We start from the raw sequence: 116,503 nt of genomic DNA on the forward strand, positions 1-116,503 counted from the left end.
AAAATATATTCATTTCTGTCCTTGCCCAAATAAAGATTTGTAACAAATACATTCAATTCATTATCAGTAAAGTCTTATTCTTGAAATCATGTAGTGACTTAGGATATGAAATGATAAGGGAACTCTAATGGGGGAAAGACTTTGAAGAGAAAATTTTTCAGCCAAATTCTGCATTTAAGAAATTGAAATAAAAGCACCTAGCTGATACAAGATGATTAAAAAATCTATTTATATATTTTCTGCATTTTATAGTTATAGAAAGTTCATGAGACTGTTCCAGTATTTCATCACAATCTTGGAATCTGCTGTATTTGGTACCTTTTTCTTGATTTTTCCATTTTGATCCCCTTACAAATAACCAACACAACAGAAAACTTATATGATGAAAACATACCTTTTTGCACGGTATACATGTATTGAGAGTGTGATTTTATTTCATTCAATCCCATTCCATAGCCATACTCCTAAAGGCTAATTTATAATTTGGTGAGACATTAGTAAACAGTCTGGTGGAAAGAAATCAAACAACATCTTCAACTCTGACTGTTTGAATAGCTCTTCATTGCACTTACTCAATGAAGGTCCGTCCCCATCTATCTAGACCAAGTTCATTCTACACAAGCTGCAATGGAATGGATGGGTGAACTCAAGACCAATTCAACATTCATGTATTACATGTACATGTGTGCTGTACAGTGTATATCTGCTAAGAACAAGAAAGGTAACGTATCAACCTCTTTATTCATGTTGAAGTATAAAAAAAGTAGTAAATAAAGAAGCAGTTGTCACATAAGTCACAGAAGTTGAATAAGATGAGAAGCAGGAGAAGAAGGGAAGGAAGAAAGAAAAGAATCCACTTTCAGATTACTTATATACAGTATTAAGGATGAATTCCTATCCTATATCACTAATTAAACAAGATGTTGATCTTTTGAGAGTAAAGCTTTCCTATCTGATAATATTTTCTGAAGATCAAGCCAACTGAAACATTGGGTTCATACCAGTCATAAACATCTCTCTACATATTCCTAGGTCTACATTGAGGATTGTAAACAAAAGGGATACAACATGGGTTTATAACATTGTACCTCCAATTAAAAAACGCCCCTTAATACATGTCCTGAACAAGTACAATGTATATACATGTATACTTTGAACTTCTATAAACAATTTATTATGTTTTAAAGTACCTTTCAATTTATTTAATTTCATTAAACCCCTATTAACAGAATAAAAAAATAGCGTGCACATGTAATAGGAAACATATGAAATATAATCTGATGTCTGAAGAGGACTCTCCTTCAAGTATCTTTATCAAAATATCCAAATTTCATATTATGCCAAGCAAGCTCCTTTCAGGTATCTGGAGAGCATTTCATGAAATGTGTTGTCATTAAAATCTGTTAAAGGCTACTGAAATTCTTTAATCTGATTGGCTGAAAGCAAATTTGTCAGTGAATATCACTTAAAAGAGGCTTCTCAAAGACTCAGACCTATTAAAGGCAACTTGAATTTAAATGATGCATCTATAACGTTTGACGAGGAACAAAAAAAAAACACCTGAGTCAGATCTTAAAGAAAACCAGAAAGCTGCTCTACAAAGAATCAGGACAAATCATGGACATCTCTGGACAGGTAAAATCCTTCCTTGGGGCAATTTAGCAGAAATCTGAAAAGGGGAAATCCACTCAAATGGAATAATAGTTAATCAGGGAATCGCAGTGAACAATTCCATGTCTTTCCTTATGCCATATATTCCCTTCGCCCCTGTCTTAACTAAATCTAGAAAATAAATAATTAATAACCCAAACTTCAAAAAAATATAAAAATGATAAGATATATAGGAAAATAGCACTAAAATGGACATATAAAGCTTTTTGACATGCATTCATCAGAGCAAAATCATAAAGTATGTTCATGTTTAATACTATTTTTATGCAAACAAGAAATTTAATCATTTATTTATCTCCACAGTGATTAACCTGAACATTCAAAACAACACTTCCCAACCCAACCCAACTGCTCTTGTATTGTAAGTATAATGAACTATGAATGTGGAAGGGAAATGACTGAGCTTGTTTCTGGAAAGAGTACTATAGCTTTTTTTTTGGCTAAAAAACAGTAAGTCAAGGTGTCATTACTATTATGAGAGTCAGACCATAATGGAATGATGGGTGCAGTCTTTCCTTTGTTCAAGTTCAAGAAAATTGAAAGCATACTGGAAGTGTTGTCTTTGTTTTCAATACAATCTCTTACAACCAAGCCTACCAAGGTCCAAAGTACACAGGAATAGCAACAATTGAAAACTGTGCAAGGAACAACAGAATGATCGCTGTGCATCCAACGGCTCTAGGAACATGTTTCTATTTATATGCAGGCCTAGTACATGTATGTGGGAGTTCACTTCAGTTTGTAACATGTATAGAATGATATATTCTGATATCTTTCTCCAGAAAAACATGTACACACCTGTAGAATCCATTTAAATTCAATAATTGAACCCATTTAATTTCCATATTTCATGCCAAGAGTAGAATACATAAATACAGGCCCCATTAATAATTTAAAACTTTCATGCTAAATTGACAAATGTATCAATGTACATGTATACAATGCACCTGTAAACATGCATCTGCTCAGGGTACGATTCAAAAAGTGGGCCATATCATTACCGGTACTCACATCTAATCAAAGCAATCCCAACAGAACTAGTCCCGCATGATGTAAACTTAAATGTGTAAACACTTTGGCAAATAAGCAAGGCAAAGCATAATACCCCCACTGCTCTATCTCATTCCCATGATGTGATTAAACTTATTAAAAGCCCTGACGAGATGCCAAGAGGCAAATTGAAACAATCGTCTGTTCTCGCCGACTAATTGGAATTTTTACGCAGTTAATAAGGTTAAAGAGCAGGTTATATTGATGCACACCACTACCAATGTACCATAATTGAAGTTCATAATGCTTACCCATGGTTGATATCGTTTTATGATTTTAAACAAAAAAATGAAATTATAAACACAGCTTTAATGCTAAGGTTTGAGAAAAACAAGGAAATATGATTGATGACAAATTTTATTGGAATGATCTTCATTTTAAAACATGGACAGGGAATAATTTTGTTTTACAAATTTGAATAGCATTTTTGGTCATAAGAGAAAAGCTCTCAACTATTAATGTACAGTCCTATGTAAAAATGTGCTATACAAAAGAAATATGCATAGCAGTCTTTCAAAAATGTGGAGCAAATTGTGATGCGATACCAGGAAAATTATTCCCTGATGTACATGTATTATTAAACTGCACTTCAATAAAATTAATCTTGAGCAAAAATATTCCTCTCAATCTTTCAACATTCCAAAAGGTGTAAAGAGGCTGGATAGCATTGCTTGTTATACAAATGTGCAATATATCATATTAAATTGGTATTTTATGCTCGAACTTTAAAATAAAGAATTAAAAGTAACATCATCTACCCTCTATGAAAATGATGGGACCAACAGTTATTTTGCATGAAGCAATAATTAAAAAAACAGCTGAGAAAAATATATATGGACATGTATGGTGAAATCATGTTACTTTGACGTACATCACTTTTTACTGTCTATGACCAGTGATTAGTGACTCTGTATTTACATTTGAAGAAAGGTAAAAAATGAAAAGATGTGCATTTCTTTATAAAGTGTTAATTTAGGCAACAATTCCGATTGAAGTATAAGCCAAGGGTGTAAATTTAAAAAAATTCCTCCTCAAGAGTGCACACATGAAATCTCGTTTTCAAGTGCTTACATGGACAAGCTTTAAGATACAGATCCAAGACAGCACATTAAACTTTTCTTCTTTGGTGATTGAAGGAAAAGTGTTTCATCGGGTGATTAACATTTCACCTATTGTGCAGCAGGATACTTACTTGTTGAATATATGATGTAAATTTGAAGTGAATGTACTGTACTAGAATTCACACAGAATAGACGGCACTTATAATTTCTTTTAAAACATATTTCAAACCTTCCCCTGTAACATCTCAGTCTTATTAAAACCAACAATTCAGTAGTAATAAACATTGCAGTTTGGTTTGGTGTCCATGTGGTATCAGTTTGGGTAAACTTTGACAAATATTTTTCTAGGGGAGGGGGTAAATGTAACTACTACCTGGCTTTCCATCATCGATTACAGATTCCTATAAAAAAATTGAATTATAACCAAACAAGACCAAATCTTACCTCACTAATCCTTCTTAAACTTGATGCAAACATTCCCTGGCATTTAGCAACTTCATCCTTTGTAGGAAAGCCCTCTCTTCTCTCAATCACGACCATGTTCTCTGCACATACATACAGTAAGAAATGAAGCAATAAGCGAATACGATGTCATAGCTTCCCTCAAATTCTTGAGCAAAATAAGAGTTAGTGATGTGCTTTCATAATTGCATTGAGGAACTACATGAAAATGAGACAAAGACCTTCACCAAAAAATTGCCTATTGTAGGAAATAACATTGCAACATACTGAAAGAGCCAGGATAGCCTTCAAGTTTGTTTTGTTCCAAGAATAAAATTGGTGTATTTGACTCTGTATGATTCATTTTGATGACTATGCCTGAAACCACTTTTCCAGGCAATGGGGAAGAAATGACTGTTGTTGGTTAAAAGCCAAAACAATTTCAAAGAAAAAATGCAGGAAAATCACTATAATACCTCATATCATTCTGAAACCAAAAATTGCTCTTCAATAATTCATTCTGATTTTAAATACTTTAATCCAATGGGCTGAAATGTATATTCCTCATTAAAGATAAAATGAAGTGTGAGTAGGCAAACATTCTTTACCATAAATGGATGTAACATTTTTTTTCACACAGGATCATACATAATAAAAATCAGCCTAAAAATGGAGTTGCAAGAATAGCTGATATTGACCTCTCGATATTCCTTATTTGGACAGGAACAAATATCTAAGTTAAGGTAATGACTGAATTAATACGTACATCTATTTGGATGTAGGAATTGCTCTCATATCAAATACTTACCTTGACCTGGTCTTTGGGGTGTCAGTCTAGGACCTGCAGATGGTCTTTGAGGACTAGGTCTAGCAGGTGGTGGAGGTACTATTTGGTTCCTACCATCTGTAGGGCAATAGAGTGACTGCGGTCTCTGGACATTACTCCTTCGATTCTCTCGTGATTGGACTATCGATTTGTTGCCTGGTACATCCGGTAAGGGTCTGTCAGGGAAAGCACAGGACTTACGACGGGGAGTCTTAAAGAGCTGAGACACTCTGTTCTTTAGGTGGGCCGTCTTTGAACGGCGTGGGATGCTAGGGTCAAGAGAGACATCATTTAGGGAAGAGTGGCGTGGAAGTGATTTACTTCGCAAGGAGGCGCTGGTTCCTCCATCATCACTATACAGACCATTCATAAGAGCAGGTAGACACATATGAGTTGGTTCTGTCTCCCACTCAGCCTTCTTGGATTCCTCATCTAAGACCATTGACATACGAGGAGGAATAGGTGGAGGTGATTCATCATCATCTTGACTTCCTTCAGGTTGAGCATAGTCTCCATAACCAGATTTGGGTTTTGTTCTACGGTCTATTGCTGGTCCATACATACTTTTTTCTTTAAAAGATTCATCACTTCTGTAGCTGGCTAAAATTGCTGCTCCATCGGACACTGATCTTGGAAGGTTATATTGAAACCTCATATCGCTCTCATCACATGCTGGATATTTCTGAGTTGTAACAACATCAACAATTTGACTATCCTTTGGCAAGAGGACAACTTCCTCAAATTTATCCTTTTTCAATTTGTCTTTCGCAACTCTGTTTAAGTCCCCATTTGCAGATTGTTCTGAATTACCCTTACGTTGCGTCTTTGATTCCCTATGAAGCGAATCTGATGAACTTTTGTGGTATCGGTTGGACGATTCACTATCTAAACTTGCCAGGCTATCTTTCATCATGACTTCAGCTATGTGAGGTGTACGAGGGTTGTTTAGAGGTTCGATATCAGGTTGGTGTGTCATCTGTATTACTAGAGGTTCTAACTCGGCACTTGACATGATTCCATTCTGTTGCATTGTCCTGGAGTCAGTGTCACTTCCTGCTCCATTTTGCTCAACTTCCACACAGTCTTCCTCCATCCCTGTAAAATGACAATGTACATTAACAGAGCAATTGACAGTCACATCAGAGTTGGGTGGCAGTCCTCCACTGGGGACAATGTTTACTGAGATGTCATTTCTGACAGATGCTTTCCGTTGTAAAGGCACAATGGAATCTGATTCGCTTTCATCTCCCATCAAACCTCCAACACTCAACTTCACATCTACATTGTTTCCTTTACCTTCATTTCCGCAGCGATTTGCCTGAACATTCAAAACGACGCTTCCCAACTCAAAGTTTTTACCAACCCCACTGCTCTTCTTGCGATACAGTCCAGTTTTAGGACGAGCTCCCTGCTTATCAAACATAGAAACACCATTGTAAGAACTCTGATTGCTGCTTGAATCCTTGTCCGACAGTGGACCATTGCTGCCATTCTGTGAGAATCTTCCATTTGAATGTTCATTTCCCCTCCCATGTTTAACAAGACAGTGGTGATCCATATCAGTATCTCGCCTTTCCACATCATTTCCATTTCTGATATCGCATCCATTATGATAAATACAATGGCTTGTTCTCCCATTCAGTGATGTCCTATCTGGATCATTATCAAGTCTTGACGATGGTTGTACATGTAAGTCTCCACTTAACCCATGACCAACAGATGGATTTACTACGACCCCATTTCCTAGGTTCTTCTGATATCCTGGTAATACCTGGCCTGCAGGATCTTCTTTTGGAGACTTAGTGCCCCCACGTTTCAACGTCCGCCTCATCCTTCCCATCAACCCTGTGGCTTCCTTTCTCCCTGATAGTTCTCGAACATCGCGGCTGTTGGAGGATGGGGGCTTGGCTGAGGGCATTCTCATCTGAGCATCAGCCCCAGAGTTCCTGCAATAAGAAAATAAAGAGGGAAACTTGATAGAATAATGCTTGATTAAAAGTCTATGGTTCATGTATACTGTATAGACACTTGGAAATGAAATTAGAAAAACCTATCTATGCTGTTAACAAATTGTCTTTATGAAGACAAAAAATGTAATTCATCAATTTCATATGAAATTCGCAAATAACATCATGAAGGTTATGGCACAGCCTTTAAGATTAATACCAAAATGCAAACAGTAACATATTACTATCAACTGACATGGAAGAAAAAGCATATATCTACAATGATATTTCAAGTCTAGAGACTACACTTTCACTTGTGCTACCTTTTTTCTTTGTGGCTACCAGCTTTCATCTTGCTTGTGTAAAGTAAATGAAAATGTGAATGAAGATTTTTCCCAGAATATCACACCAACGTCACACAAATCATGGCAGATTCTTAATACAAGGAACTACACTCAAGTCCAATCAGTTCATTTTGGTGGTAAGGCACTGCTTCTTTCCTCGCTGCTAGGCAGTTGGTATATAAAAAAGGCAATATTTGTAAGATCCTAGGCAACAACTGATCAATATACAGCTATGGAAGAGTGTGTTGTAATATCTAATGATTTCTTCTTGCTTCCTCTTTTAATATGAAAACCTGAAAGATTGCCTAAAGAGGCTATGTGATCAGTCCTTACATCATTTGTTTGATATAAATTACAAAGAAAAGGAAAGTGAAACTTTCACAAGAAGCAGCCACAACATTAAGGGCCTACATGTAGTCTTGAATTAAGAAGTTATTGTTATTCCCTTTAACTAGGATATGATAATCTCAGAAACCTACTCTAGCCATCTGGATTTGAATGATTTTCAAAATAAGCATGGCAGTTGAATACTATTTCCCCAAAAATGTCAAACTCTCTTTTGACACAATACATGTACATGTACATTCCGTTAGTTGGATATCATTGCTATACTTACACATCAAAGTCATGTGTATATGTATGCTAATCATCTAATTTTTCTGTCAGCATATTTTGCTCATTAATACGGCAACTCTCTAATAAATCTTGTTTCCAAGATATATCAGTCATTAAAAAAAGTTGTTTTAAGAATTGACGATAGGCTAATACTCTGTACTGAAGAGTTTATACCAGTACTATAAAGCATAAGTTTCAATTACTCTGCATGCTATAATAAATAGTCCCACTTTAAAACAGGCTTTCTACTAGAATCAAAACTAAATTGAAAAATGAATCACCATGAAAAAAACAAGGAAGCGTTACTTAGTAATCATTGCAATATTATTTTGAAATGGATATCAAAACATTCATCTAAGAATTCAATTTCCTTCTTTTTAAATGAATCTTCCACTGTATGTCAACATATGCCCTGTGACAAAATTCATTCAATAAATCTGCTTTACAAACACATATTTAAATGTGATTATCAGAATATCCCTTTTATTGTGCCATTTACATGTAGATTGTGAAATTATTTTGCATAAAAAAAAAATGATTTTGAGATTAAAACAAGAGGGCAATATATCCAATGGAAAGAATGAAACATATTTTATATCGGAATGACATTTTCTAATGAAAGGAGGGGGGGGGGGTATGATATATTGTAGAAATTCAAGTGTTTTGCCCTACAATGTGTTAATATCTCCATGATATATTTCCCTACCTGTATACAGTATGTGGTGGGGGGTGATAAAAGGCATCAAAGTGCTTTGCCTTGTACACCTGTATGTAGAGAGTACACCACAAGAGCAAATCTCATGGTCTAAAATCAAATTACAAGGCGGGCCAAATCAATAGCTGCTCCATTCAGGGTTGCATACAGGTGTGTGTAGATGGGCAAACGTGATCTTAGCGATGTTTTGGAGCTGTCGATGGCGTGAAATGAGCCACGGTAAGGTGCGGGCCAATTTAAAGCCTGAAAGAGCAAAGATTTTTTACTCAGCTCCTTGAATGGATGGAACGATGCTCTGGCTGCTGCTAGCTCGCTCTAAGGCAAACAACATCATCTACACAGCTCTACAATCACTTCAACACGTCATCCAGAATGAATGCATCACTCAGCATTCATTAATTTTTTCCTTAATGTCCTCAACCAATGAAAACTTTATTAAATTTACGCCTTTAGATAAAAATGATTTCAATTATTAAAGATTGAGAGAACAAACAGGCCAATATAAATCCTGACTCTTGCTTGTTTGTAAAACTCGATCACTCTGTGAATGCCATTGTTGCCATTATACATGTAATGCTTTATCTCTTACTATCCGATATCCCTGAAACCCATTAAGAATATTCAACAAATGAATGATTAGTACTGAGCACTATGATCTGTACACCATTACATCACTTTCACTTTTCAAATGGTTTTTTGATTTGTGGCCCATACTTTGATTGCTAATAGAAATGACCGGGACAATCAATGCATGATAATAGCTGTAAAACCCTGGGGTACAATGTATTCAAATGACACATAATGACACATAATATCTTCTCACTTTCAAGTGCAGCTCTCTTTGGTACCCTCCATCGGCTGAATACTGTGTTTGGGTAGGCCTACATACAACTGCTCGTTCTAGTTCCAGCAAAGCCTGCGTAATGCCTCAATTCGCCTCACACCTACCAATTTGTACTAATGGGACAGGCAAAATAAGCATGGTCAGATTACACTTGACTCAGGTCTCGTGCCTGAACATGCTTCAACTACTAACTGTGCACAAATCGTAGTCTTGATTTGAGGTCAGTAAAAAGGCAAGAGGAGATGATCATTTTATTTACAAGTGGCATGCAAACATAAAAGAAGAAATATTCAAACAAAGACTTTTCTATTCTTTAATATATATCGTAGATTCCATTAGATTCAATGTACATGTACCTCATGACATGCAAACCTTTCCTACAAGTACAGAATATCATGTATTTGTGAATACTAAAATGGATTTGAATTGGTTTTAAGATATGAGTGACACTGATGATTTTCTGATGACTAAAATCATCAATTACATGCTGTACATACTCATTTGGTTAATAATAATACAGTTCCTAATACTGATCTCAGATGCCTTCGGGACCAATCCTAAATATATTGTCAGTCCATCTTTTTTTTTTCCAAAGTCAGGCAAAGCTGAATGTAAAAGCATGTACTAATAGCGACACATACTGTAGATGAATACAACAGTGTGGTTAATAGTTGTTTCTTTTAGATGTAATTTCTAAATATAAATAATCTGTAGTCTACATGTATGTTCTTGACCTACAGAATATACAGTATACATGGATAAGTATTACATTTGAGGATAAAGAATAATTTGATATATGATTATGAAATTATTGAATTCATTAATTCAATTAAAAAAAGAGGAGTTTATGAGTTATTTTTTAAATAAAAGAAAGCATTGTCTTGATTCACAGCTAACCATAACGTATTAGAGTAACTGAAGAAATGGAACAAATCTATGCAAACAATCTGGAATAATTGGCCAGTTCTTGACAAAGATGTGCAGCACATTGGAGACAAGGTACTCCCTTATCTGAACAAAATATAGTCTAGAATGACAGATATTGTATGTTTGACTGATGATATGAGGGTGAATATGCTTGCCAGGCTGCTGCTGCACACTCGCTAAAATACTCTCCCATACCTACATGTACATGTAATAAAAAATATCAAAATTTACTAATAATGAAGATAAAATTTGGAATGAAAAGTCAAAATTTGTATCAATCCATCTACACAGTCTGTATTCTGAAGTGCTTTGCCTTGTGCATGTAGGCCTACTGTACGGATTCCAGTTTACAATAAAAGGTTTTGTTTCGCTCTGAAAATTAATTTTGTCATTGTCATAGCAAATGGGATTTTTTAATGTCTTTCTGAGTGAGTTCATACAGTGGTTCTAAAAACTAACTAACTTGAAACATATTTCAAGTATTCTAATTCTGCCATTTATTAGACATTTAATTGTGATGTCAGGTGATAAAATTTGTTTCTCATGGCTCATCGGACATCGTAGTGTTTTCTCCATTCAACACTCAGCATGAAGGAGTACATTTTCTGGAAGGACTCACTAACATTTTAGCACCACAATCACCACCACCATCATAGACATGTATTATATATGTAAATAGTTTTTGTTGTTCTGCTCTGAAGAGCCTTGAGCATCTAATCAAGATGGAAAGTGTGCTATATAAATCTCATTATCATCATCATCATCATCATCATCCTCCATCATCATCATCATAATCATCATCATCATCACACATCATCATCATCATTACTATCACCAACATAATTTACATTAATCTCCTCCTCTTCCTCACCACCACCATCACCATTCACCATCTTTCTCAGACAATATCAATACCATGCAGAAGCCAGGGTATTTTTGCTTGATCCACTGATAGTAAATTGAAAAATGCAGATGAGAGCAGATAATGACAAAGTGTAAACAGCCCGTTAAAGAAGGTGAAACACAAAAGTGGGAACGTTCCCATGGCAACCTTATCCCTTGGATGAAAATTGAAGTAGTAATGGGAGATGAGAGGGCTTTCCATAACGTTGATCATTGAGAATAGGTAAGGAGCTTACGGATCTGCTTTTGAATAAACCATCCCACATCTCCATGAATTTTAATAGACACCGATATTCTTGTTCAAACTTTGCTACCCTTCTACTCCAAAGATCGATGATAACATTCAATCTCCTTTAAGTATTCTTGCTCTAAAAAGAAACAAATACTCAAATTTATTTTCCTACAGGAGGCATGGTGGGGTGGGCTTACAGATCACCCTAGAATGGATGCACGAGGCTCTAGCCTCCTTGCTTACATGTATTTCTCCAGACCTTATTTTTGTTTTAATGCAGAAAAATAATACATACATGTATATGTATCTTTTTTTTCTAGAGCACAATTAAACATACAGGTACATAAACACATTTAAATTAAATACGGTTCCGCGAAATCCTAAAAATCGTAAAATAGCTTTAAAAACAGACAAACTGTAGCTTGTCGACATGCACTCATCGGAGTAAAATCGCATGAATGACTAGAACACTATACAGCGAAACAATATTATAGTAGAACTGAAAGAGACAATAGACACTAAACGGCAAGCTGTGATTGGCTGTCAAGGTAAACAATTTAGGCTTAGAACCAGTAAAAAATTGAAGCATATAACCCATTCTGTGCCACCAGAAGGAGTTCATAAGAACCCTTGCGTTATTTTAGGAGCTAGTTTCTACATATTTTACAAAAACACATTTACAAACAAAATAATACAAAACATTAACAACAATAAAAGGTAGGCTGCAAATTCACATAAATCTCCTACGATTTTATCTCAATTTATGGTATCACCATCATCCTCGTATACAATTCCACTAATTGTCTGATACATGTATACTTGAGGATAAATTAATGTTCGTGAAAACAGATAATTTGAAATAAAAACTTGAGAGAAAAGGGCAGCAGTCTCAAGAACAAAGTCTCTGATCCACAAACTACAGCAAAATAGAGTACCTATAAGTGCCTACTCTGAAAATGCTTCATGCGATTGATTTCTCAATTAATCTTCCATTCAACTCCAATGGTAAGAAGAGTGGAAAATGGCAAATAAATTAGATTGGTAGGGCACCAGATTGACAGGGTTACCCCAAAACACCTCTAATCAATTTTTAATATGCTGACGCACACTTGAATTTCTCCACCTTGAAAATCCAATAAAGATCTTGGCTCAGGGCACATTGCTTTGCAAAGTGACCTTGATTTAGACTTGAAATGTGCGAATGGAAAAATTTAACCAATTAGATTTCTGATTTCCTTTTTTCTTTCATCATCTCTTAAATTCTTTATTCTAATTTCTCAGATCCCTTTCACAATCACATACGTGTATGTAAGCCTTCAACGTGGCCAGCCAAAATGTGTTCTCCAGTCAAATCTTTGGGGAGGGGGAATGTTCTGTACATGTAGGTGGTTCAGGTCTAACCAAGGGCCAGTAGCACAAAAGCTTAGCAATGATCGTTGAACATTTTTCTATGATTGATTCCATTGACTACAATGTACATGTACAATCCATCGTTAAAAACAAGCGTACGATTAATCGCTAACCTTTCTGTTAAAGGCCACATACGAGTGTTTCATAACGATTCATACTGTAATGATTCATAAAGCTGTTCGCAAAGTTGACTTGTAAACATACAGTTTACTTCTTAACGACTGGAACATGTTCTCGTTGGTTAATGTGCCACAAGAAAGGATCAACATTATTAAAGTCATTTGTAACTTACAAACAGCATTACGAAACACCCATTTGGACAGACTTGACTCCAAATGGGAAAGTGTACAAAACTTTTGGCCTAAAAAAAATCCCAAGATCATGCCTGCATACAGTGCACAACAATTAAAGTCATGCAAATGACTGATACAGTATTTTATTAATACTAGATTGAAAGAAAAAAAAATTATTTGAAACATAAAAAAACTGTTAATGTTAATATTGCGATATTTCTTAGATTTCCATTTCTAATTTTATCTAAAATGTACAGACTAATGTCCAATGTATTTCTGGTAGAAAGGAAGTATATTTTTTCATCATACAAGTAATAATTGCAAAATACAATGGATGTGAACATTACGTGGAAAGTATAAACACTGTATTTTTCAGAAACCAGAAATAGAATATGATGAGTCATACAGGACACAGTGGTTGTTGATGAAAGCAAGCAACTGCTAGGTTAGTGCTAGAGACTGTGAAACTTGAAACCAAACTGAGGACAAGTCTAATCATTTCTCTCTTACAAACTCACTTTATGTGGTTTATTTTTGGACTTGAACATGAAGAAGGTTTCCTGCTATATTTTGCAGTCTATATTTGTGCACAAACAGGTACAATAATATGCACATGATTGAGGGTAATCAGGAAGAACAACTCATATGTGTAACTAGAAAAGAAAGGTAAATCTCTGTTTCAAAAATAGCAAAATTCACGATAAAAACAATATTTATGTATACACTGTATCCCACAAAAAAGAAAACCAAACATCATGATCTAATTTTTCTTGTTGTTTTGCATCAGCGAATGATTGATAATTAGTTTGTTTTACTAATCATTAATTTTTTTTTCTACTTCTTTATTAGACACACAAAGTTATGCACTGAATGAGTATGAAGTGTTTGAAATTTCAATGTCAAAATCAAGGTGTGCAGAAAATTTGTCAACATTTATTTGGGACACAAAAATCTTGCATCATATCGTGCTGCCTACACAAGCTGTGCTTGGATTTGAACCCCAAACATTCTGTCTGAAAGGTGACAGTACCACAAGACCCTGATGCTGTATAAACACACATTGTACATGTAAACAATCCCTGCATGACAGTGTCATGAGAACCACCAGCTTATGAAGTAACAGTGATTTTCCGTTTTACCGGTAAATAAAACGGTCAAACGGAAATTCTTTTTGTTTCTGTTTCATGGAATTAACCTTTGCAAAATGAAATTCAAGTTTTTGCTGTGTACATTTTCAGTGATAAAAACGGAATTTCCATTTTTAGATCAAGTTGAAATGGAATTACAGATTTTAAGAAACGGAAAAGACCATTTTATGGAATGGAAAATCTGTCTCTGCTTTATTGTTTTGAGCAAAAATATCAATGATCACTTAAATAATCTGACAGAATATCTCTCTAAAAAAGACCAAAATTATCAAGGAACACCTTTGATTGAAAGTGGATCATTGAAAATATTTACATCTAGTAAACTTGTCTATTTTATTACTTAATTATTTTTGAAAGGTACAATAATTCCTATCACATCCCACCACCAAGTTGGTTTTTAGTCCCATCAACCCCACTGCTCCAAAATGCAAATTTACATTGTTCATCAATACAGGAGCATGACTAATACTAATTAACATTAGATCTGCTACTACCCTGCATCTTTTGAATCAATAGTCAGTGAGAGCAATAGGATTTATGAAAATCAATAAATCCTTCCTGATTTAAATCTTTATTTGAAACTATTCCAGTTGCTATAATAGTGTATGTCCAGTTATGTGGCTTTTATGTGTATTCAAATTTGTGTACTTCACACAAGTACTCTTCCCTGGAAATTACCTAAATTTAAAACCAATCAAGCAAAATGCAAAAAAAATATATAATAAAATAAAAATCAAACAGATGAAAATGAAAAAAAAAGGGGGGGGGGATTTCACAGTTTTACATACTGTACATCTGAAAACAAGACTTTCAATCATGAAGAGTGTGATTATATTATGTCCCTAATTTTCTTTATTCTTATTTCATTTTTTTTTCTACAAATAAAATATGCAAAAGCAATAGACACAGACTTGCAACACTAATGATGATATCAATATGCACCAAGGGAGGAGTCAACCCTGCTATGAAATACTTCGAAAAATTGCAAAGAAATAACAATTTTAAAGAGTAGGGAGATAACTTTAATAGTGAGGACCCTCATTCCATATCTTTGACAAAATAGTTAAGTAAAGTTTCCCAAATTTGATCATTTTTTAATGCAATATCAATTAAATTTGTATGATTTTGTGTATTTTATGCTGGCTGCAGCTGGCATACCCCTTCAACCAGAATGTGATACTGGTGATTGATTTCTTCTTAGTTCAGACATGTAAAAGTCGAATGTACATAATTATGTAGCTTGCCCAACCAAGTAGTGCAATTCACATTATGAGTACTGACTGAAACTAGAAATATATCTGAAGGAGAGTAAATACAAATAGTTTAATACCACCAGTATTAACATGGCAAATACAGTATCAGATACATTTTTAAACAAAAATGTGTCTTTCACGTCTACACTCCAAGAAAAATGTGTGTGCAAACTGAGCCTTGGGCAAAAATTGAGGTTTAAGAATAAGATTGCAATTCTGGGGATCGAGAGACACCTCTGAATCTTTAACTTTCCTCTTTATACTTTTTCAAGATGTGGCCAGTTTAAAATTGTGTGACTTGGAGCATGTAGCAATCTTTGACAATTAAATTTTCAAATTAAATTATTATTATATATTTTTTTTACCTGATAGAATTCATGTAAACTAATATATCTAGTTAGTGTGTTAACAGGGAAATGACAAGTCAACTTTGAATCCAGGCTAGCCAGAATAAACTGAAATTAGGAAGTACGTTTGATCAGCAAGCCAAAAGTACTTGGGTCTGAATAAACAGAGAAAAAAAAATTATCATTAAGGAAAAACATTACTTTGATTCCTGACTTTCACATACAAATATGTACCAAAATAGTATACAATGTATTGTATGTATTGTATTTAGAAAGAAAATTTGGAAAGGTGTTCATAAAAAGTGGTTGTTTTGTTCATGCAGGAGCGGCAGAGCGAAGTTGAAAGTGGGGGCACAGGGAAAAAAGGGCACATTTTCTTTCAAAAGGGCACTATCTTTAAACAAAGAAAAATGACTTATCTACATGTACAGTGGTGTAATGGGCCAAAATTTTGAGGGGGCTAGATATGTCTTATCACGTAAATTTATAAGAAGTTGCGAGCGAGCAAAAATTTTGACATTTTTATAACGAAAAATCCAATTTCGTGATAGATTTTGGCAACTAATATTCAGAAAATTACATCATATTTCACACTTCTCTCTTTTTTTTTTTGGTCGTGAAAAATTTGGGGAGGGAGCAAGAGCCCCCAAGCCCCCCATCTGTATGCCTCTGCTTATCTACCCCATTCACATGACTCATAAAGCTTTAAGACATGTAGGACTATCCTTACTTGTATAAAAAAAGATAATATTATTTTGTTTCAAAGGGGCACTCGTTATTAAACACAATAACACGTAAAATGGTTCCTTCCCAGGGTGAAAGGGGCACAGAACACGTTCGTGTGGGGCACTTTTCTTGGGTAAAAAGGGGGACTGATACGAGATATGGCACTTACAAGAAGGCAAGGGAGCACTTGCTCACACATAAAACAGGTCCTTCTCAAGGGGCAAAGAACACGTTCATGAGGGGCACTGTTCTTGGGTAAAAAGGGGGACTGATTCGAGAAAGGGCACTTACAAGAAGGCAATAGGGCACTTGCTCAAGTGAAAGGGGCACAAAACACGTTCGAGCGGGAGCATTTTTGCTTTTTAAAAAATGGCACTTATACAAGAAAAGGCACTTGGTAACACCTAAAAACGGGTTCTCCTCAGGTGAAAGGGGCACAGTACATGTTCGTGAGGAGGCATTTTTCTTGTGTAAAATAGGACACTTTTTCATGCTTCAAAAAGTGGGGGGCACTGTGCCCCCCCCCCCAGGATCGCCGCCCCTGTGTTCATGTGTAAAAATTCAAACCGTTTTACAGACTACAGCTATGTAGATCTATAGATATGTTTTGAGAAAACTTTCTAGCTCATTTCCAGTGTGATGTCAGAAAGTCTGAAATAACATTGATCTGAAACTTATTATATATACTGTAGGTATATCATATTATAAAAAGTCAAGCAAATAAATCACAAAGGTAAGAGATATTATGGCATTAATATTTGCAATCATTGCAGAGTTTTCACAGAGACTGAGGAGCTTCTTATGTATCAGGTAGAAGGGTAAAAAAAAATCTTATTTTGCACATCTTAAGGGGTATGTGTAGGCTGTACTATGGCTTAAATGATATACATCCCTTCACCATCAAAAAAATATTCATATAGTTTCACTAAAATTTGTATTAAAAGAATCAACTATGTGAGAACATTGACAAATCAGCAATTTGACACTTTTCCTGTTTGTTCACAGAAACTCAAATCGAACAAGCATCAAAATTCAGGAAATTGCAAGATGTTTCCAAAGTGAGCTCGTAAATGTAAACAATTCTATAGTTCTATCTGATATGATATCTTACCAACACAATAATTCACTAAAATTTTGCAAACCCTCATCCATCAAAAAAGGTCATACTATTTATTACCTTTTTTTCTGAACAGCAAACACTAATTTTTAGCACAGTTTGAGCACAACAGATGACCTGTGGACCATATTCACAAAGAAAACTTATTATTGATGCCATTAAGGCTTATGCTCTGCACAAAATTCTCAAACAAAGGTTAGCCATGTCTTGAACAATACCAGCCTGGGGAAACTAATCTAGATACAGGCTGTACATTATAGGCTCATGAAGAAGTCTGGATCCAAAATCCTATCAGTGATGTTGTTAAAATGCTGAGCCACAAGACAACCAGACAGGGCAGAGCTACTGGAGGTATCATTTCCTTAGACGATTGACCATATGATGCAAGCAGGAATTCACAGGTGCTTTTTGGTATTCCCACCTGGCCTTTCCACAATGGATGAGAATTGTCATGTCAATGCACAAAATCTAGACCCCTACAAGGCTAGCTAGCAGACCTGATAGGCAGTGATAGCATACCCCGTACATATGTAGAGCTACATGGAACATAGTGCAGAGAGTTCTCTCCATAGAACTGGCACTCACTTGGGTTTTCGGCTCTTCATTTGCTCTGTAGAGGCTCTGTAGGCCTACCAGTAGTCTGGAAATGCACACATGTACGTCATCCTTGTCTATACAATGTCAAAAAGGAGAACATTACAACCATGGTTGGTTACTACAGGTTTACCGGTATCTCTATTACCTACTTGTGTGAAAGATCATCTATAGAGCTAAACAATGGATTACTTTCACATGCTTGAAATGTTGGCAGAGACCAATCATTCTTGTGATAAACAGCTCCTAGAGTTCACATACACTTTCTGGAAAGTCAACTTATGTATCATGATAATGGACTTTGCAAAAGTGAACAACACCCTACCATTACAATGTTAATGGGTCCTGGGTGCACCTGCCTGTGTGTATACAGTCATGGCAAGCCAGATTCCTTTTTGACAGGTGCTAAGCTGTGCTACTTCATGGTATAATCAAATCCTTCTTCCATGTCAAAGCAGACATCCCACAAGGTTCTGTGCTAGGTCCATGCCTGTTCAGCCAAATCATTTACCGTAGCTGTAGCAGGACGTTTCTGTATAGACTACCCGGTAGACTACTTTGATGTGTTTCTCTACTTGATGTTTCCGGAGAAATATTCAGCTTTTTTTAAACAAAGCCAAGGGTTTGCCGACTTTACAGCAGACCCCATTTTAATGTTGTAACCCGCAAGTGAAAACCCGAACCGTACCGTCCCGTATAATCCAAAAATTTGCAAGCGGGACCCGCTGACCCGTCGGGTTTTAACCCGCAAGTCAACTTATCTTTGAAAAATGAAAATTATTTCTGCAATCCCCACACTATACAGGCTCAAATCAGGAAAATATATGCCAACTACTAACCTAGCCTAGAGTAAATTTACTTACAATTTGCAAATTCGCCTTTTATTCCGGAGAGAAAATGTTTTTGGGGGTTACTTTGTACCACGAAATGGGTCGGCTCTGATCTCGTAATCGAAAGCATTGCGCAATTAACTCCTCGGATCGGAGCCGCAGCTCAGCGCGCGCTAGCTAGCCCAGCAAAGATCGGCAATGTTGTTTTTCAGTCCAGGGGCCTGTTTCAGTGAAACAGGCTCCAGGACAGTCGACACGGCGACTCACAACAATCATAATTACAATATTCAATTCTATGGGACCTCGTCTATAAAGTAATCAAAATTGAAATAAATACCTCGATAATGATACAGTCAATTTTTTCTTCTCGTACATGTATATCTCGTTATTATTTCTTCACGCACGTACGCATTGGCGCTTGTACTAGCAAGCCAGTCTGAGCTCTGTCTCTCTGCCAGAGCTCTGGGGGACAATTCGCTCTGTAAAGGCCTCAATGATGGTGATTTTATGTTTCAGACAGAGTTTATATTTCGGGAATATTATTCAAAACTGCCAATAAAGTTAGATGATTTCTTCATTGTCATGTATATTTAAGTTATTAATGAGTTCATTCTCACCAAATTTAGACTCCCCCATAGAGAAATGCAATTTTCATGGAGATCTGCATTTCCAAAGAACATCAGGAAAAGTTGGCCAAATACTGGAATTAGATGGAGTAGAAATTAGATATTGAATTCATTTATATCCAAGTTCAACTCATAGTCACACCCACATCCAAGATTGTAAGCATGATAAAAATAACTTTAAAGATCATGCAATATTAAACAATAAGTCATAATTAATTTAATAAGTGAACAGGTATTCCTCAAAATACAAAAACGTAGCATTTGAAAAGAGCCCCCGAAATGCAAAAAGTAGCCTCCAAAACGGTAGAAATGGAGCCCCTGAAATATTACAAAAAAATGAAAATGGAGCCCCCGAAAAAAAAATGATTGATTTGCTCCCTGGCTTCAAGACAGTTCCACAGAATAAAAGTGCGTTCAAAGGTTACAAAAGGTCAAACTTTCATCTTCTGGAAAATAATGAATAATGAAATCCTCATTATGAGCTGGAAAAAATGGGACGGGAAACTCAACATCGAGTTTCATTGGCCTATGCGATTGCTTTTGACTAGACTGCGCGCGCTGCGCTGCACTGGCGCTCCTTCGAAAGAGCAACTCGATGTATTTATGTCGAACTGTCTCAGTCCTGTTCACTGTTCACAAGACAAAAATACGCCGGCATTTTTTAAAAAGGAAATATCTACGTCTCTAAAAGAATCCGCCACGTACATGTAAGAAGCACATGATCCTAACTCAATTTTCATTGTTAATGTTTTTATTATGCGTCGTTACTTCTCCCTTTTTTTCGCATGACGGTCTGCGGATTTGAGAATGAACTCGGCCTGGCCCGCAACCCGCGATCGGGGGCATACCGGCAGGTTAACCCGTACCGCAACAGGTGCGGGTTACAACATTACCCCATTTATTAGGAATATCCCAGCCCCTGTTTTGCTGGATAGCGACACCAAAATACATTGTAGAGGCTACCTTTGCCAGCATAAGGTGGTGAGATGGTTGACCAGTGTCTGTCTCTTTAGGTGGTGCTGCACCATCCCGAGTTTGCTCAATCTCGAGATTTTAGCCCAATCGGCCCTCTTCGCGATTAATCTCGAGATTCAAGAAACCCCGTCTCCACCATTGCAAAAAGAGAGATTCCTGCTCTAGCGAGGTATCAATGCATTATGGTCTGACGCCGTGAATAAATAATCCAGAGTGCGTTTGCAACTGCGAATTAGTGCGATAATTCGTAAAATAGCGCGCTATTTTGCAAATAATCCCAAGTTGACTTGGGATTGCAATCTCGAGATTAATCCTACGAACTAGCGCGATAATTGCGTCTCCATTACAAATAATCTCGAGATTGTTCAGATCGGGATAATTTGCAGGATCAGAAATAGCGCACTAATTTGAAAACTCAGGATGGTGCAGACGGCCCTGGTGTTTCCTAAAGCTGATTTGTAAGCTTATGCACAATTTTCTGCATTACTTGGACTGCTACAACACTAATATAAGGGTCAACTAGTATCTATCAGGGAAACTCAGTATCAGTTCTTACAAAGTTTTATCAAGAGTCTAGTTTTAATAGTCAGAAGATCCTGAACCCGGTTACGACTGGCAATTTGTACCTGCACAAATTATAAATTTGATCCTCTTCCTCCACTAGCTCCTCCCTCCTTCTCCTCTTCCTCCCCCTCCTCCTCCCTCCTCCTCCTGTGTTAGAACGTGGCATCACACACAGGAGACATATCACATGACATTTGATTCTAAAGGTAGAGTCTGAAGCCTGCTTGGCTCCTGGCAGGGAGCCCAGCGCCCACTGGGCCGGGTTAGATTTTGCCATGCCTTCAAATATTTAACAGTCAACTTTTCATTTTTCATTTCATTGTTGAAATTCACTACTGTCAGATCTGATTTCAACGGAATAAACGCTAGATTGTTACCAATACAAAAGTGAACAATTATTATGTCAGCTACATGTATCAAGGCGCAAAGGGCTGGATTAAAACCTAGGCCTATAACATTTGCAGCATAACATTAGGCTTGGACCTGCACCCTTGGCTTAACCACTTCATAGTTTTTCTAGCCAGATTAAGCCCGGGGGGGGGGGGGGGGGGGGGCACTCACATACGTGATACGGGGATGTGCCGCTTTCAACCCCCTTTTTCAGACCTAATTTTCAGTTCCCTAGATACTCCAAATTAGGCCCGGGTCATATTGATTATTTTGTAAACTGGTGTTCGACAGCTTCAATTCGATCGAACATTACATCAATGCATCAAATTTTGAAGGCGGGAAAATCAAGCCAATTTTTTGGCTCCGTCGATGCACGCACTACAAGTGCAACAATATGTGCTGAGATCGGGGGTGTGCCTTGCACAAGATGACAGAGCAAAGTTTGTTTGTATTTTCCATGATCACAAAACAAAACAACACAAAAAAAAGGGACAAATGCAGAATTCTTGAATTTCTTCTCAAAATATCTATATTTGTAGTTGACAACATATACATGTACGGTACGTTGAAATGAAAGACATGAATTTGTGACGTCCGTCATTAAAAATGGAAACAAAGTAAAAATGTTTCAAGTCAAATCAAGCTCTAAATTCATATAAACGATTATCAAATGGGCAGTTCCACGGTTACGGAGTGACATTCAGAAACAAATTTTTGCATTCAAACAAAGATATCACCCATATTTGCATAGTTAGTTGCAAAGTTCAAATGGTACCTGACAGTGGTTGCTGAAACCCACTTTTCAAAATAATAACATTTGTTATTTTGATCCACTGAATTAATGAGATATGAATATTCATAAACATGGTTACGGAGTGACGCAAAATGGACATGCATATTTGAGGAGAAAACATATTGCTCAAACTCTGTGAACATTAAATTGCTATCACAATTTCGATTCATTGATTGGATTCTATGTTGTTCTAGCTTTAATATGCTGCATTACATTAAAAAATTGGTGTATTATTTCATTCATTACGACTTAAAACGTAAACCCATACATGTACCTGGTTACGGAGTGACGGTTACAGAGTGACATCAGAAATATCCACACACAGGCAACGTAAAATTAACTTATATTTTAAAATTTTTGTTTGATATGATGTAAAATGATGACCTCCAGATTATCCAAAAGAAAATTTTACAAAACAAGCAATAGTTTTCTGTTAAATTGAAATTAAGTAAAAAAACAATATATGTAGTCCCATGTATGAAATTTCTTGTATGGTTTGGATTCTCCTTTAAGGAGATGCGTAAGAAAAAAAATTGTGGCTTATTATGTTCCCCTTTTGTATTTATGACATTCCATGAGTTTTGATAGAAAAATATGATCCAGATTTGAAATAGAGCCAATATAATTTTTTTGAAAATGTCCACTTTTGCTTGGAATTGCCCAAATGCAAATTATTGTAAAAATATTACTATCAAATAATGTGCTATGATCATAGTAAGAAATATTGTTAGTGAAAGCAAAATTTATTTTTCATTGATCGCATCATAATTTTCCTTTCTATCCATTACGATCTGGTTTGACTTTAAAGCAAAGTGCGAAGCACAAGCTCCATTCAGAAGCCGCGCGCCCCGCTATCAAGGCCCGTGTTACGAAACATCTCAGTCCTCAGTTCCCAAGTCATGTCTAAACTGTCTGGCGCGAGCATCGCAAAGCTTGCAGCTACATGCACCATAACATATTTCCTCTAATACCATGGCGCCATGCACGCTAGCGCCCACATGCACAGTCATAACAGTGTTAGCGCTAGCGCGCACCACCAAAAATATAGAAAATTCTACGTACCTTGAACAAAACCCCGCAAGTGCTACCGTTCATTTGTCAATTAACGTTCCATCAAAGTCTTTACAGTAAAAAGATTGGACACTTTGCCGACTCTGCGTAACGCTTTGCATCGATTTATGTGTAAAATAGTTTTTGTGCCTAGTCTTTCCCTTATATTGTCTTCGATATGAAGATAAATCACGCGCCCTCTTAGACTTTAGCTCATTAGACGAAAAATTTTGGAAATCGCAAGCTCGCTCCGTATTTTGTCAACGAGAAGAAAAATCAACGCTTAAATTAAGCTATTTGAGGGATATTCATCATAATAGGGGGAACTGACTTCACATCGTTCGGTTAGTTTCTTAGAAGTACTTGGTTTTACAAAATTTCTTGTAAATTTGTGAGAGTTTGTTGCAATTTTGCATGCGCCATGCCTTCAATTTTCCTGTACACTGCGGCAGTAATGCACCCATGGGTGGATCTACTGGCCCCTGGGGGGGGGGGGGGGGGCACTCAGTATATAATGCATAGTGGGTATGTGCCGAGGAAGGGACTCCCATTTTTACACTTAAATTTCCGTTCCAAGGCATAGCATTTTTGTCTTATTGAGAAAAAGAACAAAGAAAGCCGCTCCAAAGCATAGCATTTTCTTCTTATTGAGAAAAAAGAAGAAAGAAATCCGCTCCAAAGCTTCGCATATTTTCCGTTACGACGTTCCAGCCCTATTGATCTGCTACAATGAGCCGACCATCGCATCTGCGCTAGCGCACCCGGCGCCTCTGCCGCCGGGCTAGCTGCATGCACGTATATGCCCGTTCCATAGGGATGAATACGCAGGCGACCAGTTCCAAGGACCCCCGTTTTCACAAACATTTGTCGTTCCGAGGACCCTCCTTTTTACAATATGCCAGCTCCAAGGCCCCCGTTTTTTGTCTCGCCCGCGGCACATACCCACTACTTTTTTGGTCGAGTGCCCCCCCCCCCCCCAGGTCTAGGCCTATATTCCCAAGGCCTGTAGCTGTATGTTACCCTTGAGTCTTTCTTAGTCAGTTCCTTAGAGTTCCTTAGACCCCCATCTAAGCCAAAGGGTTTCATGAAGCACACCCCCATCAAAATATAATTCAAGTGCCCCCCCCCCATGCCCCCCAAGATTAAGCCTAACGTTAGACTTAGATAGCCGCCAATGAATGCAATGATTGCTCAACGTCTGTGTTTTAAATTGGTCTGCATCAACTGTGTAGAAAACTCAACTCACCTCTTGCTCTCCCATGTACTGTCTGTAGCATTAGACAATCTTTCAATCCAATGCAATTGTTAATGTTGGCATAGACGGTAAGTCGGTATTTTTCAAATCAACGGTTTCCAGGCCAGACCAAAAAAAAGAAATTAAAGAAATCCCATTCGCTGCTCAGCTCAGTTCAATTCAGTCCACTTTGACTTTCTTTAGTTTGGCCTTTGCCTCGAATTTTCTTGTGAACCGTTGTCGTTGTCGTTGAACAAGGACTGTAAAAAAATATGGTTTATGGACTCAAAAACAGTCACAAGTTCAGACCAAATCACAAATGGTCGTAAGTTGCTGAGCACACAACAGAGAGTCGTCCCGTAGCAGAAATCTACATTCTATACTAGTAAGTAGATCGATCTTCTAACTAAGTAGGCCTAGTAGTACTAGTAGTAGTAGTACTAGTAGTAGTACTAGTACTAGTTTAGTACTCATGTTCATCCCTCAAATGTTGTCAACATGTTCCTCCTTCTGTCAATCGCTCTCTGTCTGTCGATTCTCGATCTCTCGTCTCGATCTCGTTTACGTTTACGTTTGTGTACAAAAATAGTCAATGTAAAATCCCATAGATGCGCATGCCCCTCCACTGTACTTCCGCATTTTGATTTCGCTGCACTACTGTGTAAATACGTGACTGGAGTGCTCCTATGCACAAATATCTTCAGAGAACCCAGCATTATGGTAACTCTGCTCAGAGTTCAGCACTGCAGCGTCATCTGCGGCGAAAAACTGATAAGTTTCTTATAATTCAATGGTTGAAACTGGGACAAATTGATTTTAAAAAGTATTTTTAAAAATTGACCCAAGTTATATTTAGTAGAAATGCCTGAGGTAAATATATAAGTGCATCACTGTACTTCATTGTCACTGATCATTCAAGAATCGCCTGGATAGACACTGGTGTAAGAATTACATGTATGACCTGGGGAGTGTTTCATCAACATTTTCATCCGACACTATAGATGTCAGATCTGACATCTTTCTCTGATGTTGATTGACTGAGAGGTACTGTTACTATGGTAACTGTCGGATAAAATGGGACTTGTCGGATAAAACGTCCGACAAGTCCTTTCATGAAACGCCCCCCCCCCCCCCCAGCTCTCACATTATGAGCAAATATATATAGGCAGTATTATCTTCGCTTCCTTCAGTTTAGCATACAAACTAATTCTTCTTTCTTGTGTTAAGTCTCTCTTGTGCGTGTGTGTGTGTGTGTGTGTCCCAATGTCATGGATAGTGTACTACCACCAGATGAGATGTTGAAGTGTATCCTATTGCCGGACACCTTTATTTCAGTGCTTTAAAAATGACAACTAGAAGAAATACAAATAAGAAAAATTCGCACTTGATTCCAAATTCCAAATATTATTATGAAAATTGTGAATATAATAAAATTATTTTACATTTACCAACCGTTTTCTTGGCATCGCACTTGCCACATACCCCTCCACGAAAAACAATTTTAAATGATCAGAAGAACTAGCTCATGTTATTAAACAGTAATTTATTTTTTAATCGAAAACAAACTCATTTACCCATTGTTTAGAGATGAGATGAGAAAGTAAAATATGGGATCAAGCAATTAAGGCGCCTTGTAAACCGGGCTTATGAAATGAATAATTATTATGGCCATTACAGACCACAAAATAAAGTTCCAATGACATAAAAAGAGCACAATGATTAATGAAAAAGAAAAGATCGCAGAAACTCTTTGAAAAATCATCAAAATTATGTTCAGAGACCATTCACATTTGAAATATATTTTGGATTGTTGTGTTAATGCCATAAAAATGACAACATTGTAAAGATAGGGGAATTAGTGCTCTGTTAAAAATAAAACTGTAAAAAAATCAGAAATTATTCCTGGCAGCTGGGACTCACAAATAGTATGAGCTGTTAAATTACGATGGGCTTTTTAAAAATGCAACAACAAAAAATCAACCAGTGGCGTAACTACGGGGGGTACGTGCCCCCCCCCCCCCCCCATCGGCTGGGGAAAAAACACGTGCATGGGAAAAGGAAAAAAGAGGAAGAAAGAAAGAGAAACGTAGTGGGGAAGAATAAATCATTGCATATTCTATTATGTTATAAAATGATAATAATAATAACGGTATATTTATCTAGGGAAGCCACCTCAGTTCTGAAAACTGTTCTCCCAGCGGGCCCTGCTATTTTACATAAGATTTTTTTCATAACTTTATGAATCATTATTTACTTAGGGCCTATGTGTTCATCATTCCTGTTGCTCGCATTGTCTGTTTAATGAGATATATGATCCTGTTGTACTAAAACATCCCATTGTTATTGTTATTTTATGTAGTGACATATGCTTCTTTTTCATGGCTACTTATGACCCATTATAAGGTCTGAATATAAAACATTTCCAGTCCGTGCCTACGTTCGCATTAGTGGATTGGTGACATAATGTTTGCTCTTCATGAATTCCTCAAAACAGTCCTTAAAATTATTTTTTTTCTGGTCTGAATATAAAAAAAGTCAGCTCGCACTTCGCATCACTTTTTTGGTTAGTGAAATATGTATGGTCTTAGTGATTCCTACAAACATGCCTTAGAATGCCCCTCTTCCTGTCTGAATTTCAAAAATTTCGGCTTGTGCTTCGCGCTCGCATTATTTGATTAGTGAGATACGTATGTTCATGATTAAAATGACTACGAAACATGCTTCATGTGTTACGGTGCAACGCTAACAAAATCAGGACTATGATGAGGTGACAATGGTGAGATAATGTATGCTCTTCATGAATTCCTATAAAATAGTCCTTAAAATGTCCCTGTTTGGGGGTCAATATATAGATAAGAAAAATCAGCTCGCGCTTCGCACTCGCATTGTTTGTTTAGTGAGACAGGTACGTATAATGATTACAAAAAATTGCTTATAATGACCCTTTTTTAGGACTAAATATAAACAAATTTCAACTCGCACTCGCGCTCGCATTATTTGATTAGTGAGATACATATCGTTTAATGGCACAGTCCTGTCTATATTAGGTCAATATAACTGGCAATTGAGCGCACTTCGCGCGCCCACTAAGTTTCTAAAATAAAAATTCTGGTGCCCCTATGCCGTGACCCACGTTACATATCACTGCATAAAATTACGTTTGGTTTATTATATCATTGTGTCGTCTGTTTTCAAAGGTAAACATGTAAATTTACGATTTTTCTTTGTAAAATTACCCCTAGTATTTTAACAGTGACCCCCCATGCGCCATTGTATATGGAAAAGATATTTTGATTGGTTTATGATCAAATTATAATCATCATCAAAAGTCATTGGATTCAGTGGCATAAATCCGGTCTGATCAGTGGGAGCTGATAACCACATAGCACATGATACTCTTCTAGTCAGTAACTGCTTATGATGATTTTTTTTTAATTTGATGGCTATATTTTCATGATTTGTTGTGATATAAAAAAATGGGTCAATATGGGGAAAATGAGAGCATGAGCCAATAAAGAAAAAAAGTTGCTTCAGTCGTTTAAGATGACGAAATGATGTGCATATAATAGAGGATAAATAAGGGTAACAATAACGAAAAGTTTTAGAACAGAATTACAAAGAAATATAAAGTTATATAATAAAGAGCAAATTATGATAACATCATTGGAGATTTGTTCAATGAAAACTCGTTTGCTCACTGGATAGAGGTGAGATGAGATGTTAAAAATGGCCATCATAAATATATGCCATTGCGTGCCATTAAAGTGGAAATAGCACAATGATGCAAATAGTTACATACCTTGTTGTGGGCGTAAAGTTTTACCTATAAAACTTGTTTGCCCCAAATGAAAAGGAAAATATTGCAGAAAGGAAAGCTGTTGAATAATCTTTTTATTGATAGATAATGCAACATTCATTTTTTTGGAAATACACATTTGATATATTTTATTAGATCGTTTTTATTGATAAATATTTCTGTCCCACCATGCCTAAGTGTTTCACTAATGGCTTTGATTAGTTTGATCAATGTCATCAGTAACTTATCGTACACATAACTTGAAGTATTTGGTATAATATATATATTGAGTATAGACAATCCTCCGCTTCCACAAAGATTATGATCTAACCCCACCCCCATTACATTCACGCCAGTGTTGTATTTAAAGGATGTTTTGATGGGTATATGTCCAAAGTTATAACCGTATTCATAGGCGGATCCAGGGGGGCCGAGGGGCCCGGCCCCCCCCCCCCCTATTGGCGGAGCAAAAAAAAATTAAAAAGGGAAAGAAAGGAAAAAAAGAAGGGGAGAGAGGAGAAAAAGAAGGGGAAACATAAGAGGAAGAAGACGAGTGAATAAAATAAGATGAGGGGAAGACTTGGAAAATAATTAAGAAAATAATTCATGTCATTAAAAATAAAATGTTCGCTCGCGCTTCGCGCCCGCATTGCCTTTTAGCTCATTTACATATCTTGTTCATTATGGAGTTTAAATATCAAGTTTGGAAGTCAATATACAAAACATATTTCATCTTGGAAATCGAACTTTCATTATTTTTTGTGATTTATTTTGATTTTCTAAAAAGTGCTCTGTAAAAATGTCAGTTTTATGGTCTGAATATCAACATTTTCTGCTCACGCTGCGCGCTCGCAAATTTTAATTTATCAGGTACCTATTATTTTCGTGTATTTCATAAAGTTTACAAAATATCCCTTTTCAGGTCTGATTGTTAAAACGTATCAGCTAGCGCTGCACGCTCGCATTTTGATTGGCGAGTTATGTATGTCTCAATATTGATTATACAACAAACTACTTAAAATCCCCTTTTCATGACAGTGTATAAAAAATTTAGGCTCGAAATTTGCGCTCGCATTAATGGTTAATAACATATTAACTGCATCCTAGTTATAATTACAAAAGTGATTGAAATGTCCTGTTTTCAGGCCATCATATCATCAGATTTCGCGCCCTCATTAGGCATTAATGAATAAGATATTAATTTAATAATTGAATTGTCCCTTTTGTTTCATCTCGAGCTTAGCAAGAGGAATAGGAAGACAGTCTTCATTTTCATATGATGAAATATCCTAAGAACATTATCATTTCCAGTTTAAGATCACAATATCAAAAATTTTCTGCTCGCGTTTTGTGCTCTCATTATTAATGTAGAAAGATCCCCTATTACTCATTCTTTTCATGATTTACAAAACATGAATAGAGTGTCCCGTTTTTAGGTCTAAATCTCATTTTTTTTCCGCTCGCGCTTCGCACTCGCATTAATTGTTTAGTTATATACCTATTCTGTTTAAGTTACAAAAAGTGCTTAGAATTTCCATTCTTCGGGTAAAAATGTCAACAAATTTCAGCTCGCGCTTCGCGCTCGCATTATTTGATTTTTAAAATATGTAACGACTTCATGGCTAACTGCATGCAGTCTTTAACAGGTACCTTTTCCATCAGTTCACTTCTGCTCGCGCTTCGTGTTCGTAGTAATTATTTAGTTGCATACACATCTTTTTCGGCTCGGTGTTAAAATGGCAGAGGTAAAAATGGCAGAGGTAATAATGGCAGAGGTAAAAATGGTAGAGGTAATAATGGCAGAGGTAAAAATGGCAGAGGTAAAAATGGCAAAGGTAAAAATGGCAGAGGTAAAATGGCAAAGGTAAAAATGGCAGAGGTAATAATGGCAGAGGTAAAAATGACAAACCCCCATATGCCAAAAGAAAATTCAAAAGCCCCTCCAATCATCCATGTACAAAAGATTAAATAAGAAAGGTTCTGGGAAGAATTATAATGTTGGACTAATGGAAAGTGTACCATTTTAAAATCATACTGTAGATCTTCTGCACCAAATTGATAACAATTTAGTTGGCATTTTTTTTCCCTGGACTTACATGCACGGCCTCCTCATGTCAAATCGCTCTTCTAATATTCAAATTTGAAGCACACTTTGGATCCCAAGTATTGTACTTAATTCATTAAAGTAAAAAATCACCCTGACATAAAGTTTATTGTAAAAAATAACAGAAATACTTAAAATTATATTGGTGAGGGTTTTAGAGAATCCATCAGAGATTTAAAAAAGGCAATTAGAATTTTATATTTTAATGGTGACGTCATTTGCGAGCAGTTTTTCCCATATTAAGGTGTAATAAAAAATATAAGTAAAGTGTCATTTAAAAAAAAATGAAAATGGTCTTTATAGTTCCTTAACTATATCAAAATACAAATTATTTAACGTCCGCTCCTAAAAGTTTTTTTTTCAGCAATCATGAACCACTGATAAAATAAATGAAAAGTATACATTTTTGGTGCATAAAATACGGGGAAGCTGCTCGTATATGACGTTACACATCAAAAACTTCCAACTTTCTTAATCTTTGATGGGTTTTCCTCAAACCTTCACCAATATATTTTTCTGCTATTTTTACCATAATCCTTTTGTCAGGGTGAACTTCCCCTTCAAAACAGGTCGATAGAATGGTACCTATATAAGAAATAAAATCCCTGTTTCGCTACACATTTCCAATTTCATGCGGTTACCGTTACCATAGAGACTAGTTTAGGAACCTGACATCTACTGTTTTACTATACGAAGTGGCCAAGATAAATCCTTTCACCACGTACTAATTAAAATCATTTTGGCATGGAAATGTTGGGGTTTAATCATGTCAACGATAAAGTATAGATCTAAAATTAGTCCATTCAAGGTCAATAATTATGTCTGTCAGTGGCGTACCGTGGGTCACGGCATGGGGGGGGGGGGCACCAGCAAAAAATTTTAGTCACTTAGTTTTATAGCGCGCGAAACGTGCTCAGTTGCCCGATATACTGACCTAATAGAGACATTTTAAGGAAGTGCCATTAAACGGATATGTATCTCACTGATCACATAATGCGAGCAAGAAGCGCGACTTAAATTTTTTTTATATTCAGATCTAAAAAGGGACATTATAAGCAAATTTTTTTGTAATCATGATACTAAGGACTTTTAGGAATCCATTAAGAGTATACATATCTCACCATAGTCATCTAATGCGAGTGCCAAGCGCATGCTGATTTTGTGAGTATTACATGTAAACACATGAAGCACTTTTTGTAGTCATTGTAATCATGATTATCATAGGCATCTCACTATTCAAATATTGCGAGTGCAAAGCGCGAGCTGAAAATTTTTGATATTCAGATCAGAAAAAGGGACATTTTAAGGGCTGATTTTAGGCCCGGGATTTTAGGAATTCATGAAGAGCAGACATATTTCACCAATCAACTGATGCGAACGTATGCACGGACAGGAAATGTTTTATATTAAGACCTTCAAATGGGGCAATCACTTTAAGCATAGTCATGAAGAAGCATATGTCACTTCGTAAAACAATAATGATTCGAAGTGCGAGGAAATATATTTGGTGTATATTGACCTAAAAACGGGAGGTTTTAGTACAACAGGATTATATATCTCGTTAAACAGACAGTGCGAGCACCAGGAACAATGAAGACATAGGCCCTGAGCAAATTATGTTTCATATAGTAATGAAAAAATGTTTTTTATGTAATATAACATAACATGCTTAAAAATATAATAAAGCATTACAATGAACAATATTTTTTTCTTTCCCACTACGTTTCTCTCCCTTTCTCCCTCATTTCTCCCATTCCCCGTTTTTTTGCCAGCCGATGAGGGGGGAAGGGCTCGTGCCCCCATGCCCCCGCCCCCTAGTTACGCCAATGATGGCTGATATTAACTGGAAAGGCTCTGTCTTTTCCTTGTTGATGTAGCATGTCATGATCTTTACCTGTGTCCCTTTTACCTTTACCATTATTACCTTCCGGGGGCAGTCAAATTTATTGCTGTACACACGCGTGACCAAATTATTTCCAGACACCCCCTATTAAACGAGTTTTTCTTTGTGTGCAAGATAACCCCCTAAACAAGTTTTAGCGGGCTTCATTAACAAATCTTGGCCCCTAAACAAGTTGTCGCCATAATATGACCCCGAAAAACGTTTCATGATCCGTTTTCCCGTTTCTCAGGCCCGTTGCTTACAATCGGGAAGAACACTTTCCAGAAACGAGGAGGAAAAAGATTTGGGAAAAACATACCCTAAACACGTTTCGTCAGTCTTAAGAAAAGCTTTGGAAACAATACCCTAAATACGTTTGACCCCGTGATTGACCAGTCTTTTAAAACCACCCTTTTTGTATAAAAATCGGTGTTCTTTATTCACTTAACGAGTGCACGGGCGGCCTGCGTCTAAAAGAAAACTGAAAAAAAAAACCACCACGCCATTCAACGCGTATTTTTGTCAAGCATGTGTACAGAAACACATTTGACTGGCCATCCCCACTGGATTACCTCTGCCATTTTTACCTTTGCCATTATTACCTTTGCCATTATTACCTTTGCCATTATTACCTTTGCCATTTTTACCTCTGCCATTTTTACCTCTGCCATTTTTACCTCTGCCATTTTTACCTTTGCCATTATTACCTCTGCCATTATTACCTTTGCCATTATTACCTCTGCCATTTTTACCTCTGCCATTTTTACCTCTGCCATTTTTACCTCTGCCATTATTACCTTTGCCATTATTACCTTTGCCATTATTACCTTTGCCATTTTTACCTCTGCCATTTTTACCTCTGCCATTATTACCTTTGCCATTATTACCTTTGCCATTATTACCTTTGCCATTATTACCTTTGCCATTTTTACCTTTGCCATTATTACCTTTGCCATTTTTACCTCTGCCATTTTTACCTCTGCCATTTTTACCTCTGCCATTTTTACCTCTGCCATTTTTACCTCTGCCATTTTTACCTCTGCCATTTTTACCTTTGCCATATTTACCTCTGCCATTATTACCTCTGCCATTTTTACCTGGCACCTCTTTTTCAGGATAACAAACATTGCCCAGAATGTTCAAATTTTAGGAAAAAATACACAAGATTTCAACAACAAAATATTAGCTCGCGCTTCGCGCTCGCATTATTTAAATAAAGATCATGATATTATGTATTTATGTTGATTAATAAGAATAAAGCTAAAAAGTGACTATTAGGACTACCCCTTCAAAGAAACCAAAAATCGAGCGGCCGATCGGGGAAAATGTGGCTGAAAAAAAATCCGGGCCCCCCTATTGGCGAAGGCTGGATCCGCCCCTGACCGTATTCAAAGGTCATTGGAATCATACAATTCATAAATAAAAATGAGGGGTGGATGGTCGGGGGAGGATGGTGCAGTGTCACCCCTTTCGAAAAGTGGGGGGGGGGGTATATCCCCCATCCCCATTCCGGGATTTAAGCCCGTGATTGCAACCATGAATTGACAAACTCTTATGTACATTTAAAAAAAAGCCAAAGTAGCATACATAAATTTCATTTCATGATAACGGTAAATCATCAGTAACATAAACTGAAGAAAGAATAGAATATAAGAAGAAAAGAAATATAAAGAGCGAATGAGGATTAAACAGTCCAGATTTTGTTCAATTAAAACTCATTTTCTCACTGGTTAAACATGTGAGAATGATGAGAAAAAAAATGGGATCATGATATATCGGATTTAAGGGTGCTTTATGAAATTATTATAGGCCATCACAGGCCACAATATAAACTTAAAAAAAAAAAAAAAAAAAGGAACATGAAAATGTACAATGATGCAAATTAGAATGAAAAATATTGCAGAAAAGAAATATTTTAAACGATATCTAAGATTATATTGGTAGATGATGCAACATTCAAAATTTTGAGCCAAATTCATATTTGAAATATTTATCAGATTGTTATGGAATGAAATACGATTAAAATTCTCCTATATATAAACAAATAAAAAGGATGATATTGTAAAATGCGTGGGAATGCCCTTACTTGCCTCTGTGTTTAATTAAAGGCATTGATTTGGCAAATGTTATCAGTAACTCATCGTACACTTAACTTGAAATATAGGGTATTCCTATATATATTTTTTTTGGTACAAACCCCCACTTCCACAAAGATTCTAGGATGTGCCCCACGCCAGTTTAATCAAAGGATGTTTTGATTGGTTTATAATCAAATTTATAACCACATATAAAAGTCATTGGTGTCATACAAATTAATAGACGTGTTATTACCATTCTCTCATAATCCAGCAGATGTAACCTTTGCAATAATTCGCTAAGTGTAGGATTTGTCATGGCCAAAATCTTGTAAGATGAGATATTGCGCTGGGGAAATTTTTCATTTTAGAATGATGTATTTTTGAATGATGTATTTTTCCATCATAAAAGATCATAAATAGTGGTTGGCATTTGAATTCATAGTCTGCCCCCCCTTTTTTTTTAAAGGGGGCGCATCCCTATGCCCCCTGTGATTTCAGCCCATGAACAGGGAACATCCCTACAAATCGCTTGGTAGCGGGAAGGGGTAAACTATTTAAAAAGTTGAACATGGGCATGTTATTCTATTCAATTGTGGGTTTTTTCTCCATCCATCTGTTTCTTACAATTTCTGAGATGAAAATAGATATAAGAAAATTTATAGAGAATAAAAAAATTGATGGTCTTTAATGCGACAATATAGGCCTAATCATGATCATGGTCATCATGGACTCCGTCTTTATGAATATGATAATGACCATATATGATTCATAATAAATACTATGATGTTCAACCAAAGGCTACCTTAAATATTGGTCAATGGTTAGGGATTTATCCCCCCCCCCCCCTTAGATCGACACCTATGATTCATGCGAACTGCAGTGCTCTTGGATGAACTTAAAAGAGAATGAAACTCTTGGAGCAAGTTAGCTTTTGTGAAAGCAGAAAAATCAAAGAATAAGATCAACAAAAGTTTGAGTAAAATAGGACTAGCAATAGAAGAGTTATGGTATTTTGAATGTCTAGATCACTAATGCTATGGAGATCCTCCTATTGGCAATGCGACCAACATCTATGATGTCACAGGTGAACAACTCTCCCCTTTTGGACACTGAAAATATACCCCAAAACATCTCTTTTTGCTCATTCTAATCATATGACAAACGATTCATCAATGATATAATGTTGTGAAACCTCTGTACTTGTCCTCTCATAAAGAGAACACCTCACCTTGTGATAGACTCTATAAAAGTGAGAATATAAGTGAAATACTAGTACTAAAGTAATGAGGGAGTTGTACGTGTGTGACATCACATATCTTGGTCGCATTGCCAATGGGAGGATCTACATGGCATTAGTGATCTCAATATTCAAATGCTCATAACTTTCTTATTATTCATTCAATCTTCCTCAAACTTTCAACAATATGTTTCTTTGATTTTTCTCTTTGATATGGATTCAGCTGGTTTCAAGGGTTTCATTCTCCTTTGAGTATTCTTTCCGTTTTTTGTGCGCTTTCCTTTTATACATCGGAGATGGCGCTATTTCACTTACAATGGGGAACTTTGAGTGGCCATGGCAGTACGAATTTCCACCGTTTTTCTCGTAAGACTAGTTCTTATGTTCTATTAGTTAATATATTTAGCGAATTTTAATGATCATCATAATTTTGAGATTCTATATAGAGCAAATTCTGTGGTAAATGTAGTTAAACGATCACTAGTAATTCATTTATCGCCCGAGTGTCGTCTACTGCTGTTCTGATTCGGTCCCACGTACCGTGTTTAATGTTGTAGTTGCGGTGTAAGGGTTTGCAATGCACTGCACTGTTATTGTTTCATATATGATTACTCACGACTACTACTAGTACTACTAGCCTCGTACGGTAGGGAGATGGGACTTCCGGGAAAGGTTAGCTACAGCTATGGTTGTGTCTGAAGAGTTCTTCTATAAAAGTGTTATATTTGTGTTTATCTAGACTTAAAGTAAAACTAAAGTATATAAAATAATCCTGGGGACTGTTGCATGAAAGGGTCTTTCGAGTTTTGTAGAACCGTAAGAACGTGATAATGATATTGCTCATTATTTTAACCTTGTTCATAGATTAATGAGTGGATATCGCTCAACTGTTTCACGAAGCCAATTCAGGGGATAGGAAGATCGGTCCTTGGAAAGACATGTCCTACGTAGGCATTTTCTTCTTTGCACACCGTCGGCATTGAGAGAAAATGCATTTACGGCAATCCACTGACATCAACTTTGAACATTTTTGGGGGTCATCCGATTGCATTATGGCTGCATTTTATTTTGGGTTGGGCTTGGGTGGCACCAAGTCATGGGGCTGGCATCAATTTCAAAATGGATGTCATTTTCTCCGGGGTATTCTGGGCCCAAATAATTTGTTTAAAATAAATTTCCTCTTATTTTCTCCACGCCTCTTTTCACCCCTTTTCCATAAAAAAAAAAAACTTGAAATATCGAAATGGGCGGCAACCTCTCTGACCCCCATGCTTTATTGTTAGATAAACATGAAAACAATTTTTTTTTTAATATATGTATGGTAAAGAAAACATGTGTTCATAACATTCAGCAACAAAAAAAACAACCCATAACACAATACAAAACTAAGATGTTACTAAGAATATGCTAAGTCATTTATTTATTTTTATTTTCTTTTCTTTATCATCACTATTTTTTGCTGAGATTAATTTTAATCAATAAAAATTGTTGGATTGGTGTAAGGTGATGAATGAAAAAAAAAATCTACGGGTAACGTTGCGGTAACAAAAATATTAGGCCTAAAGCTTACGAATCTATCACAATCATTACAAATGAAGTTAAGTTTATTGTACCTATGATAGAAAGGGTCATGGAAAGTCCATACAAAAAGGCGCATTTTAATCATAGGGTAGGCCCTGTGTCATGTTAAAGCAATGTCGCGACTCCTTAACTTTGAAATGTTGAACATATATCTTTTTGATATTCTTGAAGCTTATGTTATATAAACGTCATAAAGATATCAACTTTAAAGATGACCAACTGATTTGTCGCCAATCTTCCTATCTCGGAAGAATGGTCCTAGGACGTTCCTACGTATCGTTCATCTAGTCATGAAACAGGCTCCATTTTGAAGTCTTGTTTTGGTTATTTATCTGGACGTTTTCAACGGTAGTGAATCACTTTACATGAAATCAATATCAAACACATTATTCTAATAAAAGTTACCAAACTTTCACTAGAAATAAGTTCACAAATACCTACAAAGTATAAATAATTTTGTCAAAATCGTTTTTTCTTTTTTACGATGTCATCATGTTCATCAACTTCATATCAGCCTCCAATCGGACCCCTCTGCAACTAGTATGATAATATGCCAACGGTAGTCTTTACTTTACAGGAAGAAGAAAAAGAAAATGTGAATTAATTTTTCATTAGGTCTACTTGAAGTTTGAACATCATGGCAGGGTGCTACATAACTTTTTAAAAGCACTTGCCCGGTTGGGCTAGTAAATTTTTAAATAGTTGAAATATACTTGCCCAAAATTCTATTTCACTTGCCCGAAAAAATCCTTGAAAAAACAGTTTTACCTCTTCAAAAGAAAGTTTTGCGGTTTTATAAACCATTGACTTTTCTCTCTTTTGACATGAACTGATCTACCTCGTTATTGCATTTCTTTTTCCACAGTGATTTTATCTTGCCTGCCATGACCAAAATTAGGGTCAATTTCATATCATCGACCCTAATTTTGGTCATTCTACTGTGAGAATTTTGCTTGCCCACTTTGGGCAAGTAGTTTTGGTCTTTACTTCAAAACACTTGCCCGACTCTAACTTTTACTTGCCCCGGGCAATTGGGCAAGTGCTTATGTAGCACCCTGCATGGTATTGTACTACCGAACGTGGGAAAAGTTGAGAGAACAACAAAATCACTGATGAGTTATTTTGACCATATTTTATTATTTTGAGAATATAAAGTCAGACTTTGAAAATGTGTTTTTAACCATTTCCATCATCTTTCCTTTGCTTGGAAGGATGTTGCAAGGTTTTGAGCATTATGAAATTATTTTCTGATGCATATGATACGCGCAATCGGTAATCAAAAGGCCACTCAGTAATACAGTCACTCATTTATTATACCCAGTCCCAGACCGGACAGTGACTTTTCTCAAGGAGTTCTCATCCAGTGAGTTTAAAAGACAGATCTATCACCAAAAAAAAAAATATTGCTGACAGGGTTATAAAATAAAAAATAGAGTGGCCTGCACCGTTTCCAGCGTTACCACAGTGCCCTCCATAATGGGGTCAATTGCACTGGAAATCAATCCTGCATACACGCGCTGCACATTGAACAGTGCATTAAATTGCGCTTTTTTGCATAGAATTTCTAGCTTTTGTGTTTACTGCACAATTACTTTCATTTATTTTTACTGTGCACCTCTATCTATGCATTTTCTTAGATAGTAGACAGCTGAAATCCATCTGTAGTGTTTGGAGGAGTTTTTAATCCTTTTTTTTTCACTTTTCAAAATTTCTTCTATGTAATTCCACTTGTCCACTGCAACCACCCTGCCTATGGGGAATCTACAATGTAGATCTATGCAGTACACAACACACATTAAAAAAATCCTTTAAAATATCACTTTTGTAACCAAAAATACTTATTTCCCTATAGTCAAGCCATAGTTGTGATTTTTTTTTCATTAGTAACTTGGGGATCATTTTTGCTAAAAAAAATTTTAGCATCTTTTGTGTGGGCTCTCTTTTGGTGGAAAGTAATATTGCAACAATATCTATTTTTAATTTCTAAGACATAATTTAAAAGAATATTAAACAGATATTTACTTCAGAGCCAAGTTATATGATGAATTGTTGTACTGGATACTGACAGTGTGAAGAAAAAAATCAAGTATTTGTCCCCAAGAACAATAAGCCAATCATTGCCAACCTTATTTTCCCCAAACAGGGAGTCCTATAAGAGAACAAGGTAATATCATAACCTTGTTCATGGAATGAGTGATGAAATTGGTGTATGGAGAAAATGGAGTTCAGCAGAACAACCAATTAATATAGAGACCAAAGCTCTTGTTCTACTTAGAGAGTAAATTACCTCTTATTGATGCTTAAATATTGACAATTCTTTCACTTTTTTTTCCAGAATACAACCAAATTTGGAAACAAGGAACAAACAACTACAAGCTTGGTGTGATCTATTTTTAGCATTTCATAAATACCACAGAATATACACAGTAGATCTGAAAGAAGCGGCAAGCAGTGAATTATTCAACAATACAAAGCTAAACCGTATCCTTTGAAACAAAACTTGTATGATTTCTTTTTAGAAATCTTATAATTCTTAATTGCTTTTATTATATTTTTATTAATTATTAATAATAACAACTCTATATTATGGTTGTTCCACTTTATATGTTTGTCATTTTGCCTCCGACGAAGATTCTGCTGGGATCGAAAGCTAAGGCCCCTTTTGACTTTCTAATTTACTCCATTGGCTCTCTTTTATTAGATAAGCAGTTTTCAGCAGCTTCTTTTTGCCAACTAAAACAACACAACAATAATAAATTAATAATAATAATGATAATAAGAAGAAATCATTATTTGTTTCTGTACATTATCTGTGTTTTTTTCAACATGAAGAATGCAATCCTTAACTTCTCAACGTCAGGGAAATTGTCAGGAGAAGGAATATTATTAGTCTTAGAAGAACTCAGGCAAAAAGGTGAGTGAATGGGTGATAAAAGTATTCAAAATGCAAAGTGGAAAGATGGAGAGAGTAAATATTAGGTCATTGTGAAATGATTAGATAAGCAAATGAAATTTAGTGATGTAAATATATCATCAAGGACACTTGTCTCGGCAGAATTATATTTCTGTGTTATGTTATCTGTAAAGTATTTTGTCTCACTTGCTAAGCAGAAGGGACATGTAGGCGCCGCTTTCCTGCTGATGGCGGCATCATGGGCAACAAATTTTCACCAAGGTTAAGGTTTTGACGTGTCATCATAACTTTGAAAGTATAAAGACCTATTTCATGAAAAATTGTGCATAAGGGTAATCAAGTGTTACTGATCATTTTGGCATGAGTTTAAATCAAGAATGTTGCTATATTGACTTGCAAAGTGAAGGCAAGAATTCTAGGGGTGTTCCACTTGTTAACGCTTAATCATTCATTTATACATATATGTATTTATAATCATTTATGCATTTGATTAATTCACTGCATTTTTCTTTCTGCATCATCTGAAGAATGTGTATCAATTTGTAATGTATTAAATGTAACAATAACTTGACGAAACTGCCACTCTTGAACCATTTTTATATCAGAGGGGAAAGGTCTTCTAACATTGTATTTTAGAATACCATTAAATTTTTTATTTGTATTAGAGCATTTTATGCTCCTTCTGTCACATATTCTTTTGAAAAAGAAGAATTTGAACATTTGGCATCTTGTTTTTTATTTCTTTTTCTTCATGTAGGAAACATTGAATGGACAGACAAAGCAAAAACAAGATGCCTTGTAATGTGGAGGACACCTGAAGAATGGGGAAATCTCATTTATAAATGGGTTTGTTATAATACTCATTAAGTAGCTTAACAAAAGTTTCTCTTTCCCTGCTTCTTAGATGCAAAATTTGCTGAAATAAAGCATGTGAAAGTAACTTATATACAGTACTTTAATGAATGTCATCTGCAAACTTTGGATATTGATGTGCAATATACATTAACTTTGAATCATTAAAAAGAAATGCTCCTTTAACCTGAGAACTTTATCATTTTAAAACAGATTATTCATGTTTCGGACTTCCCAGTACAACACCCTTAGGTCTTTAATTTCTTATGAATTCCTTTAATTAATAATCAGTCATATTGTGAGACAGGATTTTCTGTTTTTTCGTTTTTTTCTAGGCAAGTAATAATGGAATGAACAACTCTGTGTGTACTCTTTATGAAATAGCACAAGGAGAAGATAATAGGGATGAAGGTATGTATACATTCCACATGTTTCATGTTAGTTAATTTCTAATTTCTTCATGAACGATACTGACAAATTAACTGATATACAAAGTTGTGCTGAACTCAATACAAGTTTAAATGGCTCAACAACAAAAGACATTTACAATGTAAATGAGGCAGAGTAATGTTTTGTATTTATATTAATGAGTAATAGAAATTTACATAGATGCTCTGGAAAGTCAGAAAGTTAGGGCATTTAGTACAGTTGCATGTGTGTTAACCTAATTCACTGAAATTTGTAAGCTACCGCCTCCTTAAAGAAGAAATAAAATAAATTGCCCAAAGTAGGAGGAGAAAATCATTTAATGATTAAGTGCCCATATTCACTGTACGGAATGGTTAAGATACTGAATATTATTTCCCTGACTGAGTTTGACCTTTCTGCCATCCCAATTTGTGAGCATTTCAAAGAAGCAACATTCTTGCCCATTTATTTAAATTCATGTCTTTTGTTTTCGACCCATTTAAACTTGTATTGAGTTCAGCAAAACAAGGAGGAATTTCTGAAATGTGACTTGCAAAATCCCCAGACCGTATTGGGAAATATTATGGAAAATAAGTAAATCTGAATAAAGTTATGAGAGCATGCTACTGTAATGTTGTTTCTCTTTAAAGATCCGGACCGGACCCAAAAGTGAAATGACAAATCAAATCATACACCAATTAATGATAATGAGAATAATATATAGCATTTATGAGGCGCTGATTTATCTAGTTTCCTATTCAATGGTGCACTTTACATTACCCCAGCTGTAGCTCCAGCTACTCAAGGCAGTAAGGAATTAATACTGCTAGGTACCCATTTACCTCACCTGGGTTTAGTGCAGCACAAAGAGGATAAATTCGAAAGCTTATAAACAACTAGACACAGCAATGCAAGCTCACCACTTACCAGCTGAATATTTTGCTAATGAACTGCTTCGAAAATAGGCTGTCCTGTGCTTTTCACCGGGGTCAAGACTGATGTCACGTTGCGTTAGAAGTGTTGTGATTCCATAGGTTTATACACAGAAAAATTGGTGATTTTTCTGCTTTTCAGATTATGCATTGTATTTTGTTTACATCTATTGCATAGAGATATATATATATCTTTTCCGGCAAGCTTGAATTGATGAAATCTACAACTTTGGACTAGTTTTTGCCATATTTTATTTCCTGCTTATTTGTTGCAGCTTTCCAATACTATCTGCTTTCAGATCATGTGTATCAGCTTTTCCTGACTTAGCAATTTAGGCTCAGTAAGAGCAGAAAAAAAAAATCACTTAAAACCTAGTGAAGAGTTGTAGGTTTCCATCTATTTGAGCACTGAATAATTGTCAGTACCATTTTCTTCTGCAAATTGAAAAAAAATCTACTTTATAATCTGAAAAGCAGAGAATAACCCAGTTTTTCTGTGCACAAACCTGCATGTATGGAATCACAATGCTTCTAACACAACATGACATCATAGTCTTTGAGTTTTTCTTAAGCAAAATACTCAGCTGTAAAGTGGTGAAACTTACAAGCTTAGAAGCTTAGATATTTTCCATTTGTCAATATCACTTTTAGTTCCAGTCTGGGTCTTTTAGCATTGCTGTATTTATGTCAGCATTTTTTATCTGTTAAAGGTTTGTATAATTCAGCTCATGCTGCAAATCAGTCTTAAAATAAAATAACATTATTGTTATTACATTCTATCTTTACATCTGCACATGTATTACTCATCCCTTTTTTTAGACCATTTCTTCTTTTTAAAGGTACAAAGGTGTCTCTGACTTGGTTGATATTAATCTTGCTGGTTATCTTTGCTGGAGTATCAGAAATATTTTGAGTCAAATATAAGTGCACATTTAAACCATTCTTCAATTCTGTTATATCTTTCAGAGTTCCATGGACTAGAAGATTGGCTGCTGAAAAGATCATTGAAATGTCTGGAAAGACAAAGGAAAGCAGAACTTATCTCTTTTGATGGGAACGAAGGGGTAAAATTTTTCTAGGACTGATATTTATAGATAAATGAAAGTAGTTGCAGTAAACACAATTTCATGGAAAAGTCTGTAAAACCAAGATTTATTGTCGATATATCAATATGGATCTAGATCTGGAAGATTAATTACTTATTTTTCTGTTTAGGAATATGACTTTTCCAACAACAGGTTCGCAAGGGAAAATAATATAGGATGGAAACGTACAACACTATACCATATTTGGGATTTTGTTTCTATTTAATTTTTATTTTCATATGGTTGCAATGCAAGCATCACAATCAGATAGCAGATACATATGACAAGCTTTTGATCAAATTAAAGTGACAAAGAACTGTAGGTTTCATCAAATCTAACTTGAAATACTTTCAATATTATTTACATGGAAAAGTCTTTGAGAAATGTTCAATCTATAATCTGGAGATCTTTAAAAAATTGTCATCTTTTTGATATATGTAAACCCAAACTTGCTCTTATGACATAAGAGAAATTAGGCATTTGATGAATGTAATAAAACCTGTTTGTGTTTTAAAGATCCTAAGACACAAAGGCCATCTTATTCTAGATACATATCTATTATTAGGTAGTTTTACTTGAAAAATACGAATTTGCCATCGGTTTCTGTGTACAACGAACCGGTGTTGAGTTATTCCATGGAAATGAACTTCAACGGGAACGCCCACTAAAATTTTTCAAAAAAGTCGGCTGATCGACCTGTCAATCATTGTGACGTCATCGAAGGAAGGCTTTCTCAGCTGTGCAGCCGTACCCCTAGTTATTGTACATGTTTCTCGTGTAGTTTCTGTTTCGACCGAGCTCATCCTTAACAGATTTTTTAGATTTTTACGAGGTTTTGATCATGGCTGCAGCATCGTCATCAGCTGCGTCTGATTCTTCAGACTTTGAAGATTCAGGTTCTGAATATTATTCCAGCAATTCAATTTATTTACTTTGAATCCACACGTGCAACCACAATAGGCGCTTCACGCTCCAAACGTCAACAACACTCAGCAGCTTCCTTCCCTGACGTCATAAATGGTCACGTGATATACGAAACCAAATCGGGCTGAATTTTGTGGGCGGGGCGAATTTGGCTCAATTTTCAACATAAAATTGCCTTTGAACCTGATGTGGGATGTTTTACGGGTAAAATTTTGATGGAATCGTAATTAGTAACCACTAAGCTAACAAATAAATCAGCATCTTTGCTGTATTTCATGGGACCGTTAAGCTTCTGAATATGAGGTAATTTCAACAAAAAATATCTACGGTTAGTGTTAATCAGTGAAAATGCATATATTTGCATTATTGTATTGTAGTTCTTTTCACGGATGTATAGTAATTCTGGCTTCCGATATGGTCTTTTAAGTTTTTGCATGTTCTTGCAAGACAGTAAGGTATTTATTTATTTTATTATGCAAATTTCAGTCTATTGTTAGTTTGCTAGCTAGCTATTTATCTTATGCTGATTTCTTTTTTATATCCCATTTTCTAGACTGAGATACATTTTAATTGGGCCCATTTTGTGTGGACCTTGTTTTATCATGTGGAGAAATGGATGATATTGTGAACATATCATTTAGGGCTTCCTAATATCATAACCTTTTTGAAAATTTCAAGGAACTGTTTCATTAAAGTTTTCAGCTCTGACAATTTCACTTAAATTAATTAGATGAGAAGCAATGATCTCTAATTGTGATTTTGGTATTTGTCAGAAATGCAACTTTTTGGTACTGAAACCTTTCATGAATAATTATAAGATTCTTGGATACAGAAAGATGTTTAAAGATAAATGAATGTATTTGTAGTCATTTGTAGTCACTGATGTCATGAGAAAATCTGTAACATTAAGATTAATTGTCACTATAATATCATCTAGATTTGGTACATGAACAGAGTTTTGTGAAATCATGGAGTCTAAACTAAAAGAACCACATTAAAGTGTGCCAACACAGATTAGCACATGTGGGACAGTGTATTATCAAGGACCAAAATTTGACTGGAAAGTCATGCTTACTTTTCTAATTTCCCAGCAATTACAAAATTTCTTCCAAAATCTTTTGGCGCATATTTCTAATTCAGAAATGCACTTTTGGGTGGTCCTTTTATTGGATTCTGTACGAATTTGTTTCGAAATGTGTTGCCCCATTGACATTTATCTTTAATTTTGAGGGTTTTTTTGGCAATCCTTACAGATTTGTTTGCTACTGTCTCTATAGTGAATTCAAATGTTACATTTTCCAATATTTAATAAATATATATAAGTACATGAGCAGTCACAACATGATCAGCAATATTGAGGAAATATTAAAGAAATGTGTGCTGTCTGTTTTTTACTGTTCTGTAAAGTTAAGCAAACTTGAAAACACCATATTCTTATTTTACATTCTAATTTGATAACGAATCAGTGTTATGCTTTTATGTTGCTGCATTTCCTTGTTTTGTTCAAATCAACATCTTGGGGGTCGACCTTTCAAAAGAATAGACACTCTCCTTATCAGTAAAACTGATATTGGTGATTGGTGATTGGTGGTGATTTTTTACCTGATTGCTAAGAAAGCATGAATGCTTGTAAGCAAGCAACCAGAGGACCGACGGCTTAAGGTCCTCTCCGAAGGACCTGGTACTGAGGATTAATGCCTTACCAAAGGGCACTAGCGCACCAAGTGGGAATCGAACCCGGGTCACCGGAATACGAATCCCCCGCTCTCCCGACTGAGCTATCGCGCCTCCTAAAATTGAATTAGTGCCCTCTCATGTCCACCATGTCCACATCTTTATATAAAGGGTAGAGAGAGTGTTCTATGTAAAAGGAGTTTGCTCCTTGTAGTTCCAGGGCAAGTCGGAGGAGCAATTTTGTAGAAAAATAAAATCATTTTGTACTAATTTCCATTCTAGTAGCATTGAATGGTCTATAGCTGATCATGCATTTGCATTTTAAAACATGAAAAATACATGACTTTTGCTATGTTGAATATTTTTTGTATTATAAGCCTATATAAATAAATGTACATATTATGACAGAAAAGCAGGAATTTTTTTGGTATCATTTTGCCTTTATACGATACATTTTTTTTCTGATGGTGTGTATGGAGTTAGATATCTTGTCTTTTCTTGTTTTTTTTTGGTTAAGTATGAGAAATGTGACAGTTGAAGGAAGGAAAGAGTGGGAGAAGGGGGTAGCCTAAAGCTAAGGGAGGGAGGAGGGAATTTGAGAAGATAATATAGGGGGAGGGGGTTGGTAAGAGTCAGGGGAAAGAGGCCGGAGCAAGATGAAAATGAAGGGGGCAGCTTAAGTGAGGTGAGAGAGGGAAATAGGAATGAGGGTGGGTAGCTATTATATAGCCTAAGGAGGAAGAGAGTGAGGGGAATGGAATTAGAGGGATACAAAAAGGGAATCCGAGATGAGGGAAAGGGTGATAGGAGGTAGTATATCAGTGCATGGAAGAATATAACAATGGGGGTGGAATGGCTGGGAGAGACTTCTGCTACCTTCTCACTCCTCTCAACTTCTTCTAACTATTGGAGAAAAAAAACATCTTTAAGAGTTGGAAAAATTGTATTTTGTCAATTAAAAAAAAATGTTTATGTTGGCTTATTATGAAAAAAATAGATGGGTATAGGGTTTATGACCATTTGATTTTTTTTTGCATGGAAGATACCATATTGTGTCCGCAGTCGCCGAATTTTTGTTGAGAGGATTTTCCTGGCTGCTGCATGCTACCACTGATCCATCTCTCAGTGGCTCCTAGCCTACTGAGTAGTTGTTGTGGAAGCTGTGCTATTCATTTGGCTCTTTTCGATCTTCTCAATGCCTTTGAAATTATTTAGGAATCGTTTAGCCTAGAGATGGTAACTGTTTGAATTTCCCAACTACTCTAAATCCTGCTCGACGCTCGTAGCCGGAGGAGGCGGCACGGCATGAACTTTGCCTCTTGTTATTCTGACCGTACCCTGAACTTTCCCGTGAGAATTTGGGAGAAACACGATCCTTCGGCATGTTCGAAGTGCTCCTGTAGCTGTTTGTGGTATTGCAGATGCAGAGAGGTCGAGAATCGAGCTGATGTCGTGACCGAAATAAACGTATTTAGAGTGGAATATTGTTTGGGAGGAGCAGAGAGCCTTTGAATTCCAGCATATTATATCAGCTATTTGGAAACATGGAAAAAGTGTATGTAGACTAAATTTTAATCGGAAAACAAAGGGGGTGCTAATGCAGTTTTGCAATGCAATGCCAATATGGGCGACTTCAACTATTTCAAGCAAATTTCCCCTCCAGAATTTGTTTGAAAATGTCATCATGTCAAGTCTCTCAGACTCAGTTACATTTCGAATTCGAGGTCGATAAATAATATGCCCACTGCTTTCACAAGTATTGCAATCGGGAACAGAGTTCTGCTTTAATAACCTCGATATCATCATTCAAATTCTTAGACATCGCTTAATTCCCTGGCCTGGGGCTTGGCTTCGCCGTAATTTTGATATGTTCCTGAAGTTAGCGACCAGAATCATGCGAATAAGTGGGTGAGCTGCCACAGGCATATCTTTTGGTCACTAACTAATTTCAGTCCATATCAAAATTACGGCGAAGCCAAGCGAAGCGCGATGTCCGACTGAGAATTTGAACGATGACGTCGAGATCGAAGCCGAAATACACCCTTCAGCCTTTTCGATCGCGATATTTGGAAAAGCGGTGGGCATATATATTGACCTTGAAATTGCCATGACATTTGCGAACAGTTTCTGATGGGGAAATTTGCTCGAAGTCGGCCGGTGCGAAACTGCATTAGTGTCGTAAAAGGGGTGATTGCATGAAGAGGACTTTGCAATGCCAGTAGAGTTAAAGCCAAACTTAGAAATCCAAATTCTCATGATGCACCAAATCATGAAGCATGTTTGTTGATTTATAATAAAGTATTTAAGTCATTAAACTCTTTTTAAAATCAGTTTTTTAATACTCTTATAACAAAACTTCAAAAGAATTTTATTCATGAACTGTTTTCAGTATTTTGTTTACTTTATTAAATGGGTGAATAAAATTTATAGGACTGCAAATAAATGATGCTTTGCAGCTTTTCTGTGCATATAGAAGAAAAAAAAAGTAGGCAAAAGTAGAAAAGACAGTTCTTGCAAAGACCTTTTCCATGTACACTACCCCACCCAGTTAGATCTGTACATGTATTAATGTTGGATCTTTATTTTTACAATTAATAACCAATGATGGCGCCTGTCGTTGGGATGTGGGGGATTTTTTCAATTTTGTATTTAATGTATTTTCTAATTCTATTTTGAACTAATTTTTTTGTCTCACCTGCATAGCAGAGCAAAATACAGTGCCACTTTTCTAATGGAAGCATCGTCAAAATTGAATTCTTACATGTACCGTATTGAAGATTAAATATGAAACTTGAACATTATTACATTAGTCATACATGTATATAGGGTAATCAAGTATCATGCATGTACGGTACTGTAACCAAGGTTAAGCTTTTGAAATGTCCTCATATTTTACTTCATGAAACTTTGACATAATGGTAATTAAGTAAACTGTATCACTTATCATACCCATGATTTCACTAGTCATATTAACATGGCCGAACTCAAAGGTCATTTTAGGTCAATGAAATTTGATCGTGTTGATTGTTGAAATCTAAAGGTTAAGTTTTTGAAATGTCATACATGTACATTCACTGTAACGACCTACATGTAGGTACATGCGATAGGGCCTATTTCATGGTAATCAAGTAGGCCTAAGGTACATACAGTATATCACTGGTAATCTTGCATGAGTTTTAGGCCACATACATGTACATGTAATCAAGGTGAAGTGTCATTTAGACTCAATCAACTTTGACCATGTTTGCATAAAAAAAACTTTTAAAACCAAGGTGAATGAGATTTGGAATTTTCACAATAATTTGGCAAATAAGCCTTCATCATGAAAAAGATAATTGAGTCAAAATGGATCCTCTTCAAGGGAGGTGGCATCGCCTCTCACCTCCATGTAATGACCTTTGGCCAGTATCCTAGAGGTAAGTCAGTAAAGTAAGGATCAGAAAATGGATAAACATACATGTAATTTCAAGTTACTACATGTAGGCAAAGATAAAGTTCATTTGAGGTCAACGAACTGAGGATTTTAGTATGAAATTAATTTTTCCCACTATTAAATGTTAGAAATGATTAATTGACATTGTTTTCAGAGCCCTCACTGCTGAGCTGCATAGTGCAGGCAAGACTGCCCAAGGCATTCCACTTGTTTCATTCTGAGTGCATTAGTTGGTTGGCCAGGGGACCATCATGATTACAGTGATCAAGTTTGCTCTTCTCTTTCATGGCCATCATATGCATGAAATTGCAATCAGTAGACTGCTAATTTAAACAAATTGTACTTGTATTCAAATTTGTGATATTTTTTGTATTGGAATTAATTCATTTGTAAATTTGATATGTGTGCCTTTGGGAAGAAGCCACTTTCACCTTGGGTCCCTCTTACCAAGCATTGGAATAAGATTCACCTGCCTGATCTCATTGATGCTTCTCTCCCGGCCCCATCTACTGTAGTATAGTATACAAATAATGCATGCAGCCGAGTGCGTTAGTGGAAATGCAGAGCACGCAAGGTTTCTTAAGATAGGTGCCGCACTGTGCACGAGCCGCTGGCGGCGAGTGCCCAGTGTGCACCCTCTGAAGAAACCGAGCTTTCTCTGCATTTACTTTTACGCACGACAGATCAAGTGCATTATTTGTTTTATAAAATAGCAACACAGATACAAATTCTTAAAGAGTTACATTACAATTTTGTTGGGCTTCTACCGCACTGGTCTGCTTGAGCGTGCAGTCAATTTTCGTTGCGCACCTTTTGCACCGCAGTGCATGCACAAAAAAGTTGGATGTCATGTGACGCATATTGGCCAATCGTGATGCTTGAAATAATACACCTATTTTATAATATTAGTAAAGCTTGGACTGCAAGAATATGTACATTGTAGGCCTACTTCACAAAAATGACATCCATGTACCATGTACATGTATGTCAAATTTTATCTTATTTCTCTACCACTAAAAAAATGTTGATCTCTGAATAATGGAGAGGAAGAAGAAGAAGACTTTATATGTATAAATGTGTTTTGGAGTGTTAAGTAAATGATGATGATAATGGTCACAATGATTTTCTTCAGTTTAGCCTACAGAGTAATACAATAATTATTATCTTGTAATAATAGTAATAATGAATAATGATCATACATGTAATATTATTGATAAATATTATTATTATGATTTTTATAGAAAACTGGTGTTTGCACAAACTTGCAGCTCATTTTCAGCTTTCATTCAGGAGAAAAAAAGAATTCATGATGCATTTTCAATCAATCCTTTGTATTTGATGTGATTTAAAGAGAAATTCCAGTATTTGCAGTAGACACTGATTTCATGAGAAAGTCTGTAAAACAATGCTTAATTGCAGTATATCATTGAGGATCTAGATCTGGTACAGTTACATGAACTGAACTTCGTGAAATCTTGAAATCTACGCTGAAAAATGTTCAGACTGAAGATCCCCAACACAGATAAGCGCACGTGGGACAGTGTATAGTTATTGCTTTGAGCGTCGGGCCCGACGCTCTACCCGAATCATGTGCTTATTTGCTGATTTCTCAGCAATTACACAATTTCTTCCAGAATCCTTTGGCACATACGTTTTATTCATACAAACAGACACTTTGGTGGTCATTTCATTGGATTCTGTACGAACTCATTTTGATATCGTTACCAAAACTAGCATTTACCTTTAATGTCCAATGATCAAATTATTGGGCCAAGTGAGTAGGCACATACATTGTATGTGATAATTCATGATTGATTTTTTTAAGTGAGGAGCTACATGTAGAGTGGCCAAGCCTCAGATTTCAGGAAACTCTTTTGAAACAATACTTCACCCATGATTGATACCAACTCTTTTCAGAAATTATAAGGTACTGTACATTTTATACCCCAGGCCAACAATTTTTTTTGGTTTATATTTGGAGGCTCTTTTTCACAAACTACTGCCTAAATCTGCAACACTTGACAAACTTAATTATTGCAGTGAATGGGAATTTTGGGCGCTCTTTTTTTTTTCAGGGCTCTTTTAATCATTTTGGGGATGAAATCTTCCCAAGCCCCATGTAATTTATCCTCTGATTTACCCACAAAGACTGGAGGTAACATTGATTTTGAAATTGCCTTTGCTTAAAAATTATGAATCGATGAAAGTGAACAATGTACCGTACATGTTCATGAATGTCTGTTACTCAAGATGAGTCATGGACTGACATATTATTAACAGATTACAATTACATCTTTTAAAGCTGCTATTTTTAAGGTAACATTGGTTTACAGATTTATTAAAGACTTCCTCTTATGAGGCTAAAGTGTGCTATCCCAGTTGCCACATCCCAATTCTCACTTTAGTTCATGGCTTGAAACATTTTGACAAATGTTGAAAATGTGATAAAGGTTCGTTTTAAATTCAGAATTTCTTGCAGTCTTTGATTATTTTGCCTACATGTATGTTGGGACAAGTGATGTTTTTTTTCATAGTTTTTTTTTTACCATCTACATGTACATACACCTGTACATGTACATGTATGGCCGGCATTCAATTGAAAGAATTTTAGCAAAATTCTGAAACTTGTATTCAGATCACATAAATATTTTTCTTTATCAAGCCAAATTTAAGCATTGTGACGTCATAAAGTTTAAGCCAAAGAATGCGCAGTGTATGTATCCATCTGTGTGCAGTACAGTATGTATGACTGCGCATATGCACGTTTGTAAACTAAGTTTCCACAAACCAGACCTAAGCAAGGTAGGCTGCTGACTTAGATTTAAGCAAAATGCTTCTAAGCCAAAATACCAAAGATAGATAAATATTTTCATCAAGATACTGAGTAAAATCTTTATATTCTGGCTTCTATCCAATTGAATACAGGTCTAGTAATTGTGTACATGTTCATGGAAAATCATACCTTTTTAAAATTTGCTTGTTGGTTGTCATAATAAAGAACATGAAATGAACTAAATTTTGATAAATTTCAGATATCGGCATCTGTACAACGACCTTTCATATCCTTTCTTCAAATTGTTTTTACTCACTCATTTGTGAAATAGGCATCAAAAGAATGACATACATAAAAATGACTCTTATTTGAGATATGGGCCCTGTTGAGATGTGGGCCCCTTTGCATAAAAGTTACTATTGTAGTAACCTTGCCATACAATAGTAACTACCATGGTAACATGGCCCAACAGCCAATCAAAATCAAGGATTCCATTAAAGTTACCATTAGATGCCAAAGTTAGTATAATTCATGCAACAGGACCCTGATGATATGCCCATCATTTTTGAATGATGTGCACATGTGCACAATGCTTGATGGTCTCATACTGAGTCAAGGTCTCATGCATGGATGGTCTTTGCCCTTGGAATCTTCAGCTACCTAATTTACAATATTGTCAGAAATAGCCAAAAACCCTTTTGTGCATGTGGTTACATGTAAATGAATGTACTGTACGTTGTACTGTACTATCTTCTCAAGATGTAGACATGCTGATACATTTACATGTACATGCCCTTCTCATAATGTGAATATGGTATATGTTTAAATGTATTAGACACAAAGCATCAATGAAATATTATTATTCTAACTATTTTGTTTTTCATTAAAGAAATATATGAAGAGTATCTAGTAGTAGTATCTAGACTATAGTGCATAAGATGCATTAAGCTCTACGAGAGAGGGAGAGACAATCACACAGGTTGCACTGTATGAAAGATGCACTATACTGTACATTTAATGCATAGTGGATGCATAATGTGCAGTACAAGTGCATTCAAATTTGTTTAACCTAAATTCTGCAGTGAAATGGGTGTGAAAGTGTCAGCATGCCAGGTGTGTAGTGCTATACATGTACATACATGTACATAGGAATATACATGAACATTTATTACATGTAGACTAGACATTATGTTGAGTACATCATAGGAATTATAAAATATTTGGCATTTATGCTTTTTAATGAGTAAGGCTTGGCATATTTTATTCACTGTATTCACATCTTGATTTATGTCTCATTTGCATTGTACATGTATGCCAATATTGCTCTTTTTGGTATCTTTTTCGTAAATACATGTGCATACATATATGTACAGTACACGTATAAAGTATGAAGACATCCAATATACGGTACATTAAAGCAGAAAATTATTGACAATATACATGTATTCATGAACTCATTCTTTAACCAGTGATACTAAAATGCGTTGGCTTTAAAATACTGGAACGATTTGCCACTTACAAAGACGGCCTCCATGAGGCTCCATCACTAGCAATTTTCAGAAAAAGGCATTAAAACCCATGTTACACTTGTAGTTTATATAATACCATTAAATGAATTCATTGTAATGCAAGTGATTTGGGCCTGTGGGGAAAAGTGCATTATTAATAATGACATGTACAGATTACACCAGTGACCAATCACTAGAGTAGCCAAGATGCTAATTAATTATTAGCTTGACTTTAGTCTAGCTACCATGCTGGCACACAAGCATTTCAAGGAATACATCACTGCCAGGTAGCCATTTACTACACCAAACAGTACATGTATGTGATTCGGTTGATGACACTTTCTTCTTCCACGAGTCAAAGATGACGTTGTGTAGGATGACTCACTCACCATTTTGGTGTAGTGTAACTGATCTCAGTCAGGCGATGTCGTCACTGCCATCTTGACACATTAGTTCTACCTACTTGGGCTGAAATGCATAATGTCTACGAGGTAATGGTGTTGGGATTGCTCATTCCAACCCCATTTGGTCACATGTCATTACCCAGAGTGTCATACATAGCTACATACTAACCTATGATAAATCATAAATGTATACATTTAGTAGTAATCCAAGTGTGCAAATTTGCTGAACAATTTGATAATTATGTGTACTCTAAAAAGCGTATTGTAAAGCACTTTTAAGTACGTTAATGTATAAAGAGCTCTTATATTTTAAGATTTTTTTTTTAGATTGTTCTTTGGGCCTGATGTTGCCATCTTCATTACAGTTGTAATTTGCACACTACATGTACATTTAGGAGAAAATACTAGTACATGTATGATGCAGTATTTGTACAGGTACATTGTACTGCACATGTACTTTAATATAAAGTTCTGAATCAGATATATGTCGTTCAAGGACACGGCTCTCTATATATATTTTTCCATTTCAAATGAATAATTGAATTGAAACAATTGTATCAATTTCTAGAATCTAGAGACAGTTTGTTACATACAGTGTATGGCATTTTAAAACTGATCAATACCATTCACACTGTCAGTGGTGTGGAATGAGGTATGCAGACTTCAGAAAATGATAAATCAATATAAATCAATTTTTGTCAGGAAAATGTGAAGTGAACATTGTATTCAGACTCAGAGTAATTTAGTACATGACCTGTGTTATAATCACAAGTACATGTATGAAATAAGATTGAAATTTCCCAATGTGAAGGTTTTGTATTTTGTTGTCCTCAATGAGATAAATCTGAATAAAAGGTACATCTACATGTACATGTACATGTCTACCTCTGTTGAGTCTGCTGGGAATGTCATATCTTGTAAGTATGGAAGATATGAAAAGATATTGCCATAAATCACTCTTTTGAAGAAAAAAATATTCACTGTCAAGAATTCAAAAGCTCTGAACTACATGTACATGTACAGTATACACAGCTAATCTTTAAAAGAATTCAATACTTATTTTAAGAACTAATGCCAATGATGTAAATGTAATGTAGAAAAGATCTTTTACATGTCTACCATACCATGAACCAAGTATGAACATGTACACTGTAACTGCTCAAATAACAATTAATTTGGCTTATGATAAAGATTATAAAGTTATAATTAACACATACACTTTAATTCAACACCTACATGTATTTAACATTAGGTGTGTGAATCTTAATACAGTTGTGTCCTGTTCAGGTTTTGATAATTCAACCTTGTACAGAGAATGATTAAATAAAAAGGGAGAAATTTAATTTGGTATCAGTTGTCAGTATCATGGATATTTACATATTGTAGTCCTCATATTCAAATGAATGAAATGAGGTACATGTAGATGGACATATTACATGCACCTGTATGTACGTGTAGGTACATGTTAGTTAATGTACATGTATTTTCTTTTTCTTTTTTGTACTTGTCTAACATTCTTTCTCTGACTTTCCCACAGGAAAAAAGATGAGAAAGACCGGCCAGAAAAGGCTTTGCAGGGAATTCCATACATGTGGAAGGGTTTCCTCAGTAACACCACGCCTTTCACCCACGATGTCTTCAAGACAAAGAACATCATCAAGATCTCACTCGGGAGCAAGCATTGTGCATTCTTAACTGACCAGAGATCAGTGTATACGTATGGGAGTGGGGAGCATGGCCAGCTTGGTCACAAGAAATTCACAGACATAACAAAACAGCCAATGCTTGTGCAGGAACTGAAGAGCGAGAATGTTGCAGATGTTGTCTGTGGAAATAACCACACTGGAGTGGTGTGCGAAGATGGAATTGTCTTCTGCTGGGGAGATTCCACCAATGGACAATGTGGAATTGGTGTGTCAGAAAAGATCAACATTCCCACGCAGGTTCATATAAGTGATGCAGACTGTGACCCAGTGATCACGCAGCTGTCCTGCGGGGACTCCCACACCCTTGCGATGTCTACGCAAGGTGAAGTCTGGGCATGGGGAACTGGCCCACAGCTTGGACTCTCAACCGGTTCCACTCCGGTGTTGTCCCCAAAGAAAGTCAGTGCCCTCATGGGCCGGAAAGTCCTGCACATGGCTTGTGGTGGTACCATGAGTCTTGTGCTGGTCCAAAGACTGAAATTGATGCGGTCACCAGGTAACAAGTCAAATGAACCAGAAGAGGAAGGTTCTGGATCTAGTCTTACCTGCCAGGATACAGGCTACACAATGCATGATGAAGGTGACACTGTTATCATATCAGACAACTCATTGTTATGCCCTGATTCAGGCAACACTACATCTAGGAGTATATCACCTGATAGTATCGATGTAGCAGCTATTCAGGCACAACAGGCAGAATGGGCAGCTGCAACTGAGGCAGTGGAACTGAAACGGAGAGATAGAGGGTCAACTTCATCACAAGGTAGTAGTGAAGGTATGCATGGCACCCTTACCTTACTAACCAACTAACTCCATGTAGATCAAGAGTGTAAATGTACTAGTTTGATCATCTCTAAAGTCCATAGCTATGTGTAGATCCAGATACCTATTGTCATGAGTTCACATGTTTTGTGGTTTGTCATGAAGATAGAAACTTAGAAAGTGCTTGTTGATTTATGTATTAAAGTCAATCTCCATTTTGTAACAATGAAAATAGACAGATGTGTGGTTACACAAATTATCAAAATGGCAGCTATATGTTTCAAAGCTCATTGGCTTTCACTCCTCAGATCAAAATACTACCTTCAGTTTTATTTCCTCTTTCATTTTACTCTGATGGTGCTCTGTAATACCACCATCAACTATTTGAAATAGTTAAAATCACAAAGAAGATTGTAAAGACCCTACAATCCCAAACTTTATTAAAATGTCCAAGAGCTTGTAAGAGTGAATAATTAATCCCACTCTTTCAATTTATTTCAATAACATGATGGGTAATTGGGTATACTGTAATTATGTTTTCAGATTTTTCTCCTCTGTAGGCTAATATTTTGCAGATTAAAACAGCTTATGTAAGAATACAAGTGGCTTGAACAAGTTAACTTTAACCTGGCATGATATGCTGAATATTATTTCTTTTCTGCAATTTTCAAAACTACTTTTACAAATTAACATAGTTTGTCTTGTCAGTGTATTAAAAGTGAATTTTTTTATGGAAACATATAAAACTCAAAATTCACAAAACTTAATGCGCGAAGTATTGGTGGATGGGAGTAGATGGAATGGTGCATGCACTGTCTTTGTGAGCAGCGAGCAGACCATTGTGAAGTAGACCCATTGAAAAGTTTTCATGGAAGACCTGGGGCCCGTCTCTCAACACCGTCATAAGTCTAACTTCTTGACTAAATCAGAGATAGTGAGTTACTTGTCTGCTAACCGTTTCAGGAAGCCCTCTCTGCCAAGATCGGGACAACAACCTGACTAAATATTTATGACACCTCCGAACCTGTCATAACTTCTATCTTAATGACGTAGTGGCATCACGTGGGTAGACTATGACATGCAGAAGTGCCTGGAAAATTGAAAATTATAATCTTACGTATTCAATCATACAAGTTGAAATTACATTGCAAAACAAGTGGGATTGATCATTCAATAATAATTGTTACGCACAGAAACTGTTAAAACTATTGATAAAACACCACAAAACCATTCATTTTTAAATTGTAAGATAATTGAATCAATTAGATTCTGCAACGTCAGGCTATCCATAACTAGACTCTTATTCGTTGTTTTCAGACCCTTATCAACAGTTCGATATATTATATCTCTAATTTATGCATAAAATTTGTCAAATCGTATGTTTCGGTATCTAAAGATTTAAACAATTTATGTTACACTATATTTTGATGATTTTTGGAATCATAAAAAAACGTAAATTATCAAGATTTTACAAAGGAAACCTTTTAAGGTTTACTTTCGTAAAGTATAAAAATTTGATATCCCGGGGGTACCCATCTCAACGTCCACATGTGATTTTTAGTCATGATATGAATTATTCATAATTTTATTTTCTCAGGAATTAAATGCTATGGACCCTTATGAATATTCTGAGATATTGAAGGCAATTTTTTTAAATTGTGATACAACTTCCTTTTCATGTTGGTGATGGAATGCCTTTGCACTTGAGAATGTTGCATTTTGTCCATGCATGGGGAACATTTTACTAACGAATGACTGCATGCACTGTATGTTGAGTGTATGTGTACGTGAAGATGTCAGAGGTAGACATTGATGATACAGACAATAGAGGGAGGGGGGGAGAGAGAGAGAGATAGGCAGAGAAAAAAAGAGAGGAATGGAGACTGGTATACACAGAGACATATAGGAAGATGGAGGAGTGGGGAGGAGATTTGGAAAACATGTCTTAATTCAGTTTCTGTATTACAGTGTACAGTGTATGTTTTTAATATATTACTGATGTAGTAACTCTGATCATAAGAAATTAATAAGGCACAAGTTTTAAAGAGGATTGTTTTTTACCACTCAAAGTGTGAAAGCATTTTCATTTATTTCATCTCTGCTTTAATACAGGTACATATACTTTGGAAGACTCTAGTGGAAACTTGAAGAGAATCAAAGAAGAAGTGAGTGAGCAGAGTGGTAGCCAACCCAATGGTGTTGCCAAGAATGGCATTGATGGAGGAGAATGCGCAGATGAAGATGAAGATGATGTCTTTACAACTTCTAGGAGCTCCAAAGAGCAGCTGGCTGAGCAGTTGAAACCTCTCAATATACAAGGGAGTCCAGTACAAGCTGTCACCCCTCAGCAACGACCTGGTCCTAGTACCCGCATCCTGGCTTCGTTACCTCAATCTGTGGCCCTACGACTGGAGAAGATCATGATGCCTCGAACGAGCCTTACAGAGACTGTCTCAAGGGCAAGTAGCGACAACTCCATCTGTGAGACCGAGCTGATCATCAGGGATAAGGATGCTCAGGTGTTAGAATCAAGCTGTAACTTGCCAGATAAGAAGCTTCGGACACTATCTCCTGTGATGGGTGGGCTGGATGATCTTGTCTATCAGACTGAGGTGTGGAGCTTTGGCAAAGGCACCATGGGACAGCTTGGACAGGGGGATACACTTGACAGGTACGTTTTTGTCAGGATCAAACCTTGGTTTTTGTTTACGTAAAGATTTGGTTACCATGACTCAACCTCACATACACCAAGAATATTTTTTAAATGAAGAGAGCTGTGGCATTGTCAAAGTACACTTACATGTACATGTAATGTAAGTAACTGCACTGCATAACAAATATTCTGGTTTAAAGTTGTTAAAAAAAATTACAACTATATCGTTTCGTTAATTCCAAAAGATATTGGTTCAATATACAATAGATATTGACATTCAAATCATTCAATTTCAAAAGGTAATATTGATTTTTTTTACAACAAAAAGGACCTGCAAGAACTTAATACATTATATTGTCCTTCCCAGTTCAAAAAACGTTTCAGGCCTACAATATGTTGTAATTTGCAATACTGCCATCACATGGCCGAAATGGATAATTTAACATTATTTCTTTTTTCTTCTATATTTTCCAATTAATCATAATAACACCATTTATCACATTTTCTCGAGTAACATTTTTCTATTTGAAATAAAACAAATTTTGTATTTTTGTATTTTTTAATATGTGGCAAAAATAACTTTTGACAGTTTTATACAGCTATACAGTGAAAAACACAAGAATCAAAGAAATAAGGAATGATGTAGTTATTGCAAATGAAATTTTTCAGGATTGGTATAGAATTAAACTGTAAATTATGGAGGAATAAATGTGACAAGATCAGAGAGAGAGAGAGAGAAATGATTTTACATAAAACATTTGAATATGAAATACTTGCACTTATTTGCATGTACACATGTAGATGTTATATCTCCAGATCTAACAAAGATGTAGAAACATTTTTTATTTAAAGTTGCTTAATTTTGTAATTTTGTAAAGGTATACTGTAGTTTATTGCTATTTGAATACATATTCATTGTCTATTTTGAAGACTAACATTGGAATCAGATAAATATAGTACAGTTAGTTCATTCAATAATTCTTGCAGACACAAATATATGGTGCATGTATCCATCATCTATCTAGTAGTATGCAAAACAGAACCTTTCAGATAGTACAGTTCTTTAAAAAGAGAAAGAAAATAAAAACCCTCTACACCCTGAAATGTGATCTAACAATCTTCAACCCGTCATGGACAAGGAACTGTATACTGCAACCAATGGGCCTTTTGACAAAATAGAAGGGGAATTTCCAGAAATATACCACGTACAGGTAGTTCAGTCACTACACACGCATATGGCAATAAGAAAGAGCCTTAAATACCACACATATTCATCTAAGGATAGGGTAGTGACTAGTGAGCAGTTTATCGAGTATGCAGACACGTTTTAATATCACTTGTGTTGGAAAGGTCTGGGAGTCTACAGAGCAATTTATTTATGCTGAACTGAGGCATGCCCCGAGGGAGATTGCTCTATTTTATCTCGCCTTTGCATAAACAGAGAGAAGGGAAAGGTTTCATACGTATACATAACGTCATACCCTCATTTGCATCCGCAAAACTAAATAAATTTTTTTTAATAAGGTATAGGTGTAGCTTAAAAACAAAGAAAAACGATTTTCATGAGGTTATATACATGTATGTCCAATATTGTACTCTTGTACAACATTTCATCTGATGAAATTATGAACATGATTCCTAGACAAGTTTTAGTCTACATGTAGCTCTCTTGAATGAGTAAGGAATAATCAACTGCTGCAAGAGTGAGGTGAAAGGATGATTAATAGCGAGGTGGTCTCTGTGCTTGAAAGTAAAATCCCTCACAATTGTTGTATTAAGGAAAAGATTCAGTTTCAAAGCTCTTTATAGCCCACATGTACATGTATGTTTTGGTCTGTCTCCCCACGCCCCCTTTCTCCTCTCCTCTCTCCTCCCTTTGTTACAGTATATCCCCTATTTTTCTTTATCTTTTTTTCCTTCTTTTGCTATATAATGTTTTTATTACCTTTAGTCAATACTCATATGCATGTCTGGGGAGCATTACATCAACATACTTTTCTTCCGACAAGTTGTCAGATCTGACAACTTCCCCTAAATTTGATTGGCTGAGAACCACTTTAACTATGGTAACTGTCGGATAAAACGGGATTTGTCAAAACGTCTGACAAATCCTTTCATGAAACGCTCCCCCAGGTGGATCTGCATTTGTTTGTCCTTCCAGCAACTGCCATTTATCACTCTTAAATGTAAACATGTGGAATTGCACATGAGATGTGTATTGTTCATCAAAGAGTTGTATTGTCTGGTGACGTAACAGAAGAATCATAAATTATGAGGTTTTTATAGTTCAATTCGGTTTCAGTATTTTCCATATTTCGCTTTATATTTTGAAACCTGATTTGAGGTGACATGTCAGAAATTTGAAAACAGTGAAACCTGTCTGTTGTTACCACCAGAGGGAATACAAAATGTTGCCTTTACAGACAGATGGCTGCTATAGACAGGTTCTTACACACACCATCTGTGTTATAAAAAGGTAAAAATTACCATTTGATTGTGATTTTTTTTGGACATGTGATCACCTCCTCCCCCCGCACTTTTAAACTGTTATTCTGCCACTGTTCTCAAAGCCCATAGATAGGCCTATTGTATTCTCAGATTGATCACATTTATACAGTGAGGTCCATGCACACAAATTCAACAATTATAATCTATTCATCAAAATATGTTTAAAGTGCATGTATAATATTACAATAATGCTTCATTTGAACCTGTATATCATACTTTATGACAAATTTCAGAATCTTTGAGTGACAGGGTTGATAATCTGAATGCCTGCCAATGTACTCATTGCTCATCAGAGATACAATCTTACGTATATCAAATTATTTTCATTCATCATGTCCAACATGGACATAGGAAGTTTGCAGGGTATCTCTGTAATTATTAAAAGCTATTTGTCAATTTTATCAAATTACTACCCTGATGGCAGATGCATTATTACTCTATACAGTTTATCCAGTAACCATTTGTACACTGTAACATGAGTGGAAGAGCTATGGTGGAAGTAAAAATCTCATAACCTGGCTTTCATAAAATCTAATGAACTGTTGATGAGAAGAGTACTACATGTATAGTCTTCATAATTTTTCATCATTTTTCACCTAAATGTAGTTGCAAGTTATGATGAATGATTATAATTCATTAAGTGTGATAATGCATATTTTCATACCTTTCTTTGATTATTGAAGTGTAATTGAGATACCCCTGTACAAATATCAATGAGGTATTAACAGCAGTCAGATATATCCATTATTCTAAAATCATTTGCACAATGATACCAATTGAAATACTAGGAATTGTATATGAAATGAAAGCATGTCATCTCATCTTTCAGAATAATAAATCATGAACATTGAAGCATTGTGCGCTACACTGCAATGAACACAACGAGGTATGAAATCATGCACTATCGCATATGATTCATGATCGTTCTGACTGATCACAATTTGTAACTTGGTGCAAAAAATCAAGGCTATACTCTCATTTTATGATAATTCATTATGTTTCATGATAGCCAAGTTAGGATTTTTTTTTGTTCCAGCATCTAGTGCTTATTCTCAGCTTTCATTGTTGTATATATGTAGTGTACAAATAATTCCTTGAGACACTATATGCATAGGATTTGATACATGAATACATAAGCACATGGATTTACATCTAAGAGGAAAATAAAATACTGTATATTGGTAAAGGTTTGTGAAAATGCATCAAAGTAAAACATAGTTTTGAGCTTTAAAATGGTAGTTTTGTGATAAAAAGTTTATCAATACCATTTTCTAAGATATTAAAAATTATTACAGCTCAATTTGAGCAGTAGGAATGGTGGTGTTTATGGAGTTTGTACATGACATACAGGTATAGGGCAGTTACCTGCCTGTGATGTCAAACATAATCTTTTTGAATTATAAAATATGATTCTGTTTTCCTTTCATAGATTTTTTACCGAATCGCCATTATAAAGCATCTTGGGTTTTCTCATTTATTCTGATCTGCATCTCCTTTAAAATATAAAATGTCATGAACATTGCCTACAACAATATGAGCATGATTTGAATAAAGAAAATAGGACTTTATGCTACAGTTATATGACCACATTTAAAGTATCGGGGGGGGGGGGGTGACACCATAGAAAGTTTAAATGAAAGTAAAAGCTAGGCTTTTACATGCATGTTACCTGAAGCAGTATAATGTTTTGCTCCATATCATAACCAATCAGTTTTGATATTTTTCACTTTTCAGTCAGTTATATTTTTTGCAGAAAGCCTGAAATCTAGCCATACATGTATGCCATCATACGGCATGTTGCCAATACATGTTGTGTATCAGTTATTAATGCAATGCAGGCTAAATTGACTTGAAATGCCTCTGGGTATGAATGACCTGAATAAAGCCCTTTTCAATTGAGTCACAATTCCTTAATACCATCTGGCTAGCCTTCATTGTGGGTTTCTGTCAGTGTGAGTAATGAGTTCCTTAGGTAGCTAATGTCAAGAGTAGCTGTATGAATTGACTTGACGGAAAAGCCTTATTTCCTCAGCCTAAGAGCCATAAATTCTTAAAATGTATGAGGTGTATTTCTAGATTTGTTTGTTGACCTGGAAGGACAATGTCATATTACTCACAGACTTGTTCAAGGGCATTAAATTAATTATGACCATGAATTAAGCATTCTTCCTTCAACCAGATTTGTCAGCTTCTAATCTAGGAAGGTATTTCTTAGAGAAGAATGGAAGGAAGATGCTATTGACCATGAAAAGATGAGAGGTATATATGCATATATACTTGAACTTCACCCTGACGATAAGTTGGTTTTAAAAAGAAATTATAAAGTTGTATTGGTGAAGGTTTGAAGAAAATCTGTTGAAGATTATCAAACAGTTTAAATGTTTGAAGTATTGATTTCGTGACATCACAAACGAGCAGCTCCTCCATATGTCATGTAATATAAATTCCCTAAATTGCCATTTTCTCTAAATTTTGAAATTGATTTATTTGTGGGTTGGATATCTTCAGTCACGTTTCATACCACTTTCTATAAGAAAAATATTTTTATTCATTAAAAAAATGAAAATTATTGAATTTGTTCATGATCACAAATGAAAAATGTATGTACATCAATTAAGTTCGTCGACCACTTGATTTTACTTTTTACTGGGAAGTTTTTCTCAACAAATGATAAGAATATGACATGGATAGTCAAAGGAGCTATTCTTTAAAAAAGGGTAAATATAACTCAAATTCATGGTCATTTGCAAAAGTTACAAAAAATTTCTGCAACAATTTCTCAGCATTTTGAGGTTTACTGAAAGCGATTTTGTGGTCACCACAAAATGAAAACAGGCTGATAATTGCACTGCTCCATTCTGCCTGAATCTACATTAAAGTGTATGAACTATGTACAGTGCATGTATTTCAAGATGCATTCACACATATACTCACATGTATTTGGGATCTGGATACTGCTTTAGGACTAGAATATTATTTCAGCTTGTATTCTACATACATGTACTCATATATGTTTATTGCCGATATTCATGTTTTCAGGACAGTAGTTGTACTTTTTGATTGACATTTCTTTCAGGCATACACCGAGTATTATCAAGCAGCTTAGCAGTAAAAACATTGTACGTATTGTGGCTGGAGCATCTCACTGTGTCGCTATCTCAAGCAATGGTCAAGTCTATACCTGGGGATGTAACTCTGATGGCCAGCTTGGACACACTGGTCAACTTGTTCCAAAAAGATTAAAGGTAAGGAAGATGGAGAATGATAGGAAATGCCATCTTTCTCCCTCAGACCTGTCTCCATTCATTTCTTTATCTTTCTTTCTCTCATTTCGCTATTCTCACGTCAATCTATCATCATAACTTTGAAAATATATGAATCTAGTTCATGAAACCTGGACTTAAGGGTAATCAAGTATCGCTGATTGTATTGCAGGAGGATTATTGAGGTCAAATGTCATTTAGGGTCAAAGAACTTTGACCATGTTGGGGTTATCAACATTGAAATCTTAACCAAGGTTTTTAATAAGTTTATGAAATATCATTAAAAAATATAGATCTTTGTTTCAGAGTTGGACATGATGGCAATCAAGTATCACTGATTATCTGTCCTGAGTTGCAGGTCACATGATCAAGGTCAAAGGTCATTTGGGAGTCAATGAACTTTGACCGTGACCGTTTGTTGTGATATTAACAAGTCCACCCAAACAAAAAGTTGATTTGAATAAGAACAGAAAAATCTAACAAGCATAACACTGAAAATTTCATCAAAATCGAATGTAAAATAACGAAGTTACGACACTTTAGAATTTCGCTTAATTTCACGAAACAGTTACATGCACATTCTGGTAGCTATGCAAATGAGGGTAGTGATAAAGTCACCGAATCACCAATTCTTTTGTTTTTCATTATATGAAATATAAGATATTTTCTCATGCAAAACAAAATAATTTATTCCTCCCTAAACATGTTAAATTACCATTGTTTTAACATTTTGTGGTTCAGTCAAGTTTTTCTTAATTATCAAATCTGTGAAACAAATAAAATGTTGGATAATTCAAACAAAAAACAGAAGAAATAGTGAGCAAAGGACATCATCGACTCCCATTTGCTTATCATCGAGTTGTGCATACAACTGTTTTACAAAAGTTAAGTTAACCTTCTCTACCCGAAATGCCAGAATACCGGCTTCAAGTTATGTGATTCGAAAAGCAAGGGTCTTGGATATAAGGTGACGTTTGAAAATGACATTTTAGAGATATTCTGTCTATAACTTCAGTTTATAATTTTGTCAACAATTGGTTTTCATTTATAAGCATAAAAAATGATCAAAATATACTATCCTACCAAGGAGGCTCGTGGTGCAATAATACACGATCGGTCATATATGGACTATACGTAAGCTATTGATAAATTTTACTTTCTGTGAAAGCAGTGATTTTGAGACAAAATTTGAGATTATCATAAGTACGGAAAGCTAAACAACATCAGCCGGGCCAGGCCGGTACCAGCTGTGCTTGAGTCATGAGAATAGGAGATTATTTATTTCAAATGTCATGTATTCCTTCATTTTGCCGATAATCTTGACATCTGCATATAATTCAGGGTGAGGGTCCCGTCCGTCCCAATTAATTCAGGGATCAAAGGGTTAAGCTTTAAATATAACTTTTTTTAATTTAAATCTGATTTTGATGAAATTTTCAAAGTTATGCTTGTTTGATTTTTCGTTATTGATACTCAAATCATAATTTTTCTGGGATGGACTTGAAATTTTATCATAACTTTAAAAGTAAATTAATAATCAATTGCCTGGAATTAGGACACAAGGGTAATCACTGAACATTTTGCATGAGTGTCAGGTCATACATGTATGATCAAGTTCAAAGTCATTTGAGATTAATAAACTTATTCAAATGAATGGTGCTTTTTGAGAAAAAAAAATCATCTTAGTTTTTTCAAAGTCAGCACTGCTGCTGTATGGAATTGGATGGGAGAGACATCCATGATGTTGTTTCCTTGAAGGTTGATTGTTTCAATCGAAGGTAGGTTAGTGAAGACAGTGGTTGTAATTTCTCTTATTTGGTAGAATGCAAGAGAGAATGTCTTAAGGTTCTACATTGTTTGCAGTCTGTCCAGGTTCTCAACATTGTTGTAGGAAATGTCCAGATTTTATACATTTTTGGGATATGAACTTCCCTTTAGATCTAGAGCAGATATTTTAAATGGCAATTCCAGTAGATTATTGAGTTTGTTGAATGCAAGGTGAAGTAATGAAAGGTGTGGTCCTGTGAAATTGCTGAGTGTCTGATGATTCCAACCTGTCAAAGAATTCTGGATGATGGATATCTCTTGAATGAAAGGTAAAGAACCAAGGTATGGTAATCAAGTGTTACTGATCATTTTGTACGAGTTTTAGGTCACATGATTGAGGTCAAAGATCACTTAGGGTAAATGAACTTAGTATTTTGTTATCATATCAATGGTGTTTTTAAAATAATTATTCATCTCTAATAGTTGATTTAAACATCTGCTAAAAAGCCTGCTATATTGAATCATGTAATGCAGGCGAGACTGCTGGAGGCGATCCACTTGTTTTTATAAGAAACTTGTCAAAGATATGATTTCTACTATTCTATTTGAAGTAATTAATATATATCAATTTCGCGAAGTTTACTCACACCATTATTCTTCTAAATGCAGTGCATGTAAAATGCTGTGAATGTGTTTGTATGTATGGTATTCCCCTTTTTTTCTGTGGAAGTTTCATACAGGAAACCATAATTACATTTTCATCTCCAACAGTCAAATAGAGGTGGCTGTTATTGGGACTGTTGACTAGAAAGGCTGTTGTCATGGTAACTCATGAATATGGTCTTTCAGGATGTCAATCACTTCCTCTATATGTCTGATTAAAATTAGATGGCTGATTGAAAAGTTGAATTTATTCCTTTCCCCATGCTAGAAAGATGTCATTCATGTATCTGGAATGGAAATTCACCTTTCCCAAGAGTGTGTTTCATAAATAATCATATGCAATTAAAGGGGAATCCAACCCAAATAAAAACTTGTTTTTATAAGGAAAAGAAAAATCAGACAAGTTGATAGGTGAAAGTTTGAACAATATTGGACAAACAACAAGAAAGTTATGAATTTTTAAAAGTTGTAAATATTGGTAATCACTATACCCATGGAGACTTCAAATTGGCCGCATATGGGATGTCATAGTGATGTAAGGCAAGGACTACTCTTCCATGTACTCCAATACATATTATGGCTAAAATGTCATTTTCCCCAAAAGTCTTATTTCAAATGATATTTTTCTTTCATGAGGACATAAAACAATATACTACCTGGGTTATATTTAGATTACTGCCCCAGGGGATTGGGTTCTTAGGAGAAAACCACAAATCCCTGATAATAAAGTACTTGGCCTATGGGAAAGTTGTCCTTGCCCCTTGTCATAATTTACTTACCCAGTTGCCAATTTGAAATCTACATAGTATTAGTGATCTCAATTTTAAAGCAGCCATTACTTTCTTATTGCTTGTCCGATTTCTTTCAAACTTTCACCATTCTGTTTAATTTATTTTTCTCCTTCCCAACACAACATTTTATGGCCAAGGCTGGATTCCCCTTTAAACCAAACCCAAGTCTCAAGCATGCACTTCCGATTGGTCAAATCAATTTTATGATGTGTCATGTTATTCCAAATGATAATATCCTGCTCAGAAATATAACTGATACTGATATCTACAATGATGAGTTATTGTTTACATTTAATGCCCGTCATAGCACGTTAAGAACCCACTGCACTATTCGTATAAGAGTAGGGGGAAACCCCGGTGTAGTGGTCCACCTGCATTCCCCCCAATCAGTTATATCGGGAGGAGAGACCTGCGGGTCATAGTGATTCAGTTCGCTTTTCGCCTCCCAGGCACAGGTGATGCCAAACAGATAATAATAATAATAGCAATCTCTACTTGATTTCTAATTTTAACAACAATGCCATGTAACAAATATGAGCAAATGGAAAAGAAAATCATTACAAATATTTATGTTGATTTCTCAAATCTGATTTTGACTACTTTATTTCTTTTTAGATGCCAAACAACACACCTGTATGGGATGCAGCAGTAGGGGGAACACATACCCTTCTCCTTGCAGATGGAACCAACTGCATGCCAGATGTGTACTACTTAGGAAAACAACCAAGGTACAATACCTGCCACACACTGATCACACAACTACTGGGATAAAATGCTAGTTTGATTTTAATAGAATGAAACACATTGAGCAAGTCAGCTTGTATGAAAAATTAAAGGATATGATCAATGAAAGCTCAAGAACAATTAAACAATAAGAAAGATATATCATTTGAATGTTGTAATCAACAACGTTATTAAAGGAAATCGTACCATTGGCAATGCTTCCAAGATTTGTGATGTCACAGAATTACAACTTTCCTGTTCATACACTGAAAATATACCACCAAAGATCTATTTTTACTCATTATGATAGTACAAACTCCAAGTCATAACATATCAGTGATATCAAATGTTATTAAACATTAAACCAATCCCACAATCAGGATCATTGCTGATTCATCCCTTTTTTTTTATATGCTGGCATTGCTGGGTATTATAATTTATCTCTTTCTGAAAGCAAATTATGTTATTCCCTTCCTCTAAGAATGTGTTAATAAAAGTCTCTGGTAACCACATTCTTATTCTTGTTCTATTTTGTTTGATAGCCTGTTGTCCATGAATGCATCTTGAACTTAACTAAAAGCAGATTGTTTTGGAATTTAAAGAATTCAAGTAGCTTTTTTTGGGGGGGAGGGGGGGAGTCTTAAAATCAGGAGATGTCTTAATTCTTTGACACTGCATGAATTGCATACTTTTATACATGAAAAAAATATGAATATATAATGACTGATTTTTTTTCACTGACTTTTTGTGGTAGCCTTCAAGAATTAAGGAACTCAAACAGTACTCCTACTCCCGAGAGTCCTCTACGGGATGGAAGTGATAAGTCAAAGAAACGGCCAATGTCATCATCCATCTCTAAGTCACCCACCGTCAAATATGCAGCCAGAGCAAAACAGCCTGAGAAACTCACCTTTCTTAAGAAGGTAAAAACATCAGTAGATTTGCCTAAGATAGGAGTATTGTTAGAGTACTAGGGATATTATTCCACCACTTTCACCATAATACAGAATGATCACTAGGCCAAGTTTAGTAGCCCTTATTAGGTCGGGCTATGTTGGTACACCTTAAAACCCAGGGAAATACATGTAATCTCAAACATTGCAGAAGAAGTTATCTTTTATATATTTATGTTAGTTAATTAATGATTCTTGTTTATGTAAAATCATGTCAGCAGATATTCTTTATAAACATATGATATCAAATTAATTTTTTAAATGTATTTCCTTTTATTTTAACTATTTCTTTTTCATTGGTTTTCAGCAAACCTCATGGCTCATCTTTATAATCAGGAAATGAAATACAGAATCTATTAATTCTAACCAATAAGAACAATATTATTGATCTTTTGAGCCATTTTGAGCACAATATGCAAGCATGAAATTACACTTTTAACATTACATTATAATTATCTTCTCTGGCATGATCAATTTGCTTTTAAAAAATGTTTGAGACTTGAAAGAAAAAAAAATTATGATACATTCTAGAAAATCTTGTTGCTCATTAGCCTGTAATGGCTAATTGGCTCATTAGCCATTAGCACCATATACATGTATTAATGATATGCAATTTCTCTGGCATGATAATTTTTATGCTTGTAAGTGATGCTATAGATTTGAAAAAAATGAATTATATATTTGGAACAAAGCAAGGACTTAAAAACTAAATAACATAATTAGTTGCTTCCTCAAGAAAAACACTAGACAGGATTGTCAAATGTTTACCACAATAACCTGTAAAAAGAACAAAAGAACAAGTGATGAAATAAAAGTTTTTGAAATACTTGTAAAATTAATCCCTCACATAATTGGTTAGTGACTAGATAAATCACAGTATGGTCTAGTGTCCAGTTTGGTAGTAAAATATTGAAGATTTGTCTAAAACGTTGGGTAAATTTTAATATAATTTTACATTAAAACTTGCAAATGTGAGGTGATCATTGAGATTTTTATTTTCATTTTTTTTGTTTTCTGCTGATTCTTTTTTAAATTTGAAGATCACATTTTATTAGAATTAATTCCCTTTTTCTTGATTCATTTATTTCTTTAAGGAAGACCCGTTAATCACTTATCATGAAATTAAGTTATTGCCCATAAACAAATTGCAAACAAATATTATGTCCTGCAATTTTCAGCCCATTTTGTGCCTGAGAAAAAGTTTTATCCATGAAGAAATATTCAGTTACTTTTATTTTGGCCAGTTTCCCAACTTAAATGAATTCCATGTAAAATTGCAAAATTCATCTTCTAAAAGGTGTTTATATTTCAAATCATCCACATCATAACAGCTTTAGGCTATAATATTGTAAGTGGAATAGTGACCAAAACCTTAAGAGAAGCTTTGAACATACCTTTGGATTGTTAATTGTTCCCTGTGATTACTTTTTTTTTTTATATCTGTCACATAAGCATGCAATATTTTACAAAATATTATTGAATTTTTTTTCAGAATGGTTGGTTACAGGCCGTTGCGGCTTCGGTTGACCAGTGTGCCTGTATAGCTGATAAGAGCAGTAACGGCTTTGTTGCAATCACCCATGAATTTTCAGCCACAGAGAGACTTCTTTACAGTCAGCTTTCTTCCATCAAGTCATCTATCATCAAGACCTTACAAAGTTCAGGTAAGGCCCTTGTCCCCATCTTACGAAGAGTTGCAATTGATCTGGTGGGTGTTTCATAAAGCTGTTCGTACGCACAACTTTACACACGACTGGAACATATTCCTAGGTCATAAATCAATTACATAGGGATATCACATAGCACAATAAAAGGGTCACCAGTCGTGCGTAAAGTCATTGGTATCTTTCGAACAGCTTTATGAAACACACACCTGGTCAACCACAACTATGGAGAGCCGGCAACGTCAACATCTAAACTGCATGTTTGTTCAAAAGATTTTCCAGATATGATGCATATTTTTACATTCATTACTTTCTTGAAAATTCAGTGTGCTTCTCTTTGTTTACAATGGACATTGTGCAAATTTCCTGTAGTAGAAATTATGACATTGATGAATTTCCTTATACCCAAGGTTGACTTTAAAAAGTCATACTAAGCTGAACATGCATACGTTATGTTATTCAAAGTGTAATCCCATTGATGGGTATGTGGTAGCATGAGCTGACCAATTAAATCAAGATGCAACTCATTATAATATGATAGAAGTTCCTTATGTGCACTTCAAATGGGCTGAAAATCATATCGCACTTGAGATTTGATTTTCTTGATATTTCTGTAATGCAGTCCAGGACAAAAATAGAGAAGAATGTGAAGAGCTAAAATGTGGCGTTTAATCAGAACTTTTTATTTGTTTTTTCTGTTACTACAAACAACCTGTGTATTAATCAAATGGTGTCATGATGAAGCCAGAATGTATGATTTGTAGGATGATTTTATTTTTTTTTTACAGAGGTTCAGAAGTCTGTTGAAGGAACTATCTACAGTGGACCTCTGAGGCTTATCCTAGATCTCTATGGATCAGTGTGTGGCCTTGTTGCACAGAACTGTCTACATCTGACAGGTCTTGTTCAGCGCAACAAAGACTTATGGGATGTAATGATGTTAAAGGAGATTGGTCGCTATATTCAGCTCTTCCAGGAGTACGCCAATGCTGTCTGTGATTTCATTACAATCACTGGATTCAACCACCTAGGAAAAATTGCCAAGTATGACACACAAATATATTTCATTTTATTTATTATTTATTCATTTATCATTTGTATATTGCATCAAAGAAAAGATAAAACCAAGAATTATTGATGCTTTATCATAACTTTATCACAAATGTAATAGACAAATGACTCATCATTGTAAACCTTAGAGTCTCCTATTTCATATATTAGACAATTACCCATTCATGCATTAGTGATTAAAAAAAATCAAAAGAAAGGATACAAACAATCATTTTGCCGAAGGTATCTGAACTTAAAAAAGAAAGTCACATATATCAAAACTTCATTATTTGCTCTTTAATCTGATACCTTGATCAAAGAAAATGATAAAGGAATATCAAAGTTTTATTTCTTTAAAAAAAATACTTGTATTTTTTTAATCAATTGCACAGACAAAATACGCGTTTGTGACTTGTCTCCAAAATGCCTCAATCTAGTAATAATGGATAAGATTTCATCATATTTCTGGTGTCTCTATGGTCTCCCTGATTTAGTGTGTTTAGACCTATTATGTCATTGTGGTTTAATATATTGTTGCAAACTTGTAGCAATATATATGGGCTAGACAAAATCAACTTAAGCAGCTTGTCCTAATTGCCCTCATTTTTCTCTTTCTAGTGATGCCTTGGCCAAACATGATGGTGTATTTACTGAAATATTAAATGAAGAGAAACCTACAGTGTATGGAGCTCCTCTTAGGATGGCTATGAAGCTACCATTAGATAGAATCAAATCATATTCATATCTCCTTACCAAACTCAGAGATTACTATCCAGAGGTATGTTCCATTGATGTTGATCTATTGTAGTAAGTGTTTTATAAAAACAGAATGGTGTTATTTTGTTACTCAATGGCAAATAGAAAGTGGAAACAGTTACATTTTCTTAGGAGATCAAAATGAATTTGTTATTTTCATTCACATATCCTCAATACCTTGATGTCTTGCTGAACATAACTCCTAGTAGTAGAAGTATGTTAGGATATAATTTTGCGCAGAAGTGCACAATTCTTAAGTATGAGAATACTAAATCCTCAGATTGTTACATATGTCACTTGCTCCCTTTTTGCTGTTGTTAGAAAGATTGTATTCCCATGTACGATCATTCACCAATTTTTTTAAATATTCAAATTTGAATATTAATTTAGATGTCAATTTGTTTATCAGGATTCTGGCGAGTATAGTCTTCTTAATGAGAGTGGTGCATCATGGGAAGAATTGAAGAAGACGTTAGAGAAGAAGCAATCTGATGCTGATGACACAAGGACATTCTGGGAATCGTGTCCTGCTAAACTAGCGGTACGTCTAGAAAACTAGCAGCAAACGAATGACATAACCACATTTATACATATAGATATCTGTTCTAGGGGCTTTTTCATAAAGCTTTCCATGAAATTATATATGATTTAATAAATACTTGGGAGTATGAGGGCTAAATACGATGCCAAAAGTCTTTGTTGACATTTGTAGCAAATTTTGGCTATATTTCTATTAACAACCTTGACAAGTTGTGAAGAAATTCAATTTGCATTTAGAATGTGTGTTAAGAAGAGTATTAAACCATGTAAATTACACTGTAACTGATATGACTAGAAAATAAGTCAGAAAATCTCTTTGGCTTGCCATAGACCAATCATTTGTATAGTCCTGCATAATGTTATAAACAGCTGTATGAACATCATCCTAGTCTTTTTTTTTTTTTTTTTTTAGAAGCTGTTATATGTCTGCTACATGTATGTTGTTATCAACAAATCTATTTTGGTTTACACTCTTATCCCTCAGAGTAAGATGTAATTTATATGTATTAAATCATTTGGATGACATGTAGTTCCTCTTAAACATTTTTTTTTACCTGACAAAATGTTTTGTAAATGGGCAATTCCATAAAATAATCAACCTTTTTGTACGTCCGGCCCCCATTTTTCTCAAGTTTTACTTCACTCCATAAACTGACCAAATCATGGTCATTTGAGAGCATTACAGACTGTCAAAAAAACAAGAAATCAGAAACAGAGAATTTCATGAAAGTCCCACATATAGGGGGTCGGACGTACATATTTTATGGAAATGCCCAAATGTGTAATGATGTTTATATTGTTGACTCAGGAATCCATCAAATCACCAGACAGGCGTTTGATCCGTGATAGTCGCACTAAGCCCCTGCAGCTTGCTAATGCTAAACGACTCTCAACCCATTGGTTTCTTCTCTTCAATGATATATTTGTTCATGCATATGTGAGTAAATCCGGAATTACACAAAGGCCTATCTTTAGGTGTTTTTTTTATGATAAACCTTATCATATTGTGATTTGAAGGATTCATTTTATTTGATTGCTTTGTGCTCTTAAGATAAATGAATGTCACTATGATCACAATAGAAATGATAATTTTGGTGAAGATTTAATAGGGCCCTCAGGGAGAACAGTGTACATCACTGATGAAGCTACCCTGTAAAAACAAGACTTCATAATAATGATAATAATAATGATGCTGTACCTGTTGTTGGTGGTGGTGATAATGATGGTGATTATGAAATAATTTGACTAAACACTTAAAAGAGAAATGAGTCTAAATATGATATTGGATTTGGAATCTGGTAATCAATCATAATATATCATTATTCAACAGAAATCTCTTTGCATTTGCATTAGAATTTGTACTTTCTTATTAGTTGAGCTTAAGTTTGCTTTCAGTTTTTGTCTCGCCTGCGTAGCAGAGCGAGACATAGGTATCACTATTTCCGGTGTCGGCGTCGGCGTCAACAATTGTGTTGTACACCCAATAACTTTCTATAGCTTCGAGGTGGGATCACCAAATTCATACCAGAGGTCCATCTCCTGAAGACACAGGTCAAGTTCGATTATGAGTCGAATTTGAATAAGGTCAGAGGTCAAAGGTCAATGAACTTTCCATGACTCGCACTGTGCTGTGTTGTACACATAATAACTTTCTATATCTTCAAGGTGGGATCACCAAATTCATACCAGAGGTCCATCTTCTGAAGGCACAGGTCAAGTTCGAATATGAGTCGAATTTGAATAAGGTCAAAGGTCAATGAACTTTCCATGACTGGCACTGTGCTGTGTTGTACACATAATAACTTTCTATATCTTCAAGGTGGGATCACCAAATTCATACCAGAGGTCCATCTCCTGAAGGCACAGGTCAAGTTTGAATATGAGTCGAATTTGAATAAGGTCAAAGGTCAATGAACTTTCCATGACTGGCACTGTGCTGTGCTGTACACACAATAACTTTCTATATCTTCGAGTTAGGATTGCCAAATTCATACAAGAGGTCCATCTTTTGAAGGTGCAGGTCAAGTTCAAATGTGAGTTGAATTTGATTAAGGTCAAAGGTCAATGAACTTTCCATGACTGGCACTGTGCTGTGTTGTACACATAATAACTTTTTATATCTTCGAGGTAGGATTGCCAAATTCAAACAAGAGGTCCATCTCTTGAAGGTGCAGGTCAAGTTCGAATGTGAGTTGAATTTGATTAAGGTCAAAGGTCAATGAACTTTCCATGACTGGCACTGTGCTGTGTTGTACACACAATAACTTTCTATAGCTTCGAGGTGGGATCGCCAAACTCGTAACAGAGGTCCATCTAAGTCATATAGCATACATGTAGTTTTGACATGCAGTCTCTTCATGACTGCAATATGCAGGCGAGACAACGCTTGGCGTTTGCCTTGTTTTTTTCTCTCTGTCTTTATGATGTATCAACTGTATATTAAAAAAGTTAAGTCTGTGGAGAATGGATATTATTTATCATGGGGTAAATGCATTATTTGTTTGAAAGGAGTGCTGTTTTTACACCTGTAATGTCATGATTTTATAGAGACTCTATATTTAACATAATCATTATTTTAAAAAATAGAATAAATTTGTTTCTATTTTTGCTACTAATTTATTTGAATAATTTAACATCAAAGGAAGACACAAAAGTCGCTCTGCCTCCCATTCAAAAAGCACCTGAGCCACAAAAGGTAGACTCATTCTTAAGGCTTTTTGTTGTGTTGATGAGTATCAAGTCTTGAACTCGTTAAGCTTGTTATGTTTTTTGTGTAATCTTGATTAGTTGTATTTATTGTGAATGGCTGCACTTGTAGCAATTAGAAAATTGTATTTGTATGCATGAAGTATTCTAAACTCGAAGCCAACAGATTGTATGATGAAAGCAGTTCAGTATCAGCCAGTTTAGTCAGCTTGATAAATATCATAATTTTGCATCACGTTTTCAGCCAGAGCCATGTACATTTTTTCTTTTATTTACAAAATTGTAAATATTCTTGTTTGCTTTTTTGTTATTTAATTACATTAAGTTCTGGTAGTGTTTTTTGTGGAGAGTAGAATGTTTGAGTATCATTTCGCACATTAATGTCCATAAAGTACATGTTATGCACACAGCACTGCTTTTATATTGTGTTGAGAGCCAATTCACATTACATGCTCCTGAAGTGAATTGGTTTAAAAAATAAACAGGATACTTAAAGACTTTTTCCATAAAGTGTATGCTCAATGAACCTATAAATATCTCTTAATTGTCCCTTACAACATTAAGTTGGGCTTTATGCATCAATTCTAAATCATCTAAATCATTCAAATTCTTTCCACAATTTTTAATGCTTTCAAGGGTTCTGGATTGGTAATACCTCAATTCACTTTTTATGCAATTTTGTATGCTTGTTGTAGGTATTGTTTTGATCAGGAATTTTAAGATGTATTCCTTGTAAGACATTAGTGAAAGAAAATTCCATCTGTAATGAAGACACGGAAGCTGCTTAAAAAATGTCTACCTGAGCCCTGTTGCATAAGAGTTACTATTATGGTAACTTTGCCATCCAATGGTAAATACCATGGTTACAATGCTTGTAAGCCAATTATCAAAATCAAGTTCCATGAAAGTTACCATTGGAAGACAAAGTTACCATAATAATAACATTTATGCACTGTGGCTTTACTGGCTTAGATCCTTTAAAATTGATATTCATGGAGTAGCAGTATAATAATCTAATTTATATATCACTGATATCTTCTCAGATTATTAACTCTCCCCAAAGATTATTTGTTTAACTTGTTTTCATTTATTACTAGTGTTACATAATTCTGACTCCATAAGCAACATATTTTGATTCTTTGAATCATAAATATATAGTTTTAATTGCTGATTCAATTAAGATTTGATCAGAATCAACAATGAAAAGTATAGAGTGCCCCAAACAAAAGGAAGCTGTGGTCCATTGTAAAATATTGAGCATTAGATCTATGATGTACATTGCTAATTAAGTTTTATTGTATTGACTCTGGAAAGTCTGCATATAGTGGTATACACAGTGTAAGCATGAACTGCAGTAATTGTCTGTCTCTGTATTAAAAGTGATCATATGTTTGCATGATATTGGTTTGAATTAATTTTACTATTATACTTTGTGTAAATTTTTTAATCTTTATTGTGAATTAAAGCAGACTTTTCTTGTAATAATGATTAATCCTTCTGCCCACAATTGATAATTTTATTTTATCCACAAATTTCTGAATTGAAATCTTGGTTTTATTATTTATTGCCAACGGTATTGCCCTAATTCTAAAGATATTGAAAAGCATGGTAAACCAAGTAAGGGATGGTTTGGAAATATTGTAAAATAACTTAAGTATTGTTTGGGACTGTTTCATTGTAGTTTTAGTTAAATTTGTTCAAGTTTTATTTGGTTCAGTTCAGGTACTGATTTGCAAGAGTAAAGAAACAAAGTTTCCATACTGCAATTTTGATAATGAGAGGATATTATAAAGCTATTGAATTTTGTAAATATAAGATTTAATGTGTTCATTGTTTTGACGATATGCGAGGAATAAATCAATTATTCATATATCTCTGGTCTTCCTTTTGTTTCAGTTTTCCAACCATCAGATATTCAGCTTGGCCCTGGTATGGGCTGAACCTATTCCTGATACAGACCAAGTCATGTGAGTATTTAAAACTGTCTCTTTCTATCTATCTGTCTCTCTCTATCTCTATCTCTCTCAAAGACAAAATAAAGTATCGTGTAACTGTATCTCTCTATCTGTGTATGTCTCTGTATCGCCCTTTCTAGATACTTCTTACTTGAATATTATGAAAAAATACTTATAATTACTCTCCTTTATATGTGGAATCTTGAAATTGGCTCATGTAGTTGAAGAATGTTATTGTTTGTTTGAATTTGATTGGAGTGGTATTATTAAGTTTCACACAAAACTAGCATATTTGGTGTGTATCATACTACATAGTTCTGTATATATTTTACTGTAGCATATATCATGCCAGTAGAAAATGCAGCATTCATGGTGTCAATAGACTACCATAAATTTTTTGTTACAATGCGGTTGAGATTAGCAAATGTAGAACTATACCAGAGGTTAGTCAGCCTGAATCATGTGCAATTATAAAAACATGAATGCATGAGATATTAGTAAATCGGTGACAACATTCCTGAAGATTTTTGCTACTGTTTGTGCTGATTGGACCCTTTATGAAAGATCTCTGAAGGGGAGGGGGTCAAACCCCATAACTTCATATCCATAGTCTAAACAAAAGGGCTCATTTAAAATAGGTCTTTCCCTTTATAATAATATGTGTATATATTGTTACCATAGTTTTAGTATTTTTACATATCCTTCATATTTTTTAATACCCAGTAATGCCATACAACTGCATATGCCTGAAGAGACATTAGTATTACAAGCGCCCTCTCCTGTTGAGAAAGCTGAATGGTTGTGGTCCATCAATCAAGCCATTGATGCTATTCTTACAGCCAGTCAGAAGAGTCCTAGCCCTGATATCACACACAAAGATGGAGCCTTTCAGAAAGTAAGATATCACAGCATGAAACTCTCAGGTGTATATATACATAGAGCTCTTTTGAGGAAGAATTGTCTCTTGTAGGACCTTTCTTAAAGGGATGGTCCGGGCTTAAAATATCTTAATACATAGAGTAGAATTCACTGAGCAAAATGCCGAAAATTTCTTCAAAATCGGATAACAAATAATATAGTTATTGAAGTTTAAATTTTAGCAATATTTTGTGAAAACAGTCATCATGAATATTTATTAGGTGGGCTGATGATGTCACATCCCCACTTTCCGTTTTCTTATGTTACATAAAATCTTATTTTTTAAATTATTTCATACTTGTGTGAATAATATTTCTCTCTTATAATGAAATTAGTTGCAGCAATAAATATCTAAGGCACTAAATCAGTTGTCAATCCAATTTTTCTAGTTCTTGGAGGAAAAAATTTGAATAAACCTAATTTCATATAATAAAATACAAAAGAACAAGTGGGGATGTGACATCATCAGCCCAGCTAATGAATATTCATGACAACTGTTTTCAGAAAATATTGCTAAACTTTAAAATTCAATAACTTTGTTATCCGATTTTAATGAAATTTTCGGCATTTTGCTCAGTGAATTCTACTCTATTTATATAGCTATAAATACTTTCAGCCCGGACCATCCCTTTTATGGCTAAATTTCTATCATGATTGCATAGATTGTTCTCTCAAAAGATGATTGTTAAGAGTGCTTTTCTTAAGTCGCATCGCATGAAATTGTACTATTTATGTAAAGGCCATGGTAATATGACTCGATCATAATCATGGTTTCCATGAAAGGTGTCATATTGACAAGTTACCATATGCAACATGATCCAGAATAACAACCTCACTGTAACAGCCACCTTGATATGAATTTCCTTTTGTGAAAACAGTTTGTTAACTTGATAATAATAATAATAATAATAGCAAATTTTTATAAAGAATTTTTCCCAGAATGGCTCGAAGCACATTACAGCATATTATTACCCCGATCATTGGATTCATTCAATCCCGCACGAAAAGTGCACAATTTCCACTCCCTGGGGAGCATTCCTTGCATTCATCGCTGCCTCATTATGGCGCTGGCAAAATCAAACATATCTTTCGCATCCTACCGGGTACCCATTTAGCACCTGGGTCGAGAGTGGCAAAGTGTGGATAAACGCCTTGCCAAAGGACGCTAGACCGCGGTGGGATTCGAACACACGACCCTCTGTTTAGAAGGCGAGAGTCAGAACCACTACCCCACGGCTCTTCCATGATATCTTATATCGCATTGCTACCTTTATACAATGGTTACTTTGCTATGTTTCTGTGGATCTAGATAGAATCGCACCCCTTTATCAGAATATTTGCATAGGCTATTACAAACACAATTTTTTGCAAAGTACCTCGTGTGATTTTATTGAAGCAATCTTTACGTTAAATGTATTCAGGTACCACCGAAGCGAACAAGACAAGGTCGACATGCGTTTAGCTCAGCAGGAGTGCATAAAGATGCTGTTTATGAAGGCACTTGGCTGAATGGAAAATGCAATGGAAAGTAAGTTCAAGTTCCTAGATTGATATAAATTGATTGTTAGCTGTACAATTTTGTAATAACTTCCAACATGTAGTTATGATTTGTGTACGTTGTGGGAAACATGCAATGGACACAATTTGCCCCCTCATAATTTCATATATATTTAATATCAGATAAAGCTACTTCTCATTCACCTCAATCACTTAAGTAAAATACTTAATCATCAAACCTCATCATGAAGTCTGAGCCAATCCAGTCCTATGTATCTTCACTCCATATCTTTAAACGTGGAAATTCTAAGATATGAGTATTTGTAATATTAGGGGAAAAGTGAAGAAAATGAATAATCTACGAAAACCAAGAAGAAATGGGAAAGATAAAAGCATTTTTAAAAAAAATATATATTTGCTCTTATTCATGTTTTCTTCCAGGGGAACACTACGATGGCCAGATGGAAGGAAGTACACAGGTAGCTTTGTACAGGGTGTACAACATGGGTAAGTAGATATTATTAATGCCTCTTGAAAACAGGAACAAAATCATTTTAAATTATCTTTTTATTTAAGGAAGACAATGGAAGTTTTTTGTTTTTTTTTATAATTTTGGTTGGTTAAGTGACAGGGCAGGATGGGGGTGAGGGGGGTCTCAATTTTGATGAGAATCGATATTAATATTACAGGGTTTTTCAGCCTTCTTGACATTGACAATATCAGTTTCTCAATGGATGAATTATGAATTATGGTCACAAATCTACAACATGCATCATTCCAGCATTGCATTAATTACTAAATTAGTTAATGCAGAATAAAAGAAATCGAATAGGGTAATATATAAGAATAATCACCCCTTGACTTCATTTAACGAACTACTCAAACCATGATAATTTGAGACATTACCCCCTGTCATTTCAGGAAGGTCTTACATATAGGAATCAGTTGTACATTCCTATGGAATTGCCCAAAACAAACACTGTAGAAAATGGTTCCCTGTTGAGATCTTGTTCTATTTATCAATGCAGGTATGGGTTTTATATTCAGACCTTGTGTGAAACACTGTATTGTGACTACTAAACTAAAAATGGGTATTGTTTAGTGGAGTATGTGAGAGATGCTAATAATATAATTGTTTTTAATTTGTCTTACTCTTCCAGTCATGGAGTACTTACAGTGCCTGGACCTGATCCCAGCAAACAAGAAATCTTTGAAGGGCAGTGGCTTGAAGGAAAGATGCATGGAGTAGGCATTCTAAGGTATAGTCTTTTAACAACATAGTGAAGATCCTTTATCTTTTGTACAAGTTGCTGTATAAGATCTAACATAATGTAAAGACTAACTGAAGCATTAGCAACATTTTGCAAGACATTTATCTGCTGCTGGGCTGCAGCAGAGATAATAATATACAAGTCCTTTTAAAGGGCATAGAAACATTGTATCATAATGTGACTGTTATTGTTATTAGGTTTGCCACTTTCAACTTTGTGTTTTGATAGTCAAGATGCAAGTGCCACTGTAGTTTGCTCCTCATTAGGGATGCCATGCTTCCATTCCCTTCTATTACTCCCATTCCTCACCCCCTTTCATTTCTACCCTTTCCCTCTTGTCATTGGAATGCTTCCCGGGGTGGAGAAAGCTCACATTTTGTGTATGTTAGGGTAATGCAGATGACCATTTAGTGAATTTATCTAGTGTAAAAGACAACAGCGATATTTGTACCAGAAGTGTACTTGTGAGTTTGAGAATTTAATTTTCAAATGATATGAAGTGAAATTGAGATGTTGTTAACAAATTCTCTATGGTATTATATCAATCCATATATTATATAAATAACATTAAGAAAAAAATCCTCTTATTTAGCATAACTTTACAGATTGATATTCAGACATATGACACATTGTGTTGGTAGTGTCGTTAAACCTCAATCAAGTAATCAATCAACTACATGTATAACAAGACATTATTTACTTTATATTTAAAAAAATTACTTATCAATGGCATTTTTTAATCACTTTTGATTGAAGGTATCAGAATGGAGATGTGTATGAGGGTGAATTCCAAGATGGCGTCAAGCATGGTCATGGAACTCTTCAAATTGGCAATGCAGCCGTTCATGACATCTACATAGGTAACTGGCGTAATGGGAAACAGCATGGCTATGGAGTGATTGATGACAATTCAAGAGGGGAAAAATACATGGGCCTGTGGCAGGATGATCGTCGTCATGGTAACGGACTGGTCATAACGCTAAGTGGATTATACTATGAGGCAGTCTTTGCTCATAACAAAGTCAATGTGAGTTTGAGATTTTTTTTTGCCTATTCCTTAGTTCTGTTTTTCAGAAACAAATAAGATATATGGTTTTCTGTTGTAACTCCCACAACAGGAAAGCATGTAAGGATTTATAGTGCACTATTTTGTTTAGAAGATAGTATTTCAAAACAAAATTCCATTTGGTTCAAGTGCTGAATATCAGATAAGTTTGTACAAAAGAATAACATGTGTTTCAGCTAGATATTAACATGAGCACCACTGTAATATACCAATGTTTGATCTTCGATATGGAGACGGCATCATGTTTCAATGTGCCATTCTATCATTATTTAACAGGGTTCTGGTGTACTAGTCACTGAAGATGGTACATGTTATGAAGGTGAGCTTGCTACAGGACCAACCCTCAATGGAAAGGTAATACTTACTCATATTTTCCTACTTGATAGATCACCAAAAAATTGTAATGAATTGCCTAAATATCATAATGCAAGAACTCAAAGTCCATTGCCTCATTTTGTTAATGAAATTATTTTACAAATGAAGATTTCACTTTTTTATATGGAATTTTCATGTAGAGTACAATAAAGTATAGTCACATTGTGTAATGTATAAAACATTATGCTCTATATTAAGAAATGTAAAGTTTACCCTTACTTTGATAACAAATTCATAATTACTTTGTTTAAATTTGACTTGCATTTTAGAGGTATAGGAATAAGCAGTTAATTTTAATTTCTGTTTGATATTTTAGGGTATCTTAACTCTTCCAAATGGAGATGTATTGGAAGGTACATTCAATGGTATCTGGGGAGATGGAGTGAAAATAAATGGTACCTTCAGCAAAGGCATGCTGGATCAACAAGTTAAAAGACCATGGTAAGTGTCTGTGCACATTACCAGTCATTACTGTGAGGGACTATTCCACAGTACAGATGTTGAGATTGAGAAAGGATTTTTGTCTAAAATACAAGTGTTTAGAAAATGGATGTGAATTAGCCTGGTTCAAATTTTTTTCCATGTTATCTTGATAACAGTGTATTTCTGCGATGTTAACCATTTATATTTTCTACTTGCATAAAATCATCTACCTTAGCACTTTGAATAATTGTAAATGAGATTTTACCTGATTCCTTAAGAAATGTGAACAAATTAATATATGTAAATGAGTTTGAGTAAGAACTTTAGTCTATCTAACATCTAACACCTAATGCAGGAATGATTATGATTATGATTGAATGAGCACTTTTGTGTAAATATATAACATTATTATCAATTAAAGATATGAGAATTTCATTTTACAGTGCTAAAGTACATTATAAAAGATCTACCTAATGAACTATCATTGTCTTTCCATATTAATCAGTGCTATAGGGAAGCATACTGTACCCCCTGATCAGAAATGGGAAGATATCTTTGGTCAGTGCAGGACACAGCTAGGGTTTGTAGACTCTACCCCTCCTGACTCTCATAAGGCTTGGGAAGCAGTCGCTGTAGCTCTCTCTAGTGGACATAGACAGCAAGATACTAAGGAATGGTAAGTAAATATCATTCATCTATTCATCTATTATGTAATCATTTTACAATTTGAGTACAATTTTGCTGACTTCAAAACTTTTCAATCTCTTGCCTGATGTCTTTGGAACGATCTCCCTCCAACTCTAGAAAACATTATCTTACTTGACCTATTCAGATAGCTTCTGATCACACAATTATATGATTATAAATCTTAACTTGCTTCAAACAGTGCTTTGTTTCCTCTGTGGAAAGGTGCTTGATAAATCCAATTATTATATTATCATTATCATTACAAATATATAATGATAATATCATAATTTCTGGTCTTGTATGAAAATATGTTGGTAACTGCTTCACAAGGTGTTGATAAGAATTTGTCGGTTTTGTGCTATTGTACAGGAAATTTACGATTTATCAAGTTAATTATCTTCTATATGGAGGCTATTTTACTTCTTCTGTTCATTCCAAATTATCTTTTGTATTGAACTCAATGGACATTTACAGAGTGATATTTTTCAACTAATCAGGGCTATTTAAAAAAAAGAAAAAAACTGTGGGCTTGAATGCCCTGAACACCATGTATTTCTTTGCTGCTTTTTCATATATAGGCAGTTTAACAAATCCCTCCAGGGGACAGGTCTAGTGATTTTTTTTAATATGCTGAAGAAAAAAAACTTAACTCAAAAGATATTGAGGGGACTTGAAAATGCTGCAGTGTTTTTTGCCAGGTGTATTTTTATTGAGATCCATGTATCTACATTTTCTATTTTTGTGATTAGTTTGGACAGGAGGATATCACTAGATGGTCTGGAGAGGATACCAACCCATAATAGAGGAAAGATTACACAAGATGATTATACATCCATTCAAGACTACCTAGACAAGGTATAAACCTAAAATTATCGAAGAAATATCTGTTTTATAAAAACAATTGTTCAGGATAAATAGCCTGTGAGGATACACATATTTTTATTTATTTTTTAACTTGTTGTGGAGACTTGAAAGTTCAGTTGGTAAAACGGGGGTTTGGATTCCGGTGACCGGAGTTCGATTTCCACTTGATGCGGTAGTGCCCTTTGGTAAGAAATTTAAATCCTCATTACCAGGTCCCTCAGAGAAGACTTTAAGCCGTCAGTCCTCTGGTTGCTTTCTTACAAGCATTTATGCTTTTTTAGCGATCAAGTAAAAAATCATCACCAATACTAATTTATCCATTGATCACTAATTTCTTAATTTTCATAAAAATAACACATGGACAGCATAACTTCACCACAGACAACTGGTTGATATAGAGATAATGTATAACGCAGGCCTGGTATTATGCGATGTAAAAGATATTAACACACACACATACACTGCCCCTTATTTTGTTTTGCTCTGTAGGAAGTGGTTCATACTTAAGTTATTGAAATATAATCTTCCTTAAATAATGATTTTACTGGCAGGGTGAGGAATTCATATACTCAGATGAATGAACAATTGTGGATGCCACGATTGTTTCCCTCTGAAACGTGGCTGAGCCTTAATTATTTCCTTTCAGATTGAAATCTTGGACCTAGGGCATCACTTGAAGGTTTACCTTGTCATTAAAATCATTCAAAAAGTGATTTTTCCTATTCTTATTTTATCTACAAGGTAAATCATGACCTCCATTCTTTTCCACTTTATAAGAAATAATTTGATAATGCCTAACCAAGTTTGACATGAAATTCTCTATTCCTTGCTGGATTGCATATAACTTATATGCCTTTGATGCAGTCTGGTAAACAAATGAGAATAATTAAGTGATTTATGTTTTCTTTACATGACAGGCCTTTGACCATCCTCTGCATCCATTGGGTAGATTAGTTGATAATCTAGTCAATGTCTACCGTGCAACCTATATAGGTGTAGGTGCTCATCATTGGTTACTCCCTTACGCTGTCACTGAGATTCATTCCTACGTCAAGAGACTCTACAATCTCTTAAGGTCAGTTCAAATAGTATCACGGTGGGGGGGGGGTGGTTGGAGGAGTTCACAAAACATAAAATTATCTGTTGTCTTACGAGTCATGCTTATATGATGAAGTGCACATGATATATAATATATGATATTATACTGTATGATATATAATGCGCAATTTTATTAATACACAGTGTGTGTCTTTGGAGCATGATTTGACCAGTGGGGTGATGTCTTCTTTACCGCACACAACTGGGAATTCTGCACCTATATGTGAAACTTCCACCAGAATGTAGAGTCGCATTCAGAGCACCATTTAATTTAACTTGTAATCAATGACGAATTCAAGAATTCAATAGAATTTTAGTTTGACTGATCAAATTGCACAATTTAATAAGCTGAAGACAGGAGCTTGTATCACCTTATAATAATAGATATAGGCATTTATATAGAGTCATCTATCTAGAAATATTCTATTCCGAGGCGCGTTGTTATTATAATTATTACCCCGGCTTTAGCTCGAGCTGTCTTTCAGCGCTCATGCATTCAAGGAATTAATCCTGCCGGGTACCCATTCACCTCACCTGGGTTGAGTGTAGCACAATGTGGATAAATTTCTTGCTGAAGGAAATTACGCCATGGCTGGGATTCAAACCCACGACCCTCTGTTTCAAAGTCAGAAGACTAATCCACTGGGCCACAACGCTCCTTGCAATCGATAACGTGTTTGGTGACACAGGCCCTGTTGGAAATGTACTGAATGAATTACTAGTCAGAATTAAACAGTGTAAATACCACTTGTTCATAAACACGATGGTAATTTTTTTAATCAATCTGTACATATACAGCACTTGTTTAAAGAAAAAAAAACATAACCCCCATAAGTTTATAGAAAACCATTTAGAATATAGTCAAAAGCTCCTCAGAATGAGACAATTCTTAATGGAATTTGAAAAAGAGCAACAGATGTGGCTTTTCTAAAGTTTGGTGTTGATTTATTCTATTTCTTGAGAATGGTGCTTCTGAAAGACTCTTAAAAACTCTTTGAATTTATAAACACTCTAGTTAATTGTTTGCTTGCTTTGTTACAGAGTTTTGTTTCCTGACTTACCAAGCGAAGAGCCAAGAGTGAAGACCCCTGTAATGGAACAGACACCTTCCTTTCATTATTATTATGACTATGGTGATACACAGTCAACACAATCACAGAATATATACCATAGTAATTCCAAGGAGAAAGACAAAGATGACATGTAAGTTAGTAGATGGGACTGAGTATGTAAATGGGCTGTGAGATATCCAGAGATGTAGTCAAGGTCGGCCCTGAGACCACATATCGCTGGCCTTGGGCCAAGTCACATGTGCAAAGTCTATGGAAGGTTTTCTCCAGCGGCCTTTTGACTCAGAATTGCCGGCCTTGACTACATCATAATGATTCCATCATATTGTGATATTGAGTTTAGTAGTATTATATAAGATATAAAATATCAATACATTCAGGCAATGGAACTGTCTTCTGTTTTTGATAAACCGTTGGAGAATGGTCATAAAATCTAAATATTATTCTCAATTCCCTACATACATTAATGAATCACAGCACACATCTGAAATTATGTGGCAAAACTGGGTACACTGGGAGTTCCTAAGAGCGTTTAGGAGATTTAGTACTTGTTATATGTGGAATTATTCAATAATCACAGTAGTATTTAGCTTATATCTTTGATCATTTTGATATATTTCATCTTCAAACTTTAACAAACAAAATATAATTGTTTGATAAATTTCAGATCACACCAGATAACAAGCGAGGGCCTCCTTCATCCAACCCTGTTACCACGACTGTACCCTGTTATCTTCACTCTGTATGCTCTTCGTAATGAGAAGGAAGATGAGAATTACCGATACAGACTGACTAGACTAAACAAACAATCTGATCTTGGTCTTATGGCTTATCTTGGTGTAGATCAGTAAGTGTTATAACATCTATTTAATGTTTCTTTAATCATCTATTATTATTTTCTTATATTTCTTAAACTATTTGTATAAAAATACCACTATCTAATTTCATGTTGTAGAAAACTGTTAACTAATAGCATTGAAATTTTTTACACAAAGAGTAAAAACAAGATATCCAAACAAGATCTTGGAGGATTTTTTTTTTTTTACATTTTGATTAGCTCTGAAAACTAATCCACTCTCCATCAAAATTTGAGGATCTATAAAGCAGGGAAAATTCTTGTTCATCTCCTTTACTGCATGGATGCATTTTTCAGTGGCTCTCTCGATTCCCCATTGTTTTATCTATATATACTACAAACATTAGAAAATACGCTGAGTAGGATTCAAGCCAAGACTAGTGGTTAAAATTAAATGGTGCCTCTTTCATTTTACAGTGTTTCATTCATGTAGACAAAACAATTGTCATTTCAAAGCTTTATCTGCATTTTCTGACACAGGGTTAAGAAGAAATGTAAACTTGTTACCTGTAGTATATTTGAATTTCAGTTTGAATATAGTTTACATACATGTATTTGACGAATGTACATAATACAAAAACAATATAACATCAGATGATTCAACATGATATATAAATCAGATATGGCACCATTCATCTAACTTAAATAATACAGCAATTTGAAAAGAAAAATTGAAACATGTTGAAATAAGAGGGAGCCTGCCTAATAAGCATATTTCAGATATATACACCATATCTTATGCTATCCTTGTATTTCCTTACAGAAAATTCTGGAATGTAGACGAGACCACACTTGCTAACCCTGGAAAGGTATAGTCATTCATAGTATGATGTTTAGAATTTACTCGTTTGTGTTGCTGTTTACATGAAATATGCATTTATTGAAGAATAGTAATATTAAATCCCTATGTTGGAATAACCACAAAAGATACAAGCAAAATGGATGCATTTTATTTACCATTTTAAAAGGATAAAACTGCACTGGGGATGAACATAGTGGTTTGCATTCAATTTAAACTCCACTACATGTACATGGTACCTCAATGTAAGGACACCTCAATGTGATGGCAGTGGATCAAACCAAGCCAATTTCATAAGCAGTATAGTTTGGGGTGCATGTATTCTGTACCCCAAAAAAATTATTCAGAGAATGATGAACACTGACACACAAGTGGTAATTGAATTTCATGAATGTAAAATTAAAATGATTTCAATGGGGTTGCATATTCGAGTTTACATGTATATTCTTTTGGAAAGGGTAATCAGAATTGACGACTTGTATTTACCACTTTGATATCAGTCCGTTGCCCCTCTTATATCTTTAACATCAATGTTCAAACTGAGGAAACATCATTGATCAATCTTTCTCTCTAGTCACAGGGACTTAAGTTTACTTAAAAATCAATCCCCTCGTATACAAAATGAGTAGCTTACCTTTTAGAGTGTGTTGTTAATGAAACCATTATGTGATCAAACACAATAGGGATTTAGATCCTCATTGAGTCCTACTCAATTCAAGTGAGTAGGTCTCTATTCCTGTTTGTAATAGCATCCTGTGTCTGTTTATTTGATGTATAATGGGACATGCATGTGATGATGAAACGAGGGAAACATGTATAACATATTGTTGCAGAACCATGCTGGGTAGTTGTGAAATTAATCTTGGTTAATATATTGAAGTGTGGAGTGTGTGTGTTTTGTTTTTTTATTTTTTTATTTGGGGGGGGGGGGGTTAAGGGGTTTAGCTTTTCACAGCTTTTTTTATAGAAAAAACAAGTTCAAGGGGTATGCTGCTGTACTTTGTCAAAAGGAAGCAAGTTACAAAATTATCATTTGTTGTAAATGAGCAATGTGTGTTCATCAATGCAATTTACCAGTATATTTTCTTCAATATCTTTCCATTAAAAGATAATTTCTTCCCCAACTTTTGCCTGAACATGCAACATCCAAACAGTGTTTCAGAAACAACAATAACTCAATTTCAATGATGTGTCACTTGCTTCCTTTTGCCAAAGTTTGGCAATATGGATAGTATGTAAGATCGTAAAAAAACCAAAATAGTGGCAAGAGATATATTGTGTTCCAAGGTTTGCCCAAATATCAAGGACCCTTTATCTCTCCTTCTGTATTTATTATTCTGCCATGTTTACAAAATCAAAGTTGGCTTTGCTTGTGCACATTGGAGTGACAATAATGTGATAGATTCAGGGGTTCAAAAGTCACTTAGGTCATTATTGGAAAATATTAGAAGTTGTGTAATATTATTTTAATTTAGTAATGGCAAAGGCAGATTTTTGTCTACATGCAGTCAGGAAGCCATCTTGTTTTTATTGTGTATAAAATTCATTAATTGAGTACATTCATCTCTCCCCTTTCATGGTGTCAGCTGTCAGAGACAAAGGATGCATCCTTCTTAGAAGCCATTGACAGTCTCCAGAACATCAGTACAACCTTCTGTCCTATTGATAAGCTTCATGTTATAGAAGCATCATTTGAAGGAATCAATAATGTCGTCAACTCACAACATTCTGAAGGTCATGTATGGTCTATGGATGATCTCTTCCCTGTGTTCCAGTATGTCGTCGTCAGAGCAAGGTAATTATACCCCATGAATAATGGCTTTGGGAACAGTCTCACTCAGATAAGATGTGACAAAGCTCTGCAATAATATTCAATGTACTCATATATGATGAGAAAAATCACACCACTTCTGTGCATTATAATGCTTCAAGTGTCTAAGAAGTTCCAAATTTGCATGGAAGAACTAGTGACGATAATATGATTCCATGATGTTGTTTCTTATGTAGTTGTTACGATTTCATTACTAAATCATGAGTCATTTGAATGATAATTGTATTGATGTTTTTTTTTTATTGAACTCTGAATAGAAACTTTTGCATATACTTGTTCTCACTTGTGCTGAACTTTTTGAAGATTTGATTGGTTAGCCAATTTTACTTGTCTTGTGCCAAAATGAATCTCTTGCCTCTTCAGCTTCATTCTTACTTCTCATATCCCATATACTATCACTGAGCTTTGTTGCCCTTGATCGAAAGAGCCTTAAGTAATAATAATAATCATATTAGTGGTCTCACTCTAATATTTATAGATCTATTTAATACAGGGATTAATCTGCTCTTGTCAACACTGTTAATTGGGGCTGCAACATTTCATGAAGGTTCTCAGCACCAACATGTCTGTCATTCACAGTTACCATATCACAAGTCTAAGATCATCGCTTCTCAGCCATGAGTTCACTAGTGACTGTCTGTGAATGCAAGCTTGTCAGTGCTAACAGCCTTTTTGTAGCAATGTCCTGCTGATTACTAGATTCTGCTAGCTGAGCTTTGAAAGTTTGCATTTTAATTAGCTGTCTTCCATTTTCTTTGCAAAAATATTAAAACCCATTTCTCTTTTGTTTATTCAGGATCCCTCATCTAGGTTCTGAGATCCAGTTTATTGATGATATGATGGACCCTAACCTGACCCATGGCAAGCTAGGTATCATGTTTACTACACTCAAGGCTTGTTATATGCATACTAAGAATGACAATCTCAAGGCATTATAGATTGGCATCCAACCTCTCTCAAGATCAGCCATTATTAGCTTTCTTCAGGTGGACATAATCATGGAGGATTCCTTATCATTGAGGATTGCATGAACTGCTAAATGATGATCCTTCAAACGGTGTTTGAAGGACAGTCCAAATCATTGATTAGATGGCAATTCATGCATGTCCATTTGTAAAGTTAGTCATGGGAAAGACGTTGCTATAATCTTTCAAGTATCTCTGATTATTTATTCAGCATGACTCTAATATATGGATGGCAAATACTGGTGAATCTTCAGGTCTACTTTTGACTAATATAAACTTAAAGACAGCTATTAAACTATGAAATCTATCCACCTGGCACTAAGATAATAGGAAGTGTTCCAAATAATACTTAGTCAGATTGTGAAACTAGATACGGCATACATTCAGTAATGTCCATTTCTAGATGTTCATTCATAGTATGCCGCCATTGTCTGTAAAGTCAGATTAAGCCAACCTATATATTAGCATACACTCATAGGTACTCCTTCATCGTACAGCTGCCATTCTTACAGTTCTGCTCTTGTCAAGTCCTAAAGGTATTGGTAATTGAAATGAATACCTCTTTAGGAAACTAATGAGAGGAAAAGAAAGAAAATAGGAGATTATAGGATTGGATTTATTCAGTGATTAATGGATCAAATTTTGGGGAAAGAATGTCGGAATAACTAGTGAGAACTTGGGTGTGTGTGTGCTTGTGTGGGAGAGAGAAAGTGAAGGGGGGGGGGGCAATATAAAGTTGAATGAAAGGATATATAATTGAACCAAAGAGTAGTTGAAATAAAGGGAAAGAAATTAGTGTCAAAGATATGTGTAATTCCTTTTTCTTTGTATGACATGTCATGGATAGTGGACTTGGAAATATTTTCGTGACTACATGTAGACCCTAAATGAATCATAGCATTTTAAACTTATATTAGTACTGAGTACAATTCTGATAAGATACTACAATCACATAAGGGCTATCACATTGTTGTCTCTATGTCAAAATTGGATGGTGTGAAGGAAAAGTGCTCTGACGAAATTCAAACCAAAATTTGTGGCTAAATGTGACTTGTTATTGCTTTGGCTAGTCAGTCTGCTCCTCTATAATAGGTCCATTTATATATCACAGCTCTTCATACTCTATTGAGTTTATGTATCAAATTGATAATGAAGTGCTACATAGATAAAGAAGATAGTTGGTTTTATGTTATTGAGTTTGATAGGATCGATTACAGCACTTTGTAAGACTGGGCCCAGGAGAGTATTTCCTGTCTGAGAAGTTGTCAGACCTAACAAATATCCTTTGTTTTGATTGGTTGAGAACTGAGAAGCATAATATCCTATGGTAACTGTTGGATTAAGCATACAATGTCTCATAAAGCACTATCAAGTCCTGCCATGAAATGTAACCCAAGAGATCACAGATTTTCTGGTAGATTGTATACAGTGATGTATGTGTTAATTTTGAAGCTTGATATTTAAACTAATACCCAAAAGACATGCTCTCACTGTACACAAATCATATCATTTCTAATAGACAGGTCTTGACATCTATGGTTAATGTGAAATTATATGCAGAAATGATTTTGTCATCTGATTTCTTGGTAATTATGTGCCTTTGTAACTTTGGCATCACAATGGAAAAAATTGAATTTTAATCCACTATTTAATAATCATTGGATATTTCTGCTAATTGCTATATCTAGAGATCATAGTTATTTTTTGTATTTCATTTAATAAGGGGTCATAATGTAGAATATGCAGTATGTTTAGAATGTGTTTATTATTTACCGATATACCTTTTCCTCAACTCTCATGAAATGAGAAGTGTCTGTTTTACGCACATATGTCTTGGCATTCATCACATTTTTACATATTGTATACATGAATGTTCATTTTTATCTCTGATATTTTATCATTTTATTTGTAATTGACTTACTGCATGATGTATTTGAGTATAATTCATTGCATATATGTGTAAATGTCTATTTCCATGCTTGTAAATTGTGTATATAGCTATTTATCTCTTCAACAAAAAATGTGAAAAATCTGTAATTGTATGTAGAATGTAATGAGCATGTAGAAGGTGTTATATGAAATTAGTACTGTGTGTGGCATGTAGTTAAAAACAATCTTGATGTTTTAAAAAATAATATTCATTGACAATCGATAAATGAAAAGTCAGGTAGAAATGGCCAATCTACATAACATTAATGAAGATAATATATCTTACATGTTTCTGAAATCCTATTCCGAGTATATCCAGTACAAATGGAAGTGAAATATAAGGTGTTTTTACTGTACATATCGCTACTTTTTTGCGTTAAATTAAAGACTACTTCAAAAGCTCTTAAATGCACTCATGATTGAGGTTTGTGATGAGATAATAATTTGTATTGAAATGGGTTTCATTGTTGTCTATCTTATTTATATCAAGGATGAAATCAATTATGTTGTTCAAGGACTCCATTCTTCACAGTTAATTGGAATTTCTTTCATGTCCACTGGTTTGTATCTTATTTATGTCAATGGTAAGATAAATTATGTTGCTCTCCAGTTAATTGGAATTTCTTGTAAACTGATAAAGAGAGCCTTGGTTTTAACTTTTGTTAGTGAGGTTTTTTTTCTGAATATTTGTTTTCTACATGTGTAAAGTTAAAATAGTCCCATGGCTCACTGATTGATTTGGGCATGTATACTTAAACATCAATGTGTATACTGTGTTTGACTTATAATCAACTATCTGATAAGTAGGGATATATTGAACATACATGGGATAATGGCCCCAACTTGTTATTTTTGTGAGAAATAATCCAAACCTAAATATTGCAAAATTCTATTTGTTAATCAATACAAACATCCCTTTTATCAATTACATATTCCCATGCGGCGATTATTTGATATTTGATTTGTATATAAAAATGATGTCCCAAACAGTCCAACCAAACACCTGAAGTTTCCAGATAGTATTTAACAAGGTATTCATGTAATGTTTCCGATTTACATGTAAATGTATTTGTCAATCTAAATATGAATGACAAGGTTGATGTTATTCATATTTTATATTTCAAAAACTTGCACTGTAAGTAATTACGGTGCCAAGCTAAAGCTGGGGTAATAATATCCAAGTCCTTTGTAAGCACAGAGAGACGTTATAATCATGATAATAATATAGGATTTGTATAGCGCAGGTATCCACCTTGCTAGGTATCCACCTTACCCCGGCTAAGCTAGTCTACCGATTCCAGTGCGCACAACTTTTTGAGGAATTACTTCCTGCCGGTACCCATTTACCTCACCTGGGTTGAGTGCAGCACAATGTGGGTAATTTCTTGCAGAAGGTAAACACGCCATGGCTTGGAATGGAACCAACGTCCTTCAGATTGAAAGACAAGTGTCTTAACCACTAGACCAAGACGCCCCCACACAAATGTGCTATAATGTGCTATGCACTATACATGAACTGTTTATAATTATTGTTATTACAGTATTATTCCCCCTCCCCCCCCAAAAAAAAAAATAATAATAAAATAGGCCAAGCCAGCCACTGGAGATCCAATGGGGGTGAGTGAATGCATGAGGCACTATTCAATTTTTTTTAAATATGTATTTATTGTTTTATTAATGTAGTGTGCAATTACTTCTGTATGTCGCTCAAATGCAGTTGTGCTGGTTCTCTAAAGATGCAATCAGATTATATACAGATGAAATTCAAATTAGATAGTTTCAAATATTGACAAGATCGTACATTTCTTCTACAGAATAACCCCAAATTAAAATGAAAATATTATTTATTGGTCACATTTATAATTTTCTTTGAAATATTGTTTTTATTTTTGCAGAACTTGCTCAACAGGTCCATTCTCGTTAGACAAAAGTTTTGATTATAATTGAAAGCACGATTATGCTATTGCAAAACCTTTTCAATATTCAGAAAGAAAGTCAAGGATGTAGTGAAAATATTCACAATATAATTTTTTTTTTTTTTTTTAAGTCAATCGTTCTTTCCTACAGACTCATGTTTGCAGGTGGTCCTATTACAGTTGAATATATGTTTCAAAATATTTTATTTTCCCCATCATTAAATTTGGTTTCTGATTTGTTATTTATTTTTTCCTCTTGGTTTGTATATTCTCTCAGTTGATGGATATAATATCCATCAATTCAGAGGAAAACGTTAGTTATGCTGTCATTTACTTGAAGAAAGAGTTTGATAATAATTTAATATACTGCTTTGGGATAACAAAAGGATCATTAGTTTCCATGTAAAGAAACAGACAATCCAAAAGTTGTAATTAATTAATCTACTTAAAAGGTTGATAATTGATATTATTTAGTAATGTCTCTTTGTTCCTAAATGTGTGCATCTGAAATTCTATAATGTTATGATGTACCATTGCTAAATGGAATATTAAACATTCCTCATTGTCAATGTAATTCCTTGTAAATATAATTTTCATTACATTTCAGGTTCTCTAATTGTATAATATGAATATGCAGTCCACGATTGTGCAATATGTATTCCTACATAATCTACAACGAATTCATATTTTATTGTATTTTATTTTTGAAGTATATTATAATATATGGAGTTACTTAATGTTTTCAATAGTTTAGTTTCTATAGTTTATATATCTTGGGTCCTTTAAAAAAAAAGTTTTGTGTGTATGGGTGTTTCATTTTGGATTTCTCTTAATTGTGATTTTATGTTAACCTATTAATATCAACTTAAACCACATCGACCTTGTATTAATGAAAAGTATTACATGTATACTCAAATGACAGCTATATATTGAATTTATATGTTTGCTGAACTAATTCAATGGTTAATTCACATGAAATCATTTATCTTTGCATTGCAATAATTTAATGACATGAATTCTATGTAGTACTTTGAGCTAGCCTGATTAAGATATACAAATATTAATATATTGAAATAATATGGAAATATCGTATAACAGTGCAATATACTGTGAGAAGTACATACATGTTACATTGGTGTAAGTACCGGTACTTATTGGCTCATGTGATAAACAATTAAAATATCTTTTGCCTCTCATTTTTATCACCTTTTATCTCTCTTTGTATCACGTGTTATACCTACATGAAATACTTTGCATGCAGCACGAAGTTCTTTCTAAATTTTCTAATAGATTAAAGGAGGTATCCAATGTTGAAAAAGCGTTTTATTAATTAAAATATCATATTTTCTGCTCACAAAATGATCTACCTAAATGCCAAGCAATAACCAAAAACAAACTTAATGTACTTCTATGATGTTTGTGGTTTAACATATAACACTATTGTGATTACTTTATCACACAATTTAGCAACAAAAAAGTTTCATTAGGCATATACAATGCACATCAATTTTAATAATGTACACAACTAGGTAACCACTCGTAATTAAATCCTGGGATACAGTGGAATGGGAGATAAGTTTTCTGCAATCAATAGGAGAGAAAGTTTAATCCGATTACACTTTTCCAAAGTAATCAATAGGAGAGAAAGTTTAATCCGATTACACTTTTCCAAAGTAAGAAGAGAGAATAAGAAAATGAAGACAGTTTACATTCACCAAATCAATAATCTCTAGGCCTCCGAATCTGCAGAATATGATTTCATATACAAACCAGTGAATTTGTGTTGTTGGCATTCCCAATGCCTAAATACTGCCCATTTAAGGTGAAAAGTCACTTATACATAAACATTGTTTCGATCCGTAAAAAAAATTATTTCTTGATTTAATCTGTACACACGTATCACAGGGTGTTAAATTTGACTGTCAATTCCAATAAAGAAATTAGGCGAAACATTTGACGGATGCAATATTATATCAAGCATCAATCTTTTTGAGCAAACAAAGGATCAAGCTCGTGCTTAAAATGAATGACTACGATTATAATTTCTGCAAAATAAATGTTTGACAAGAAAATGACAATTTCAGACGATTCTCAATTTATTATCCAAATTTACAAAGCTAGTAATATCGATTGACTGTCCGTGCTTGATCTATTTAAAAAATAAAGTAAGAAGGAGAAGAAGAAGAAGTAAAAGAACTAGAACTGCAATCGTATCAGAACGATGTGCATGCATTGACGCATGTCTACCAAATCGGAATGAATTTGGATGAGGAACGGAGGCAGGGAAAGACTAACAAAAATTACATTTTAATCAAATTAGATTTTGCCTTCCATAGGAAGTTACATTCTCGAGTCGAACAGATTTCGTCCATTTTTAGACCATATGGTCGCTCAACAGAGAGAGAGAGAGAGAGAGAGAAAGACACAGAGAGTGATAGGAATAAGCATACAAATTTCCCTGACAATTAATTAACGTAACTCAGTACAGTGTAAACATATCAGAACGATGTGCATGCATAATACATTAAGTTCGTTTTTGCGTGAAACCGATACCATAGACATTGTGTACAATTCTGTTGTTGATAATGTGTGCATTGTTGTGAGTAGTATACCATGTAACACAATCAAAACGTAATTGCAATAGGCCAGTTATTGTTTAATATGTTTGGTTTTAGTACTCACAATTATTTTGCAAACGTTTTTACATGATAAGTTTATTAAGTTTGCATGTATCTCTTTCAGGATATTGTTATCGATTGGTTTCAACAACAATCAGTTGTAGAAAAATAATATTCTTTGTATATTATAAGCAAACTATAATACCCCCTCCCGCTCCTCGTTCTTCCTCTCTTTTTTTCTATCCTTGATTTGGTCACATAATATTGGTCCAATCATAGGATCACAAACACCAGCCATATATCAACAGAATATTTCAGCCGGTTTGCCGATCAGCATAGTATTTCAGCCGGGGTGAATTAAGTCTAGTTTTTCCAAGAAAATCAAAGTGAAAATCTTCTGTTTCGTCAAACACGCATTGAAATTTGTTTATCATGTTTGCAAGGCAATATTGTAAACATAATTTCCCCATTAGGCCTCCTGTACATTGCAAAATTGTACGACTGCAAGCGCGCATTTGATATGCAAATTTTGCTGTCAACAAACTTTTCTACATTGATTTGCACGTAAGAAAGTAATCGATATGATCGGATGGTTGCCAACATTGGAAATCTAAATCATAAACTTATAGATTGATTAGCTGGATCAAACATTTTCAAATATTATCAATAAAAATTCATTTTATGACTCACGAGTTATTGTGATGAATCATGACGGTTACATCGACGTTTAAAACCATGGGGAAAAGGAGTTATGCCCTATTCTATATGACTTATATGTGTAGATCTATATGGAAAATAAATTATAACAATTATAAAAAAAAAAATGAAGAAATAAATTATCAGCATCATAGTTATTATGAAACTACTTGAAAAAATGCAATTGTGTTTTCTGTCAATACATTGTGTCTCAGATCAGGGGCGGATCCAGAATTTTCCAAAAGGGGAGTTCCCCGAGGAAAAATTTGACAAGAAAAAAAAGTAATTGTTTTCAAGGGGTGGGGGCAATTGTGTTTTAACGGCATTTTTACATTACAAATTTTAATTGTGCCTCTCGAAAATGGGGGGGGGGGGGTCTGCCAGTGTCTCAGATACATTAGACAATGTGATAGGGCCTGTAGGCCAAGTTAACTTTCTTGACTAAATTTCTGAGGTCAACTTGAACACCAGATCATATCAAACCATGTTAAATTGGCAGGACCTAGAACAATATGCCTAGGCCTACATATTATTTTTATTATTGATCCCTTCCAAATCATTAGAAAATAAGTCATATTAATGTATCGAAATGTTATGACCAAAGCAAAAACGATTGGGGATGTATCATTGGCCTGTATATTATGCGCTATATTGATATTCCTATATATTCATTTTGTTCTCAGTTAGATTTTTGTATAATTTAAACTTTAATTCAGTACATTAATGTTAACTTTTCCATTTGCTTTCGCGCTCATATGTCATCATTTTGTTCCGTTTCTGTGCTATCGAATGGAGAGCGACTCTTTTACTATCTGTAGCAAGTATGTAGCATGCAGGACAACGGAGGTATGAAAGAATAAAGTATGGTATGCAAATGGACTTGAAATGGACAAAATGGCGCCTGCACGGTCATGCATGAGCGATTTTGGAAAATGAAATAGGAGGTGCACAAGTAGAGGTGCTGGGGACTATGCCTGCCAAATTTGGATGAATTTGGATGAGGAAGGTGGCCTGGGCAGAGTTAACAAACTCTATGTGTTAAGTGAATGGGTTTTTTGGCGGAAGACGAAGAAGAAGAAGATTGCGGAATAGGAATACGGAACAACAACAATGCATTGTCGCCATTGATAGCGTCAATGCAATGAGAAAAGAAAATGGAAGACCACTATATTGGGTGTAAGGTACAAAATGATAACAACTTGGTGATGATGATAGTGATTACATTCTCATTGCTGCTGCTGAGGCAGATGACGATGGATAATTCCCGCTGAGATGATGATAATGCAACCATTAAAAGGGGTACTCCAGGCTGAAAATAATATGATTTGAACAGATAAAAACATCAGACAAACAAAACACTGAAAATTTAATGAAAATCGGACAAGGAATAACAACGTTATGGCCCTTTTCAAAGATTTGCATTTGCCGGTGAAATAGTTCAAGCTGTGTCTTCATGAATATTCAATGAGCAAACTGATGATGTAATATCCCCGCTTGTTCTTTTGTATTTTATTATATGAAACTCGGTTTATTTCAATTTTCTCCGTCAAGAACCCCAAAAATGAATGACAACTGGTTAATGCATGAGATATTCACTGCTGCAACTTATCTAATTGCAAGGGAGACATATCATTCACATACGTAAAAAAATTATGATTTCATGTAATAACATAAGAAAAAGGAAAGTGAGGATGTGACGTCATCAGCCCACCTAATGAATATTCATGTTGACATGCATAAACTATTTTCACAATATACTGCTAAACTTTAAAATTCAATAACTTCGCTATTTGTTATCAGATTTTTAGGAAATTTTCATAATTTTGCTCTGTGAATTTTAATCTATTTATTTAGATATAAATATTTTCAGCCCGGAGTACCCTTTAACTTTAAAATAACTGTATAATAATAGTTTATGCATTTCTTTATACCTTGGACCGGGTGTTGGTTATAGTTTTGTGCCTAATTTTACTGCAGGTGCTTGATTTAGCGCGGAACAATCATATAATTGAGCATTATCTTCCAATTCGAAATAATGCTGAAGCAATTATACCAGAATATACCACAGGAAACAATGTTTCAAAGACCAGCAAAGAATCAATCACCAATCCAGACCGTCGGAATAAACAACAATCGATACTGCTAAGGGAGGATCTAAAAAAAATCACGAGCAGGACGGCAACACATCGAGAAGAAGGAAATACAGGGGGAATATATAGAGGGAGGGAAGAATCGAAGAATATAGAAAAGAGGTCTTGCCCTTACTATATAAATTACACCGTTTCTCGTTTGAGGGGGGGGGACGCAGTCAACTCTTATTCACTGTACCCACACGAGTGCAAAATCTGTATTCTAACCCCCTCCTCTTCTCTCTCTCTCGCTTTCACACACCCTTTCCAACATTAGGCTCACCCAGGGCGCTACATAAGCACTTGCCCGATTGCCCGGGGCAAGTAAAAGTTTTTTATACATCGTTTGCAATAGATAATATAGTTAAGCTGTTCAATATATTCTTGTGACATGACTAATAACAGAGATAGGAGGAAAGAACATCGGCTTTATAACCTTTAATCTCCTGTCTGCAACTACTATTCACCAGTGACATTCTCTCCTTTACTCTTTACACTATACTCAATTCACGTTTTGGTAATTTCACATCTTACTTAGATATCCACCCTGTAACATAAGGCTTAGTGATTAATCATACACAAAACAATCGTAAAAATCAGTTTCAAGATGAATTGGTTTTATATTTTATATTGCATGGCCCTGCATGCATGGGTCTCATTTATCGATATCGTTTCATTAAACTTGTACAAATAACAACACATCGTTATAACTATTGAGATACATACCAGAAATCCGTCATTAAAATGACGTGTTAATAGTATATTGAAACTGGGTCTTAATCTCATTGGTTTTTTAATAAAATTTGTACCTGAATGTTTCAATGCATCTATTCATCACAATGAATTGTATTTCCCTAGTTTATGCAAAATCTTATCGAAATGTTACATAACATTAAAACAGTGTGCGTTTTAAGTGGAGTATAGTGATCTCCAGTTATCTCAATTGGTTTTCTTTATTTTGGCTGTAACAGATAATAATCATCATAATCAGTACATACTGTAAAACAAAATCGAATTCATAATCTGGAAACCAAGAATGTAATCTTTCTAGGTACAAAGCTTTGTAATCTTAACCTTTCTACACAAGACTTAGTATCTTTTAATTGGTATTTCAATTTCTTCATTTCGGTTTGTGTATTCAAAGTTAATCAAGGTTTGATGCCAAATTCAGATATATTTAGGGAATATTTGTTTCTGTTCAAATTTGATGAAATATCAAATATAATTTGTAATAAAATAAACTTTTAATGTTTACATTTCGAAAGACATTCGATTAAGGCGCAATTAATCTTACGACCAGTTCCCCTATTTTGCAACCGCTTCTTCTGGTCAGCTTTGTGTTTTCGCTGCTAAAATTTCCGCAGTTAAATCTTTCATTTTATTTTTTTAGCAAAAATCCGTAAATGAAGCTACTACAAATGAGACCTCGTCGTTTGTCACCCACTATTATTTGTGTAATGACAGTATTCGTTTGCTATGGCTAAGCGAAGTATTTCAAAATAAAATTTCAATATATAGGCCTATATACTATACAGCTTCGCCATACGCTTCTTGGAGATAGGCCCATAATATGAGATTCAGGGTTGTGAAACGTCCGAGCCACTCGGTTCCTCTTGATTCGACTTTTTATATACTTCAAAATGAGATCCCCGGCCTCTTTATTTGTCAGTATATATACCATTGGTTGGGTCCATGTGCTGCTGGCGGCTACGATATCAACAACAACCTTCATCCAAACGTGTGAATACCCATCTACCAAGTAATGGGTCATGTATGGGATCCAAACAGCACAAAGAGATCCCCATAGAAGAAGAATTGTGAAAAATCCCTTGTATCGTTTGTAGAAACCAGTCCCGTCTCTCTGAGTTGGTTGTTCCCCGAGCTCAACATCATTGCTGCCAGATGGACTAGGCATTTGATGACTTTGATCGTTATGCGTTTTAAGACGTTTTTGAAATGTCGTATTGAACCTGACATCGACACGAGTTTTGTGGTATGCGATCACGAGAAGCCTCCCGTAAATTCCCAATATGAATACAAGAGCCAAGCAGATCTGGAAAATACTGAGTAACCTATCGGCTAGCGCAGTTCCACTGGATTTTATCTTTATAGAGTGGCCCATACATCGATCCGTCATCAAATCAGAAAACAACGAAAATGGAACAAGTGGTATCGGTAAGTAGACGCAGGATTTAATTGCAGCTGTAAATAACATGATTGCAAGAGCGGAGAAAATTTTTTGTTTTGTAACGATGCTGTGATAACGCAGTGGTTTAGTCACTATAAGATACATGTTTAGAGTAATACCACAAAGGCATACTATGACGATATCAATGAGAGTACGGTGTAGAAATGGAAACACCCTGCATGTTATAGCACAAGATTGATGGTCATGAAAGAAGTACCAAATGATAGACCAGATGCACCAAACGAGTCCAAGAGCAAGGTCTGAAGATGCTAAGACTTGATAGAGAACTCGCATGTATTCTTGAAGGTCCTTCTGCTGCGGTAAGATGGCTAAAACAATCGAGTTCAGAATCGAGGAGGCTAGAATGATTAACACAAAAATAATTGTTGTCTCTACAGGTTTTTGACGTTTGAAGTTTGACCAGCCGCCATTTTCATAAGAAGATTTGATCTTTTTTATTTCGTTCAGAATCTGATAGTATAATCCCCCAAAGGCACTCTGTCTCTATAATAATTATTTCTGAATAACAGCTTTATGAATAAGTGTCCATGTAGTGTAATCATGCTATCGTCAAAAGAATTCTGGTCTTTATATATAGGAATCCTCAGTCATCCACGGTTTTTTTAGCTCCTTATGAGAAACATTTAGACAAAAGTAGCATTCTGTCTGCAGTATCCACAACTGAATGATTAAGAGTTCTGTAACGAAACATGTTGACCTATATCTTCACTAACCAGGTAAGGTAACTATGCTTTTGTAACTAATCAGTACAAGCAGGAGCATTTCACAAGCCATGTACATCTATAGTGACATCCAGTCAGCAAAAACGCAATCTTTATTTACTACACTTCAATACAGTTCGGGTGAATCTCATAACCAGTATACGGTTGTATAGTCTGTTATATCATGTCTAAATCCCCTGATTAGCTTTCTTATCCTCATATTATTCCAAGCTTCGAGCAACTTTTGCACAAACATTCGTTTAACCACTTAGCTTTCCAATCTTTCCCATACGTGCCATACGAGCGTCATCGTCATGTTTAATATTATCCATCCATGTCGGTAGTATTATACTACTGATGGATAATGGCATAACTGCATGTTTACCCCTTCATTTGACCTGTCAGTCAAGTCATTAGGAACTTTGGTTTTGATTAAAACTTAACGATCCTAAAGTTTCTCACATTTCTATCTTCATGTGATCTTTGGATTATCGAGTGTGTGATGAAGTTTGAAGCGAAGCGCTTGGCCTGACTGTGCAAACATAATAAAATATTGATTTATGCTTCGATGGCATTGACGCCATCTTGACTGTCAATCTCAATTAAAATGATCAAATCTGTACCAGGGAAAGTTGTTGAATCAGTAAAAGACGCACTCTCAAGAACAAAATGTGTCATTTATATACCGATGCATGGGAAATGCCTCCTTACTTTTAGGGTTTGCACTCTATCTGTAGGACGTGCACTTTTCTACTCCCGTTTCTTGTGTTTGATACCATCTACCACTCAATTTGCTCCTGAAAAAGGTTACTTATCATTTGTGTGTGTGAATATTTATTTTCCGTAAGTGATTCTGACCATTTGGACGATGCAGAATAGAGCTCATTGTACAGCCTCAGTGGTAAATAACGCTATTTCAGAGCAGTTTTGCATTTGGAAAGTTAGAATTCATATTTTTTTTTTATAAGTGACGGTCAAATTTACAAGTGCATTAGAACTCTTAAAAATTGTCGTATTGGTATCTACAGACGCAATCATCCAATTATCATTATTGACACAGAACCTTAGCTATCAGATATCGATTAGAAGTATTGTGAAAAAATCAGACATCACACCGAAATCCGTCAAACCCTCTTCACCCGTTCGTTGATAGAATTACATATTTTTCTTGCGTCGAACCCAACACTATGTCTGATGTTTGTGTCCATCCCAGATAACAAAATTACTAATTTTATCAATGTCAGGAATCATAAAAAAAACTTCCCATAGTTCATCTAGAAAAATCCTAGCAGTTCCACAAAGTTGATGTTGAGAAACCCCACAAGGTTGTTATATAGTTCTCAATGAAATTCCTTTGATCATCACGAAAGTTGAGATCAGTTGATGACAACCGGACATGGATAACACCATTTATTAATAAATGCAAGATTTTATATTTATCTCATGAAAGATTTTAAGAACCAGAAGTAACTTGGATTAGGCTACCATTTCCCGTTTTAAATCTAATACAACGCTATATATTACTACATGAAACTTCCAGAAATTGTGATAGCGGTTAAAAATCCATGCTTAATTTATTAATAATAATAATAATAGCTGGATTTATAAAGCGCTTTTTGCCTGATGATACAAAGCGCTGCTATTATTACCCCGGCTTTAGCTCGAGCTACCATCACCGGCGCTCAGTGCATTCAAGGAAATAATCCTGCCGGGTACCCATTCACCTCACCTGGGTCGAGTGCAGCACAGTGTGGATTAATTTCTTGCTGAAGGAAAACACGCCATGGCTAGGATTCGACCCACGACCCTCTGTTTGAAAGGCGAGAGTCAGAACCGCTAGACCACGACGCGCCCAGAAGAATTAAGAATTATATATTAAAATTGATTTTTTTTTATAGATTTAAAACACTTGCTTTAAACGTTTAAACAACTCCTGTAAGGTTCATCATAATAAACAGCGTTTTATTAAAAAGAAATCTAAATAGCGTTTTTATTGTGTTGTGGGATCGTCTGTTTAAGAACAAGAGTCACCCTAATATATAATTGAATTCAGTTCAAAGATATATTTCAAATAAAAATTGTGCCATTTTCTACAAGCAATTTGTGTTTTTATGGTCCAAGCCATATTTTGTATCATCTGTTGCATATATATACACTGTATATATTAATATTTTTATGGTTGAATAAATTGAAATTAAAAATTTAAATTGAAATACAGAATTAGATTTTTTTAAATGGGATTAGGATACCCTGAATAATAAAAAAAGAAATAGGAAAGGGAGGCATCACCATGATACTTTCATATACAAATCAATATAATCATACATAAAAAATAAAACAACAAATAACATTCTCGCATAATGCAAAGACGCTGTCAAAAATAAAATGTTCAAGCACCGCTGCTCAGTTACGCCAAGGCACTCAAAGAGAGGCATGTTTACATCCATAGAACTAACGTTGCTTCAATTTAAAGATAGTGATCCAGATAAGATACATCCAAGAAACTCATCCTCTCACGTTCATAACAAGTCTTACAATTCTCTTTTTGCAACCATAGCAACCAGCGGGTACAAACCCAAAAAACAACATACACATTATTTTGGGATAAGCCGGCCAAGCTATACTAGCACAATTGAGCCGGCGAGGTCTTCATTCATTGTCGAATATTCCATATTCAATATAATAATTTGATATAATTTTGTCTTGCAAATTATTAAAATGCTTCACAAACGTGAAAAACCAGGTGCGGATCCAGCCTTTGCCAATAAGAGGGAGGGGGGGGGGCGGAATATTTTTTCAGCCAAATTTTCCCCGATCGGCCGCTCGAAGATGACTTTTTTTGTTTCTTTGAATGGGTAGTCCTAATAGTCACTTCTTAGCTTTATTCTTATATATAATATCGAAATTTTATGTATTTTTTCCTAAAATTTGAACATTCTGGGCAATGTTTGTTATCCTGAAAAAGATGTGTATGCAACTATATAATTACTACAAACGCGAAGCACGAGCAGAAATTTTTAATACACGTTTTGAACTGATCGAAAAGGTATCTAGCTGTTAAGGACTGCTTGCAGTTATATTTCAACGATCAAATACCGGGAAATCCTTAGGACATGTCATCATAATAATGAAAATGATGACTATCTTCCTATTCCTCTTGCTAAGCGCGAGATGAAACAAAAGGGACAATTTAATTGTTAGATTAATATCCTATTAATAATCTAATATGCCTAATGTGGGCGCTAAATCTGATGATATTATGGCCTGAAAACTGGGCATTTCAAACACTTTTGTAATTATTGATAAACTGTCATGAAATTGGGATTTTAAGTAGTTTGTTGTATAGTCAATATTGAGACATACATGACTCGCCAATCAAAATGCGAGCGTGCAACGCTAGCTTATACGTTTTGACAATCAGACCTGAAAAGGGATATTTCGAAAACTTTATGGATACACGAAAATAATAGGTACCTGATAAATCAAAATTTGCGAGCGCGAAGCAGAAAATGTTAATATTCAGACCATAAAACTGACATTTTTACAGAGCACTTTTTTAAAATCAATTTGTAAATCAAACAAAATAATGAAAGTTAGATTTACGAGGTTAAATTTTTTTTTTTCATATTGACTTCCAAACTTGATTTTTAAGCTCCATATTGAGCAAGATTATGTAAATCACCTAACAGGCAAATGTGAGCACGAAGCTCGAGCGAAAATTTTAAATTTTATATAGTGACATCATATGAGAGATTCTTTTTATTTTCCGAGTCTTCCCCTCATCTTATTTTATTCGCTTGTAATCCTCCTCTCCTTTTTCTCCTCTCTTTTCCCTCCTTTTTTTCATTCTTTTTTTGGGGGGCTCCGCCAATAGGGAGGGGCGGGCCCCTCGGGCCCCCTTGATCCGCCTATGAAAAACTACACGTCATCAATATTAAGATACGGTGTCTTATTATGTTGTATATAGATCCTAACCAGATAAATTTGACTCTAAAATTTCCCCGTGTTCTTAACTTTTAATATAGGTTTTCCCGTCCAATTTCATCAAGGTTGCATTTAAATGAATGAAAGGACGTTCAAATTCGAAATATTTCGTCCACACGCTGCACACATGGTTCATTTTCATTTATTTTGCATTCAATTCCGTTCTATATCATTCCTTTCCTCAATTTAGAGAGAAATTCGTTCAAATTAATGGCCCAAAGGTGTCATTTAATTTCGCGACGACGAACTGATCATTTAATTTCGCCTAAAATACCATTTTCAATTTCATTTATCGGCACATATAATTGCACTTTAAACATTCAAATTTAGATAGCATGTTTCTGTGTTCATTTTTTTTTATTACGTTATAAATTTTTTTTTTCAAACTTTACCCTAACTTTCTATTTTTTCTGACCTTTTCAGTTAAAATAATTTTATTCCATTATGTTTGATAAAGACTTTATTCATGTAACACTTATAGGATATGGTTGTAAACTTTTGTATTCTTTTAGTGATTGATGAGTGGGTGCAGGGGCGGATCCAGGATTTACCAAAGGGGGGGGGGCACATTTTCCCGAGGAATTTGACGAGCAAAAAATATGTTTTTAACCAAAGAATGAGGGCATTTCGTCCAATAAAAAAATTAATTGTGCCTCTAAAAAGGGGCGACACGAGTCGGCTGTGTCTCCCCCCCCCCCTGGATCCGCTAGTGGGTGGGTGGATGACCTATGCAAAAGGCAGGTGTTTTCTCTTCATCATCTTGTTCTTTTGTTATTTTACATAATTGTAATTTATATCGTTTTGGGGTAGGGATAAGAAACATTGTATTGAAAGTGGAACAAAAACGAGTTGTTGTTCCGATGATGGTTTGTCAGATGGATGATACATTTCAGTAAAATTGTAAACATCCAATTAGAAGTAAAATACATTTCCATAATTATTCAAAAGAAGTAAACAACAACAACAACAACAACGAAAAACACTGCCCATATCCTATAAGTGATTGCATATTAATGATTTTGAATTCCTAAACGTTCGCAAGCAATTAGGTACCGGTGCGAATTTGAAAACACTTCTTCAGCTATTTTAATTTGATTGTGCTTTATACATGTTTTAATGAGATTACCTTGAAATCGCGTGCCAATAGAATTGAATTGAATTAAGTATTTGGATATTTAAATGCTGATCTCATAGGTCATTCAAATTAGTTGCAAATTGAATTATTACATCATTAAATCGGTTGAAACTTTGACGAAATTGGACGGGAAAACCTATATTAAACTCGGGAGATGAACCCGTCTTTAAAAAAAAATTTAAGAAAGACGTGCTAAACGTGCAGTAGAAAACTAAAATGATTCACGGCGATCTCTACACCCAAATCGATAATCTACTCATTTCAAATTACACAAAGTCGTACTCAAACTACCCTACGTCATCACGACCGCTATGCTTGCCTGACTTAGCATTCATCAGTTGCCGTATAAGAAGACTTATGACGCAGTCACATTTCCCCTACGGCGGCCATACGGGGAGTGTACCAGCTACATAATCATAGGTGGTTTGAAGAAAAATGAATAAACTGCTGTTTTCTACTCGCCGTGCGGCTGCCGTAGGAGGAATGTAGGAGGAATAGCATTACCAGCTATACTCCCTAACGCTGGAAAATAAATTTCTGAAAGATGTTAGTTCATGCATGGACCTAGTAGGTCCATGGTTCATGAAATAACCCTATACATGTTAGAGTTATATATCACCGGGTATTCGCCCAATGGCCCGTAAGACTAAAAACGTGGACTCATAACTCATATCCATAATTCAGATCAATTAGGACCCTACTACATGATGGATGTTGGCAAACCACAGACCTATATCTCATCTATTTATTTACCAACAATATCATATTCACATATTTACAGGTTTACTATGAAACAAATCGCGCAAAATTTACATTGAAACGTTAATATGTTGGACCAGAAAATATCACATAATAACTAATCGGGCCTAGTCCAACGTATTTGGCGACGGAGCATGATGCTTAGCCACATTTTCAAACATGTTGCAAATAATGACATCATTATCAATGAAAAATCATGATTTCAGATGGACCCTGACATTGACACAATTTGTCCCAGACATTTTGTGGTCCAAATTGACTTCCAAAACACATTTTATCCCGTATACCAAATCAACATCTTAATTAGACCAAAACTATAACAATTTGGAATCAGAGGAGATCTTCACCGATGACTAGCAACTAGCAAAATCACTTATCAACAAATTGGGATTAAATGTCCTTCACGATCGCATGCTTCTTGTACAAAGACCACCAAATGAACAAACCTTTATCCACTCACATATCAACGTATCTTGGATGAAGAGATCATCCTCTGAAGAACGCCGAACCATTGTCTTTCATTGACAACTATACTAGGTAATACTCCTTCTATCCTCGCATCATCAAGATGTGGAATCATTTGTCAGTTATTGCGATAACATCTCCAGTGACCTTCTTCAAGGAGGCTGCTCTATATACCTATCATCATACCGTGGAGGAGCCGTGGTGTAGTGGTTCTGACTCTCGCCTTGTAAACAGAGGGTCGTGTGTTCGAATCCCACCGCGGTCTGGCGTCCTTTGGCAAGGCGTTAATCCACACTTTGCCACTCTCGACCCAGGTGCTAAATGGGTACCCGGTAGGATGTGAAAGTCATTGTAGCTTGTCCAGTACTGTGTGCGCCTCACCGGCGACTGACTGGAATACTCCCCAGGGAGTGGAGGATGTGCACACATTGTGTGCGGGAATGACTGATTGAATCCGATGACCGGGGTAATAATATATCTGTAAAGCGCTTAGACACGTCGTTCCGATGTATTAAGCGCTATATAAAAAACGGATTATTATTATTATTATCAGAGTGCGTTCTCCTGTTGGATCCTAGTTACTCTACGATACCGTTTTATTGGAAATAACAGAGGCGTCTGGGAGGCGGGAGGGATCGCATTCAGTGAAAAAAAATGGAGGGGGCGAACATATCGATTTGTTTCCCAATAACTTGGTCAAATTGAATTCTTTATGCTATGCAAATAAATATGTTTTTAAAAAGCATTGGAAAGCACTACAAAACTATTCAACTGAGCATAAAATCATTATTAAACATACTAAATTGTGATTTTTTTTTCGCGCACAAAATTAATGTACAGTGTAACTTGGCACGTGGAGAGCCGAAAAGTTTGAACTTTTTTTAACCCCCCCCCCCCCCTCCGAAACTTGGAAATCATGGAAATGTGCATTTGCTACTTTGCCAACTCAATGAAAAGTTCAGCTTTATGACAAGCTGCTGTCGGTAGGGAATTTTCCAGAAGGTGCATTCATATCTGAATAATTAAAAGCTCAATGAATATAAGGCTATGTAGTCAATTTTGCAGAAATGAGACCTTGATTTGGTAACGATACTATAGGGTTTGCTTGACTTTTGTCGCGTATTTATGACGAGATGTATAATAATGACTCAGACATAAGTTGGGTTTAGCTACGGGGGTGGGCTTTGTTCCTGTGTTTGAAAGTTGAATTTTCTTTAACAAAAATATAATTTTATCCTTCTCTTTCTTTTTTTTCTTCAAAATTTGGGTTCAAGCCAATGGTCTATTCTATAATCTATTCTAGACACACCCTCCCCTAGTGAAAAACATCCTATACATGGGAAACGATTAACCTCTATTGTAAGTCGCAATGATTTATGGGAATATTTTTTTGTGTGTGATAGGACATATGCGACTTTGAGCAAGTCTACAAAAGTGACAGTCCAAACGAAATGTTGATATATGATACATCCAATTAACTTATCCCTTGGAAATTATTGAGTTAGAAATAGTAGAAGAGATGAGTGAGAAATAGCTATGCTTGTGGGCGCATGCGCAGTACTTTTTTATGCAAAAGAATAACCCGTTCATTATAAAAGTGTTAGTCGCGGTCTTGACCAATTTCATTTGATATTGCTGTATACTACACCTGTTCCCGAAAGTACAGATGTGTAATCGTTGATTTTGATTCGATGAAACATCATGCTTACTCGATCGGGTGTCCTGATGGTGATCTTCACCTTCTTTTGCTTTATCGGTAAGTCATCTCACTAAAATTGTCATTTTCTTTTTCGAAAAGACTAAATGAAGGATTGGGAATGGAGTAACAAAGTTTATTCTCAACTTATAAAGCCTTTGAAACCATCATGTCACTGGCGGATCATTGAAAAAATGGAAGGAAGAAAGGAGAGGAGAAAAGGAAGATAGGAAGAAAAATGTGGATAAAAACGAGAGGAGGGGAATGATTGAAAGGTAAACAAAATCAGGTCCTATAAAATTAAGAATTTTGCATTGCCTTCATGTTCTTGAGAAGCGGGGAGCACCTCCAAAGATTTTTGTGGGGGTGCTGTTTTATACACCATAGGACACTCCCTGAAATAAAGTTGGTATGCTAAAATGTAGAATTTAGACCAAAAAATATCCCCTTTTTTATTTGCTTATCAAATTTTGTCTGAGCAAAATCATCCTCATTTTATTTTGAAGAGTAAACCCTTGATGTTTTTTTTTTTACACTCTAAATACATCGAGTAAAAAAATTACTCAATATTCTGTAAAAAGGAAACATGCATGTTTGCTGTGTATTTTTCCCCAATATTGTGCAAAATGCATGTTTTAAGGGTAAATTTAAACGCCACATTGCGTAAAATTTTGAGAAATATTTGGTATTTTTTTTACCCAATAAACATGCATGTTCCCATTTTACCCAATATTGGAGAATTTCTTATTAGAGTGTATGTGCTTTTTCTTTTTCAAAACCAGAATCCCTCTTCAAAAAATTTTCCCCAGGCCCCTGGCTTTACATAAGTATATTTAAATTCTGATGATGGTGAACATACACAGCAACAATCTCAATATAACTTTCGTCATGACATTTGAAAAAAAAAAGTTCAGGAGGAGCAAAAAAAAATTGCATTTGTACGCACGCTCTCTGTTTATCTGTCTGTCTGCCTCCTCTCTCTCTCTCTCTTTGTCGTTCACATGTTCTCTCATTATTTTCTTCTCTTATGGAAAATATTGATGTGGTTCCAGTTAAAGTACACATATTATGTTACTTCTCCATGCATGTAACAGGATAAAATGGAAATTAAAGATGTTAAAATTTTATGAGTAAAACACAAGGCCAGACATTCAAGTCGATCTCGTATTTGTTTCATTCAAATTTATTCATCCTTTCATAATATCATTCTGACAATCATTGAACAACAATTTTTCTTCAAAGCCAACAGGGAATTATGGGACATTCCTAAAAATATATGTATAGTATTTTACAATCTCTGAAGGTTATTCATGACGAAATGCGTCTCTTTTCCTCAAACAAAAATAAAGATATTTTCTTGTTTAAACATTTCGTGCACTTATGCCTCGTAATTTACATGGTATATTTTTCAAACATGATTTATTTCAAGTTTGATTACTAAATTTTATGACGAGGTATATTTTGATCATGGAAATGAGCAAAGGGCTACTACAACCGAGATTAATGTTTTTCTTTGATTACATTTTCTGCAGTGGTTTTCATGTGATGAAAAAGCCAAGGAGCTGCTAATTTCAATATCTACCCATTAAGGCTTAAAAGAATGATAAAATGTTTATCACTGTAATAGGTGTCAAAAGGAAAATATAATTTGATTAAGACTTTTTTATCTCTTGACTTCGCTGTCTTTATTATAACATTGCGAATCTTTAATGAGGATGTATCTTTATTTATGGTAAATACTGTGTTGGCACAAAAAAAATTTGATTGTACCTTTCAAATTCAACTTGCAACACAGATCAAAAGTAAAATTTCTGCCATATGTTGGCTATATTACTTATGAAATATCTTTTTTTTCTGATCTATGTATAACAACTCTAAATTTACGAGTAATAGGGCCTACTGAAATTTTAAAGGGATGGTCCGGGCTGAAAGTATGTATAGCCTAATAAATAGAGTAGAATTCACTAAGCAAAATGCCAAAAATTTCATCAAAATCGGATAACAAATAACAAAGTTATTGAATTTTAAAGTTTAGCAATATTTTGTGAAAACAGTCGTCATGAATATTCATTAGGTGGCCTGACGATGTTACATCTCCACTTGTTCTTTTGTATTTCATTATATGAAATTAGGTTTATTCAATTTTTTTCCTCTAAGAACTAGAAAAATTGGATTGACAACTAATTTAGTGCATTAGATATTTATTGCTGCAACTTATTTCATTATAAGGGAGACACATTATTCACACAAGTATGAACTAATTTGTAAACGTTTGTATTCTTTTTGCCAGAAATAAAATAAGTAAAATAAATAAATATCTACAAATTATCCCATTGCACGAGATCCACAGTCCATATTATTTTGATTGATAATATAAGAAACTCTAATTATTAACGAGGACTGTAACCATATCCTGGCGGCTGGGAAGGATTTTAAAGAAGGTGTGCTGGTTTGGAAAGAAACGACAAGCCCCCAAAAGGGTTTTCACTCCCAATGGAAGTAATTTTTTGTCAAAGTTCTACATTTGAGCATACAAACCTGATTTCTATAGGGGAGGTAGTGCTGTTCTAACCCATACAAATTCTGGGGGTGCTAATTTACCCCCTCCCCAGCATCTCGTTTCCCAGGTCCGTGAAGATATACCTTTCATGGAAATAAAAACATAATTATGGACCTTCATTATTAGAGGTTTACGAGAAATGTTCCAATGGTTTCTGATGACTTCATGTTAAGCATAAAGAATAATCTTATCGATGAAGATATTTTCCATTAGGAGTTGTTAATCATATTTTGAAACGGAGAAAAGATAACCCTTCTCGAAATTGATTAGATTCCAGAAGATGAAATATCTTTTGGGTTAAACTTGAGAATAATGCCGCCTCAGAACTTCAGGAATACAAAAATAAATGCTCGGAATTTCACAAACTTTTTTAAAATTTAAAAAGGAAATTCAAGAGAGTAATTGAGCAAAAGATAGGATGAATTTATCACTCTCTACGAAAATATAATTGCAAAGAAACACTTTACACTCATTAGCATCTAATCAGTGAGACTACAGATGTAGCATGCTCTAATGTACAGTAGTTTTTGTAGGCCTACATTCTGTAGAAGCTGATTGGGGTAACATCAGACGGTTAATAAGAATGTCATTGGAACTCATTCCTAATGGCATGGTCGTTTCATATTCTATGGATACACATGCAGAATAGAAATGGACTGAGAATCAAAGAGGTTTAATAGAGATAGAGCAACATCAAACTGTTCCCTTCGAACCAAGTTCGAAGCCGCCAGCAGAAACTATGTCAGGCATGTGCTTATCTTCCTTGCAAATGGGTGGACCAAAGATTCCTATACATTACCCCATACCAACAGGTCATGCAGAAAGTCAAATGAAATAAGTCTTTGTGCTGATTAGTTTTAGCTCCACCTCGGTCTGATGACTTTTAGTCCATAAGGTAAGAAATCTAAGGGGTATGCGAAAAGAAATAGCTCTACATATTTTTTTTTTATATGACACAAATTTACTCGACTGTCAATGTAAATTTATGCGAACTAATCTGACTTATGAAATTATTA

At 35.1% G+C, this 116,503-nt stretch overlaps 3 protein-coding genes across 5 annotated transcripts; 2 read left to right on the forward strand and 1 right to left on the reverse strand.

Moving 5' to 3' along the window:
* Positions 1 to 2,109: 2,109 nt before the first annotated feature.
* LOC129256059 (uncharacterized) lies at positions 2,110 to 6,991 on the reverse strand. Its single transcript, XM_054894366.2, has 2 exons — positions 5,032 to 6,991; positions 2,110 to 4,327 (listed from the first exon to the last, which is right to left on the reverse strand). The coding sequence occupies exons 1-2, from the start codon at positions 6,971 to 6,973 to the stop codon at positions 4,200 to 4,202; spliced, it is 2,070 nt and encodes a 689-aa protein (XP_054750341.2). The 5' UTR covers positions 6,974 to 6,991; the 3' UTR covers positions 2,110 to 4,199.
* Positions 6,992 to 36,308: 29,317 nt separating this feature from the next.
* On the forward strand, positions 36,309 to 46,804 carry LOC129256071 (vacuolar protein-sorting-associated protein 25-like). Its single transcript, XM_054894374.2, has 6 exons — positions 36,309 to 36,388; positions 39,939 to 40,084; positions 40,464 to 40,517; positions 41,275 to 41,363; positions 41,705 to 41,780; positions 43,676 to 46,804. Exons 1-6 carry the CDS (start codon positions 36,339 to 36,341, stop codon positions 43,786 to 43,788), a joined length of 528 nt encoding a protein of 175 aa, XP_054750349.1. The 5' UTR covers positions 36,309 to 36,338; the 3' UTR covers positions 43,789 to 46,804.
* Positions 46,805 to 47,450: 646 nt separating this feature from the next.
* LOC129256086 (alsin-like) lies at positions 47,451 to 96,181 on the forward strand. 3 transcript variants are annotated; one of them, XM_054894378.2, is made up of 28 exons: positions 47,451 to 47,947; positions 56,048 to 56,991; positions 59,091 to 59,649; positions 65,216 to 65,384; positions 69,239 to 69,351; positions 70,101 to 70,269; positions 71,792 to 71,963; positions 72,752 to 73,007; positions 73,632 to 73,791; positions 74,179 to 74,310; positions 75,118 to 75,246; positions 76,951 to 77,004; positions 78,912 to 78,982; positions 79,694 to 79,865; positions 81,310 to 81,416; positions 81,827 to 81,892; positions 82,546 to 82,644; positions 83,413 to 83,683; positions 83,999 to 84,076; positions 84,414 to 84,538; positions 85,026 to 85,196; positions 85,957 to 86,062; positions 86,989 to 87,146; positions 88,211 to 88,372; positions 88,907 to 89,086; positions 89,859 to 89,904; positions 91,481 to 91,689; positions 92,522 to 96,181. In XM_054894378.2, exons 1-28 carry the CDS (start codon positions 47,937 to 47,939, stop codon positions 92,661 to 92,663), a joined length of 5,031 nt encoding a protein of 1,676 aa, XP_054750353.2. In that variant the 5' UTR covers positions 47,451 to 47,936; the 3' UTR covers positions 92,664 to 96,181. The 3 variants fall into 3 exon arrangements, with proteins under 3 accessions (XP_054750353.2, XP_054750365.2, XP_054750359.2); XM_054894384.2 differs by having other exon boundaries at positions 47,460 to 47,947; positions 56,048 to 56,979; XM_054894390.2 differs by lacking the exon at positions 76,951 to 77,004.
* Positions 96,182 to 116,503: the final 20,322 nt, after the last annotated feature.

This window comes from Lytechinus pictus, chromosome 1 (assembly GCF_037042905.1).
Source record: "Lytechinus pictus isolate F3 Inbred chromosome 1, Lp3.0, whole genome shotgun sequence".
NCBI lineage: Eukaryota > Metazoa > Echinodermata > Echinoidea > Temnopleuroida > Toxopneustidae > Lytechinus > Lytechinus pictus.

Coding starts and splice junctions, on each gene's coding strand:
- LOC129256071 (XM_054894374.2), top strand. CDS start 36,339: ATGGGGAACTTTGAGTGGCCATGGCAGTACGAATTTCCACCGTTTTTC. Junction 40,518..41,274: donor AGAAGAACTCAGGCAAAAAG/GTGAGTGAATGG, acceptor TTCTTCATGTAG/GAAACATTGAATGGACAGAC. Junction 41,781..43,675: donor AGAAGATAATAGGGATGAAG/GTATGTATACAT, acceptor TATATCTTTCAG/AGTTCCATGGACTAGAAGAT.
- LOC129256086 (XM_054894378.2), top strand. Junction 85,197..85,956: donor CAGCAAGATACTAAGGAATG/GTAAGTAAATAT, acceptor TTTTGTGATTAG/TTTGGACAGGAGGATATCAC. Junction 91,690..92,521: donor TATGTCGTCGTCAGAGCAAG/GTAATTATACCC, acceptor TTGTTTATTCAG/GATCCCTCATCTAGGTTCTG.
- LOC129256059 (XM_054894366.2), bottom strand. CDS start 6,973: ATGAGAATGCCCTCAGCCAAGCCCCCATCCTCCAACAGCCGCGATGTT. Junction 4,328..5,031: donor ACCCCAAAGACCAGGTCAAG/GTAAGTATTTGA, acceptor ATGTATGTGCAG/AGAACATGGTCGTGATTGAG.